General features: G+C 43.6%; 1 protein-coding gene across 1 annotated transcript; it reads left to right on the top strand.

Annotated features, from left to right (window-relative positions):
- The first annotated feature begins 32,578 nt into the window (after positions 1-32,578).
- PAPSS1 (3'-phosphoadenosine 5'-phosphosulfate synthase 1) lies at positions 32,579-95,522 on the top strand. Its single transcript, XM_048509104.1, has 12 exons — positions 32,579-32,942; positions 38,313-38,427; positions 39,049-39,284; positions 42,895-43,033; positions 44,561-44,679; positions 61,641-61,754; positions 64,037-64,148; positions 65,317-65,522; positions 66,552-66,687; positions 68,977-69,245; positions 75,587-75,816; positions 89,564-95,522. The coding sequence occupies exons 1-12, from the start codon at positions 32,883-32,885 to the stop codon at positions 89,700-89,702; spliced, it is 1,875 nt and encodes a 624-aa protein (XP_048365061.1). The 5' UTR covers positions 32,579-32,882; the 3' UTR covers positions 89,703-95,522.
- Positions 95,523-144,179: the final 48,657 nt, after the last annotated feature.

Below are 144,179 nucleotides of genomic sequence, written 5' to 3'. Positions count from 1 at the left end.
GCTCCTTTACAACAAGGATCTTTACCTGGCTAAATGCATAGTTATTAAGATTCAATTAATTAAACCAGTCATGACCTGGGGCCACATAATTGAAGAGCTGTCTCTTCCTGCATGCTCACTTGTGGCAACTTTGCTATTCCCAGAAGGGTCTTAGGGTTGCCAGCTTTGAGAAATACTTGAAGGGGGGGGGAGCCTGCGGGGCAGAGTTTGGGGAGAGGAGGGACCATGGTGGGGTATAGTGCCATATTGACCCTCGAAAGGAGCCATTTTCTCCAGAGGAACTAATGTCTGTCATTTGGAGATCAATTGTAATAGTGGGAGATCTCCAGGAGACACTTGAGAGTTGGCAACCCGCCAAGGCCTACTGTGAGTAATACTCTTGTCTTGTCCAAGGTTCCTTCAGCAACAGTCCAGGTTCAGTCCTTTTCAGTGGCTACCCAACGCTTCTGAAAATTTGAATCATCTCCTGAAAGAGGTGAGATGTATTAGGCCTTCCACTGGGACTGCAGAACGTAGCTGCTCCAGAGCCTTTGCAGAGCAATCTGCGCCTGGGCAGAGTGGGAGAATCCATGTGGGGGGTGGGGGTGGGTAGAGGTGGCGAGGGAGGATATACTTTACTTTTATTCGATTTCTACCCTACCCAGGGACGGAGCGAGGGGGAAGTGCGCCCGGTGCGTCCAAGCCCCCAGAACGCCCCATTCCACCCCCGCCACATCCCTCGCCATGCCCCCGGAACATCTCCACAGGGGTGGGTGCATGCCTGGTGTGTTGCGCATTCCCCCCAACCCCTTGGTGCTACGCCTCTGACCCTACCCTACTCCAACCAAAGGCAGGGCTCAGGGTGGCTTACAACCCATCAATACACATTCATAGAACGGACACAACCCTAACTAATGTAATACAATTAAAATGCCTTGAGTAAATAAATAATTATATATATATAATTATAAATTTAACCCTTCATCAAATTTATATATATATAAATTTAACCCTTCATCATTTCCCATTCTGTTTTCTAATGGGGATATAATCAGATAATTCTAGCTACTTTTAAAGTAGCTCATTCTTCCCCTTCCAAGCAGGTTTAAATGTTTTGCTGTCTGTTTATTTTTTAATGTTTATTCTATAGAATTGTCTTTTTACATTGCTATTACCTTCCTTGGATCACGAGAAGCTTGGGAGAAAGGCAGGCGTGTATATATACTAAATAAATAAGATTTTATGCTGTAAAATAAATCACCTTTAAATTCTAAAATCTGTAGAGTGGGGCGTGACATCAGACTTTGCTGATGTCACCAGCCAGTACTTTGAAGTATAGTTCAGGAACATTAGATTATGAAGGATCCCTGTACTTCTTTGTTCTGTTTAATGTCAGCCTGTATATAATTGAAATGAACAGTAGTAGCAGCAGTAGTAAATACACAGTTTTAATAAAAAATGAATTGCAAGTCATATTAGAAAGAGCAGTTTGGAGCAAACGGCTTCCCATGTCATCAGTTCTAATCCAAATGATGATATAAATAATGTTGGGAGGGCGTGGTAGTTCCCTAACTTCTGAAACTATTGCATGTGTTGAGCAAAGATCAGACATGGCTGGCGGTTTGCTGGGCTTGTTGCAAACAAGAAGGTGGCAAGATCAAACATTTTCCCCCTCCATAATTGAAAGGACTTTCAGAATTCTTCTGTTCTTTTTTTAACTGAGTAAATTGTAGCTGCAAAATTAAAGAGCTGTCTGTGGGCAGCATATTTGCAGGTGGCGTACATGTGCAGTTGTTGCATTCAGAGTTTATGTTACGAGCTTGTCTTTAAACCATAAATATTAGGTGTGCGATACACCTAAGGTATTTTTCACGGGTATTTATGGATACTGGTGGTTTGTCTGCCGTCAGTACCATATTTTGCTATTAAACAATTATATGCTATTTACTTAATTTATTTGGACTAAGTCTTTCCTTTCATACTGGAGCTCCCTAGCCTCCTACCCCAGTGAAAATTTAGATTTCTTTTCTGATTTTCAATTTAGCCATAGATTTACTGAAGGATAGGCCGTCTTTTTATGAATTTCTCTTCGGAATTCTGCCAAAGCCACTATAGACCACCAGGCATAAATCTTACTAAAGTAAAAGCACTTTCACATGCCGCTGATTTCAGTGGGAGATTTATACTGCCATCCTAACCAGAGATTCAGGTACTGTCACATAGTTCCATCTCTGCATTTTCAGTTGACACTATCAAAGGATTCTAATTTCTAGATCTGAATTTGGATGATTTGGCAACGAATATATTTTTTAAAAAAAAATTAGGTGGAATGTTAACTGAGATGTCAGCATTTCTTATCCTTTTCATGAGTGAATAAGTAAGCGAGACCATGTAGATCCATGGCATCTTGCAGTGTCTCAGTGGAACACAGAGACTGTGTACTGGTTTCAGCCAGCTTTTTTGCTCAGTCTTATCCAATTCTTCCCCATTTCACACAACCTTTGTCCTTGCAGGACCCATGATCCCCAGCAAGGTGTTTACTGTCGGTCAAAGGGGACCCTCTCCTTCCTTGTTCACATCACATGGGCTGTGTTGGTCATCAACACTGTGAATGGAACACCAAGCAGCTGTTCTTATGGCCAACACATTTGTCACATGCAAACTTGTATAGCAGAAGCCCAGCAGCCTTTTTTTAAAAGGAAAAGCTACTCTGTGGCCGATAACCCAAGGCCGCTCTGGCACAAAAGTTGTGCTCTCTCTTTCTGCAGGGAAAACAAGAAGCAGAGACGGGGCAAGAGGAAGTGCATTGGGGGAAAAATCTTGCCCCGACACTCTTCCTCTTATTCCTCTCTTGGGTGCCACAGGGAGGAAGCGCATTGGAACAAGATTTTTCCCCCCAATGTGCTTCCGCTCCCAGAGCGTGTCAGGGAGGATGCGCATTGGGGCAAGATTTCTTGCCCTGATGCGCTCCAGCTGCCGGTGTGTGGCAGTTGCCCTGTGGGTAATCAGTTTCTCTGTGTTAAGTTGCTTCCAACTTGTGGCAGATCTATTAATCAATGTCCTCCAAACCACCCTATTGTTAACAGCTTTGCTCAGGTTGTGTTTTCCATTATAAAGTCAATCCATCTTATGCTGGGTCTTCCTCTTTTCCTGCTGCTTTCAATTTTTCCTAGCATTATTGTCTTTTCCAGTGACTTATCTTCTCGTTATGTGACCAAAGTACGACAGCCTAAGTTTAGTCATATTAGTTCCTAGGGTCAGTTCAGGCTTGATTTGATCTAGAACCCATTTATTTGTTATTTTGGTGATTCACAGTATCTGTAACCCTCTCTTCTAATGCTGCATTTCAACGGAATCTACTTTCTTCATTGTCCAGCTTTCACACCCAATCATAGTAATAGAGAATCCTATGGCATAAATTAATGTAATCTGGGTTGCCACTGATACATCCTTATACTTAAGAATCTTTTCTAGCTCCTCCATGGCTGCCCTTCCTAGTCTCAACCTCCTTCTGATCTTTTGGTCGCAGTCTCCCTTTTAGTTAATGATGCAGCCAAGATAAAAGCTACATTGGGAGGGGTTCATTGAGACCAGGGAAAGGGGAGCAGGGAGAGAAGAATGATACTTAACTCTTTCCATGCTGGCTATTTTCTTGTTTTTAATTGTTCTTCAGGCAGCTTTGTCTCCTACGAGGTTTTAATTGTGTTAATTGGTTTGGCCGAAAGAAGAATGATGAAGGCTGCATATACGAAAGGAGAAAAAGGACACCTCTGTCCTAGCAACTTCCTGTGGTTTAAACTATTCAAAGCTGGGCATCGACATGCCTCTGGGCAGATGTTTCTTTGCCTAGGATGCACATTTATTTCTCAGTTGCCCCACTGGCTATCACGGCTGTGAGTTGACGTCACAACAGAGAGTCCAGATGTCAGTGGAGTTTGATTGCTGTTGTTAGAAGCTCTGTGTGCCGCATGATATCCTAGGAGACATGATCTTGATTGGTCTCATGTTCCCTCTTCTTTCTCTTCCTGTTCTGTTGAAACACTAGCAGCTGGAGATGCATTTATCCTTTAAAGAACATAATCTGTATTAAAAGCACACTGATGCCCACTGATTACGTGTGTACAGGCTAGTGTTACATTCTGTGGCGATGCTTTCGTACTTATAAAATCTCTATTGATTTTGACTGGTGTCTGGCCTAGGAAGAAGGTCAGCCCTGAGCGATCAAGATAAATAAGAGTATAGAAAAGGCACTTGTTGAACTTGTGAGTGCCAAAATTGCATCATCCTGGGTGATAGCTGGAACTACTCAGTGATTCAGATCACCCTTTTGACCCCATGTAATTAATGATGACAATATAAAACATATATTAAGCCTACTAAGCCAGCAATAAGGAGCACCTAAACTAACCCAGTCTCATTAGATTTTGGAAACTAAGCAGGGTCAGCCCCGGTTAGTACTTGGATGGGAGACCACTCAAAAATCCCAGGGTTGCTATGCAGAGGAAGGCAGCGGCAAGCCCCCTCTGTTAGTGTCTTGCCTTGAAGAAAGCTGGGCGTCAGCATGCCTCAAGTCACAGCCAACTTATGGAAACCCTGTAGAGGCAAAGGCACTAACAAGGTTTCCTCACAATGTTGAGTAATTTTTTGAGGATTTTTTCTGTATATCTATATTGAACTATACACAGTCATCCTAGTAGCTAAACATGGATTTTTACTATCTTTCTCTGCTTTTGATGACTATTTAATATGGCGTTTGTATCTCAGGTATCAGTCTTGAAAGAAGGATACATTTGTGGATATTCTGAGCCTGATTACTGAGCCTGACTTTGTCAGGAAAGGCAAGGTAAAAAAAAAATATTTTTAAAAAATGTGTATTTTTTTGCAAAATGGAATAAAAATTTGGACTGAATCGATGGTTTGCTTTGGGTGTAGAAGTAAGTCATGCCCTGTGCTACCCAACATTTGAGGCTTAATGCTTAATTTAAAGGGGTTTTCTCCCCCCCCCCCCGCTCCCCCAATTAGCTGCCATGCATATTTACTCAAGAAGAATAGTACAAAGGTAAAGGGTAAGGAACAGAAATTTTAACTCTTTCCTCCCCTGCTCCCCCCCCTTTTTTTGAAGGAAATACCCTTCCCTTAGCCATTTTCATCTCTCCTGGGGAAAGCTGCCTTGATAAAGCAATCCTGACAACAAACAAACAGACAGACAGACATCAGTGGCCCAGGGATCATTGACAGGGACCATGAGAATAGCTGGGTGGATGGGTAGATGGGAATGTGTCTTTGCGGCTGTGAAGACTCTGCATTTATGCACTCCACCCCATATAGAAGTTCACTCCCCACAGAAAATGGCTATTTTGATATAACTAACACTTATAATCAAGCTTTGTTGCCTTTGTAAATATAGCATTTCTATTTCTTGCCACCTATGGTATTTGTGCACCTTTGGTCATGGAAAAGACTCTCCTGTGAACCACAGTCCTTGCTTAACATGCCCGGCAACTGCTGCAGTCCTTTGCCATGGAAACATTCTTGAAATAAGTTAATAACACCCATGGTACACCGATAATTCCGTACCTACTGGCCAAATGTTTTACTTTAGTAGCCTTTGGGAATAACCAAAGTTTATCTTATTTTAGTAAATGTAGATTCAAACCCATAACTCATGTTCACAGTCTTTAATTTGATTAAGCATGTATGAGCACTTTCCATTTTTACATGGTATTTGAAACCATCTTCTATTCAGAATCGCTGCCTCCCTGGGTAAGCCCCCTTCTTTGTAAATCTCAATTTTGTAATAACTCCATTTTGTTTTAAATTAGGTACTGTATTCAAATAAGATTCTAGACCATAACCATGATCTATACATCACAGAATGGGTGACATAAAGACCTCTCACTTTGTTCTGGGTGCTGATATTGTTGGGTTGTTGGTTTATTTCACTTTGCAGGATTGGATGAATTCTACTATTATTTTTCAGCATGCAGCCGTGCATATGTGAATCGCAGTTCTGTTTCTCTCTATGAGACAAATGGTGCAATCCTAAACTCTAGGGATGGGAGTCTAGATGGGCCCTGGGGATTCCCCCAGAATTATACCTCATATACAGACAGCAGGGTTCCCCAGATGGAAATGGATGTTTTGGAAGATGGACTCTGGTATTGTGCCCCACTGAGATCCCTGTCCACCCTAGGCTCCATCCCCAAATTTCCAGGAGTTTTCCAAACTAGATCTGATGACTTTACCCTCCTCCCAGTCCCCTGGCTACGAGGATCTGATATCCCTACTTACAGATCCTACATCTTCTCCATACAGAAAACAAAAGGAAGAGTCCCTGCCTCAGAATGGGACTGTTGTGACTGTCTCCCTCTCCCTCCTGCTTCCTGCCTCCCTAGACTGTCTTTTGTGAAGGTGAAGTTGTGTGTGTTTTCTTTTTGGTGCGCCCGTGTCTACACTCCCCTTGCTTGGCAAAATGCTGGAGCTCCCATGCTGTGTCTACTAGCCCAAGATATTAATCTTCATACAAGAGATTTGTTGGGTGTCTTATCAGGGTTGCCACTGCAGAACGAGCTACAGAAGGATGTGAATGTTTTGTTCCCTCTGTGGTCTGGTCAGGGCTGGTTCCAAATTTTTGTTACAAGTTTTTGCCTCCCCTCCTCTGCCACCATCCCAGAGGTGAAGTGAGGGGAAACTGTACCCGGTGCGCGTGCGTGCCCTGCATTTCTGCTGCATCTTTGCCTGCCCCCACCCCACCCTAGAATGCCCCCAGATTGCCCTGGAACGCCCCTGCCACACCCTCTCCATGGCCTGGCCATGTCTCCGCCAATGTCTTCACCTGGGGCATCGCCCCCCCCCCATCCCGTGGGCGCTCCGCCACTGCACCATGCCCCCCACTTGCACTTGACCACCTTCCCCTAGTTACTCATTCTGCAGCCTTCCCAGTGATCACCCATCCATCCCTGACTGTAGGGGGAAGGTGGTGCAACTGGGAATGTCACTGCCCTTCACTTCCTGCATGCCCTTCCTCAGCAATACTGGACAGTTTGTGTAGGTGGGAGTGTGTGTTGTGGAAGGGCTCACAAACAAGCAGGTGGGTCAAGGGGAGGTGAGTAGGTAAGGTACAGCATTGCAGCAGCCCCCACTGGGAGACATGAACCTAAGGAGCCACTCTGCCTCAGGGTATGCTGATGCCAGTCCTGCTCCTGGCAAAAAGAGAACTCAGTTCAGACTGGGACTTCAAGTCCCATCGGCAAAACGTGCAAGAGTCTCTTCACTGCAAAGTTACTCTCAGTCATGCTGCGGTCCCTCTTCAAGGGCGCTGTGATTTCGTTGTTTCCTTCCTTATTCACTCCACATATTGGTGGTCGTACCCTGATGGCATTAAAACCTTGGCATCTGCTAGTTGGCTCTCTCTTTCTCTGCCTGCCATGGGAGCACTAATGGCATGCTGCTCTGTGATTGGGGACTCACAATGGAGTCTGTAGAATTGAATGTTCTCTGTATCTGGTTGTGACATCTTTCTGTTACAGATTTCCCCTGTGCAGATAGGGCATAGGAAACCAACTATGGGCACTTGTGCCATGCCAACATCAGCGATGCACCAGAACAGGCTGTACTTTCCCTTGAAATGTAGTCACCTTGTACTGAATCCATATATTTATCTGCTTACTCACACATCTAACCTGGCAGGCTAGTAGAGACCAATAAAATTTGCTCTTTTTGTTTTAATATCTTTGAAAATAATTTACTGTGCCTCAGTCTGAGAAATAATCACTTAATGGTCCATTTCTTCAAATGAGTTTCTTTTTAATAGGATCCCAATGGTCTATTCTAAGATGCAATTATTACTAAACGTTAACCCTATGCTGATGACCAGATACACACAATAAATGTATGGAGAGGGGGCCTATTTGGAAGGCACTAGCTAACACCCCCCCCCCCACACACACACACACACCGCTCCCTTGCATGTATTCATTATATATGCCATTCTGTCTGAATGGGACTATTAGTGTTTTGTAAAACTTTGACAAAATGTACTGTCTCTTCTAGGGTCACCATATCTTCTGGGATGAGGAGACCTATAGTTGTTCATTGGCACCAATTTTTTAAACAGGATATTTTTCTTGCAGAAATGAAGTAAAGCACTTACCTACAGTTCTAAAGGATGAAATACTAGTCTTTCCTTGTCATAATACTGCTGAAAAATGAAAGGGGGAAGGGATGTTTTTGGCCCTGGCTTCCAGAATCTGTCCCTACAGGTTTAAGGGAGGTTTAGGCACTCCCATGATTCAGGATATTTATTCATTTATTTAAATCTACTTATCTGGAGAAAAAGGAATACCCTACTTTTCTCTTGCACTGCAGAGAAAAGCAGCTTACATTTAAAAAACAATCAGACTCACAGGTTTAAATTCAGCTCCTTTGTTACATGATAGCAATGCTGTCACTAAATTAGGGGTTGCCAAAAGTACATTTGAACAGTTTGGATTCCTGAACCCTTCTAAGGGTCCCTTCTATGAACTGAAAACACCCGAGTCCAAGCCAAAACAACCCTCAAAGTCCTACTGGACGCAACTCGAAGCAAAGCACAGGATGGAAAAGAGAGTTGCCATACAAGCAGATACAGGTAGAGATGATCCCTTGGGCATGAGGATCCTAGATTGTGAAAGGCTTCACAGATAAATATCAGAACCTTGAGTTGAAGGCAGCCAGTGTAAAGATTTCGAATTTGCAATAATATGTATCTTGTTAACTGACGTCCTACTGCATTCTGCATCAAATGAAGCTTCTGCATCTTCTTCAAGGGCAGCCCCACATAGAGTGAGTTACAACAGTCCAGTTTTGAAGTTACTGTAATGTGGATTAACGTAGCTAGGTCAGCTGTGTCTACAAGAGGGGACAATTTCCAAGCAAATATGTTACTGAAAAACATTTGCCGGCTTTTCGAGCAGGAGGGATGGATCCAATAAGAATCCTAAACTCAACGGAGTCTACTAAAATTAAATCCATGTCATCTAAGGTGGACAGAACAACTTCCTCCAGAACCTCAGTTTTTTCCAACTAGCACCACCATAGTCTTGTCAGGATGAAGCTTTAACATATTCTTCATGCTCTTGACCATAAGTTTTAAACACTGGCCTAACTCAGAGAGACTTATGGTCTAGAAGGAGATTAGAACGTGGCTTATCTCCTTGCTCTGGGCCTCACTTGGCAGCAGACTACTGGCCAAGACTTGCAGGACCAGTGTCAGCGCAGCTTAATAGCCTCAGTTAAGTATAACAGCACACTGTTGTTGCCATCCACAGTTCCAGGGAAGAAGGAAACTATTGGAACTGCCAGAAACCATGTAACTTTACCCAAAAGTGACGTCACACCATGGTCACTGGCAATTTTTCTCTCTCCTCAGCTGTTGGAATGCCAGTAGGCAAAACCAGGAGATTTCCTGCCCCCGGAGGGCATTGGTCAAGGCTGTATTTTTCTCTGTTGTATGACTGCGAGCTGCCTTCTGAATCTATCAGGGTTAAGGGTGAAGGATTGAAATTTCTTAATAAGCAAACATCTAAATAAATAAACTCCTGTGAGTTTGCCTGCCTGGTGGGAAAGTAGAACATTGTTGTAAGGTTTTATCTAGGGGATAAAAGAAAGGCTTGGTTTATAATTCAGCCGCAGTGCAAAACAATGTCATCAGGGAACTTTTTTATTGCAGAGTAAACTCCGAAGTGTTCTTATAAATCCGAAGAGAGCAATCCCAATGCTATTTCAGTCCAAGAAACTGGATTTTAAAATCAGAGGTCTACACTCAAACTGAAAGATTTCCTTCATCAGCAAGTAACTTTACAGCAAGGAAAATTAAATATGGTGCCTGAAAGCAATGAATGTTTGAGGGATTGGTTGGTTTGGGGTTTTTGGTTTGTTTTTTTTTTGCAGATCCAGAGCACAGCTATATGGATAATTAAATGTAATAATTTTGCTATTTATTTTGTAAGAAAAACAACCTTCCAGGACTAAAATTAAAGGCACATAGCTTGGGCTTTCTTTGAAATATAATATGTTCTTCCCTTGAAAAAAACAGAGTAAGGTTGAAATGTTCAAGACTAGAGCATGAAAACCTCACAACAGTGCAGTTGTTCCACATTATTATTTGTCCTTGGGTTAAATAAATTCTTGAGGGACTGTAGGAACACGTTACTATGTTTAAAAATCTGATTTGGTCAGAACAGAAAAGAGAGCCATGCTATATAATATATTTGCAATGAAAGTGAGCCTCAAGTTGTGGTGAGTGACTGTTGTTATAGGAGGGGAAAAATACGGAAAAGCTAATGGTGGCCACCCGCTGTCTTCAAAGTGTTCACAAGCTTGGGTGCTGTGTGGTTTCCGGGCTGTATGGCCGTGTTCTGGCAGCATTCTCTCCTGACGTTTCGCCTGCATCTGTGGCTGGCATCTTCAGAAGACGTCAGGAGAGAATGCTGCTAGAACACGGCCATACAGCCCGGAAACCACACAGCACCCCAGTGATTCCGGCCGTGAAAGCCTTCGACAATACATTGTTCACAAGCTTCTTTCTGCATATGGTGACCCTATTCTGAGATCAGTACACTGCTTCAAATGCCAGGCTGTCGTTACTGAGAGCTGGTTTACACATCCTCACCCTTATATTCAGTCTTCCATCTTCTATTCTGTTTCCAATGAGTTATTCTCACACATTCTTAGTCTTATCACTCGATAGAACATATTTTACTTATTTATTTATATGCATTTTCTGCCACCCTGTACCCAAAGGTCTCAGGACGGGTTATAACATAGCATACCGATAATAACCTAACACCATTGCTATCTATAACAATAAAACCTATTTAAAACCCATAAAACATATCAAAACCTGTTCAAAATTCACAAAACCTATTTGAAATTCATATTATCAGAAGGGGGAAACTATCTCTTCAGCCAAAGGCCAGGGAAAATAGGTACATCTTACCTGTTTTCTAAATGCATATAAAGGAAGATGCTTGACACACTTCAGAGGGGAGATTGTTCCATAATCTTGGGGCCACCACTAAAAAAAATTCTATTTTGGGTCTCTACCTTCTTTACCACAGAAGGCAGTGGGACTACCAGAAGACATTCATCTGCTGATTTTAGGGCATAGGCAAGTCAATATGAGAGAAGGCATTCCTTTAGATACCTGGGCCTCAAGCTGTTTAGGGCTTTATATGTGAAATATAACATCTTGAATTAGAATTGGTAGTGAATTGGCAGCCAGTGCAGTTCTTCTAAAACCAATGGGATGTAAATCCAGCCAACAGTACCCATTAGTCTTGCTTCCATTAGCATGTTCTGCATCAGCTGCAACTTTCAAACAAGGGCAGGCCCACATAGAGTGCATTACAATAGTCCAGTGTGGAGGTTGTCGGAGCATGGATTACTGTAGCCAGATTGTCTCTGTCCAGAAGGGGCTGTACCAAGAGGCAAAGCAGCTAGAACTGGGAATAGGTATTCCTGGCTACAGCCTTCGCTTGAACGTCATTTGTTATAGCAGAGTGCAGGAGCACCCCCTCCCCCCGATTTTAAACCTGTCTCTTCCAGGGCAATATAGCCCAAAAATTACAGGATGTCTCCCCACTTCATGGACCTGAGACCGACTGACAAACAACCCCTCTGTCTTGGTTGGATTCAGCCTCAATTTATTGGCCTTCATTCAGCCCATTACTGCCTCCAAGCACATGTCAAGAAGGTCAACCATCTCACCTGATTCAGATGCCACGGAGAGAGCTGAGTATTATTAGCATACTGATGGCACTTTACTCCAAATCTCCTGATAACCTCCCCCAGTGGTTTCATGTAGATATAAAAAAGCATGGGAGACAAAATCAACCCATGAGGGACCCCACAAGAGAATACCCACAATGTCAAGCAAGAGCCTCCCATGATTCTCTGGTTTCTTGGAGTTAGGAGTCAAGTCAAGTCGTATTTATTGTTTGAGCCATTGGCTATAACAGGGCTAGGGAACCTGCAGCTCTCCAGATGTTCAGGAACTACAATTCCCATCAGCCTCTGTCAGCATGGCCAATTGGCCATGCTGACAGAGGCTGATGGGAATTGTAGTTCCTGAACATCTGGAGAGCCGCAGGTTCCCTACCCCTGGGCTATAACATCCAAAAATACATACAGTAGGAGTTAGGAGCAGACCCATCGCAAAGTGATGGGTCTGCTCCTAACTACCCACCCCAACTCCCATGCTCTGTAGCCTTTCCACCCACCACCCCTCCCACCCCAACTCCCATGCTCTGTAGCCTTTCCAGGAGGATACCATGGTCAATAGTATCAAAAGCCACCGAGAGATCCAGGAGGACAAAGAGAATTGCATTACCCCTAACTCTGTCCCAGGAAAGTTCATCATTCTCTCAGCCTAACCTGAATGTTGCGAAGATAAAATGAAGGAGAGGAAAACAACGTAAACTGCTTTGTGGAGAACGGCAGGGTATAAATAAATAAATCAATAACTTGATAAAGGATATCTTCCATTTTAGGTTCTATTTTTGAAACCACACTTAGAAAATCCTTTCTTTTTAACAACTATGTGCCTAATTTTACTTAATCTTCCATCTCCCGTAGCAAATGCTTCTAAAATCAAGAGACAATGAACGTTATTATTAATTTATACTAATGCATATGATGTCCAACGTGCTAAAATCTAGCTATACATTGCTCAGATTTGAGTGTGGAGTATCCCTCAGCTTATGGAAGCTACAGAGAAGGGTACCCAGAGTGTAGGGTAAGATAACATCTGTGTGAATCATGTCTTCGTTCCTGCACATAATGTTGATATCTCAGAACATGGTTGCTACTGATCACATGAGAATTCTTGTTCATATGAGCATGTTGGCACCAAAATGTTATTTCTGTCTTATGGTATTAGAGAAGCAACAGTCAAATGGCCTGCCTCGTTAGGTGCGCTTCACTTCTTTAAATGTTGAGATGTTCCATAGGCTAGCACCTACTTGGATTGGTTTCCATTGGAGCAGAGAGCACTGGAGAGTGATGAGATTTTTCTACTATTTGATTTATTTCTAAATAAACACAGTAAAAGTGAAGGCTCCTGAATAATGTGCCATTGGATCGCAATTGACTCATGGTAGCTCTATTCATGAGGTGTTCAAGGCATGAGATGAGCAACACTTTCCCCCCTCCCTCCCTATGCCAAACAATCTTGTTTTTTGTGGTAGTCTCCCACCCAAGAACTCACTGTGGACGATCCTGTTTAGATTATAAGATCTGAGAAGCTTGGGCTAAACTGTGCTATTTAGGTTTCAATTGAATAGAAGTCTACTATTCCTCATAAATGTTGGTAATCTCTCTGGTAAGAGATTCCTTTGCTTTGCAAGCAGAGTGCATGGAGGCTAAGCACAGCAGAGCATTTCTAGGCATGCGTGTGTCCATTGGCAACAAAGAAAACTCAGAGTAATTTTGTAGTTTCTAACTAATAAGAGGAGTCTTTATTAGTGAACTCCATTGTGGAACTCCATTGTGGATTGAAAAGTGGAGAGATAGATTCTCTATTCTAAACTATATGGCTAGATGGTGGTGGATGCAGTCTGCCTCCCTCTGTACACATGGTGCAAGATGGAAGGTGCTGGAAGGTGTGGGTAAGAGTGAGAAAGGAGTAGGAGGAGGAAGGAAGGAAATCCCAAGAGTAGCATTCTACACACCAAGGGGATAGTGTCAGCGTGAAAGAAAAGTTGTCAGTGTCTTGACCCTCTAGCTAACTGACTCACTGGTAAGTCCCGCTCTGCCTCTGAGGCAGGAAACAGCATACAGTCCTTCACTTCCAACAATAAGACTCCAGGGAAAGGGAGAATCCACACTTCCAGAATGCAAGTTGGGCCAACTCAGAGGCAAGTGTGTCTGCCACTCTCTCTTTGTATCTTCCAGAATCTAAAGTCTGCAATTCCTTTTCACATAAGCACACCTCTGCTCCTTCCTTTCAATCAGGAGGGAAGCTCATTTCTCCGAAACCAAAATAGCCTCTTAAACAAAACTGCTTCCCAACAATCAAGGCCTATTAAAGGAATATCAATAGTCATTAATATACATTGTCACATAGAATAGAATGAACCACGGTAATTAGAGGCCAAGCCTGCCACAGTCTTTTTTTGTGCTGGAAAAGAAGAACATGGCATTTATTTTATTTATATATGTTATTTATAGTCCCATCTTTTTCTCTGGGACTCAAGACAAATTACATAGAGATAATTTTTAATAATAATTTTTATCCTGTTCATGAATTCACTATCGTGAGTCCATTGGCACTTTTCTTGTTCCAAATGATGTCTTAAACTTGTAACCTAAGAAATAAATTTGTCTGAGAGGTACTGACTTGCCCAAGGCCATCCAATGTGTTTCAGAGTTGAACAGATATTTGAATCTGAATTTCCTGCAACCAAAGTCAATTATAATGCTGTCTGTCACAGAACTTGAGTCTATAATGTGCATTGGATTGACACTACTCTTGGATATTACAAGACTGTAATAATCCGCCTCCTAGATTTTTTGACAGTAATAGTGCAGTCAATGTCATATGAATTGTTACTCTTGGGTAGAAAAACTGAGAAATCTAGACAGCTTTAAAAGGGGGTTAGACAGATTCATGGACAGGACTATTAGTCATTAGTAGTAGTTACTAGCCATGGTGACTAAAGGGAACCTCCACATTCACATTCTGAATACTAGTGCCAGGAGACAACATCAGAGAAGGCCATGGCCACTGTGCCCTGTTATTGGTCCTCCACAGTGACTTGTTGGTCTCCTTGTGGGATGGGATGCTAGACTAGATCAGTGGTTCTCAACCTTCCTAATGCCGTGACCCTTTAATACAGTTCCTCATGTTGTGGTGACCCCAACCTTAACATTTTATCCATTTTACAGATGGAGAACACTGATGCAGAGAGTTTTAGGCGACCCCTGTGAAAAGGTCGTTTGACCCCCAAAGGGGTCGCAACCCACAGGTTGAGAACCACTGGACTAGATGGACCACTAGTCTGAACCAACAGAGCTGTTCTTATGCTCTTAATTTCCATTAAATCCTACAAAAATGAATGGCAGTTGTGCAAGACTGCTGTTCACTTGTTGTTTTAACAGTCATTAAATGGTTACTTGAGAAGCATATATTTTCCGTAGATAAGGGAATTAGATTGGGGAGATCAGAGTTCAGCTATCTACACAACCAACAGAGCTACACAACCAAGACACAACTATGAAACTCAGAGGGCTGTGAGTCATCTTTCATTCCAACCTCCCTCACAGTTAAAAGGTTAAACGAGTTGAAGGTTAAATAGGATCATCCCATGGGCCCTGACGGTGGATAGGATACAAATATCGTATAGGTGTCCAGGCACTGGAACAGGCACCCTGTTAGCAGATGACATGCACTGTTGATGGTAAAAATCAACATTTGACTCAAACCTCAGAATTTGTTTCATTGTGGGCTGTACAAATATTTAAGCAAAGTTCTAATTTTAACAAGGGTTGTTTAATCCAATATGAAGAGCTGTTTCATAAGGTCACCTTGTGTCAAAAGTCCTTCTATCTCTTGCCTACTGTAAAACTGCTAAAAGCAGTGAAAACTAGCAATCAAATCTTGGCTGCACGTATATATTATACGCAACCCATCTGCACTTTTACAGAGTGTGATTCAGAGGATGCTAGCCCAGGAAAGAGAACTCCGTATGAATCATACGCAGTGAACAACTGAAACTGGTTGGAATTTTTCACTTGCTGTGAAGGGAATATAAATATTTTCCAGTATTCCGTGCAGTGAAAATTGCTATGGGATTCATCAATGATTATACTATTAATTTTAGACTTTTTTTTACTCCACCTTTCTACTGAAATAATCTCCAAGGTAATTTACAACTTCAGCAATAATTATTAGCAGAAATCAAATGGAAATGGAGCCTGCCTAGAAAACCAATGATGAAATATTTTACAGCACATAAAAAGAGCCTTCCTGGATCAGGCCAATGGCTCATGCAGTCCAGTATTTTCTTTCATACAGTGGCCACTGGCCAACCAGTTACCTTGGAGGGTCAACAGACACAGCATAGAGGCCAAGACGTTTCCCTGATGTTGGCTTTTATACTGCATTCCACAGAAAGATAACACTTCGGTCAGCTGAGGTGCAGCAGTTGAGAAAGTTGTATGTTTCCGCATTAGAATATAGTCCTGAGTGAATATGAGAATTATCATTCATTTTTGCCCACTGCCTTTGTCAAAACCATTATTTTGTGCATTGTTGAACAAGATACTTTGATACAAGAGCATAAATGACAAAATGTATTTTTACTTTCAAACTTTGAAATGAATGGGGGGGGGCGGGGGGAGCACGGCTAGGTAGGCAATAGGATCCAAGCAGAGCATTCTACAACATTCTACACAGAGCATTCTGTGGTGGAGGAATATACAATCTACTATTACCTTTCTGTGAGCTGAATATAGGTCTACTGCCTCCGAATGTGAAAATCCTTCCTGTTTGTGGCTAGTAGCCATTGATGGACCTATCCTCCAGGAATCAATCTAAGGCTCATTCCGCACATGCAGAATACTGCCCTTTCAAACTGCTTTCGGTGCTCTTTGAAGCTGTGCAGAATAGCAAAATCCACTTGCAAACAATTGTGAAAGTGGTTTGAAAACGCATTATTGTGGTGTGCGGAAGGGGCCTAAGTCTCCTCTAAAACCATCTACAGTAATGGTTATTGGCAGTGAATTCTACAATTTCATTATTTGTTGAATAAAGGACAACTTCCTGTTGTTCATCCCGGATCTATTGTCCATCAACTTCATTGACTGCCTTAAAGTTCCAATACTAAGGGGAAAGGAATATAAATACTACATATTAAGGACAGGAAGGAAAATAAAATTGCATAAAGCATGATTAAAAAGTGCACTCATTAAAATCTTATCAATGGAACCAGATGATGAAAACAAAAATGATGACTGAGTCATAGGCCCCTTCCGCACACGCAAAATAATGCGTTTTCAAACCACTTTCACAACTGTTTGCAAGTGGATTTTGCCATTCCGCACCGCTTCAAAGAGCACTGAAAGCAGTTTGAAAGGGCATTATTCTGCATGTGCGGAATGAGCCATAGAGTTGATGTTATAGCACTGCAGTGGATGAGGGGAAATTTACCCCACTTCATTATAACACACCTATTTATGGGGAACTTGTTACCATATGTTTTAGTACACACCGACATGTACAGTCTTTCGCATCTTTGAGAAAGCATGGGGCTTTTATTGACCTATGGAATTTCTACAGCTGGCACTGGGGAATCATCATGTGCCCTTGTAGGGTTGCATAGTTGGATTGCAGCCCAAATTATGTTACAGTTTGGGTCATATAAGTTAATGTTGCAAATAGTTCAAATCAATACAGCACCAAGGTAAATGACCAATGTTTAAAATGAAAAGTTCTCTTTACGGAGTGGGGAGTTTTTCAACAGCAGCCACCAGATGAGCTGTCCTTGTGTGCACAGATCAACAGCAGGTTGAGGCAGAAGGGGAATTGAGGGCAAATATTTGGGTACATGCATGCCAAAGATTCTGCGAGAATAACATTTGGCTTTCAGATTCAAAGCTTGCTTTGTTCTTTCTTTTCTTTTTTTTACCACCTTCTTTAATACCTCTTTGCCCTTTCTTCTTACAAACTAATGGGAGAATTATTTTTCATGCTGTGTAGCATTTTGAAATGTAATAACACATTATAACTTTCTGGAGAACAAAAGCTCTCTATTAAAATGTTCCTTTGCGAAACTTCCCTTATAGCGCAGGACTGCAATCGAGGCATATAGTAAAGTCAGCCAAATCTGAGAATACTGGAGCAGTGAGCGGGCAAGACAGATCTTTCTACAAACTTGAACAACATCCAGCTTTTCAGAAAAATCCTAATTATAAATAAATAAATACATCGGGTTGTTCTTGAAAACCTGAACATGATAAATATAGTTCCTGTAGCTTTAAGCAACAGATTCCTTCAGTGGCTGTTGCTAAACAACCACAGCTTCCAGGCTTAATTCAGTAAAAGGCATTATGACTCATGAAAAGGTTATGACTCATGACAATAAAAGGTTATGACTCATGAAATTGTATGCATGTGATTATTTTAAAAATCCACAAAACACTCCATAAACAATCAATAATGTCAGAATAGGTCAAGGTCCAGTCTCAACAAAATGGAATGGCCACATCAACCAACTGGCAGATGCAAAATATTTACATTTCTAGTGAAAACCCAAGAGGTTAGAATTTTCACACCCCTTGTGCAAGATGATTTCATAGCACTGGTACATAAAAATAGTGTTTTGTGTACATGAACTGGATTGCAAATTTGTACTGGTCCCAGATAAAAGATATTTGGACCTTGAGTACAATGACTGTTTGCTGTGAATAGCCTTGGGCCCACAGTATATTATAGGAATATATGGGCATGACAAATCTCTCCTGAGTGACATTCAGACCTTTTCCAGTGTCATATTCCTTGAATTCAAGGTGTGTCTGCATTTATTATCCTGCCCGTTGCTATTATCTCTGTTCTTAGAGATAAGGGTGTGTGCAATCTTTTTTTTTAAAGGATATGAAATAAACTCTTCATCCTTTTGAGATAATTGAGTGTTCCAGAAGCATTCTGTGTTATGTAAACACAAGATGTTCCAAAGAGTGAAGAGCAGATGGGAAGGGGAAAACAACCCAAAGAGCAGAGAAAGAGAATGGAGAAGGTATGTATTGGGTTGATCCAGTTTGGAAGAAGAAAATATTCTTGTCCTTCAAATCTTCAGAAAGAAGAATGGAAAAAAATGTTGGAAAAGTATGTAGAAGAACATGTTCTGCATTATAAATAACAGATTCATAAATGTGTTGTGGGTAAGTTGTATTTTTGAAGGTACAGTGAATTTAGCCACCATCTCCTGCTACTTAATTCTGTGGGGACTAGTTATAGGCCAATACCTGCCAACGGCTGTTGTCTGTAGGGCTTCTTTGAAAATAAACAGACTCTCTCTCTCCAGGGCCTTGTCCACCAGGCAGTCTCTGCTGTGTAGCCAAGCATTTACCCCTGAGAGTTGGTTCTTAAAGTCCAAACTCAAACATGTTATGGTCTCTGTAGTTTAGGAAGGATTGTCAGCAGTTTCTTCTCTGATTCAAATTATAAAGGAGTGTGTGTAAGTGGTGGGTGACAAATGGAAGGCTTCACAGACCCCAAAAGTAAAAAACAGATGAACCAGAACAGCACATATTGTAAGGGTCGCACACTTGAGGACTAATGAAGCATTGTTCCAGGTAATGACAAAGTATGGCAGACAACTTTTATTTAAATATCCTGCACAATCCCAGAATGCCAGGCTCTGGAAACATCTGAATACAAAGATCCATTCTCAGCCCTGCATTCATCCTGATATCTGAGTGTATTTTCTGTCAATGAACAAATAAATTCTGACAGGACTTCAAAAGTATTTTCATTCCTGCACATCAGTCTTTTGTTCCACCCCACATAGAAATACTAACATGTTCTCCATAATCCTACACAGGGAGTAGCAATTTACATGAAGCTGCAACATTAGCAAACTCACACAAAGTAAATATGCCCATGTAGGAACCTCTTTTTGAATCTATGATATCACATGCAAATAGCTTTCTTTGCTTAATTTTAGATCTCACATTCATCTTTTTTTGAGCTATGGCAAGTTTCCTTAGCTGTAGGGTAGCTTTTTATCATTCAAATGGCTCAAACACACTCCCACTATTCACAACTGCTTATTTGTTTATTATATAGTCAATGACCAGGCTTAAAACACATCTGTTTATGAGAGCAGTAATCTGAGAATGGCAATATGTAAGATGAGTGACACTTAACATGTTTGAGTTTTTGCCCAGTCTTGCTAGATATGGCTCATCTGTGCTCTTTCTTGACATTGCAGATGGTGTTCCACGATTAGTTCCAATCCATGGGACAACTCAAGTGTGTTGGGTAGCTGAACTACATGCATGTTGCTCACCCCGGCTAACTAGGCCACCAAAACTGTCAACATAGTTTTAGTTTCAGCATTGAGCAAGTCCTTGAACCAACATCCTTTTAAGGTACTGTCATGGAAGCTATAAAATCATTTATCAGAGACTGACTGCTCACAAATATTTCAGGATAATAAGATGATGCTTCATTAATGGGTGATAAAGACAATAGAGGTTATCCTGATAATTGGAGATATCTTTCCACAGCTCTGGACTCATCTGTGTTTGGGAAGTGACATTCTCCAGTTAGTGTGAGGGGCAGAGAAGTAGCTTCCAAGACCTATATATCTAAAGGACCACGTCTTCCAATATGTCCATTGTAACAGCTGCAAAAAGTCTCTTGATGGAACCATTGAAGTCCCTCTTCTCCCCAATCCAGCCTTTCTCAGGCTCTAGTTCTACCACCAAAATCTCTAGGGCTCATTCCGCACATGCAGAATAATGCACTTTCAAACTGCTTTGAGTGCTCTTTGAAGCTGTGCAGAATGGCAAAATCCACTTGCAAACAGTTGTGAAAGTGGTTTGAAAACGCATTATTTTGCGTGTGCGGAAGGGGCATTTCTCAACCAGGAACCGGCATTCCTTCTGACAAGTGAGCCTGTGTTTTATCATGAAATGGATATTGGAAGCTGAAAACCCAGCAAAAACATTTGAAAGAGGATATCAGCAGTTTGCACAAGAACACCCTCTGCCCATGACCCCTCCTCTGCATCCAGTCAATGTGAAGAATAGGTGTGAACATGCTGGTCCGACCTGACAGCCCTTTGCATGATTGGCTATGAGTATGATGCCTATGTGCAGAGGAAGTGTATGCTACCACCCTGTGACTGGGGATGCTATTTTCTGAAATCACTATGCAAAATCTAAGTATTACCTTTATCAAAAGGAGACTGAACAAACTGAATGAACAGACTTCCTTTCCTTTCCTTTCCTTCCCTCCTTCCTTCCTTCCTTCCTTCCAGGCCCCAGACTCTCTAGGCTTTCTCTTTGTTTCCCATTCCATCCCTTCTGTTCCTCCTTGCTCCTCTAATGCCTCTTTCCTCCCAGCCCTCTCCACGCTACTTCTCAACTGTTCTCCAACCCTTCTCCTCCTTTCAACCCTGACTTAAATAAGAGTGATACCTATTCATCTACGACAACATGCTAAATGTTTACAACAGCCATATTTAGTGTAATTTTACTCTGAACCTCCTAAAAAATAATAGTTGGGAAATAACAAAATCAGTTCAATGAATATCCTTCAAAAAGACTTTAAATTATAACATGTAAATCATGTTTGGAGAACAATAATTTGATATATGAGAGAATCAGAACTGGATAATACAATTTTACCATGTTTCATTCACTGTAATTTAAGTTCTGTGACAGTGATTGTTTTGAATGTTGCATGTTTGTATAATCCCTCAGGAATTGTTATTAACGTTTGGAAAATAGCATTATGTTCTGCCAAGTCATTTTTGTCTGCTATTTGGAGACAGTCCCTAAAGATCATTTTGTAAGCAATCCATCACCTTTCCTTTAATGCTTTCCAATGCCATTTGGAAACACAATGAATTCTATTCATAATGAACCAAGGGCTTGCTATAGCCATTATTTGTTTCAGCATGACCCTGAACAGTTCTTGCTATACTCATCTCTGGAACCAAAGATCCCACAAAGGTATGGGGGACATAAAGAAAGAGTCAAAAACACTATGTAGCTCACTCCTATATACTGGCCAGTTGTCACTGCAAGCTTTTATGTCCAGGTCTGGGGGTTTGCCTCTCAGAAGGGTGACTGAATGAGACTATAGTTGAACTTCATCACTCTAGAAAGCATTGGACTGGGGGTAAGAAGCTGGGCAGAAGAAGAAGAAAGTCATCTTTTTACCATTCCTTTTATCTTCCCCTCCATTACATTTTGTTGTGGGACCCCAAATTATTATCTTACATGGATTCCAAAGGTTTATGATGAATCTGAGACTTTATAGCTGTAGGTCTCAATCCACTTGGCATTCATCCCCTTCAGGGTTATATTCTGTTCCACATAAAGATGATAGTACAGTCAATTGAGGTGCAGTGGTCCAGAAAATTGTATGCTTTTGCATTAGAATATAGTCCCGAATGAAGATGAGAATTATCATTCATTGAATTGTCATTCATTGCCTTTGTCGAAACCATTATTTTGTGCATTATTGAACATGGTACTTTGATACAAGAGCATTTACAGTTCATTGAAGGACTATCACCAATACTTGCCTTTTGCAAACTGCATCATACTTTTTCTTGGCAAAGTGGCTGATGGAGCAGCAGCAGGCATGTCTGTTTCTGGAGAGAACTCTTCTCACACTTAATTTAAATTCAATCCCAAAGGACTATCCTCTGGCCTATTCTGCAATTACCAACAAAGTAGTAAGGGCGGGCGGGCGGGCGGACAGCCCCCCTTCTCCAGTCCTGCTAGGTCGTGAGTCTGTCTGGCAGCTGCTCACAGCCAGCAAACAGGAGTAAAAGAGCCTGCAATCCACTTGCAGCTCACTGCTTTTGGCCAGCTGGCACTGGCAGGGAGACTGGGCCAGAATTGTAGCACAGAGGGAAAGCGCCCGGTGCACTGGTACGTCCTCCACCCCGCCCTGCCATGCCCCGGAACTCCCCCAGGGGTGAGTCGTGCACCCCCCACCCCCTTGGAGCTATGCCTCTGGACCGGGCTTACTATGGGCAGGCACCATCAGCATGGCACAGCTGGGAGTAAAGGTGTGTAACTGAGTTGGGTGCCGATGTTGTACAATTAAACTGAATACCAAAATGGATTTTTAACTTTTAAACAACCCTACTATCGTAGGACAGAGGATAGAAGAGGCTTCTGTGGTGCAACTCCTGCCTATTTTTATGGGGCTTATGCTGAAGAACTACTCATCTTGTTATGAAATTAAATACAACCCACCTAATTCCAGGAGGGGTAGCCGTGAGAGCTGCAGCAGAAACAACGGGAGCTTTGTGGCACCTTGACAATGAATAGATTCACAATGAATAAATTGTAACAGCTGATGAACCCTGACTGTGGTCAAGTTGCATGATGTTGAGATGTTAGGCTGTAGTCAACCTATAGGTGTCAAACTCGCGGCCCTCCAGATGTTATGGACTACAGCTCCCACCACCCCCTGCCAGCATCATGCTGGCAGGGGATAATGGGAACTGTAGTCCACAACATCTGGAGGGCCGCGAGTTTGACACCTGTGACTTAAAGGTAGCAAAAAGCAGTTGGTCCTGGAAGAATCCAGCAAGCAAAAGAGAAAGGAATGTTGCCAACATCCTGTTCTTGAATGGCTTTATGTGTGGAAACCTGCAGTTATTACTTTTGTGGTATGATATATATAATTGCTTGGTAATTACAGGACATTTTTCTCCATAACAATTGGCAGCCTTAGCAGCTAGCTACTTTGGTGGCAGGCATTACTGTTTCCTAGGCCCAGTCTTAGCATGGAAGGCTTCAACATTGTTTCGAGGCAGGGGAAACTGGTGGGCTATCTGGGTGAATAGTATCGCTTTGAATCTTGGAGGGACATTACAGCCAAAGGAACTTTTTGGCTTTTAGGCCTAAGTGGTTAAGCATACCTGAAGATACCACTTGGATGCTGTATTGATTCAATCCACAATAGCCTATAATGTTCCATCTAAAAACCAAGGTGGTGTTTATTCTTCATATTAAAGATATTCTAGAAAAACATGACTGTCCTACATCTGTTATTAACAGTTCAAAATTGTCAGCTATACATCACATCGCACCTTGACGCTCATACATTTCCATACTTGAGTGTTACAGACGAGATGTATTTATGGTTCTCAGAGATTTAACTTGCAAATGCTGCACGCTTCACTGCAGTATAACAATCATTAGCAACTGAATTGTCTTGTACACATCGGAAAATCAGGTTGCAAATGGTTGCCATAGCACAACAGTAGGACAATATCCAACAATATCCAGACACAGTCTGACAGACATTTTAAAGAGTGACTGGTGAATGAGTCCTGAAAGGCAAAAACTGATACAAAACAAATAGTCTCTGGCTTTAAGAGCCTCAGAACAAGGACCTGAGACCCAAATAAAGCTCTTTAAATAACTAGCATGTGAAGGGGAATGTTAGGGAAATATTTTATGCAACAAAAGGTCTGCTTATAGACATTTTACAAAATTGGAAATGGTAGAGGTGAACCATAAACAAATTTATGCCCATGCACTAAAACAATATCGCAGTTCGCTCCTGTGTATATTTATAATTTATTGTAAGAATGTGCATGTACCTAGTCTAATGAAAGACTCAAAACAAACCAAGTTTGGACTGCAGGAGGTTTGTGGATTATTAAGATGTCAATTACCAATAATTTTATTTTTACATTGTGGGAACTTTTCAGAACATACCAATAAGGTTTCTGATCTGCTTCTGCCTAAGGATCCGGACTATGGGAGGTTTGTTTGATGGAGCCTGGGGAGGGAACTCTGCAGGGTATAAGGCCATAGAGTCCACCCTCCAAAGCAGCCATTTTATCCATGGGAAATCAGTTGTAATTCCAGGAGATCTCCATGACCCACCTTGAGAAGCAGCAGCCCTACTTCTGCCTTTGAAAGGAAACACAAGGGCAGCCTAGAACACACACAGATTGCTGGACAAATTTCCTTCTTTTTTCCTTCTATTACTTGACCTTTCAAATATGTAGGTCACAATTCAACACAGAGTCAAGTATCCTTAAGCCCATTGATTTCAACCGGTTTATGCTTCTTCCTGTGCTGGATTTTGGTTATATTTCCTGATGTTATCGCCGTTTCGGATATGGCTGAAGAAACAACTATTGCAAGTGCCTCGAGCAACAGAATTGAATGGAGTGATTTATTGCAATTCATGCGGTTACTACAGTTTATCCTTCATGCAGCAGTAATTCCTGCACTGCAATCTATTGCACCAAAAACACTCCTTTTCATAAGAACTGACCCTGGCTTTCCCCCTTTCTATTCTTAGATTTTGTTTTCAAACAGCAGGACCCATGCACTGACAAACCCCGAAGTTCAGCCCCTTAAGGAATTTAAAAATATTTTTTCCACATCTCATCTAGCAGCACTGTTAGGATTTGCAAGTGTCTGTCACAATCCTGACAACAAAGGGTTAACTGTGTGCATGTTAATTAGCTAGTGAGGTCAGTGTCTTGCTATCAATTCATTGATGAGTCATTGGGCAGTTAATCACATTGCTTAGGTGAGGCAGAGCAGAGGTTATAAAGTTAGGTCAGAGGTTATAAAGTTAACTATATTTCTTTGTCTCACACTCCATTCTCTTTTTCTTGTACCTGTAAGATGGATTCACCTTAAGAGGTGAATGCCTAGGCCACATGTGGGCTCACATGTGCCTAAGTTCTGTAACTAAGTTTGTACTAGAATAGTAAGGATTTGTTATGTTTATTCCATGTATACCCTACCCTGATTTAGTTAAGTAAAGTTTCTTTTTATAATCACAGCAAAAGTCTCCTGGTCTTTCATCTCACTCTGATTATTACCCAAATAGGGAAACAATTCCCCAACAAGCACATGTTGTACTTACTCAGTGAAATAACCCAATCCGGGAAATCTGTGCACTTTTATTTATGTTTGCCTAAAATGGAAAATAGCTCTTGACATGGGAATGAAAATTAGAGACAACATCATTCCTTTTGGCTTTCCTTGTACCAGCACTCTCGTTTTACAATTCTTTGTAAGAGTAAACATATTTGAAAATGATTATGTATAATCTATACCTTTGCACAATAAAATTGACTAAAGAATTTTTAAAAATGACCTTTCTACAAAGCTGATAGGGAAGCAGGAATAGATTGTGAATGCATTCCATACATACTGGAGTGATAGATTGATGTGTTAACAAGTGCGTGTGAACAATTTGTGGGAGTGAGGGAAATGAGATAAGGGGAGCGTTCTCTCTCCTGAAGTAGTTAGGCAGCCCAATCCAAAGCCCAAGGCAGCTGGGTACAGAGCTGCTGCCATGCCAACACCTTCAGAGGGCTTCCAGGCAGTACAGGGAGGCAGGAAAAACACATACACCCCTGCCTGAAAGCCCTCCATAGGGCTAAATGGACTTAAGCCACCCTTAGAGTGGCATAAATCCAGGGCTTGGGCTGCTGAGTTCCTGGCCCTAAACCCTGGGTGGAAGTTGACCAAAGTTGGCTCCACCCCTGGGAATGCCCTGGCCTGCATCCAATTAGATGCCAGCATTCCTCTGTGCGCTGCCTCCATTGACCCATTCACACACACCCCTCCCCCACCATAGGATTGGGCCGTTAGAGACCCACCTTTGAGAGTATTATCTTCAAACAGCCAGTGGAAACTAAAAGTATCTTTAGCTGTATTAAAGCAACACTAACCACTAAGCTACAATACTGTGTCATGAGCAAATATCCCCTTTAACATTCACCCCTTACAAAACTAAGCTTTCTAATTTCAAGGGAAGGTTAGCACTTTGTTTCAGGTTCAGTGTGAAAACCTTGCATTCTCCAATCAATAATCAGTTGGAATTTTAATTGAAGACTTTATTTAAAAGTAACCTAATAATTTGTGAGATGGTTAGATAAAACATTATTTGAGCTTCACAAATTCCACTGGCATAGATAAAAACAATGAAGTGTATGTACCATTCCTCCTATACCCAAACTGAATTTAATAATAAAATTTAAAAATGAAGTTTCTTGTCTGAAATGTGTAGCATACAGTCTGAAATGTGTAGCATACAGTCTGAGGTAGTGTTGCTTAACTACAGAGCCATACCTATCTGATGAGTTTTACTTACTGCAATTTGAACTCAAGTCTTTTCAGTCCTGGTCCACCATTCTGTCCTCTACATCATTATTGTTTAACAGCTAATGGAAACTCCAGGGCAATTTGATGTAGAGAGTCATTACCTTGAAACACTTTATAGGTAGCACTTTCCTAATTCAGTTAGAAGCTGGCTAAAGAGACAAATAGCCCTATTAGTTGATACTGTAGAGACCTCTGGTGGCCAAAGTTCAAACTGCAATACATTACCCATAGACTTCCCATAATGCCAAAGATAAAGCGAACCTTATACCAATTTACACAATTCATTTTTAAAACAGTAGTGACTTCTCCTGCAGAATATGTGCTGAGACTAAACCTTCATCTTTATAGTATTATTAAAGATTTATTTCCTATTTTTTAACATTTAAAAAGAAAGTGACAACATAGCTTACAGGAGAAACTCCCCTCCATTTATATCTGTGAACAGTGAGAGGTACCACCAGGTGTACCCAGTACCTCTCACTAGGACCAGGAGTAATTGGTTCAAGGTGAAGGAAAAGAGATTCCACCTAAGCATCAGGAAAAACTTCCCAACAGTAAGGGCTGTTTGACAGTGGAATGCACTACCTTGGAGTGTGGTGGAGTCTCCATCTTTGGAGGTTTTTAAAGAGCGGCTGGATGGTTATCTGACAGAAGTGCTTTGATTGTGTGTCCTTGCATTGCAGGAGGGTGGACCTGATTGCCCTTGGGGTCTCTTCCAACTATGATTCTATTACTCTAGGTAGTCATGTTTGGTCATAGGACCCAGTATTTTTGCCCCAACTGGGTAAGTCCCTGTCTGTGCTCTGGGAACCATCACTGTCTGACAGGTCCAGTTGTATAACTTGTCTGGAGTCCAAGATGCTCAAAATATCACAAACACCTGAGTAAGATTTGGGAGCTTTTCATAGTTCGTGGTGTGAGCCCTTAAGAACAAGTTTCTATTTCCTGCCCAAGGCTTCTGTGGGAGGAACCTTATTTAGATCTTATTCTGTGTGTGTTGGTTGTAGTCTCTTGTTGCGTGCCTTACTTTTCTCCCTCTGTAAATGTGCTCTCACCGTTAGAAGCAGTAAAAAGATCTGTTGTTGAAGCTACCAGAGTCTCCTGTGTGCTGGGTAGAGAGCAACAGTGAAGGTTAATAGGAAATAAAATAAGTAAACTCACCTGAACTCATCACGGTTGCTACAGATGGATTTGATCATCACTTAATAGCAGTGACTTATATTAGCACAAACATTTAGGATCAAAAGGTTAGTACGGCATATGAAAACCTGCACACAGAAGCATCGAAGTCAGGGGTGGGCAATTATTTTTTCCATGGGGCCGCATAAGAAACAGAAAATATTGTGGAGGGCCGGGCCAAAAGGCAGGGGGGCGAGGCGCTTTTGAAAGCCCCGCAGAAGCCGGCAGCCAAGGCAACCGGCTTCTGCGGTGCTTTCAAAGACGCCTCGCTCCCCAGCACGGCAGGGGGGCCAGTCAGGGTCATCCAGCAGGCCGGATGTGGCCCGCGGGCCGTATAACGCCCAGGTCTGATCTAAGTTATAGGGATGCACTAAAATGAACGACAAGAATTCTCTAATTGAGAATAATGGGAGATGCCTGAAGGTCCATTTGATATAATGGGAGCCACAATTAAGCCGCACAAGTTCCATTGAACTAAACTGAACTATAAAAATGTTGCAATGTAAATGTGGAATAGATTTAGAGAAACCTAATCTTTGCTCTAGAACTGGAATGGCAGCCGACAGACTGGACTGACCATCCCTGGGAGTGGCATAAATGGTCTAGACCTGTAATGGCAGGCCCCAGCATGGAATGATAGTACCTGGGATGGGAATAATTGCTCTTGTACTGGAATGACAACCCCTGGAATTAGGGCTGCCTGGCAACTGATGGGAGCTTGGGGGCTGGGGAAGTGTGTGTGTGTGGTTGTGTGTGTGTTGGCATAGCAGCGTATGTACCAGGACATAATTTTTAGGAAAGATCAGATGTGATGTCACTTGAGGAACTGGCAGAAACTCTATGGTAAAACAATTTTTTTAGCAATTCCTAAAGCTACATGACACCAGTTCTTAGTTTTCCTGGCAATATTGCCATGCTGTGTGTGATGCCACTTCTTTTTGTTTTTAAATCAAATTGTGATGGGCAATGAATTGCTGGTGAAAGGCTTGAAAGCCCTACCCAGAGTGGAATTATAATCCCTGGAAATAGCAAAAGTGATAGCCCCTATAGTGGAATGACGGCCCCTGGATGCAGAAAACAGATCACAACAACATGGCAATATCTTGTTGTTGACTGCTGCAGCATGTTATCAAAGTAACCGATATTCTCTTTGGGACTGCAAAGTGAAAGATAATGTTATTTGCGGAGACAGTTTAATAGAACAATTCTTGTGACTTTGGAGTGTATGCAACATTGAATGCCTATTGAGTGATTTCAGGATAAAAGTATGGTATGACATGCCGTGAGCACGCTTGAAACTGGATAAGAACAAATGTTGCTTTGCACAGGATTAGCAAATGCAGGAGGGAAACTGAATAAAAAAGTATCTGATTCCTTCCATAAACTCTACCAGCAACTTCTCCTCATGGCTACCGATATACAGATACAGAAACAACCTTTGCTACAGTACCTTTTGTCATTAGCCAATAAAGATACAGGCAGATGGGCAACACGCCCATAAGATGCATGCCAGAGCAATGTCACATCAGATGACTGTATGGCATTCTGCTGCAGCTGCAGACAGAGCCTACCATCAGCCACCATAAAGTTTCCAGTGTATTTTATTTGCAAATGCCACGCATATTAGAAGTAATATTGAATCACCCTGCACCTTCCAGGGAAGATGGAAAACAAATCTCATAATAAATTACCTTTGTTCAATGTTTAGTCCTGTGTGGCTAAATTTTCAGTGGAGGGGTAAGAGTGTACGCAGAGGAGGTAGTCAGGGCTGTCAGTGGGAAGCAAGCAGAGAACTGTTGACCAGTACCTGAAATATAAGCCTCATACATAAAATCTGGGGAAAGATTATCTTGTCAGTAGCTTTAGATGACAACAAGGGTTAATCTGAAGGAAGAGCCTTTGCTCTCATACAGAAGGTCCCAGGTTCAATCCTCGCGTCTCCAGTTAAAAAGACAAGGCAGTAAGTGATGAGAAAGACCTAAGACCTTGGACAGCTGCTGCCAGTTTGAGTAAACATTGAGTAAAAATGGACTGATAGCCTGCTTCAGTATAAGGGAGCTTCATATGTGCTCACTACATTGTTAGTTCCTAAAATTCCACTGATGGCATTTATATTCTTTATCAGTTTCAACCAGTAGGTTAAAAGTGTTTTGGAGTTTTCCCCTGTTTTCTCAGAATGACTGTTTCAGGCTAGCTAGTTTATTAATCTTATGTCTTAATTTAGTCAACTACTGATGTTAAGGGGATCCCTTCAGCATTGTCTGTGTAACAGCCCAACTGTGCTTCCAACTTTACAAGTTCTTTGCCTTGCATTCTCTTTTAAGCATGTCCCATCATAAAGTTCAGCTGGTGTTGCTGTTAACACCGATGTTCAGGAATTCCTTGACATTCTTAATCCAAAGAATGAACAAGGTCTTTCCTTGCAGAAAAGTTATGTTTACTCTGCTGGAATTTGGCAACTATGATGACAAGGACAGTTAGACATACCACGGCATGGAATCACAAAGCTAGAAAAGATCCCAAGAATCATCTAGAGCAGCCCCCTGCACAGTGCAGGAAATTCACAACTACTTCACCCTTATTCCCTCAGTGACCTCAGCTCTATCCCCAGAGGAAGACAAACAAACTCCAGGATCCTTGGCCATCTGGTCTGGAGACAAATTCCTGCCTGATTCCAAAGTGGTCATGATCATTGGTTTAGCTGAATAGATATGCAAGTAATTAACAAAATTACTGGGGTACTGATCAGGAACGAATCCAGGGGAAAGAAGTTGTGAGGCATCTGTAACTGAGGCATCTTTCCACTGGATCCAAATTTAAAAGTGATACTACTCTAGATTTGGTATTCATAAACTGGAGTACTCCAGTTAAGTAGAACATCCTTAATACCACTGAAATGACCGCAAGATATGATCTGGAGAGCACTGGGAAGATTCATATTAGGCCTATTCATACTAATGAAGATATTCAAGGAACCTGATATCACCACAGCTGGTGTATACACTTATCTTTCTCTGTAAGCCACGTGCAGCCCGAATGCCAATGATACCAGTATTAACCACCCAGACTTGTGCTATGGGATTCCTTCAGCATTCCTAGCATCCACCCAAATGGTTTCTTTTGTTCAGCCAAAGTGATTGATCAACAACCCATTCTGTTAGTGGTAGAAGATTTTGGATTAATACCCCACCCTTTCTCTCCTGTAAAAAGACTCAGAGGGGCTTACCAACTCCTTTCCCTCTTCCTACAACCAAAGGCATAGCTAGGAAAAATGGAGCCTGGGGCAAAATCTGAGTTTTGTCTCCCCCCCATAGGCAACCGCCCTTCCCCACCATGAACATGCCCCAAATCACAAAACTAAACACAGCAATGGTCCTATGATCCATGGGCAGGGAGGCGTTCTGGGAATGGTGGGGGGAGGGGGAGGCTGGAAGAGTTTGCTCTGCCCATGGATCACAGGATCCATAGAACAAGCTTGCTGGGGATAAAGGGGGGAGGCTGGGAGCACTTGCTCTGCCCATGGATCCTGTGAGACTGGAGCGCCACTCTCCTTCTGAGAGGGGTGGAGGGAGGAGACTGGAGCGCCACTCTCCTTCTGAGAGGGGTGCTGCAGCCTCCAGCCTGGGCGTGTGGAGTTTTTTTAAGCAGAGAAAAGGACCCTTTCTCAACTTAAAAAAAAAGGCGCTGAGCACTGAGGCTGGAGACTTCAGCGCCCCTTTCCCTCTAAGGGACCCTCTGAGAGGGAGGGGCGCTGCAGCCTCCAGCCTCCACGCTCAGCTGGAGGCGGCCGGCTTGGTCTCAGGCGTGCGCACGGTCCCGCCAAGGGCCAGCAACCACTCCTCCTTCCTGGAAATGTGGGGGCGATTTTTCTACTCCCCCCACGTGACTCCATGGGGGCTGCCCAGGACATTTGTTCCCAGATGTCCTTGTAGCAGCTCCGCCGCTGCCCACAACAGAAAGCTTGTGAAATAGGTGGAGTTGAGAGAGTTCTGACCTGTGACTAGCCCAAGATCACCCAGCAGTATGCATACTGTGGACAAATTATAGTAGTCAAAAGGTCACAATAGTGCTAACCACTGTTTTGTAGTTTAACAATGTGAACCTTTGAAGGCAATTACTGTGCCTAATGAAAGTGGTAGCAGGGTACTTGAAATTACAGTCCAGGTTCCTCTCCCATTCCCTCCTACCATATCAACATTCGCCTACTGCATCTTTAACTTGTGTAAACCAGACCCAGCTTAGTTACTACAAGACAAAGAAGCTAAAGAAATGACATTTAAAAGTAAAAAAATATAAATCCCCGCCCCTTGGAAATCAGCAATTAACCAGAGCCTCCAAATTCAGAGACAATAACCCTTTCCACTTCATTGGCCAAGCGCGAGGATACAATAAAGGAAAGGCTAGAGCGGCAAATCCGGAAATGCCGCTCACTCTTTATTTCTCCTTCGCTTCCGCCTGTAGCGCAGGACAACGTCATTTTTTGCGGCGAATCCGTAGGGGTGTGCGCTCGCTGCGGGTAGTGTAAGGGGCGCGCATGCGCGTTCTGTGAAGGGACCAAGGAGGGGGTAATCTGCGCGCTTGGCGCCGCCTCGCTCTTGCTCCTCCCTTTCTGTTCCTCTCTCTGTCGACGTGTGTGCCCCGCCCACTTTCGTGTTATCTGCCTCCTCCTGGCGAGCCCGGCTCGCGCACGATCTTGCCACCCAGCATCTTCTTTTGCAAGAGCATCTTTCCCCCTCCCCGGGCCATCGCAGCCTCTCCTCCGCGCGCGCCCTCGCCTGCATTCCTCCCTCCTTGCTTCCTCCTTCCTGCCTGCAGCTTCGGGGTCCCCCCCCCCCTTCCACTCCCTGCAAATGGAGTTGCCTGCCAACCAGTGCAAAAAAGTCAAGCTGAGCAACAAAGTGCAGAACTGGGTAAGTCCGAATTTGGGGCAGGAGCCGGGTGTGGAAGGAGAGGAAAACTGCAGAGCCTGCCCGACGTTTCTCGCGGTGATACGCTTTTGCTTGAAAGACTTTGCCAAAATATTTGGTCTCTGAGGGGGAGGAAGCTCAACTGGGACAGCATGCCGAATGCCCCGTTTGCAAAAAATATATGCCTGGTTTGGAAGAAGGGGCGGTGCCTGATGAATAGTGCGGTGCTACTTGAGATGCCCAAGGCTTTGCCTACTCTGTAGGCGGATCACATTTAGGTGCCCCTAAACTTAGCTTTGAAGGGCAGATACAGAAAAGGTTTGTGATCCCTCTTCATGTTTCTTGTCATCTCCCTTTAAATCTGAATGCAAAAGAGAAGCAGCTTGCTGCTTTTTTTGAATGAGCTTCTGTGCTGCCTAATGCTACGTCTCTGATTAGTGTCGGCTTTAAAAGTTGTGGGTGGGAAGAAGACGATGCGGAGGATCGTTTTTCTCGGTGTCTGTTGGCAGAGGAAAGGGCTGGAATCTCGAGTGTACAATGTCACCATTCATAATTCTTGGGTGATGAGAGACTGAGGTCCTTTGTGGACGGCTTCGTGAATGGGAGCACTGTCGAAGTGGAAATGAACAAAGTTGGAGTTTTTTTTCCATGCCCAGGTGCCAACAGGTCGATTTACAGTCCTGGCTAAAGGCTAGGAAATGGCCAGGTGTGGCAGCAGGGCGGAAAAAGAGGGCCTTTACAAGAAATGAAGCTTGGCCTCTATTGGTAAATGGGATGCTGGCCTAGCTGGATGGATCCAGCAGAGCTGGTTTAATGGTGTAGTCATTTGAATAAAATAAGGAACAGTTCTTAATTAGTGCAGAACAAGTACAGGTGGATGCACAAATCATTTTGTCCTGACGCAGTCCAGGTATAAAAATCACCTGAGTGTTAGAAACTCTAAAGCCAGTGAAATGCATTATTAATTATGTTACTCAGTACAGTAAGTACAGTACAATAAGCCTTAATTGGCATAATAATTATGTTACTGAGGTAAATAAGGCTGAAAAGTTTCTGCTTTTCTGATTGTTTTAAAAGGGCAGATTTTACCGGTAGTCTTGTCCCGTAGTGCTGCATTCAGTGTAAAGTATGGCAAGTCTAGCCATGTTGTTCAGGGTGGGTTGCGAAGGGCTGATGAGGTAAAATAATTTCGTCTATGTCTCTGGCAAACCATGTTAGTGATCCGTCTGGTGGTTTTTTACAACTTCACTTTTCTGAAAATGAAAGCTGCGCCTGGTTAATACTTCTACTAAATATGTTCAGCTCAAAATAAAACATATAAAATCCCTCCTCTGATAGCTAGAATCTCTATTCACCCATGCTTGTGTACTGAGAGGATTCTCACATTCTCATCTGGTTTAATTTGTTCCCCCTACTCTATTTCAGGATTTCAGTTTGGGTTACAATAAATTCTCATTTGCTTATTCATCGCAAGACTCTTGGAGGTTTCTGAGCTAATATGACCGGGTCATATAAAACAATATTGAATTGTGACTAGACATGATGGCTGAAAACACAAGTTGCACAGATTAAGCAGAAGAAAACTGAATTCTCTGAATACAGTAAGGGTCGGTGCTGGAAGGTTAGAATTCTGTAAATAAATGATGGAAGGTATAAAGCATTTAAGCTGTTCTGTGGTACAGCACTTTAAAGCTGAAAATGTGAACTGATACAACATTGTGAGCTGATACAATACTGATCAGAAGATAATTTATGTTTAGGGAAGGGGAAAAGAACTGGTTTCTTCAAGCTGGAAGCTTGTCTCTACTCCCTCCAACATTGTGAAGAAGAAAGTGGAGAGAGGCTGACCAACTGAACTTACACAACTGCATAACCCACAATAACCTTGTAGAAGACTACGCAAATACTTCCTAAAACTAGAAGCCACAGGAATAGTTTAGAAATGCAGGTTCATACTATGCCCTAGAAGCTAGCTTAGAGGCCTTGGGCCGGTTACACACTGTCACCATAATCTATCTCATAGGTTTGTTGTGGGGATAAAATGTAGAAGAGGAAGCTGATTTAAACTGCCTTGGGGTCCTATTGGGTAGAAAAGCAGGGTATAAGTGATGGAAGTCAATAATCTTATGGTTGAGTTAGAGCCTGATTGTATTTGCTGTGAGCCTTGGGAGAAAGGAAGACTTCATGGGCAGTTTTCTTTTGGAGATGATTGAGATCACATATGCATCATGAAGTGCAAGAAGGCCGAAATGCAGCCATCCTTGCTGCTTGGAGATCAGCATATTTTATGCCCTGTGTTTGAAGCTTTTTACACAGTTTTTCACACAAGCATAGCCCCAGCAGAAGAATAACTGATTTGGGTCAATCCAGTTTAAACCATGATTGCTGTTTGCTCATAGAGGTGTCTTATTTGGCAAATGATTGATGGATTTGCATTATTATTTTTTGATCTCTGATGGAGCTCTGTGAGGAAACGTGCAAACTTTGAAGGCCACTGCTTCTGTTTCCTTTGGAATGGAGCCACTGTAATAGTGAAAGTGCTTGAGTGTTAGTTACAACTTCTCCATGCCTTCCTTCCTCAATGACTTTCAGACTTGAGAAAGTGTAGCATTGCCCCAAGCAAATTCCTGACCTTGCTTTTGGATTGGTTGGCCAGTTCGATTGCTCTTAAACAATCAAAGGCCAAGTTTGTTATTTGAAGCTCAGGTGACAACCTTGTGATTTTGATCAAACACTCAAAATCTTGGCATGAGACTTCAATGTGATGTGCGTAAAGTACCATCAAGTCGCAGCCAACTGAAGGCAGCCCTGTAGGGTTTTCAAGGCAAGAGGCATTCAGAGGGGGTTTGCCATTGTCTTCCTCAGAGTGGCGTAGTGGTTAAGAGCAGGTGGACTCTAATCTGGAGAAGTGGGTTTGATTCCCCACTCCTCCACATGAGCAGAGAAGTCTTATCTGGTGAACCAGATTTGTTTACCCACTCTTACACATGCAGCCTGCTGAGTGACCTTGGCCCAGTCATAATTTCTCTCTGAACTCTCAGCCTCACCTACTTCACAAGGTGTCTGTTGTGAGGACAGGAAGGGAAGGAGCTTGTAAACCACCTTCAGACTCCTTACAGGAGAAAAAGGTGGGGGTGTAAACCCAAACTCTTCTCCTGTTCACAACAGCCCTGGCATTCCTTGGTGTTCTCCCATCTAGTTACTAACCAAAGCTTACCCTGCTTAGTTTTTGAAATCTGATGAGGTCAGGCTAGCATGGGCCATCAGGATCAGGGGTATAAACATGATTACTATGTTTGTATTAGTTTAAATAAAGTAAAGAAGGGTGTAACTATTACCCAAAGTTGACAGTATTCCATTTCAAACAGTGTCTTGTGATTTTTCAGAAGGTTTCCTATGCTTGTCTGGTAGCCTGTTCCATATTTTGCAGAAGTCCTGTCTAAGGGATGGAGGTGGAGCAGAAGAGTGGGATGTTAAGCTTTTTTAGATTGCCTCCCCAATCCAAGCCTCAGGTATCAGTTCTGAGAAAACTGTAAATCAGGACATAGAAAAGAAAACCTTCCACCCATACAAACAGTAGTGGAGATAAAAGCCTTCATAATTTACCTTTTACCTTTGTCTGCATCTTCAAATGAAATGTAGGACTCAGATGCTAGCATTTGAGGAAGTATTAAAGGTTGGCATTGTAAAACTCCAACTGTTCAAAGTCTTGGGAAAGCCTGCAAAATAACTGAAGTCCCCCCCTTCCCCCACATTTTGCCCTAGTTTATAAGCCAATTAGATGTTGCCATACTTTGACATGCTTTTAAAAAAATGATCCGAGATTGAATTTCTCAAGTCTAAAAATGGTATCTGAAAACAATATAATGTGCAAATATTTCACAGCATCTACCGTGTTAACGTTTTTTAAGTCTGAATTTTGGTAAGTGCCTGACCTTATTTGGGATTGTCTGGCTAAAAGCTTGGTATTTCTGGAATTCCTTTAGCACCTATGTGGCCTCTTTGCTGCTGTGCATTTAATCAGGAGCTGTGATTATGTCCTTTATGGAGGGGGCGCTGTCTAAAACTAGTTATGTCCAATTCACCTAATCTGGTAACATCTACCACATGTCTGTATTTATTTCTACAGACCTCAGACCAGTCTGAAAGATTTCACTTGATTTTGTGGTATTTTAACCAGTCCTAATAAAAGATGTCACACAATGATTTTTTTTCCAGTGAAGGAACATTGCTACCTGCAATCTCTGTTTCTGAATGTGAAGGTGTTCAAGAGTCTCAGATATATACTAGTTAGGGTATTAGACTTCAGATGAGACAAATTGCTGCTTACTCCTGAGTGTCAATTAATAAACTTCAGACTGGTTGTTTTCTCTTAGCCTAACCTACCTCACAGGGTTGGAAGTGGAAATAACTGTGTTTGCTGCCATGGGTGCGGTACATTGCCACCGGTGCCCTTCTTGATCTAAACAAATGATTGTGGTTTTACGCATGCATCAATTGCTACTATTAGGAAGTCACCCTTTTAAAACTCTTGGAATGCTTGTACCTTTGTAATGGTTTGAGAGTAATCTAGTTCCTTCCTGGTTGAACCCTGGGTGACCAGTTAAATATCAAAGCAATTAAGCCCATTGCCTGGTGACAGTAAGTGTCCTAATTTGGTGTGTGTCAGATCAGAAATAAGAATATAAGACAGTGATGGCGAGCCTTTTTAAGACCGAGTGCCCAGATTGCAACCCAAACCCCAGTTATTTATTGCAAAGTGCCAACCCTGCAATTTAACCTGAATGCTGAGGTTTTAGTTTAGAAAAAACTGGTTGGCTCCCTCTTCCTCCGCCCCACCCTCTCGAGCAGAGGCCAGCCTGCTCTAGCAAGTCTGCTCTAGCAAGTCCTGGGTGCACCACTCTGTGCCTCTCTAGCATCTCTGTCTCCTCTGCGCCACTCCCCCCTCGGGCAGAAGCCACCCGGAGGACGGGCACCAGGCCCACCAGCCAAGTCCTCCCTGTTCACCACAGTGTCTGCATGTCGTGCTCAGTGGCCCAGGCCAGCCTAGATGTGTGTGTGGGGGGGTGGTAGTGGTGATTTTCCGCCCCCCACATGACGAACTCTGTGTGTGCGTGCCCACAGAGAGGGCTCCGAGTGCCACCTCTGGCACCTGTGCCATAGGTTCGCCATCACTGATATAAGATATAACTTGAAACCGTAGCTTGCAGACTGCTGTTCTGTTTTACATTCATGAGGCAAATGATGACTTATCAGCGACTTCTGTTTCTGTAAACCTTCATAAGCACAGTGTTCCTGTGAACAGTGTTCTGGTTTACTGGCTTGCTTTCCTGTATTCTTATTAAGAATACTTTACTGATTCTCTTTTTTCAGGGAATGCAGAGAGCTACCAATGTCACCTATCAAGCTCACCATGTCAGTCGGAATAAGAGAGGCCAGGTGGTAGGGACCAGAAGTGGCTTCCGGGGCTGCACAGTCTGGTTAACAGGTACAATTTTGCCACCTTACCTGTACACTAAACAATAGGATGTTTATCACTTTGCCATTTGCTAGGCAAATCGTAGGAATATCCTGGAAAGAGAGACTGGTAGGAACAGGGCCACTTTAAACATTATGGGTTTCCTATACAAGAAAATTGGAAAACATTTAAATTACATATTTCTAAGTTTTTCAAAATGTGTATGTCCTAGGAAACTGCAGGCTTCTGGGGTTCTGCAGTTGGTCATTGTGTTACTTAACACATACAGGGAAATTTTCTCTGCTCACTGAAAGGTTCTAGTCTAGCAGGCACTCCTAGAGCTGGAAAACAGCAGAGCACCCTCCCTGGAATGCACTACAAGCAGAAGCAAGATTAGAATCCAGTCCTGTGTTGTCCAGGCTGCAATCCATACACTGACATAAGTCCCACTGAAATCGGTGGTTTTTTTCAGGGTATGCCTGGTGAGCATTGTGTTTTCACTCTCATAAATATGGTAAACCAGCCAAGCATTCTTGATTTCTTTAAAAGACCCTCATTCTTTCATAATTACAACTATAGACTTGCAAAACAAGATGTTAATGGCATATGCTGAATGAATGTCTTTTTTGTTTAAAAACTGTAATAATGTAGGACTGTCTGGAGCTGGGAAGACCACAGTTAGCATGGCATTGGAAGAGTATCTAGTGTGCCATGGCATTCCATGCTATACCTTGGATGGTGACAACATCAGGCAAGGCCTCAATAAGAACCTGGGCTTCTCACCAGAAGACAGGGAAGAAAACGTCCGCCGGATTGCTGAGGTTGCCAAGCTGTTTGCAGATGCTGGACTTGTGTGCATCACTAGCTTTATTTCTCCTTATGCCCAGGTGAGCGCTCCAAGGCCTCATTCTGCAGTACTGGAATTGAGGTGTAGTGGTTAAGAGCAGGTGGATTCTAATCTGGAGAACTGGGTTTGATTTCCCACCTGAGTGGCAGAGACATATCTGGTGTACCAGATGTGCTTCTGTACTCCTACAATCCTCCTGGGTGGCCTTGGTCTAGTCACAGTTCTCTCAGAACTTTCTCAGCCTCACCTACCTCACGGTGTCTGTTGTGGAAAGAGGAAGGGAAAGGAGTTTGTAAGCCAACCTGAGTGAAGAGAGAAAGGTGGGATATAAGTCCAAACTCCTCTTCTCTTCTTCTGCTGAAATGTGGCTGTTTCAGAAAGTGCTGTCATAAATTAATCCCTTTGGATAATACAGGCAGTAGAATATATGTTAAATGTTAAGCTATAGATAAAAATTTACAGCAGTTAGGATTCAAAGATCCTCTTGCGTGTGTCAGACAGTTGATTTTCACTTTCCCCCTGTATGAGATACTGCTTTTCATGGTCCTGTTTGTTCAGAAGTGGCTTTTGGGGCATATATGAAGCACTGCAGTGGAAAGAAGTGAACCCTGTAAAACTCAGTTCAGACCTTTGGGTGTGTGTTTAGACTGAAAACAAGCAGATTTAACCATTAGGCTAAATAAGAAAACAGGACTGGTGCAAATTTGGGGTTAATAAAGGGACACCTCTGCGCTACCGTGTTTCCTTGAAAATAAGACTAGGTCTTATATTAATTTTTGCACCAAAAGATGCTTTAGGGCTTATTTTCGGGGTAGGGCTTATTTTAGGGGAAATACGGTACCTTCACAATTAATTAAGGTGCGCTCTCTGCAGCCCTGTTGCTTCCCCATCATGTGTGATGCAAGCTGCATCCTCATTGGCAGGGAGCACCCTGCTGGATCACACCATCCTGATCTGTAACTACCGGTAGGGCTTATTTTTGGAATAGGGCTTACATTTTAAGCCTCCTCCGAAAATCCTGAAAATTCATGATAGGGCTTATTTTTGGGGTAGGGCTTTTTTCGGGGAAACATGGTAAATACATTTTAGGGTGGTGTTGTAATCTGCTTGCTTTAGCACATGTATGGATGCAGGTGAAAGGAGACAGCACCCAATTCCAAGCAATATCACTTCAGCTCCTACCGTGTTTCTCCGAAAATAAGACAGTGTCTTATATTAATTTTTGCTCCCAAAGATGCGCTGTGTCTTATTTTCAGGGGATGTCTTATTTTTCCGCTCCACAACTGCATGCTCTGGTGTTCTGTTCGATGGGCATGCTTCCAAACAAAAACTTTACTACGTCTTACTTTCGGGGGATGTTTTATATTTAGCACTTCAGCAAAACCTCTACTACGTCTTATTCTCAGGGGATGTCTTATTTTCGGAGAAACAGGGTATTTAACACAACAAAGCAGCAACTTCTCTCTCTTTTATCTTTTTCTCCTTGAGTAAAAATGGTTTCTACTCCTATTTTACCAGATAGGTACATTTGATGGTATCTTAACATAAATAACGGCTTTAAATAATAATTTATTTAATTATTTATTGCACTTACCAGTATATCCCTCCAATCTCCTGTAGAAATCAGGACGGCTCACATAAAAGCGTATAAAACTATGCAATACAATAAATAATATAAAATATAAACATTTATACGTAAGCATTAAAAAACAGATTACAAAAGATGGCAAGCAAAAAACTACCTGGGACATAAAAATGAATGTATTCAGACGCGGACCAGAAATTATTTTAGAAAAAGGGGTGCCTGGCTGGCCCGGCAGAAAAGCTCTGTTTTACAGGTCCTGCAGAACTGAATTAAACTCTGCAGGACCCAGATGTCAGCACTGGTTTAATTGCTCACTAAACCAGTGAACCTGTTCTTAACTTTAGAGTATTGGGCTGTGTCAGGGCTGGTGGAAAAACGTCTGTCATTTAGCAGAAAGTATGATTTGCATCCGAGGTTCTAATACTGGAAATGCATGAGAGTGAGGCTAGAAGTTTTATACAGATGTCAAAGTTCACTAGTTCATTTTTAAACCAGAAATAGTAAAGAGAGAGAGATTTATGTCTTTGTGTGAGAGTGAGAATTCCTTGCTTTGTGCAACTACCTGAAATGGCTTGCAGCCAAGTGATCAATAACATGCTGTTTGGCATTTTTCTGTTTATACTGGGTGTGGATAGGTTTAAAGTCACAGAAGGCTAATCAGGTATATAACTGTAGATAGGAATGATAATCAGCAAGATCTTGCATAAGCTGAGGAGCGGATACATCTTGAGAAAGATAAAGGGTTTAAAACTTCATGAACGCGGAAATGAGGGACAGTTATAAAAATTGCTAAAGTTCATAAACAAGGTAAAGAGGAATGACCTGTGCAGATGATAGAACAGTAACCCGCAATTGTAGCTGGGTAAAAGCAAAATTGTATTTTTAATGACTTGTTTTATACTGTCTTTTTTTTTTTTTGGTAAGCTACCTCAACCAGGACTCTGAAGAAGTGGCATAGAAATATTCTAAATAAAATATATTACAAAATCAAACATTTAACACCAAAATTTGCAAGTATTTCAGGTTCACAAAACAAAAAAGCAGCGTTTTCTGAAAAATCCGAAAGATTCGATGAACAGATATTCTATTTTTTAAGAGGTTCAAAATCTCTCCGAACATAACTTTCAGCTACTCTGAGGACACGTGTCTTAGTACCAAGAGAAGGCTAGTTTGTGCTGGATTTCAAATGTATCCTCTCCAAGGAGAAGAATATTATAAGTAACGTGGTGTCCAGACATCATGGGGATATCTGTGATATTTCTGTGTCTGTAATAAACAGAAGTAGTTCACTGTCTCCTTTTCAGTCAAGTATTGCTGCAGTATACATCTACGTTAGCGTGAGATTATTCAGAATGCATGTCCTTTTTCTTGAACAGGAGAAATACTCTGTAGGCCGGTGTTCCCACCTTTGGAATTCTGACACAGTGTGTTTGGCACAGCCACAAAATGGCTTCTGTTGAAGGTGGAGCCAACCACAAAATGGCTGCTAAACCATTTGCAGTCATGCAGTCAAGATCCTTGTGCGGTGGTAGCTACTGCTAGCAAAGCAACGTTTTTGAAAATCTGCACAGCCAATTAGAAGACTTGCCAGGCAAAAGCCCCACATGGGCCTGCCTACTTATTTTTGGGGTAGGGCTTATTTCTAAAATTACTTCCAGGTGCCAGAAAAAGTGCTATTGGGCACCTTGTTGGGAACTGCTTCTGTTGGTGAAGACAATCTTTTGTCTTTGAGTGACAAGGTATATTATAAAATTATCAACAAATAGAATAGATGGGGAATATCTCCACTTTTGTTCAACCAACTTCAATCCCAGTCTCTCCCTCAGAGCTCCTCTTCCCTTTCTTTCCCTGTGTGATATTAACCCAATGGTTTCGCATGATGCAGGCACTAACATAAAGCAAGGTAAATTCAAACCTAGTTCCTTTGTAACTGTACCTTACAAACCCACTTCAAACCATGGTTACAGTTTCTGAATTATAAAGACCCCTGGTTTGTATTAGCAGTGGTCCGCATAGCTATCTGAATGTGTCGCGTAACAGAGCTGTTATATTCATGGCTTCTCAGGATCGTAATAATGCCCGGCAAATTCACGAAGCATCAAGCCTGCCTTTCTTTGAAGTGTTTGTGGATGCTCCACTGCATGTTTGTGAGCAGAGAGATGCGAAAGGTCTTTACAAAAAAGCTCGTGCTGGAGAAATTAAAGGTGAGTCTGGTGCAGTCAAAATTCCTTTGTTGTAATGACTGAAACAAATAATTGATTTAGTGTTTCAGGGGTGTAGTTGTCTTTTGCTGGAATAGTGGAAAACTTAAGTATTCTTTCCTTCACTTCATGCTACTTTTGTGCAAATGTGGCATAGAACACAAACATGTTTAGGTTGCATTTGTTGATATCAGAATAGAATATTCTGTAATATGTATGTTTTTACATTGGTGTGATCTGTGGGGCAACTGGACATCACCTCCAGTGCTAATTTGTTTATTTAAACATTTATTAGCCACCTTTCTGCCTTGTGGAACTCAAGGCTGCTTACGGTATAAAAAAAGCAGTGATAAAAACATCAAAAGACCATAATTGAAAATCTTCAACTTGGACTGCCAATGAATAGAAACTAAATTAGTCAAATGCAGTCCAAAATAAAATGTCTTCATCTTTCTCCTGAAGATTGAAAATGAGGGGTCAGGTGCACCTTCGGGAGGGGGGTGGTGGTTACATAATCACGAGGCTGCCACCGAAAAGGCTCTTATGTGCCCCCCGGATAAATTTCTTTGTTGGGATGGTCAGGAGGGCTCTCCCTGTGGCCATTGTTCTTAAACAGGAACACATGGATGAAGATGGTCCTTCAGATGTCCCCGGTCCCAGGCCATGGAGAGATTTAAAAGAGAAAACCAACACCTTGAATAAATATTAAATAGCATTAATATATGAAATAGCATATATTTAATTTAATATATAATGCTATTTAATGTATTAAATAGCATTGAACTGCAAATATTGTTGCAAAGAACAACTTGTCATGTAATTCAATGGCAAAATGAACAAAGTACTTGTAGCTTCACTCTTGCATTTCACTGCTAAGTAACCTGCAGCAGCAAAGACCCTTTCCCTTGGCAGCAGGCATAGAGGGGAGACATTACATTCTCAGCTTTCTGGAAGCATTTGTCCATAATGTGTGTGTAAAGTGCTATGAAGCTGAAACAGACTTATGTTGATCTCAGCAAAGGGTTTTCAATGCAGGTGAGAAGCAGAGGTGGTTTGCCATTGCCTTCCTCTGCAGTCTTCCTTAGTGGTCTCTATTTCCAATTACTGACCCTGTTGAGCTTCTGAGATCAGGGTATACCATGCTGTGTTCCCACCCATTTGTCCATAATGTAGCAGCTGATAATATAGGTCTGGGACCTAAAAGGAAGTAGGATAGGTGCTGGATGATCCTCTGAGGGGAGAATGTTCCATAGAGAATATGCCACCATTGAAAATTATGGCTATTGTTTCCATTTGCCTTTGCAAGGCAGGGTTCCAGAGAGCAGAGCTTATGGGATGATTTTAATTGCCAGGTTGAATGTTATTGGTTGAATGTTGTTCTGGATGGACCAATAAGGACCAGCAATATTAAATGCATCTGCCGAAGGATCCTTTCATTTTAAGTAGTCAGAGAGCTTAACATTTTGTACGTCTCAGTAGAAGAATAAGGTCTGAAAAGCAGTCATATTTTAAGTTCTCCTTTTCATGCAGGTTTCACTGGCATTGACTCAGAGTATGAAAAACCTGAAGCCCCTGAGCTGGTACTGAAAACGGATTCCTGTGATGTCAACGACTGCGTTCAACAAGTTGTGGAACTTCTGCAAGAGAGGGTACGAAGTCATGTGGTGGTGACTTCTATACAGTTTGCTGTACAGTTGCTGTTGGTGGGGTGTGACTGCATGAATAGTGGCTTGTTTAAAGTTGGTCTGCCCCATTGAAAAACTCAGTTAATCCAATCAGTGAATTGATTAATCAGTTTATAAGTTCTCCCCGCACCTGATTAACTGGGCTGATGTTTGTGTGTCTTTAATGCAAGAATTTTCCAAAACTGCAACTAGCAAGCACTTTTTATAACTGAAAAGGTCTTCATCATTACATACCTGGAAAGGGCAAGTCTTTTTCTTCACGTGAAGTATTGCCCTGGAAAAGGCAAGTCTTTTTCTTCACATGGAGTGTTGGCCAGGTTTTGCCGTTTCCGCCCTCCCTGAACCCTAAGAGAATGGCTGTTTCAAGAAGGTGATTGCTGCAGTGTAGGTATGCTTCCTCTAAAAGTACAGACTTAGGGAAAAAAGTATCATGTGGCTGATTAAAACTTTCATCATTGTTTGACTAAGCTTTTTTATAAACTAGGGGACAAATCCTTTTTTTTAAAAATGCAACTATTTTAAAAGCTGCAATTGCTGAATGTTCCCCTGTGGCGCTTCACTGCTTCAGTATTCAAAATCTGGCAGGAGAATGCACCATAAATAAGATAAATTGAGTTCTCTTTTAATTTATTGACGTACGCAAAAGCCATTGTTAGGCTGCCATGATGTGACGTTATGATCTTGCGTATTTGGACCATGTAAGGATTACTGCAGTGGGTTCGTGAATCAAATAAGAAATATATGAGCTGTACGCGTATTGCTAATGTTGTTTATAATTCTGGCTGCCATCCTTGAAATAATTTGAATAACTTATGGTTAGGGAAGAAGAACATGTATTGAAGTCATTGTAATTCTAGCATAGTTAAGAGCTTTACAATAGGAAAATTTAATTGTGTTTCATACCTGCATCTCCCAAAGGGAAGGTTGTAAGAGTCCTAATGTGAATTCCTGTGCTGGGGGAAGTGTGTGCGTGTAGAAAAGGTGTGTGTGTGTCTGGAAGAACTGAAAGATAAAGTAAAAAAGAAATTCTGCGGTGATCTTCTATAGTATTTGAAAAGCTTTTACAGTAGATGGCTTGTTTGTTAACACTGAGAATGACTGAAGTTGAGAGGCATGCTCCTTGTATTTATTGTGTCTTCAACACTGGTCCATGCCACCTTGAGCCTTGAGTGACTAAGAATTTGTTGTGCTGTCCTAGTAGAAGACCCAGAAACTAATTAGTTTAGAACACAGTAGCCAGGTTACTGTCAGGATTGAGGCTCACTGTCTGTGTTATACCAACACTCTGATCTTTGCACTGGCTGCCTCTTTCTTCCTGAGCTCAACTCATGGTGCTTGGTGTGTATGTGTGTGCAAAATGCTGTGAAGCCACAGCCAACTCACAGTGACCCCTAGTGGGAGTTTAAAGGCAAGTGAGATTCTTCCTTGGAGGTCTCCTTTCCAAATACGGAACCACCTGACAAGATCAAACTATACCGGGGTGGCCAGACCGTGGCTCATGAGCCACATGTGTCTCTTTTGCAAAACAGTTTCCAACAATGATCTTTCTCAAAGCCTTGATAAACCATTCATGTTACTATTTTTTAAAAAGCTAGTTAGTCCATGTGTCTTTCCTCCTATTAATTGTTTGTATCCCTTTGGTGATTAGCAGGCAAAGGCAAAGTAGCTTAGCATGGTACATAGAGATGACAAGCAGTACAGTCCTATTCTAGTCATAGCCCATTTGTTTCAGTGGGCGTAGTCTGGAGTAACTGTATAGGATTGCGCTGAAAATCTAGGTTGCCTTGTGAAGGTTTTGATGATTAGTTCCACAAATCCCTGCTCATGTGACTTAGTGCATCCAGCTGTCATTATTCACTCATAATATTTACGTTTTCCAAGTGCACATTTTTGCAAGGAGTAAAGAATAGTGATTGAAAGGGAGCATGAAACAAATGGCGATGAGAGAGGCTATCCACAGCTCATCCTGGACTTCTACAACTGCACCCTATAGGCCAAGTGCTACCGCAGTGCAGCATTGTGGAGGACATGACAACACCAGATATCCTGCAAGAGCCAAACGGCATATCAATCCCTGATCGACTGGTCTTACTCAAAGAGAGTCTGGCTAAATGTAAAAGTTACATCTCAAGGGGAAGGGACCCAATGGAAAAGCAGATCGAGACGCTACCAGTAAAGGGAAATAGGATTCCTGCAAGTGCATGCGATGGAGACTATACACCAAGCAGATCTGGAGAAGCATGGGAAGCTGACAATGCAACGGAGACCAAAGGGCAAGTAGTTCCAGGAGAGGACCTGCAGATAAGATCGGAGCAGCCCCTGATGCTAAGCCCTCAAAGACAATTCCTTAGCCAGTTAGAACCACGCAATCTAATTGATCTGGACCTCGAGGAGCTTCAATGCAAGAAGCATAGTAGCAAAGGGTCCCTGGAAAAAACACGCATTAACAATTATACAGTATCCAAGTGTAAAATGGCACCAAATGCAACCATTCAAATAGAAGATTATGAGGATCAACAAACACTCCACAAGTTAGTAATTGGCCAAATAATGACTAGGACTCCTTCTGGAAGGCATATCCTGGGCACAAGAACTCATGGGAGTGCGCAGGCATTGGAAGACCGTGAGTATTAGGAAACCAGATTTTGTGCTGGTACCCAATCGATCCGACCCCTCAGACGGGCAGCAAAAGAACAACCGCATCTGAGGGGGGAGGGATTCTCGCGATAATGGGTGTGTATTTCTTGATAGTAATGGGGTGTTGGGACCAACTAAACGAGGCAGATTGGACTGGAGATTGCAAACATCTGACTCCAATACATCTTTTAGCCTCCCTTTCTTGGAATATATGGCTGGGTTGGAAGAACAAGGCCAATAATCCCGATTTCTTAGCAAATAACATTTCTTAAAGTTTTTAATATACCACTTCTGCTTCAAGAAAACTTGGACCCCTCTCCCTATTGCAGTCCAAGGATATCAAGCTGCATCTGTCTTCCCGCTCATAAACCTAACAAGATGGGGAAGACATCAGGAAGTGGTTTGGCCAATCTTGGTAAGCGCCAAGAACTGAACCTCCGGATCACGGAGTTACCAGTATGCAACCATTTAGCACAGGCTGTTCCTATGTGAGGGTTTGATCCCCCTCTAGTGGTAGAAATAATATCTACCTTCCCCTAGGGTGGACAGCGAAACAGTCCATTCACATTGGGTTGTGCATCATAGACTACTTAGTTAGCTCTGAAACAACTACATATCCCTATATGGTCAAATAGGTGGTGGCGTGGTGACCCTCAATGCTTGTGAATTGGAGGTAATCGAGTCTGCCTCTGAAAAAAAAAGTTTACATCAGTGGGGTTTGAACTTGAAAACCCTTCCCTGGTTTTTTTTTTTCACTTCCCAGTGGTCTCCAAAGATAATAACTCAAATATAGCTGGGAAAGAATTAATCTTCTTAGCTATACAGACAAATTTGTGCATATTAAAATGGACTCTTCCCAATTTGTAGTAGCTGGAGAGACAACCCTTTGTTAGTAGGAAGGGGAGCAGATGTGGATTGATTATAATTTTAATATCTCCCAACCTTTTTGAATATGTAGGTGACTTCCAGGTTATTGTTCCACCATTTAAGCGATCATCTGCCTCTTCTTTCAGTTATACTACTCAATTTAAAACTCTTCTTCATCCCTCAGCCAAGTAGTCAGTTGAAGGGGTGGTGTTAAGCTAAATCACTTACTTCCCAGAGCTAGATGGTCTGAGGCATTGGAGAGAGTATAAAATTACACAGCTTCTCAGCTCCCATGAGCTGAAGCAATTGGAGGCTGGATATGTTAAGTGTTTCCCCACTCCCAGAAGAGACGGTCTCTAAAGCTTGCTAAGATAATATCACAAAAAAAAAAAATCAAGGAATTAATCCAACAGTCTCCAACACACAAGATTATATCCTCGTCCAATAAATCTCCATGCAGGTTGGAATTCTGCTGTAGGAGTATGGCTATAAAACACTCACTGCGTGGAAATTTATAAAACTACAAAAATCCAAAATGGGATGATAGCTTTGCCCCGCAATTTGCACCTTTTACATTAAAATCCCAATTAGCATCGCACTAATGCATGGACTAACCAAACAAGAGGCAATTGATCAAAGTTGGAAAGCCCTGATTCAATCAATACAGGGACAATGACTCCAGAAGATTTTGGAAAATAGTCACTGGTGGGCTTAGAGAGAATAGTAGTTCTCTTCCTTCCAGTATCTCAAGAACGCCTTAATGGTATGAGTATTTTTTAGAAACAATGGGGAGGGCCAGAATCCTCATTCCTCCTCTGGCCCAAGTGTTACCTTCTCTGATAACCCTGGCCCCAGTAGCTATCCCCCCCTTGAGATTGGGAAACTTATAAGTCCAAGCTTTAAATGTGGTAGTAAGCTGCCGGCCCTGATACTCTTTTACCAGAGCTGTTTATAGTTATTCAGGGGAATGGTGAGGTCACCTTATATTGGCACAATTGTTTAACACAGTTAACCAAACAGGGTATAATCCCCACTGTGTGGAACTATTCAATTATCATCCCTATCTATAAGAAGTGGGGACCCTGCCAGTCCCTCCTCAATTATAGACCCGATTCTCAGTCTACTCTCAGTTCTGGGCAAACTCTCTATGCCAAAATACCTCCTTGGGAAATTAACTGATTGGATTGTTGATAGAAATGTCATAGGAAGGAACAGATTGGATTCCAAAGGGGCAAGTCAACCCTTGACCACTGCCTGGTGTTAAGCTGCTTGATAAATCCAAATACAAGAGGAAAAAGAGCCCCTTGTATGCGAGGCCTTTATCCGATCTCCGGAGTGCATTTGATTCTCATTAATAGAGAGATTCTCTGGAGGAAACTCAGTAGCCAAGGGTATAGAGTCAAGGTTTTCGCTTTCGAATTAATCAAGATTCTGCACACAATGAAATACCTACTGGCCATGTGAGATGCAAACATAAAGGGATTGTTAACCCCACAAATTCCAGCGTTACTAAAGGAGTGAAACAAGGCCATGCATGTGGCACCCTTACACACTCCTTTAAGCTCTTTATTAATCGATCTAGCTTCCCTCACTAGGAGTGAGGCCCAAGTACATAGTCCAACTCTGGGTTCCAACTTCTATACCCTCTGCTTGCTGTTTACCCGATGATTCAGTTGTACTTTTCGCGATGCATTGCACAAGAGTTGGACTAAGGAGAGCCTCTAGAGTCGTTGCATAGAATACTTGCACACACACACTCGATTTGCAACTCAACCTAGATAAATCCAAAATTGTGAGTATTTTACCCATAAATGGAAAGCCACTGCATCTGGCATGAGGTAGGCCACAGTAGGTTTGAGCATAGGTGCAGTCGTGTATAAATACCTAGGGCTCCACCTGTACTCATCATTAGGGACCTCCTGGACATCTCATAGGAATCGGGCCCACATTTCCATGCAGCTAGATTAAGTACTTTCCAGCCATCATACGCTTCCTTTATGGGGAAAGGCAGAGGGATACATCCTAACGTGCATTGAGAGTATTTAATGCCAAAGTGAGCCAACAAATCCTTTTATGGGATTCCTCATCTGGATAGGGGCCATGGAGCAGAGAGGTTGAAAGAATTCAGTCGCACGTGACCCTTCTGTACCAAAATCCCTATGGCTTGCCCCATCTCTGTCCCATACTGGCCGGGTCCCAGGCTTAGGAAACAGGTCAGCATCGCTCCTGGAAACTCTGGCCTGGTGTCGAACATTTCAAGTTTTGGGCCAGGATCTGTTTCAATCGAGATGAACGGGACTACACATCCCAGGGACGTACTTTTTCATCCTCCAATACACACAACCCAATGGTGGGCTAAAATCGAAGCCAAACTCCAATGAGCTGGTATTTCCTTAGAGGGACCTGCTGATGCTAACAGAGCAGGGAGGGTCCTATGGGGCTATCAAGAAGAGACTTTTGATAGAGAGTTCCAACAGATGCTAGAGGAAGCCAATAAAACCTGTCTCCTCGATCTCTCTTGGGAATACCGGTGGATAGGAGTTAATTGCAGCCCGGCACCTCTACCTCCCTGGTTGGAGGCCCGGTGGCGCAGGAGCAATCACCTTAGCTAGGTGTAATGCTTTGCCCTCTTCCTTAGCTAGGGACGCCATCTTGGTATCTCCACACAAAGAAGAAAGGAAATGCCCTGGTGGCATGGGTTCTGTGGAAACAGTATCCTCATATGCTGTTGGAATTGTTCCCCTTTATGAGAGAAAAGATAGGAAGAAGTATATAATCCCCTCCCTGTACGGAAGTGAAGGCATAACAGATGATCAGAAGGTTATATATCTTTTAAATAGCCACAACCTTGATCTGTTGGAAGCGGTGGCTAAATTTTTAAACGGTGTTATTTCAATGCGCTTGAAATTGTAAAACTTGTTTTAAATTTGTGATGTATATGCGGTTCATATGCCATTAAAGGTATTCGAAATCGAAATCGAAACTGCACCCTATATTTCTCTTCAGAGCTACTCTTTCCTCTCCCTCCACTCCCTGTAAAATCTCTGGATATCAAAAAACATAAATACTAAATCTTAGCTGAAAAAATGGCGACAGTTATGTTCAATCTCACTCTGAGGAGAATCTTTTTGGATTAATTTTTTCTGTGTTTGTGTTGTGTTTTACAGCTAGTACGTTAGATTTAACTCAGATGAATGTATCTCTTTTTTGAATTATCTTAAATTTGCTAAATATATAATAGTAGATGCACTATTAACTATAATATTTATTATTTAACTACAGAATATGTATATCTGCAAAAATGCAGTTCTACTCGTTAGGGGCTCAATAATGAACTCAGTAATGTGTTATATAATAAGCTGTATACTAAATGTGTAACATCTCATACACTGAGTAGATTTCAGAAACCTTTAATAGGCATTAGGACTGAGTAAAGAGCCACCGTGGTGTAGTGGTTAAGAGCAGGTGGATTCTAATCTGGAGAACCGGGTTTGATTCTCCACAGAAACTAGACATAAGAACAGTTTTTTCCCGAATGCCATCACTCTGTTAAACAAATAATTCCCTCGATAATGTTAAACTATTTATTATATACTTATTATATAATTACTGCACTACTTTTTTCATCATTCCTATTACCCATCTCCTCCCACTTATGACTGTATGACTATAGCCTGTGGTGACATTTTATTTTATTTTATTTTATGATTTTACATTTTATGTTTTTATTACTATTGATTGTTTCCTGATTGCTTACTAGACCTATATGACAATCATTAAGTGCTGTACCTTATGATTCTTGACAAATGTATTTTTCTTTTATGTACACTGAGAGCATATGCACCGGAGACAAATTCCTTGTGTGTCCAATCACACTTGGCCAATAAAGATTCTATTCTATTCTATTCTGTTCCTCCACTTAATGGTGGAGGCTTTTCTGGTGAACTATATGTGTTTCCGCACTTCTACATTTTTTCTGGGTGACCTTGGGCTAGTCACAGTTCTCTCAGAATTCTCTCAGCCCCACCTACCTCACAAGGTGTCTGTTGTGGGAAAAATGGAAAGGATTTTGTAAGCCACCTTGAGTCTCCTTACAGGAGAGAAAAGTGGGGTATAAATCCAAACTCTTATTCTTCTTCTAAAGACATGTTGGAAATACTGTGTTGAATCCAAAGATTCTCTGCTGCCAGCGTAAAGATGTTTATGCTATTGTAACAGCAATTCTGTTGAGGGTGGATAGGGTGACATTTGCTGGTGTCTCCTTCCACCTTGCATCCTCACATTACTTCCCATGCAATTGAATAAGATTCTGGGATGTCCCGAATTAGAATTTGGTGGCTGGGGATGAAATACAGAGGGAGAGGCAAAAAAGTTCCGATCTGTGAGATATGCTTATGGTACTTTGGATCCAATTGATATTATGCAAAATGTATACACACTATTTGCATAAGTAATAGATTGGAAAATGAAATAAAGGCAATATAAATGACTTGTTGCTGATGACTTCCTTTTCCGCCTTCATGATGCAAGCCATCATAAGGAATAAGTACCATTTTGTACACCGGTTTAAGACCAAATGTGAGTCGAGCATTGATGTACAAAATTGCATATTTTTCTTCTAGTATCTAGCACTTGTGTGCATGGCCAGTGCTTTTTTTGACTTTCAGCTATTATTTTTAATGGGTGGGAAAATTCACAGTATCAGTTGCCCTCAGTTTTGATAAGCAGCTTGATTTCTTTATGTCAGTTTATTTGTACTTCAAAAAAGCTTCTGTAAACTTGTAGATTTGTGTTTAATTTCTTGCACATGGCATGAATTCTAGTATGAAAGCTGTTCATCTTATCTGACAGGCATAAATTATGCAGAAAATATGCATCAAGTGTGGGTTTTACTCCATAACTATTTACCTATACAGTTACGTACCTAAAGCATTTGTAAATTGAACAAATATTGGGGAAGTGCTGAAAACACTCCCTGCCTAGGGCACCATTTTATTTCGGGCTAGCCTGTCTCCATGGGAGTGGGGCCCCACAGGCAGTAAAGAAGCACATGCCTACGTCAGCCAGTCATGCAGTGGAAGTCCTGTTGACAGAAGTTTCTTCCCTTATCAGTGATTTACTCTGCCTTCTGACCCATGTGGCTATTAGACCCCTGAGATTCTGCATCCCTGGATATAATCTTTCCAGGGGCTGGAAACAGTTGCTGGTTAGAGGGGAGCACAGGAAAAATCTGCTAAACTTCTATCTGTTGATTGCAGGATTCAAATCATTACCTTTTATTGTAACTTCGAAGGAAGCTGGTGATGGTAGTGAAAGGTGCTGTCAAGTCACAGCTGATTTATGGCAAACCTCATAGGATTTTCTTTTATGGCAAACCCCTCGCATCCTGGACATAAACTGTTTCAATTTATGGCAAACCCCTCGCATCCTGGACATAAACTGTTTCAACTCTTACCCTCTAAATGTCGCTACAGAGCACTGCACACCAAGACAACTAGACATAAGAACAGTTTTTTCCCGAATGCCATCACTCTGTTAAACAAATAATTCCCTCGATAATGTTAAACTATTTATTATATACTTATTATATAATTACTGCACTACTTTTTTCATCATTCCTATTACCCATCTCCTCCCACTTATGACTGTGTATTGACTATAGCCTGTGGTGACATTTTATTTTACATTTTATTTTTATTTTTATTTTATTTTAAGGATTTTTACATTTTATGTTTCTCATTACTACTGATTGTTTCCTTGATTGCTTACTAGGATCCTATATATGACAATCATTAAGTGCTGTACCTTATGATTCTTGACAAATGTATTTTTCTTTTATGTACACTGAGAGCATATGCACCGGAGACAAATTCCTTGTGTGTCCAATCACACTTGGCCAATAAAGATTCTATTCTATTCTATTCTATTCTATTCTATTCTATTCTATTCTATTCTATTCTATTCTATTCTATTCTATTTTCAAGCAAGAGACTTCAGAGGTGGTTCACCGTTCCCTGCAGAAAAAAGCTAAGCCACAGGGGTTTTTTTACAAATGAAAACTCAGTTTCTTTATTTCAATGCAACTGTAGTGCATGTTCAGACGAAAGGCTAAGGGGAAACATTGCTGGACTTCGGCTATGCATGAATGGGTTTGTGCATGCTCAGTATCACTGACGTGTTTATTGATCAAGGCACCAATGATCAGGGCTCATTCTACTAGTATTTCGATTGGAGATTTATTTAGAGCAGGTTTTTTATGCAGTGACATAATACATTAGAGGAATCACAGAGGATCAACAAAGTGATAGAATGTTAGAGGTGGTGTTTGAAGACCTCCGCTGAAGGACACTTTATCATTTCGAAAGACAGTCTGTCCCACTCCTGTATGTCTCTTACTTTTGGGAGTTCCTCCTAAAATTTAACTGAAATTTACTTCCTTGTAATTTCCACCTCTTAGTTCTACTCCTGACTTCTGCAGCAAGAACATACAAATCTTCATCTTCTATCGACAGCCCCTTCAGGTACCTCAAGATGGTGATACTGGCTTTCTTTAGTCTTCTCTTTTCCAGGGTAAACTCACCCAGTTTTTTCAGCCTTTTCTTTGGCAACACTGCTACCACCTTCTGTCTGGGATTAAGGGCTCAGGAATCTCTGTTCTTGCTTGCACCTGCCAAAGGGAGCTTTGACTCTTGAAAGTTTATACCTCGAAAATCTTGTGGGTCTCTAAGGTGCTACCGTACTCAACTCAAGCTCTTTTAGTTAATTAAAGTTGTTTATTTGCATTATAACAAAGAACAAGATTATTGTAGCTACAATCAAGCAAGTCCTAAATTCTCTTGCAGCTTCTGACTGCATAGTTTGTTGACTTGCATTGCTTTTCATAAGCAATGAGATCCTATTTTTTGGGTTTGGAAATGCATCATCATGTTAGCTTAATTATGATTGCAGCTCTGCTATTGAAATTGGTAAGCTGTGCCATTTGTAGGGTGTTCTCCACATCCTGGTTGTAAGATAATAGCATGACACCTTGTCAGCTAGAGTTCTGTGCATTTGTTTAGTTGTGTCCTTTCTACTTAACTCACATAATATGCCCCACAAATTACATGAGTCATTAAAATGCAGTTGCAACTGTTCCCATGTTAAATTCTAGTATATACGGTAAATATGTTCTGTACTTAAACCATAGCTATGAGAGCTCAATTTAAACCATAGCTATGAGTGCTCAATCAATTAATATTCATCTTTACATCTCAGTAAAGTAACATTGTGCAAGGCGTTGAAACTATATAATTTTTAAAATTACAATTTTAATTAATATTTAAATAACGTGACCATACAACAGAAAAGAAAATAACAAAAAGTACATTTACAGTAAATATTTCCAATTTCATCTTTACATACTGCTAAAAATAGTACCACTTGCTCTTTAACTACTTAAATAAAATTGGATCGTTATTACTGATAAACATCACATCTTATTTTGACAATCCACTAACCTTCAAAACCACTAATTGCCAAATTTTGTTCTGTTTTATCTAAATTTGTCAGTGTTTCTAATTATACAAAAATGTAGCTAAATTCTTTAAATAACAAAGCAAGCTTAGCCATCTCCTCACATTACAACTATATAAATTAATAGAATTTGGTTCCTCCTCCCCTTAATATTTTGTACTTTTGGGATGTGAATGTATTAATAATTCGGTATTTGATACATTTGCATCTTAGGTAACTTCACAAAAACGCAGAGTAAGGAAATATTAAGACCACTGAATGAATCTTCAAGTGAAGCAGGAACTTCAGGTGGTCACTAGATGGCCTGCTAACACAGCCTTTTTGCTCAGCTGCCTGCATCTCAAAGAACTGAGATTTTTCTTGGCTCTGTTTTTAATCTAAAGCTATGCTTTAAAAGTTTGTCTTTTATATGTATCAGGAATGCTAGATTTACTAGCTCTATAAATTTATTCAAATGTTTCTTCTTTTCATTAAGTCATAGTTTAATGTTCTAAAATAAATTGTATACTGTGCATGAGTTGGTCATCTTGGCCCAATAGTCTTGCCAAGTACTCTGTTTACATTCGAGGAACCACTTTCTGCCTGCCCCATGTCTGCTTGCAGAAGTCTCAATTGGGCCTCTGCTTTTTTTAGTTCTCTTAACTCTCCCCATCACCTCCCCCTTAAGGGCACAGATCTCATCACACTTGGTAATTCCAAGATAAAGGACTTTGTTAAAGCCCTTTAAATTGCAGTTATGTTGATATACCTGTGGTAGCAGGTATATCAATATTGTAAACCCTCCCTTCAACACAAAAAAAAGAAAGAGGCAAAGCAATTCCCTGGACCATAGGCTGCTAAAGAAGCAAGTGTCCTAGAGCTGGTATTCTCTTCCTCTCCCCTCCTCTTCCCTCTACACACACTTCCTGCTACCGCCGCCGGAGAACAGAGAAGCTTGTTATTTCTAAGCACTCACTTTATTATTACATCAATATCTCGGTATATCAATATGAGAATCCTGAGGTTGATGTGTTTTGACTGTGACTGGACTTCTTTTCTTTGACCTGAAGGAACCGGCAGCATGGAAGGAAGGACCGAGGGGGAAGGCATGGATGGCAGTGCGAGGAAGTGGAAAAGCTGGCTGTGGGTGGAGGGAAGGTATCTGGGGCAAAGCTGTGCTCCCTGGTGGCAAAGCAAGTTAAAATTAGGTCAGAAGTTGTCTCACATGCCAGGGAGAGAATGGTAATTGAAAGCAGGGCTTGAGGAAATATGTCCATATAAGAAATCTTGCCGCGATGGACATTCTCCCCCATCACACACCAGACACTTGGTGTGTAATTAAATCTTGCGATATCATCGTGTTTGCGTTTTTAGGACTGTGGTTGAATGTATGTATGTACGTGGATTGTGTGCTAAGTGGATTGTGCAGTTGAGGGAGCACACATGGAATGCTTATGCTTGGAGTGAACTTTGCCTGAAGACGAAACAAGACTGAAAAAGATTCATAATTTGTGGAAGTAGAACGCTTTAGTAAAACATTAGAAACAAAAGGATTTTTGCATCTACACTTGCTTTTACTTTCAAAGCAGAATGCAGATAGAGCAGGGGTAGGGAACCTGCGGCTCTCCAGATGTTCAGGAACTACAATTCCCATCAGCCTCTGTCAGCATGGCATGCTGGTAGTTCCTGAACATCTGGAGAGCCGCAGGTTCCCTACCCCTGAGATAGAGTATAATATCTTCCCTGTCCCCCTTTATTGTTTGAAAAGAAATTTATTCCTAGAAGTTTGAGTAGAAAAACTCGTTAGCAGGAGCTATTTTCTTTCATTTTTGGAAGAAGGATCACAGTGTTAGATGCTGCTTCTGTATAGTCTTGCCAAGGATTCTTCTGCCTGAATTTTAAAATATAAACTTCAGATAGAATTGTTAAGAAGAATAAGCCACATACATTGGATTGTAATTCTTAACCAGATCTGTTTCCCACTGAAAATTCTTCCAACGAAACCTTTTCATATAAAAGACGTTAATATGCTGTTTTTTAAGAAGCTGCTTCTCCAACAAACGCTTCTGTTTTTGAAGGAAATAATCTTTCCTTGAAAGCATTGTATGAGGGAGAACTTTCTTGTCCGTTTTTGCAGTTGGAAACTAAAGAGTAAAGAAAGTTGTAGTAAATTCTGAAATAGACTATAAACTTCACTGTAGAACAAGAGCTTTTGGCCGTTATTGGAACCTATCACTAGTCTATAAAATGTAACTAGTGAATTAGATCTGTTTCTCTTCTTCCAAGCTTAACGTGTGGGTGTGGTAGAAGGAAGATTCACATAGTTGTATGCAGTCACTGTGTAATGTTTGAAATTCTAATACATGATCTTCACTGTTATGGATGTAGAACTGGTACTCGCTGTGACAGTGTGACCCTCATGTTAGAGGTGTTCATGTTTCATTTTTGCTGGTATGAAGGGATTACAGCCTAATCCAAATGGGGGGAAGGGCCACAGAGAGGAGTGGAGGACTACACCAATGTGTTTGCCCCTCTGCTGGCCCAAGAGACATCCCTGTAGGCAGATGGAGTGTGGGCACCAGCGGCTGGCTGCCCTTCAGTTCTGCAGCAGTTAAATTCGGAAGTTGGGGCCGCCACAGAGCCATGTTGCACATGAGGGTAGGGCTGGTTGGAGTATTTCTGGGGATGGAGCCAACATTAGTGCGTTTCCACCGGCATTCAAACCCAGGATTGCTATCCTCTGGACCTTTAGACTTATTTAATTATTTACTTTCTAGTCTGCAGATTTCATGAAACTCAAGGCAGATAAGACAGTGTAAGATAATGCAATCGAATAGCATGACACATCTAACAAACAATGTAGTAGAGCTAAAATCACAATGAGAAACAACAAAAAGTATCAAACTGGATATGTTATAAACAGTGCAAAATGGATTTTGGAAGTAAAAAAAACACTGTAAGAGCAAGAGAATAAGGACATAAACAGCAACATGGATTACGATCCTGTTTTCTTTGTAAAAAGCACCATCCATTCCATTAATCTGCAGTCTTAGTCCTTTGTAGCAATACTTTCCTGGACGATTCCACTTTGCAGAATTACAGAAGAAGAGGAGTTTGGATTTATACCCCCGTTTCTCTCCTGTAGGAGTCCCAAAGGGGCTTACAATCTCCTTTTCCTTCCCCCCCTCACAACAAACACCCTGTGAGGTGGGTGGGGCTGAGAGAGCTCAGAAGAACTGTGACTAGACCGAGGTCACCCAGCTGGCGTGGGTGGGAGTGCACAGGCTAATCTGAATTTCCCAGATAAGCCTCCACAGCTCAAGTGGCAGAGCGGGGAATCAAACCCGGTTCCTCCAGATTAGAGTACACCTGCTCTTAACCACAACGCCGCTGCTGGGGCCATCCTTCATGCAGTGGTGGGGCAAGCTCTTAGAATCCACAGTTATTTGAGTGGAGCGCCTTTTAAAATTGGTGGGGGCTTCTTCCAGTAAGTATGCTTAGTTGTCTATTAAGACTACATTTGACCAAATAATATTGAAGTTGAGATCTTAATCCCTGCTTATTTCCCAGGTTACCCCAGCCAGTAATGCTCATCATACTTAAGAATTCTTTTTGCAACAAGTTGGAAAGGAAAATTGAAATCACCTGCCTTTATACCTGCTTTTTCACCAGCAAGTCATGAACGTGTGTGCTTTTTGTTTTTTAACATCAGATCTTAGATGACAGCGAAATCTTTGTTTTGACTGGTGCGTGTTCAGTCGCTAAGCAGCCTTGTCATTTTCATGCAACAGCGGTTGTTGTTTCCTTTGTTAATCCTTTTTCATACTAATCTTGGTGTGATGTGCCCATTGTATCCTATCCCACTGTTTACCCTAATTACCCTAATTACGATTGGTGCGAGGGTTCCCAGCACACGTGGTTTCTGTACCCTTTAACTGCTTTCTATCACATTGCAGAAGGTGTTCCAATCTGCATATTAGTTGCAAGGAATGGAAGAACTTAGGTTTATGTTATGATTTAATGACTGCCTTATTTCAAGAATGGTTTCACTATATTTTTCCAGTTTCAAAGTCAAAAGTGTGATTAACGCTCTCCCCCAAAAGGGAAAAAAAAAAGCTTATTAAGGCACCAAACATGCTAACTGTTTTTAGTTAGTAATAACGTTTGGGTGCACCATTGGCTAGACATTAACTTTGTGGTAACTCCATCATGTTCTTTTCCCACTTGAATGTGGATCTGGTTGTCTGCGTACAACTTGTGCTGTTTGGCAAGCGCTACATTAGACCATTATCCAAAACTAGCACTAAAGCCCATTTTAAATTTAGATAAAATGGGCTGAAGAACGGAAGGAGGGAGGATGGGGGAACCCCGTCTTATTTCCTCCAGGAGAGCAGCCCATATTGCAAGGAAGGCTCCTGGGTTGGGGGAAGGTGGGCAGGACAGGTCAGAATGTCATGAGTCCGGCACACCCATTGGCTGGGGATTCGTCGTTGGACATCCCATTCCCTAAGCTAATTACCATGTTTCTCCGAAAATAAGACAGTGTCTTATATTAATTTTTGCTCCCAAAGATGCGCTATGTCTTATTTTCAGGGATGTCTTATTTTTCCGCTCCACAGCTGCATGCTCTGGTGTTCTGTTTGACGGGCATGCTTCCAAACAAAAACTTTGCTATGTCTTACTTTTGGGGGATGTTTTATATTTAGCACTTCAGCAAAACCTCTACTACGTCTTATTCTCAGGGGATGTCTTATTTTTGGAGAAACTGGGTATGTATAAAGATGTTCTTCCAAAGGAGGTAGTGTAGTTGTACTGCTTAATGCCACATTCTTAGTCACCATACTGTTACTGAGATGAAAGCAAAATGGTGGTGGCAAAGTAAGAGTAGGTGGGAGGAAGCATGACTGATGAGAGCCAGTACAGTATGGTGGTTAAGAGAGGCAGACTCTAATCTGGATAATTGTGTTTGACGCACCCACACACCCCCGGCATTGGGGTGGACTCTAATCTCATGAACCGAGTTTGTTTCCTTCTATTCCACATGAAGCCTACTAGGTGACCTTGGGCCAGTCACAATTTTCTCAGTCCCACCTACCTCATAAGGTGTCTGTAATGGGGAGAGGAAGGGAAGGTGATTGTGAGCTGCTCTGAGGGTCCTTAAAGCAAGGTATAAAAACCAACTCTTATTCCCTTCTTGGTTGCTCCGGAGCCACTGCAGAGTCTGTGATGGAGATGGAGGCATGGAGATAACCTACAACTCCCATAGCTAAGATGTATGTTCTGTCTGTACATCAGGCGAATGTACATATAATTCATATCTTACACACTCATATCCCTGCATGTGAGACTCAGAGGCAGGGACAGAGAATGCATGAGCTGTTCGTTGTGGAGTGTGGTGTTACTTGAGGAACAATCCTGCCAGCTGGCAGTGGTGGGAAAGACTGAAGGCTAAGGCAGAAAAATGTTTTAGATTTTATGTCATGGAGATCGTTTGTTTGCTTTTGGTCACTGTACAGTGTTCATATGAATGGAAATGTTTGTATTAGTGGTTGTAGTAGATTCTTTAGTTGGACTTTTATTTAAAGCAGTTGTTCCAACTTTCTTGGACCTTGTATTAATTTCTTAATAAATATTTTCTCTATGTATATTTTTAAAAGCCTCTTGTTGGGGTTACCGCAAATTGGCTGCAATTTGACGGCACGTTATACACACATACCTCACTTACCATTGGATTTTGCAGCAATAGTGGCTTTGAGCAGATAGGATTGTTTCTACTGAGAATTCTACTACAGACTGATTCCTAGTTGGGGGAAAAGTAAGTTGACTTCTTAAAAAACGGAGAAGCATCCTTCCACCCCACCACAGTACAGCAGTTTCGAAATGTTAAAAATATTAGTTGTGACTATTAACGATGTTTGCCTTTTTCATAGGACATTGTACCAGTGGATGCCTCCTATGAAGTTAAAGAGCTGTATGTCCCTGAAAACAAGCTTAAACTGGCCAAAACAGATGCTGAAACTTTACCAGCTCTGGAAATAAATAAGGTAATTCCAAGTTGAAAATTAATTCACAAAAGTTACTAATCTACACTTGCCTGTAAGTGCTGGGGGTTGGGCCGTTGGTAGACAGAGGAAAAAGATGCCAGGCCGTCATGTTTTCAAAAGCTTTTCACCCAGGTTCTTCTTACTTGGCTGCCATGACTGAGCGAGCAGCAATTTACTGGCCTTTGGTATCAGAGCAGCAGACTAATACTTAACATGATTCTGGTTTTAAAGACAATTAATGGTGTACAGTTCTTCTACTTTCCCATGGCATGATTTTATTTCTTGTGCCAGTGATTTCAGGGAACTTGCCTTGCTGACGTTCACACAAATATATCACTGACATCATTGTTGTTGAATTAACTTTTTTCTGTGAAGACTTTCACACTTCCCCTCAGTCACTTTTCTAGGATGTCTTTACTGTACTTGAGCAATTTGTATTTTGATTTTATCCCTTTTGGATTTGACGAAGTGCTCCGTGTCTTTCTTCCATCTCCTTTTTCATATTAGTTAACATCAGTTCCTGCTCTTTTACTAGTCCGTGCCTTTTGGGGGTCTTGGCCTCTACCTTACTTGAATAAATTTTTCTTCTTTCTATTCCTGTTCTTGATTGTAAGAAGGTGGCATATGAGTAACTTTGGCAATTTCTTACATCTGCGTGTGTGAGTGTCTTTTCTTTTCTGAATGTTGGGCCTACCTCCAGTAAAAACTTCTGAAGAATATAGGTAACCTTCTCATATGAATTAAAAAATGAACACAGATTTTAAATTAGGTGGATGTCTTAACTAGTGCCATCCTTGATTGTTTTGATGTTGTCCATCTTATTCCTAGTAATGAATAACTTTTCAAGGGCCCTTTAGTTCTCTGATTGTCTTGGTTTTTCCATTTTATGTGGCTACCTTTCTATAATCTGACCATTGCTTTGCTGAGTTAAAGGTACTGGGTGTAAATTGCCAGGTTGCTTTCATAAACCTGTCTGAAGCTTTGCTCATCGATTGCTAAATGACATGCAGGTTGTGGGAAGAAAAAATATCTGCAGAGTTTAATATTCTGTCAGTGAACAGAATATTAAGCTTGATCCAGTGATGAAGTTTACTGTCCTTAGAAAATAAGCCTCAAATTCTTCATGCTCGTGTCCTTGATGGGATTTTTAATCCAGTCACAGAATAGATGGTGTGTGCTATTCATTAGTTATAGTGGATCTAGTTACTTTGAATCTAGTTACTCAGTGGCATCAACTCTGGGAAGATTGGCTAAGATAGATAATACTTCTGCCAATGTGTTCTGATTTTGTAAATCTCTCTGGCCTGTTTTTTTTAATATATACGTATATGATGTGAACATGTGAGCAAGCTAGCAAATTTTAGAGTAGAAAAACAGCTATATTGGGAATCAAGTTCCACTTAGGCTAGAGATTTTGTTGCTTTCTCAGTGACCCCAGAAGATAACCAATATATTGTTCTGAACTTGATTATGGCAGTCACATTTTTACTAGACATTGTAAATAGGAAGATTCTCTGAAGATACAGCTTATCCTTCAATGGGGCTTTGTCATCCCAGCTGGTTATATACCTAAGGTAAACACTCCAGGGAGGGAAAGGAAACACAAGAAGTGTCACTTAATATAAGAGGCAGAGTCACATCTGGAATCCTGGGTCAACATCTGTCGCAGGACTCTCCTCCATGGGGTAAAGTCATCCAAAATTCCCAAGCTAATTAATGAGACAGCTTGGGATGTGGAGAATATAGTGGAGCAGTGCTTTTGTATGCCTGGTTAGAGAAGACCTTTACAATCCAGAAGAACTGCAAAAGGTTTGCATTGCCCTGCTTGACCAATTGGAGTAATGACCTAACCAGCTTGGATGACTTTCTCACACTGAAGAGAAGGCACCTTCATGATAAGTCCGTTAGTTTTATAATGTTTGTCTTCATTAGGCTTACTGCCTCACAGAAGAAGTTAGCTGTTGATCAAGTGGGTGTGTTATGGTATCCAACTGTATAGCAGCGGAGGATGGATGTGAAGTGTCTTTCTTTTGAACTGGCTTTCTGACCTTGATGTATGAGCTGGTTGCATTAGGTGATTATGACCATTATATTGGTTGAAAGGGCCGCATAAATTGCAATTCTTCTGAGATAATTGGAACAAAATGTACAGTTCATATAGTAGGATCTGGATTCGTTTTCCTGGCATGCCAGGTTTGATTTGGAAGATTTGCTTCCTTTTATGATGAGAACATGCAAAAACTTTGGAGCTGATTAAACATTACTCACCTTTCTGTTTTCAGCTGGACATGCAGTGGGTGCAGGTTCTGGCGGAGGGTTGGGCAACACCGCTTAATGGCTTTATGAGAGAGAGAGAATACTTGCAATGCCTTCACTTTGACTGTCTGCTGGATGGTAAGACGCTTTAAATACAATGAATATCTAATTCTACTGGCCATGCAAAGAAGATGACCCTATGGGACTGTGTGTCCTGCTGTTTCTCCCGAAGATCACTGTGCAGAGTGGGACACAGAGTCCCGTAAGGCCATCTTCCTTGCATGGCCAACTGGAGTCCCCTGGTCCTCAAGAAGGCTATTAGTCCAGGGGTAGGTAATTCCAGTGGAGCTCTCCAGATGATTGGGAACTACACCTTCCCATCAGTTTCACTCAGTTACGGGCCACTGGCCATGCTGACAGAGGCTGATGGGAATTGTAGTTCCTGAACATCTGGAGAGCCGCAGGTTCCCTACCCCTGGGCTAGCCTCAACCAGGGCCAGGGCATCTTCTCTGGCCCCACCCTGGTGGAATACCCTGCCTAACGAAACCTAGACCTTGCGAGACTTAACACAGTTCTGCAGGGCCTTTAAGGACGGAGCTGCTCCACCAGGCATCTGGTTGAGGCTGTAGTTCTTTCATCCTGACCTCCCTCTTTTCCACCTCCATCTGTTATTGGACAACTTCTCACATCTTCCCCTTGGTGATTGGTAAATTATGTAGTCGGCGCAGTAGGTATTAGCAGAACCATGTTTTTGGTTTTATTGTTTTTAACTGATTGTATACTTTCAAAAGTTTGCCGCCCATGAGGGGAAGGGCAGAGCATAAAACCAATAAATAAGTAAATGGAAGCACATGATTGTTCCAATGGAATTTTAAGGAACAATTGTTCCTTTGGGGCACAGGAAGCAATCAAGGGCCAGCTGTACAACATGCCGCCACGGGTCTGGGGCAATTAAATATTCTTGTACTCTGTGAGCCGACATTTCTGCTCTTTCCATCCGTCTAGACTGCCATTGTCTCTGCTTGTCATGAACTGTGACTTCAGCTGTGGAAAAGTGTTTTATTTTAAATTGCTTTGTTGAATTGCCTGGTTGGTAATGGGGAGAAGTGAAAAGCTGAAAGGGCTGCCAAAGTATATTTGTGCCCCAAGATAATGAAAAACAAGGAACCTTTTGGAAAGACCGGACTCTTAACGTAGAGTTTTAGAACAGATTTTTTTTTTCTGAAGGCATCTGGAAGACTTAGACTTAGATTGGTTACTTCGGGACAACTGGTACCAATTTCGTCCTTCCCTTTTGCCCTTCAGGGGGAGTTATTAATCTCTCAGTGCCTATAGTGTTGACAGCTACAAAGGAAGACAAGGAGAGACTAGATGGCTGCACAGCTTTTGCTCTCGTGTATGAAGGCCGGCGCGTGGCTATTCTTCGAAATCCAGAATTTTACGAGCACCGCCAAGAAGAGCGCTGTGCCAGACAGTGGGGGACAACCTGCAAGGAACATCCTTACATCAAGGTAGTCTTTGCAAGCTGATTTGATCTTTTCAAATGTAAAACCCTTTAAAAAAAACCAAAAACTTTAATGAGGTTCCATGTTGCTGAAGAACCTGTGAAAACCTTGATCCAGGTTTCCTTAAGAATTCGCTTTTGCAGATTTGTTTGATCCATCTCTTGTTTTATCGCTTGCGCACACGGTCAGTTGTCAGGCTGTGCATTTGTTTATTTCTATGATGGTGTGCGCATGGATCTGAATGAGGGGTTCTGGTCAAGTCCTGTAGCCTGCCGGAGGAGATCAGAGAGACGCTTGGCCCCTCCTGCGGTTTATAAAAACAGCATTTTGTGCAACAGACATAGAAGAAAACACAGCAAAATGAATTATTCAGCACTGATGACAGGAAAACATCTGGCCATTCTGCCTTAGGGCTTGGCTTGGTCTGATCAAAGTATTTGTGTCCAGTCTTCAACTCATCCTCCTTTCATTCTGACAAACAATTTTTAATGCTGTGTTGATACAACTTCTTAATTGCCACTAAGAGCCTATTTATTAGACTTCCATGTTCTAAAAATGTGGTTGAATTCTGGTTTGTGGTCTTGGCATGTTCTGTCTGCTGAAATGTGAAAGGTCAGAGGGACAAAAGGGACTTTTAAAAGAGGTAAGTAAAAGGAGTACCCAGCTTGCTGGGGATAATGACTGGGGATGGCAGTGGCCGACGACCTCGTATACAAAGTCTGCCTAGTAACCGCTGAGGTGTGATGTCACCCCATGGGTCAGTAATGACCCAGTGCTTGCCCCTTTTCACAACCCGTTTGTGGCTTTTATTTCCTACGCAGGGTAGAGACCTAGATCCAACCTGTGTAATGTGTGATGCATCAAAAGGCTCTTAATAATTCCATTTTCATTGTAACTGGCAAGGCAAGAGCTCTTCAACATGATAATTTTGAAGTGTCCAAAGGACCTGGTGTTTTTTCTCTGTGTGTCTGAGCTGAACGTCTTCATTCCTGTCTGCATGCTAATGAATCAGCCCTGTCCTTTAACATTTCCTAGATGGTCATGGAACAAGGGGACTGGCTTGTGGGTGGTGACCTGCAAGTGCTTGATCGAATTTACTGGAACGACGGCCTCGATCAGTACCGTCTCACACCTGCTGAGCTCAAGCAGAAATTCAAAGACATGAATGCCGGTGAGTTTGTGCTCGGGAAGCAGCTGCTGGTAAGCAAGAAAAGAATCCAGCTCTCTGCTGCCCGGAATTTCATCGCCACTACCTCAGTAAAGGAAAACACACTAGCAGCGGAAATAGATTATCTTTTTTTATCCGAATGAAATTGTAATTCCTGCAGTCCTAAACAGTGGTAATGTTACTTAGGGAAGGAGTATGAGCAAGCATCCAGAGTGGTATTCCACCCAGCCAGAAAAGACATTTATGATTTTTAAATGCATGGTCAACTACAGTGAAAACTTCTCTCCTGTCTGCTGTGACTGTACAAGATTCTGACCTGTGCTTCTTTAAGCCAGCTTGGTCCATAGTTGTTGATATGTTCTCTGTACCCCTGTCCAACAAGTCTTCAATATGTGTAGATGCTTTTGCGTCGTGATTTTTTTGGAAATACTTTATAGGGGTTTTTTAGTGTTGGTACACTGGAACAAAACACATGAGCCTTCTAAAGAATGAATACTGTGCTTAAAAATGCGTCTGTCACATCTGAAAAATAGTTGTTTTGCTAGCTTCACAGCAGAGAAGGGAAAGCTCTTGATGTGTTCATTTATTTGTTTTCTGTTTTAATGTTTTTGTGTCAGAGCAATAAGTAACAGACTAAGCAGACAACAGTCTGGCAGCCAACGTGTGTTTGTTCTACGCAAAATGGACTGCTTGCTTTAGTCCTTTTGCTTTAACTTGTTGGAGCAGTAAGTACAAATGTTGATTGATAGGACTGAGACCGTGGGACACACTTGTTTCTAAGTCAATTTTGGCTCTGCAGTGTGGATGAGGAAATGGGTTTGGTTCCTACCACAAAAGATATTTCTGTCAGTGGAACAAGAATCTCTTGCCTTCCTGCTGCAAGCTCAAACTGCTGTTCACAGGAAACAAGATTTTTTGGGAGTGTATAAGTGAATCTGAAGTCTACACCAGAAGTGGGGATTGGTTAAATTTGTTTCCCCTCTTTATATTAGCAAAAATGTACTATGTGATCCATGAACTTCCCTGTTACCAGTGAACTATAGTTTATTTGGTTTTAAAAGTTCTTGCCAACAAACACCCTCAAGAATATTCTAACACTGAAATTTGGGTAATAGTCAATTCATGTTGATTGCGTAATTTAAATATGATAGAAGGTAGATACTGATAATGTAGTTTTAGGAAGGGCTACTCTACTCTAAGCCCATGGAAATCAGTAAACTTAGGGTCATTCCGCACATGCAGAATAATGCACTTTCAAACTGCTTTCCGTGTTCTTTGAAGCTGTGTGGAATAGCAAAATCCACTTGCAAACAGTTGTGAAAGTGGTTTGAAAATGCATTATTTTGCGTGTGCGGAAGGGGCCCCAGATTGCCTAGGAGTTCTAGGCAGTAACTGCTTGGGATTGCGGTGTTAATCGGCTGCAGTTTTTTCATCATTGGGTAGTCTTCAGAAGAATCTTGGCTCTTGCATGCCTTGATGGAGAAATCTAATCATGGAATGGAGACGTGTGACTTTTTGGGAATCATTATCAGAATTACTCCAAATGTACGTTACGGTTCTTGTTGCCCCCGATAGGGAGCCAGCTGGTTGAACTGAAGCGAGATATTGGTTTCAGAATCAATATGTCTTGTTTCTTGTACCTGTATGGATGTTCACCTTTTGTGATGCTGTCCTTGTAAAGTGTTGTTCTCTTTATACCCATTTGCTAATTCATAGCTCTCTTTATTTTTTGCAGTCAAGTCACATTGACTTATGGTGACCCAGTAGGAATTTAAAGGCAAGAGCCGTTCAAAAGCAATTTACCACTGCCTTCCTCTTTGTTGCACCTTTGGTATTCCTCGGAAGTATTCCATCCAAATTCTTGCCAGCGTTGAGACTGAGCGTGTGACTGGCCCAAAGTCACCCATTGTGAGAATGGGAATTCGAACCTGGATTTCCAAGGGCTGCATTAGTGGATGGGCTGCACTTAACAGTCCCTTGACTCATGCCTGTGCATAGGCAAATGATGTTAAGCAATCAGTATTGACACGTACGTTGAATATTTCCAGTGCAGCTTGGTGTAATAGTGCTGCCTGCATCACATTGATTTCAGAATTGAGCAGACGATTTATTAACATCTGAAAATTTGTGCAACCCTCTGAAATCCTCTCCCCATTTCTCTTGCGGAACTCTATCGTAGGCAGAGCCTTTCTGCGAATTATGACGCCGTGGGCTATGGAGTGGTCAGGCTGTTGTTCATGGACTGCTTCTGCCTACATTAACACTTGTAAAAAATCTCCCGTTATTCCTTAGATGCTGTCTTCGCCTTCCAGTTGCGCAATCCTGTGCACAATGGGCATGCCCTGTTAATGCAGGATACTCATAAGCAGCTGCTGGGACGGGGCTACAGGAGGCCAGTTCTGCTCTTGCATCCATTGGGTGGTTGGACGAAGGATGATGATGTTCCTCTGATGTGGCGGATGAAGCAACATGCGGCCGTGCTGGAGGAAGGAATATTAAATCCAGAAACGACTGTGGTGGCTATATTTCCCTCTCCCATGATGTATGCTGGACCAACTGAGGTAGGATATTCATTACGATTGCTGCAGTTGTCTCTAATTTTGCTTTGTCTTGTTGAACTTCCGTAGTTACCAATACAGTCATCTTGGGAGACAACAGTTTCTCTGCCAGACTCACGGGCATCTAAGGCTCCTACTCAGAACCATTTACACTTAGTTTACTTCAGATGCTTCTTGTTTACAGTTCCAGAGACTTGTTACACCATCTCTTCGTCTCTCTGTCCTTTGATTTACAGGGTGTTTTATAGCTCTGGTGTTTTTCAAGATGTGAAAGATTTGAGATCTTTTTTATTTTTCTTATTTTATTGTGTCTTTTGGTGTTCTCGGATTCGAGACAAGTGTGAGCAAACAGCTGAAAAGAAAACATGCTTTTGGCAGTCCCTGTGTCTGGGCAAGTTGTTTCAAAGCATGACACAATGCAATAAAATCTTTCCGCCCTCCTTCCCCAATTTTCACTTGCAACATTGGTGGGAATAGGAAAATAATTAAGTGGTCAGTTCTGGATGGGCTACATAGTTCAGACTGTAGCTGCTAGTCTACATGAATATTTGGGTGTGTGTTTCCTTCAGAATTTTGTATTCATTTCTTTTCTGCTCCTTCTAGAGATGTGTGATTTTCTTCAGTCCATCTAATTTTGTGGGAAGGATAAAAGAAGAAGAGTTTGGATTTATACCCCACCTTTCTCTCCTGTAAGGAGACTCAAGGTGGCTTACAAACTCCTTTCCCTTACTCTCCCCACAACAGACATTTTCTGAGGTAGGTGGGGCTGAGAGAGTCATGGGACCTCATGCACAAAAGCCATGTGGGATGGAGACTACAGCAAAGAAGAGAATTGGGTTAAGCTCAGAGCTGGCTGGATCCAACCCAGTGAGCCGTGGTGCAAGAAAAGAATTGTGGAAATCGTGGCCTTCTTTTAGGAGAAGCTGAATGCCCATATAATCTTTGGAAGTATGTGGTAGGATACAGGCCAATGTTTTGCTGATGGAATTATCAGGCTCTGTTGACACTGAGAGTTTTATCTGAAATAATTTCATTTCTTTTAGTGTCTTTAAATATTCTTGGTTTTATGCTTTTGGAACAAAGCCTGATGTTTAAAGCAGCACACAGATCACGTCTCGCACTTGCTCTTACAGGCACAGTCAATTTAGTGGCCCATACTAACAATTCAAAACAAACTCAAGGTCTTGTAGAGATAGACCATTTAGAAAGGCAATACCTTTGTCTCTCATTTTGATTGCTCATTCCTTTATGGGGGTCAGTTTATTATGAGTGGTTAATTTTCCATCTGTGAAAGGTCTAATGCTTGAAGTGTAAACAGAGGTGAAGTCTTCATTCTTCTCCAGTGCAAGTACTGTGTGTATGTAGGAAGAGGTTTCTCCATCTGGTATAATAGTGCTGTCAGAGAACTTGGAAATTCGAGATTTGATCAGAAACTCCATCTGCAGTCTTTAGCTTTGAATGAAAAAAAGACTTAAGAAATCTTCCTTAATTTATGCTGTGTTTTCCAATGACCTCAGAAAAATACTTGCCAATCGTGTGTTTCAGCTGACTAATAAAAGGCAACTCTTTCCTTTAATCATTTTCTGTAGATCATTTAGAAGATATTGGTACCAGATTTGACTGGTTTTCCAGTCAGTAAATATTTAATGGACATGTTTTGAAGGCCTCAGTATTTTTTAAAAAATAAATAAGTACAATTTTTATGGGATAGGAAATTATGTTTTGAACCAGGTTGTTTTATCTATGATGGCAAAGGATGTCCCCAAAATGAGTTGATACATGTTTGTTTTTTTTGTGGGGGGGGGAGGTAAACAACCTGATTACTGAAATCCCTGGGAAAGTTGAGTAATATAATTGTGTTTGACAAATTTAACTGTTCTCAATCTTCTTGGAACTATTGATTCTCTGAAAAAAAAAACCCTTAATTAATTATAGTTATAGGATCATTTGCTTTGTGGAAACCTAGAACATATAATTATTCACACATGCATTCCTCCTCGCTAAGTAAAATACCCGAAGCTGGAGTGGCAGAGCTGTTGATCCTTTTAAAAATGGGTTTACATGGCTGTGGTGCAGACATCTGTAAACTTGCAATACTAAGTGGGAAACCACATGTGTCCACAATACACCTCTCTGTATGCGTGTCATTTCTCTCTGTGGTCAAGGTGAAAATGTTTACCACTTGTTCACTCTGGCAACTGTTCAGTTAGCTCCTGGCAGCAGAACTGGTGTATAGAGCATTTTTAAAAAGTGTTTTTAACTGTATAGAGCATTTATTTAAGCTTTCTTTTGTCATTCTTAGGAATTTAGGAAGGAAGTAATATTTAGAGTTAAAATATTTTGAGGGTTTTATAGGTAGAATATCATGCTCTGTATCTGATTTGTAATTGAAGATTAAAAAGGGATCTAGCTACGTCAACAGCAACCCTGGCGTTCCCTTATAGATATGGAGTCTTAGCAAATTGCTGACTATTTTGTGAATAGCAATTGCCTTTGGAAATGTTTTTAATGGATGATGCTGTAGCATCTGAAAATCTGTAGTAGGCAAGAATGAAGGCAGCTTTTCATACTTTTATAAACCTGGAAAAATATCTTCTTCCATGTACAACACCAAGTTAATGCTATCAGTCAAACTGGGGGCAAGCGTAATTAAATTGCCACTTCCCCTGTAGGTGAGTCGTGTCCATTTCCTGACTCCTCTTTCTGTGTTGTGCTGCTGCTGAGGCTCTGCCCAGTTTGCCTAAGCCCAAAGTGGGTAGCAGTCTTGGGCTTGTGCTTCTCTTGTACAAGCAGATAGTCTCTTCCCATTTATTTTAGAACCGTGTTAGCATTAGGTTTGTACAAGTCTTAATGCCAACTGAAGATAGCTCAAACCACATTGTTCAAATGTACTTATTACTATGGGTGCAAACTATAGTTGGGTGCTTTGGAAGGAATAGAAGAGGCAGCATTTCCCCCACCCCTATTCCCAGCCATTTTTTCTTCGCTCTCTCTTTTTTCCCTATGACTTTAGAGACCTCAATATTGCTGCTGTTAATTGTATAGGCTCTATTATTACATGACAGATCTGTGAGGCGTTGTTACTATGGTACGTATTTTAGAGACTTGTATCCACTGCATACACAACTTACGCCTCAGCGGTCAGAGATGGAATCAACAATCATAATATCCTGTAGTTTTTGATTTAAAAACAACCATGGAAGCTTCCTGTTTTGTTTTGGTGATGGTCACATGTTGGGAGTAGGTTAACCCTATTCGCTGGAACTTTTCTTGGCAAGAAGTTGCTTCTCCACCAATGGACATTAGTTCTGATACTGTACAAAAAACTAATTACTGTAAATTCCTTATGGGGGGTGCTGGGAAGGGAATGATTTCTATCTGAGAAGCTGCTCAGAGGAAAAACAAGTGACAAAAGGATGAAAAGATTGCTGAAATATCCCCCCTCCAAACGAAAACCTGTTTATAATAATTTTGAAATATATGTAGTTGTTATTACTGTTTAGTTTGTGCATAGCGGATCAATAATGGGGTAGCAGAGGGGTTTCAAATTGTTATAATGTGTTTTCCATTGGTGAACCAAGGGACGATTGCTAAAGAGAAGTTAAACCGTCACTAAAGAAGATCTTTCAAGTTCAGAATAGGTTTTCAGTTAGGAGGGATGCTTTGAGGAAACTCCTGAAGTCCACATTCTAGGGACAATAAGAACAAGTCTGACCAACTGTCAACAGCTGATTAAATGGAACCTTCAGTGAAGGTAGAGAAGTGACAGTTGAGTGAAAGGCAGCAAAGAAGGGGTTGGAAGGGCAAAGATCATCAGATGAATTAGTAGCTGAGACCTTGTAATGATGAGTGAGTCAAAGGCTGAGGGCTGGGGAAAATGATTGCAGATAGCCCAGGAAGAGGCTAGAAGATCTGCGGTTGAGTCTGTCTAGTGAAATGGGAGGAGTTCCTCTGGAGAAAAGACTGCAAAGTAGCCTGAGGCAGACCTGTTCCAAAGTCAAGAGCAAGCTACCAGTTCCATCAAGACATTCTCTAGCACTAAGCCTCTAGAGAATTCTGACTAGGGCGGAAGAATAAGGAGATTCGGACTTTTTATTTTAATTGGAGTTACTGTTAGAGCCTCATCTTGGCAGCAGTCCTTTAGTGAAAGGATGAATGGCATGGGTATGTGATTTGCACTTGTTTAAAGAAATAAATATTTTGTTCCCCACTTTCCCACCCCCGTTTTCTGTTTATTTCCTGACCAACCATCTGGTGAGACTTGCACACTTTTGGAGTGTTATCAGGTCGTTGCAGCTGCCACCTACAGAGTCCTGAATGGCCTTGATCCTGCATTCCTGCAAGACAACCTGTGTTCAATCATGACCACTTTGCTCATCTAAGGAAACTATTCTGAAGATGCCACTATGCAAATGAGTGAAGAGCGACAGTTTCCTCGGCTGATGCATTCTCTGCTCTGGAGTCTGGGATATCTGGGGGTCCCAGCAAGGCTCAGTGAAAATGTTAACTGAGTATGTAGCAGTTCTGGAAAAAAATATTCTGTACTAGGGCTCACAAAAGAAAAGCTTGAAAGTAAAATAGCCATTGTTATTGTGTTCTTGTATAGATCTGGGTGCCACTGTATTTTGACTACTGCTTGCATTCTTTGCACCCCATCTCAAAAAGGGTAAGATTTGCGCATGATCCCGACCTTGATAGCATGGACTGTGATGCCTTTTATTCTAGCCCAAGTATCAGAGTGGGGAACTGGAATGGGGCCAATGTGGGATGCACGGTTCAAAAGAAGTGTCGCACAGGGCTCCGTGCACCCCTTTACTGCTCAAGAAGAGTGCTTTCAGCTTTCATGTTTTAAACTAAATTGAGCAGTGCAGAATGTTTGCAATTTGGATATACTGTTGTATGCCAGATGAAGTCACATCCGTTCTGGGCAGGAAAAATATGATATAGCCCTAGTTGTGGGTATTCAGCATTTTAATGGAAATAACCCGTCTCTTCAAGGTTTATTGACTAGTACTTTTATTTTTGCTTTGTGCTGTCACTTAGAGGAATTTCTGTGGTCTATAAATGCTGCTTGCAAGCCAGTGGGCAGAGTGGAGCTGTATAAACGGTGGGAGTGGTGAATCTGCCTGTTGCTTTTGCAAAGATCTAATAGATATTTCCATTGCCATTTATTTTTGAAATGCCAAGTCTATATTTTTAAATTTTGTTTATTTTATTTTTTAACATAACATTAAAATCAGATGTGGCAATTATTGTGAAGATTGCATACATCTTTAATTCCAGTCATAGTTTCAAGACTTAAAAATTACTACACAGCCTCTATTGTTTATCCTTATTTATCTATAGACTTTATACATTCTAATTTACAAGTCATTAATTTATATAACTGTCCATCTTCTTTCATACTCTGTGGAGTGTCTACTGTGCACCTGAGAGGTTGAATAGGCTGCTAGCTTGGTCATCCAATTTTTTAAAAAATTGTTGAAGGGACATGGGATTGAACAAAATCAAAATCACTTGTTTCTAAGACTTTCCTGCCACCACTGAAATAATGTTTTCCAGAGTACCTGCCCAAGAAAAGCTGCTTCCTCTTATCCTAGCCAAGATATTTCAGACTCCTGAGCTTTAGACCAGTTCACACATTTCTTATCTTCTGCTCCTTTGCTCTGTTTTATCCATTTTACTTTGAGTTTTGTTTCCACCTTATTACATTCTGTGACATTTTAGCTGTAGAGTGAAAGCACTACCATATTTGAGTTATGTTGTGTGCTGCTAGTATCTTATGGTCCCCATCTTGTCCAGGGCAGTGTCTTCATGTTTAATGGGTGAGCTTGCTCCTCAAATTGCCATACAATCTTTGTGCAACTGCATGCTCAAGTCACATAGGTCTGGGTCATAGATATACTGAGTTCCTATACCTATACTGATAAACAAGTTGATGACCACAGTAGCTCTGCTGGAGAGCCAGCTTGGTGTAGAGGTTAATCTAGAGAAGCAAGTTTGATTCCCCACGCCTCCATGTGAGTAGGTGAACCTGGTTTGTTTCCCTGCTTCTCCACATGAGTGACCTTGGGCTAGTCGCAGTTCTCTCAGAAGTCTCTCAGCCCCATTTTCCTCACAAGGTGTCTGTTGTGGAGAGAGGATGGGAAGGAGTTTGTAAACTGCTTTAAGAGTCCTTACAGAAGAGAGAAATGGGGTATAAATCCAGACTCCTCCTCCTCATACTATTGCTACCATCACATTGGGGTGTAAAGAATTTGCGGTTTGTCTACAATGGGATCTTGCTCTATTCTTGGCTGCTCCTTTGCTCTTCTAGCAACATGACTTCTCAAATCTTCTTCTAGGTTCAGTGGCATTGCAGATCACGAATGGTAGCTGGAGCAAACTTCTACATTGTGGGCCGAGATCCTGCCGGCATGCCTCATCCCGAGACTGGAAAAGATCTCTATGATCCAACGCATGGTGCCAAAGTGTTGACTATGGCGCCAGGGTTGATAACATTGGAAATTGTACCCTTCAGAGTGGCAGCTTATAACAGGAAAAAGAAATGCATGGATTACTATGACTCGGAACAGTAAGTTATTTTTCAGTTTTCAAAATGAATGACATAATATATTGGGTATGGGGTTTGGATTTGTACACCAGTATCCCTCTGCCTTTATTGCTTCACTTTCAAGTACATTTTCATTTCTCAGGGTCCATATTAAACTCTAATCTGAGAACCTGCAAGGGCTTGGCTCCCCATTCAATAGGGTATTTAATCTTTTTAAAAAAAATCTTAAATAGAAATCCCAAACTCGGCTTGGATCCCTATTTCTCTGAGTTGCTTTTGTCAACTTGGGTGGCTTTGGAATGGCACCAAAAAGTATTCCTGCATCTCTACTACAAAATTATTACTACACTGCTTGCCATGTAACCGTAGATCATTTTGTAATATTTGTTTTCAACCTCCTTATTTGAAGATTTAGTTTGACAGGCTACATTTGATACCATCAGGCAGTTTGAAAACTTTCTGAATGCTTGTTTAACTCTAGTATGCTTTGATTACAGAGATTTTTCCATCTGTAGCAAATACATACCTTTCTATAGACTTTCCATGAAAATAATCTTGCCTTCCATCTAGGTATGAATGATCCCCTCATGCAGAGCACTGAATGGGAATGAGACCTGGCACCCAGATTGTCTGAAGGCCATGGAGCACGTGTGGGGAGAGATCTGGAAAGGAGAGCTGTTCCTCTGTCTGAAAGTCCCTTGTTGAGTGTGTTGTGGTTGTTTGGGACCACGCTTTGATGAGCGTTTGCTGTGAAGGTTGACAAGGAGGAATGATGCTAGAGAAGATTGTAGGTGGACCTGGGATAGGGGCATCCTGCACAAGTCCTTATCACATTTGCCTTGACTCCATGGTGTGCTACAGTGATATACCTTGTGCAGTTGGTCTTGGCCAACCCATCGGGGGAGGGGGGCTGGTTTTTGTCCAAGGTGATAGTGGCAACAGTGAAAGAGGGCAAGGCAATAGCCAGTCTTGCCTCACAACATGATGGAGGTCAAAATAGACTAATTTAGAGTAATCATTTTATAGCCTTTCTTTACTGCATCCTTTTTGATACTGTGAGAAGATTAGCCTTTAAAGGGATGCCAAACTGTTTTTCCTTCCCGGTTGGTCACCTTGGAAACATGAGTGAGAAGTGGAGGAGGGGAAAGAATGGATGGGGAATTCAGATTAGCCTGTAGACTCCCACACACGCCAGTTGGGTGACCTTGGGCTAGTCACAGCTTCTCGGAGCTCTCACAGCTTCTCGGAGCTCTCTCGGAGCTCTCTCAGCCCCACCTACCTCACAGGGTGTTTGTTGTGAGGGGGGAAGGTCAAGGAGATTGTAAGCCCCTTTGAGTCTCCTGCAGGAAATAAAGGGGGGATATAAATCCAAACTCCTCTTTTTTTTCTTTTAAAGATCCCTGGCCTGAACTAATGCTGACTGTTGGTTGTTTAAGCTTCCAGATTGCCTTGGGGCATGTTGGTGGAGTCAGAGTTAACCCTCTTATGACTGTCAAGCAGAATGGAACGAAATTGCAAAGGGGAGGCTTGACGGTTCGATTCGTCATAGCACGGGGGAGTTAGTTTGCATTGACTGAACGATTCTGCAGGCAAGGAAGGGGGAGGAAGTGTCATGGATCCCCATGTTGTCATTAAATCTAAAGAAAAAGCCTTGTCAGTTGTTACCATGGTTCATGAGCCTGAGGGAAAACAGGAGAAGATGGACTCTTTGTATGGGGGGATCATCATGGTATGAGAAGACAAGAACCCTAACCCTTCTCCCCCCCCCCAAAAAAAACTGTTACAAAGAAACTTGAACAAGTCCTAATTGTCAGTTTCTACATCTGAATGCAGATCAGTTGCACTCCTGTCAGCCAAAGTAGCACCAAATTACTGTGATGTTAATTTATACAGCACCCTGAGTCTAAACAAGCCAGTGTGCTGAGCTGCTTAGAATATCGGAATAGGACTGGGCCAGTCCACGTTCCAGTTCCTTCTGTTCCTTAAATTTCATGTGGCGACCTTATAGGGTCACCCTAACCTCACTTCACAGGATTGATGCAAGGCTGACACTGAGGGGAAGAACTGTTTGAAATGTAGTAGAATGGATAAATGGTGCTTGCAGAGTTATGAAAGGAACACAAGATGTTCCTTGAAGATGTTGTTACAGATCCTGACAGCAAAGAAATAAAAGGGAATGACGGGCGGCAGTAGCCAGGAGGTAAACTCCTGATAGGTTTTGCTTAAAATGGAAAAAAGGATCTTTGAGGACCAGGAGAATAAGAAAATCAATATAATATAGAAAAGAGTAAATCTTGTTTAATTAACAATAGTAATAAACAATAAATTGAATTTCCATATTTAACTTCAAGTGGCTCTCTACATGCTTTCCAGGATCATATCTGGCCACTTCATTATACGTCTAATTCTGAATGTGGCTTTGAAGTAATTTTTTTTAAATCCACACAGTGGGGCCAGATGTAGGAAGAGGAGGTGTTTCTATAAGCCTTGGCAAAAAGACTTGATGTATGCACCTGCATACACAAGTTTGCAGACTCACAGTCAGCAGCCCCACACAGCCAAGCAGGATTTCTTCTATATTCTCAGCAATGGCTATGGAGAAACAGCAAAGAGTAGCTGCCAGGCAATGGTAGAAGAAGAATGCTGTAGTGCCGTGGGAAGGAGGAAGGCATTGGGATGAGAGAGTTGGGATGAAGGAGTCGACTGGGAGAGAAGAGCAAGACGGAAACAAAAGTGGCATCCAGATAAGGTTGGGTGAGCAAGAGGGTAGGAAAGTGTGAAATGATGAAAGGGTGGGATTTCTGCTGTCCAGCAAATCCTCACTGGGCCCACCTGTTGTATTTTTATGAATAGCAGGAGATAAAATACATCTTCTGTCTTGGGATGTGATCCAAAGTGTTGGCCGACCCCTTCTTAGATTTTTAAGAACATAAGAACAAGCCAGCTGGATCAGACCAAAGTCCATCTAGTCCAGCTCTCTGCTACTCGCAGTGGCCCACCAGGTGCCTTTGGGAGCTCACATGTAGGATGTGAACGCAATGGCCTTCTGCGGCTGTAGCTCCCGATCACCTGGTCTGTTAAGGCATTTGCAATCTCAGATGAAGGAGGATCAAGATTGGTAGCCATAAATTGACTTCTCCTCCATAAATCTGTCCAAGCCCCTTTTAAAGCTATCCAGGTTAGTGGCCATCACCACCTCCTGTGGCAGCATATTCCAAACACCAATCACACGTTGCGTGAAGAAGTGTTTCCTTTTATTAAGTCTTAAATTCTTCCCCCCAGCATTTTCAATGAATGCCCCCTGGTTCTAGTATTCTGAGAAAGAGAGAAAAATTTCTCTCTGTCAACATTTTAAACATTTTTATGTGAATTGTTTTCTTTTTTCTTTTTTGTGAAAAGTACAGTAGCCTAATATTCTAGAAAATTGAACTTTTTAAAAAATTAAGTGGAATGTCGGTAGAAGTCTTGAAATGTTAATTTTAATGAAAATCTGTCAGTAAATGCATGAAGTTTGGCTGCTCATCCATAATGGTTACGATGAAAGATCAACTGTTTCATTTGGCCTTTAAAAAAGAAGGAATAAATACATCTATTTAGGTATGTGCAGTGTATAGTGCTACAAGACAGGACTTGGCATGTCATATTGCCGTATTGTTCTGGAATTGTAGACATCCATATCAGAGATTATGCAACACTGACAGGACTTTCATATCACCTCAAATACAATATAGTTTGATGGAGACTGTGAGATATCAAGTGATGAATGCTTGTGAGTCATCTGCAAGAAATTGCATTTTTGTTGGCCGTGGTCCAGTTGGAATTCAGAATTCTTGAGTTAGAACTCATCATCAAGTACGATGAAAAACTACTTTCTCAGTAGAACAAGGCCAAGCTAGTTGCAAATACAGATATTTTAGTGACAGTGATCTAATCACAAAAACACACAGCACACAGTACTATTGACCAACACAAGGCTATAGCTTGTTGAAATCAACTCAAAAATCAAGTCTTCGGTCAGTCAAGTTTAATTGATATGTAATTAAAAAAGCTAAGGTTCCACGTTTATTTTTTAAACTCTGCCTTTCAAGTACATTGCCAAGGTATTTTAAAGACTTCGTCTTAAGCTTATAATTTATAACAAAGTTTTAGCCCACCCTCCCTTTTCCAAAAAAACCCCACAGCAGGCAAAACTTCAGAACACAAATAATGACTGAAGGTAAAAGCAACACCCCCAGTTTCAGGTCACTGATGAAGAGGTTGAAAACCACTAGTTCCTACTGCTCATATCCCTCCATTATGAGACCTGACTGTTCGTTCCTGTGCTCTGCTTCCTTTTAAAAAAAGTTAGCTCCCAATCCATAAGAGGACTTGACCTCTTGTCCCATGAATGTGAAGCTTGCTTAGCTGTCTTAGTGGAGGACTTTCTCAGGTTTTTGGAAATCCAAATGGTCCACCACCTTGCTGATCTCAGGGTATGGGGGACAGCCTTACACTGGATGAACTGGTTTCTCTGGGACTGGGGACAGCAGGTGACTTTGGGGGAGGAACGTTTCAGGTGGTATCCCATTTAGCAGCTTCCCATGGAGATAAATAGGGGTTTGTAAGTCGCCATCTTGGGTTATTGTTTTAATTGTAGTATGTATTATGATTCTGTTTGCCGCCCTGAGCCCTTTGGGGTTGAGCGGGGTAAAAATCCAAATAAGCAACACTGACACCTTCTATCATCACAATTTTTCATTGTATAGAACAATGTCTGACACAACAGTCCTGCCCAAGTGCTTACAGTCTAAATAATGCTACATTAAGGCACTGTGGAAAAGACTGGATGTGAAATCGAATATTTGCTAACTGAGACAAATGCATTTTAAGATGCTTGATAATGACCGGAAATAACTGATTGGATGGACTGGATGTCCAGAGACAGCAGGAGCAAAGTGGCTCTTTAATTTTCTAGGAAAGTTCCCAAAACACCCTCTTTCCTTGAGGATCACTGAAGGTCAGCAACAAGCTGAGCCAAGGGACCCATGGCCCATTGGTGGTCCCTGAAGAGTTCTCAGCCCCACAAGAGTCACTTTGGTTAGCTGGTTTCTGGCCTTCAGAAGCCTTCTAGGGAAGAGGGCATTTTGGGAACAAGCAGAGAAATGAAAGGCTAAGACATGATTAAGACAAGCCAACATGCAAAAAAAGGAAAAAAGAATGAGAATTGTATGTGAAGTCACTGTAACAGGCAGGGCAACGATGTCTCCAACTAAATGGGATCAAGGATGCTATACTGCTAATCCATTGCATATATTGTTGAAAGAGCGTAGTTCTGGATTTGGTACGAGTAGTTTAACAGTAATGCAAAACACACCAAAAATGATGCCTTTCCTACATTTGGCTTCCATTTTTTCCCATCCTCCCCTTCAACTGAAGTCAGCATTTGGCTTATGTTTTTTTTAAAAAAAGACAACACAGCAAGTAACAAATCAACATTACAGATTGATGAAACTAAATGAAAATTCTGTATTTAATAAAACAGTCAACCACTTGTTGCTTCAGAGTTTTTAGTAATGCTTGTCTCTTTGTGTTGCTACACCTTTTTGAAAAAGTGCCATATTTTATTTTTTAATAAAATTCAAGCTAGGTACATTGTTCTGTCTCGCAGAAGTTTTCCTTGTTGGAGGGAAAAACTGCCCTTAAAGTGTGTAAGGCTAAGAACTGGAGTAAACATGACGGCACCCACGTGTCTGTCCCATGGCCTCTGACATCATTTTAGAAGCAGTTGTCGTTCTTTCAACATTGTCATGAGGCCCTGATCTGGATTGATTCTATGACAACCCCAAAAGTTCTTCTTCCCCCTCCTTGTTCCTTCAGTACTTGAAAACCCATGTGTGTCAGGGGGGCACACAAGAGCTCATAGGACCATCTCACCACTCACCTGATCTGGATCAGGACATCAGAGCAATTTTGAAAGAACTGCTTCTGAAGTGACATTGGTGGCTACAGGATAGATTCATGGCCACTGTCACATTTAGTTTGGCTCTAAATCAGTGGTGGCGAACCAATGGCATACGTGTGGGCACGCTCACTGTCGCCCCAGCACAGAGTTCACCAGAGGGATGTGGGGCCGGGCTGCTCCCTTCCCCCTTTCCATGCATACCTGAGAACATTTCTCACATCACCCACCCCTCTGCCCAGCAGCCCAATAGTAGCGCTTCTCTCCCCTGTCTGGGGTAAGGCGGGTGGCTCACGTCCAGCATGAGGATGCGGCGCAGACAGCATCCTGTTGAGTCTATGGCGAAGTTGATTGCTGAGTTGAGGTTGGAGGGGAGCTTGGCTCACAGCAAGGCATAGCTGGAGGGGAGCGGAGCTGGAGGGGAGAAGAACACACTGGCCATAGTACAGGGCTGGTGCTACAAAGCCCACATGTGCTGCTGGTCCTTCCTTGTTTCCCACTGAGGTTGATCTGTAAGAATGTCACACAACACATGTACAGCAGAGGTGGACCAAAGGTAGGAAATGCTCTGATGCCTTTTTCAGAGCAGGACAAAAGCTGGTGGTCAGTGAAACATTGCCCCCTTGCGCTGGTGGTCAGCAAATTCAAAAGGAACCCCAGCTCAGAATTACTTCCATAGTTGATTCAGGGAATATCCATTTCTTTAGTGTTAACTATTTTTGGAATAGGAGTATATTTGTATTGGGTGCTTCAAAAGCATGCCAAATGCAAACTTTTACCTTTCAATAAAAAGTTGTTTGTATCATTGAAAGCTCTGTTATTGTGTTTTTCTTCTAAGACAAAATATGTTAATATATGAGTTGTTTTTTCTAAACTAAAACCTCAGTATTCAGGTTAAATTGCCGTGTTGGCACTTTGCGATAAATAAGTGGGTTTTGGGTTGCAGTCTGGGCACTCAATCTCTGAAAGGTTCACCATCACTGCTCTAAGCATTTCTTTAAAACCACCAAAGACCAAAAGTCTGTCTAATCTAGTACCGTTGCTTGAAGTCGACCCACGTGGTCAGCGCAAGAACGAGACGAGACGCGGAGATAACATCTGGTGGAGATCGCCAGCAGCGGGAGGCCTTGGTCCGTGTTCCTAGCGAGAGTCTCCCGGCGTGCTGGTTCTGGCACCTTTATTGTGATTCGCCGGTGTAGAGAGTTCAGCGATCTTGATCAGACCATTGTCCCTGCGCCCGGTGACTGGAAGCCAGACAGTTCATGACTTCGTGACTCATAGGGGATGAGGAAATTGAAGTGCTTGATACTGCGACCAGAAGGCCGTAGGGCGTTAGGTGTTCTGGCCCGGCACCGACCGGTGCTGCGGGTCAGCGGTGCATTACTACATCCTCCTTTTTACATTTTAGAAGGGAGGCGAAATGCTGAGGCGATTTAGGGGGCGCTTGTCTCCCTCGCTGTTTGGTCGAGTTGACCCGAGCTGCTTGTGCAACATTAGAACTTAGTTCGCGGGGCAGGGAAAGTCGAGGGGCTTCTTACACCGTTACAGGCAATATTAGATACATTGAGCAGAAACAAGACCCGGCGATGAGGCAATCAAACCAATGCAGAGCTGTCACGATAGCACTTAACCATCCTCGGCAGCCAGCTCCAGAGGGCTGACCACCAATGGGGAGCAGTACATCATACTTTTGGAGCTGGATACAACCTTTTGCAATTCCACGCACTTTCATATGAATCAATTGGGAGTTATCAGAGGAATTAAAACAACACATATTATGTACATTCTCACAACCTTGGTGATGTAATAACAACAAGTAATCAATGACGGCCGATTATCTAAGGTAAACCCGAAGTCCCTTGCTGCTCGGAGAGCCAGAGGCGTTCAGAGCTGGAGGTGGGAGGGTTGACTGACAGCGGCGTGAGCTTCAGGATGGCGCTTGCAGGCAGGAAGATAGGCGGCAGCAGAGAGTTTTCGGCAGGCGGGCGTAATAACAATTAACCAACATCACTTCTAGAGTTAGAGCATGCAGGTTTGGTGGCTCACCAGCGGTCAAAACTTCTGCGAGAAAGTATGTTCCGACGATCAGGTGGCTGGAAGGCAGCGGAGTTCCAAGGTTAACCTATCAGGGATGTTCGGCTGTAAATTCAAATTCCAGCGAGTGAGAGGAAGAGAAGGAATGGCTGTTGTAAAGTAGAAGATCCTGCAGGGGTGACCGATTGTCACGGTGAGGGTAGTTGTGAGTAGCTGCTGATGGCTGTGAAATCTGCAGCGATATCCGCCGAGGTTGCAACTTTGGGGATTCTTGGAGTTGTCCTGGCGGGCGGCTGCTGCGGGAACGCCGGGTTAGGCTGATAAGTAGCTCTGGCGCTACTTGGATCCTCTGGATCTTCAGGTGCATTCGATGTTGATTGTAGGTCTGCTGAAGCTATGGGGCCGGGGTACTCGGGGGGGACCTGCTCCATCGCCGTGGTGTGGCACCGGCGATTGGCATCGTTCCCTCGAGCACAATTAGGACATATGCGGGCTGGGATCCATAGAGGCCTGTAGGAAGAAGGACGGCATACCCCTTCCCAGGTTATGAGGGGCGGGGTCCCGCCAGGTTCGGTCTGGGAGCTGGCGGTAGTAGACCTTGGCGTGGGGAGGGGTCTGACTGCCTGAAGTGTCTTTCTGAGGGTGATCTGTTGCCTGATGGTGAAGACAAATTTAAATGGTTGATGGTGAAAGGTACTTTTGATACTGTCTGTTGTATGTGGCCTAAATGGGGGGCTACCATATGCTGGTTTGTTTGGCTAGAATTTCTTTGAAGTTGCGATTTGCTCTCTTGATTGCTTGCCGGTGCTGTTGTAGGGAATTTACCGTGTGTTATACGATTCCCAGTTAGTGCAAAACTGGAGCATGGCTGCGGAGAATATCGTGCGCATTGTCCGTTTTAAGCGAGGAGAGCTGACTATAGCGGTTATGCATGCAAGAAGGTGCTGGATAGCGTGGTTGGTGGTTTAAATACCGGGTGGGGGTAGCTGACGTACCCAGTAGGTATCTATAGTTATGCAGTGATGCTTCAGGGAATAGGAGCAGGGACCAGGTTACGTCCATTTGCCATAGAGTCATTTGCAGGGCCTCACAAGGTTGCAGGAGTCTGTGAGGCCAAAGCGTGAGCGCGTGAGCACAAGATTGCGATAGATTGTGCCTGGATTGAGGGGATGCTACAGGATGCGGTACTTTTGCCCCTGGTGGAAAGAATCGATGTGATTGAAAAGTGGAAGAGGGTGGAGATGTGGGTAGCTGTCTGCTGGTTCCCGCTGAGGGACCTGGAAGCGGCGTGTGGCTGCGCATATGCCACAGTGAAGGTTCTGGATGCTAGTAGGTTCTGTAATGTCAGGAAAGAAGCTCATGAGGTTTAAGTCGGTCGAGTGACGTAGGCTCGGGTAGGTGAAGCGTCCGCGCTACGTATTGGGAGATAAACCAAAAAAGGTTGAAGTTGAAGGTTTGAAAGGCCAGAATGAAAACGCAGCGGGGATTAAGCTCCGTTGGCGGAGAGCTTGAAGTGACGTGTAAAGCGGTCTGCCATTAGCCATTTTGTTGAAATGCGAGTAGTGCCAGCCGCTTGCCCGTCGGCGAAGATGGTGGGGCATGGAGTGGGACAGAAGGCTGCTAAAGGCCGGAAACGGGGGCAGAAGTGTATATGGAGAGTGGCGGATCCGGGGAGGTGGAAGAGGATCTCCCCACGGGGAATCCTCCAGGGCCAGCTGGAGGGTGAAGAAGCGTTCAAGAGATGCTGGAATTCTGCTTGCTCTGTTTAGAGGCATGATAATTTTGAAGGGTCCCACCCACCATTACCATGGTGCGCTGGCCCTTGGTTGATGAGATCTCGTAAAACTGGCCGGTGGAGAAGATTTTAGCGAACGCGTGGTAGATAAGGCCATTCGACCAAGAAGGTTTGCGGCCGGTCGGGTGTACCCTAGGACTCGGTTGGGAGAGGGGAGGTGTTCAAAGAGGGAGAGAGTTGATCTTTGAGGGACCCGATCCACCCATCGGGCTGAGACCTCCCTTACTGCCCAGCGTCTTTGTGCTTGCTTCTGGGTGAGTTGGATCCTGTCCCTGGGTTTTGGCGGCGGGAGTAGCGAGAATAGGGAGCTGAGCAAGGGGGTAGTGAGGGCAAAGGGCGGACCCAGTTGAGTTCGAGCAGCTGCTGCAGCTGGAGGTGGGTGTGTCTGGGATCTACCATCTGGTATGACAGAGGCGGAGTAGGAGTGGAGGAGTTTATGCCCCAGATACAAGAATGGCTCGTTCTTTTTTGCACCTTTTGGGAGAAAAGCGATGTATAGGCCTGACTGTTTTAATGTGCGCGACCAGCAGCGTTATCCACTGGGATAGTGGTAGCGGCTACTAGGATATCATCCATGTAATGGATGATTATAGCTCGAGCTTTAGTAGCTTGGGGCGCTAGAGGCGTGATGGACAAAACTGACACAAAAGGTGGGACTGTTAGGCATTCCCTGGGGCAATACTTTCCATTGGTATCTGGCGTGGGCTGCTGATGATTAACACGGCACCGTGGCGAAGTATGCACCGGTCGCCGGGGAGAGAGGGAATGCAAAACAATCTTTCAGGTCAACAACCAGGACCTGGTAGTCGAGGATAAGATTGGGGTTGGGTGGAGCCGCGTGAAAGAGGGCCCATGGGTTGGATGCAGGCATTTACTGCTCTGAGATCCTGTAGCAATGCATGCATCGGCCCACTCTTCTTTATCACAAAGACAGGCGTGTTCCATGGTGATGTTGAGAGTCTCAATGTGGCCTGCAGCCAGCTGTTCCTCAAGTTTGGTGCATGGCAGTCAATTTTTCTCTGGGCAGTGGCCACTGTTCTACCATACTGGGGTCTTGGTGAGTCCATGTGAGGGAGGGCAGTAGAGGCGGGCTTGCCTTACCTCGAGAGCTCTCCCATGGCTGATGGGGAGGCTGATGAGTTGCCGTCCGAGTTCTGGGGAACTTCCGGTGGCCTGTTCCCCTTCCTCTCTTCCCAGGTGCGCCAAATGTGCCCCAGCCGACCACTGATCAGGCAGCCGGTCACTCCGCCCGAAGGCGTGCGGAGCTCTCTGCACCCTAGAGGTTTACCTGGGCCAGCTTGAACTGTGTGAAGTGGGCGGGATGCTCTTAGGCTGGAGGCCAGCGTCGCGGCTGCCCTCGTGAGGAGCTGTTCCTGCAGGACTACCCAGCCCACATTGGGGTGTCTCTTGGCGGGGCTCGGGCAGCAGTCAGTGGCCTACAATAAGGGATAGTTCCTGTTTAAAGGTGGAAGGCCGGGGGCGGACCTCCTGGGAGTCTTCCCCTGGGGAGATCCCCGGTCGCGGGTTGCAAGCCCCTACTGGGTAGCCTGCAATCTCTGCCGGAAGTGTCGGACTGGTGGCAATTGAAACACCGGCGGGGCTGTTTCCTAGCAATGGAGGGCTGCGGCTGGGAGGTCAGCGTAGTGGAGTGAAAGACCCGATATCCTGGCAGAGCTTTAAGCATGTCGGCCAGTTCAGGGTTCCTACCTAGACCTTTGATTGCTTTTAGAAGGCACTCCCGGCCCGGGCGTTCTCGGCAAGAGCGGCAAGGAGTTAGCCCTGGGCCTCGTTGTCAACCTGCCTTTTGAAGCTTCCTGGAGCCTGGTCACAGAAGCCTTAGGGTTCTTGGGGTTTTGCCGGATGGTGGGCTCTGGGTGGGCTGGCCCGGCATTAGGAACCTTGACAAAGCGCCTTAAAGAAGCGCGCCCTTTCGGGCGATCGTGGATGGCCTCAGGTAGGATAATCTGATTGTTAGGGTTACTGAAGGCATTGAAGCGGTAAGCTGGCGGTAGCGCCGGGCGGCTGCCGCTACTGAAGCACTGCTGATCGCTCCCAGATCACAAATTGTGCAGGGAGCTCAGGAGCATCACGGAAGGTGGTCTTCAGTCGTCGGAACCATTAAGTGATTCCTGCGACTGCCTCTAGCATGCCTCTCCGTGGGCTGAAGTGATTCCCTACGTCCGCGTAAAGCTCGCGGAGCTCAGTGAGGATGTTATAAGCTTAAAGTGATGCTTCGACAACCAGCGAACAATACCATCCTCCCTCATTATCTATTATGAATGGGCGGGGGCACAATCGCGAGAATATCGGCATCGTCTTCGTCAGGGTTTCTTCTTTTGCAGATCGTGTCTATCGCTCTGCAGTTTGAAACCAGCGCCATTCACGATGGCGTAGCCAGTCTTGATGGCTTGAGGAAAATGAAAGACAGGGGCTGAGCGGGAGAATTGAAATGGGCGGAAGCAAAGGGGCAGAAGGAGGTTAGGCGTCAATTTGGCGGATAGAAAATTCCCGAGGTTGAAATTGAAGGTGAAAGATGAAAGGAGGCCTACAGCAAAGGGGAGCCATAGGTCTGGAAGCTGATGGCGACATAACATTATCTCCGTCAGTAGCAGTGACATCGGTAGCGCAGAAGGCAATGCGAAGAGTCGCCCGATGTTTTCCCGAATCATAGATTCAATGTCCCCTTCTGGGTTACCATGGACGTCAGGCTTCAATCCTCAACCAATTTAGCAGCTCCCCTCTCTTCTGGAGACCATTTAAGCTAACGCTTTCAGTTCGTTAGCGTGCTTGTCATAATCCCTTCTTTTGCAAGCTCCCATACTCACCGGTGTTCCGTCCGGATGAGAAGAGTGTCCTAGGGCGTGAGTCTCTGGATCGCCGATCCAGAAGGACGAAGCGATCTGAAAGCGGTGGTCCCTGGATCGCGCCGATCCAGCCGGACCGGTACCGGCCCTTTCCCGAAGCTGACGGTGAGCAGGGGTGGAGGTTCGAGGATTCGGGTTCGGCACCAGCTGGAAGTCGATATTACGTGGTCATGAGCGAGGCGAAGACGGAGATAACATCTGGTGGAGATGCGCCAGCAGCGGGGTAGCGGAGGTCCGTGTTCTAAGCGAGTCTCAGCGTGCTGGTTCCTGGCACTTTTATTGTGATTCTATCGAGTGTAGAAGGGAGGAGCGGAGGAGTTCGGAGGCGGAGAGTCGGGGAGATCATCATGTGATGCATGATCTCACCTGGCTACGTGCGGAGAGGAGCGTAAGCGCCTGAGCCTAATCCTCACCTGGGGGCAAGACCATTGTCCCTGCGCCCGGTGACTGAGCCAGACAGTTCATGACTCGTGACTCATAGGGGGATGAGGAGTGGGGGTGCGGTGCGACCAGAAGGCCGTAGGAGCGTAGGTGTTCCAGCGCTCGACCACGGTGCTGCTGGGTCAGCGGTGCATTACTACAGTTGCTAAACGTGGTTTTCAAGACATTTGGGGTGGTTTGCCATAGCCTGCCCTCCACATGATGACCCTGGTACTCCTTGGAGATCTCCCCTCCAAATACTTTCCAGGGTCGAGGTTGAGTGTGTTTGACTGGCCCAAGATCACCCAGCAAGTTTCCTTGACAGAGTCGGAATTTTAACCTGGGTTTCCCAAATCTTAATTCAACACCTTAACCACTACCCCACGCTGGTTCTCTTCATGAATCTAACCCCTTTTTTGAAGCTGTCTGTTCCTGTAGCCATCACTATGTCCTCTGGCAGTGAATTCCACATTTTAATCACTCTCGGAGTCAACAAGTATTTCCTTTTGTCCGTCCTGAATTTGGGGAGATGTCGAAAAAAGAAGGTGAAGAAGGGCCTCTCCTTGCAACCTGGGAAGAGGGGATGATTCTCTTCCACATTCCTGCGTTCTGACTAGTGACTCACTCCAAGGTCACTTCTGCGACAAAAGCATACATAAAGTTGCAACTTACTGTTAAATCCTTTTCCTAATATAGTCTTTTCTCCCCCCTTTTCAGCCATGAAGATTTTGAATTCATTTCGGGAACCCGCATGCGTAAACTGGCTCGCGAAGGGCAGAATCCTCCAGAAGGCTTCATGGCTCCTAAAGCATGGACTGTTCTGACGGAATACTACAAATCCTTGGAAAAGGCTTAGGGTGCTTATTAAGTGCAGATCAAACTTTGACTGTTGATTTGTTAGCAAGAAGGGGGACCACACAGTCGCCGTTTGCACTGCTTTAGAGTGTCTTTCAGGAAGCTCTTCCCTAAAAAAACAAATCTTTTCTCCTTAATATCATTTTACTTGTCTTATGGATTCTATTACAAATTGGCACCTAACAAGTCGCTGGTTTTAATATCTTCTCTTTTTATTACAGTTACTATTTTTGCTGTAAGTTTTTTAAATCTTGTCTTTTTATATTTTTAGGCTCCTCCCTGTCCAGCATTTCTAATTGCAGCCACACCTTTCTTTTACTCTATTCATATTATTTAATGTAGTTCTGTTCTCTGCTTTTTATAGTTTGCGGGATGAATATAGCGTTTGGATTGTTTTTTAAAAATAGAAGTGCTTAATTCAATGAAAATATTTTTTTTAAAATAACAAAATCAAGCTTTTCTGTCATTGGTCTTTTGCAAAGATTGCATAGAATCTCAGAATGGATTTCACTGTATTGCAAGTTAAATTTTCTGTATTGAATCTGTCTTGTGCTTGCAGATTCTTTTTTCAAACCAGTGTGACAAGAGCCGTAGAAAACAGTATTTATCTTAACATGATACATTATCTTGTTCTTCCATGTTTCCACAAAATTAATGGAAAGAGTTTGAGAAGACCAAGCAATAACAGTTTGATACCGTTTCTTGCTTATCTCCTTCTACCCCTCCAAAATACAACCTTGTAAACTGCAGGACAAATGGCAGAAAGGGATGGTATAGAACACTGCAGTGACATCCAGGTCATTTTTTTGTTTATTTATAGCCTGCCTTTTTTACTAAGACTCAAGATTGGTTACAGAGGTCAGAAGGAGGAAAAAGGTAATCATACACTATAAGTCATCCAATGAACAGTGCAGTAAAAACAATGAAATAAAAATTTAAGTGACAATGTAAACAGCAAACTACCCAGACTGGCATAGTGCAAGCGATGCAGAACTTGCGACTGGAAAGGTACAAGGCACTGCCCACTTCCTTCCTTCCTTCCTTCCTTCCTTCCTTCCTTCCTTCCTTCCTTCCTGTATATGTATTTCCTGCCCGTCACCAAAGTCCCAACGGGGTGTGTGTGTGTTCAATCATAAAAGCAACATAAAACTATGAATTTTTAAAAAACAATCCCCAAATCAGCTTCATGAACCATCCTTACCCACCATTCTAGGTTCCCCCTCCTAAAAATACATAAGCACCCCACTCTCATAGACTCCACCCCAACAAATATCAGCCTTGCGACTGGGGCTAATACTAGGAGAGAGGTGACACAGGTACCAAAAATGAATGGGATTGTGTCATAATTGTTTCCATTTTTTGCACTAGGACAATTCAGTTTGGAAACATTCCCTTCCCTGTTCTCAGTGTTGGTTTATTGAGATCTGGTGATTACTAGATGCTCAAGAACTAATTTCTTTTCACTGATTCCTTTTTTCTCATGCTTGTAGAAGAGGGGAATAACAGTACTATTTTTCAGTAACCCAGGTTTGGTGCTTTTTTTGCCATACATGGTTAGTAATTTTACATGAGAAAAGAGTCAGTGGTCATTAACTAACAGCTACTTGTCATTTGGATAGAACTCTAGAGGGATGATCCTGCTGTAATAGATGCAGGTGGCCTTTGTTAAAGGTACCTGCTGAACCTAGCTCAAATTGTCATGGTGAAATTCAAGTTATAAGGATGAAGACAGCAGAAATCCACTGTTCTTTTCAGCCATTGATGCGTGGTCAGAAATGATTCCCTCCACCAGTGACAAGCCTGCCCCTCAGAAGGTTACGGATAAATAAAATATACCCCAAGAGACCCTCAGATTTCTTTCTGTCAACATGACTACCATCTGGAATTATTTGCTTCCATGTTCTATGCTACTTGATGCAAAGTAAGTTCATAGCTTCTTAAAAGTACTAATGTTGAGTAAGTAATGCTTCAACCTTCTGCAGAGTGACCCCAGCCTATGCGCAATGGAAGTGATGGGATGTATCCAAACAATTTTTTTTCTGCTGGAAAAAGGGACGAGTTCTGGATGTCCACCAACAGATATGCGACCCTCCTGAACAAAAGACCAGGGTTGTCTGGGACAGACTGAGAAAATAACTGTCTAGATCAGCGGTTCTCAACCTGTGGGTCGTGACCCCTTTGGGGGTTGAACGACCCTTTCATAGAGATCGCCTAAGACTCTGCATCAGTGTTCCCCATCTGTAAAATGGATAAATGTTAGGGTTGGGGGTCACCACAACATGAGAAACAAAGGGTTGGGGCATTAGGAAGGTTGAGAACCACTGGTCTAGATGGGTTTAGAGCAATCTGCATAGGGTTGGACTGTAGAAATCACCAAGATCTGATCACTCAGTTGCACAGTAAAACTGATGACATTTCTAGGGAAGTGAAGAACTATAGTTCACTCAATTAAAAAAAGTCAGTGAATGGGAAAATAGGCCATAGGAAATTCTTCTTCCATGGGTTCACCTGTTTTATAATATGAGGCATAGTAGTTGGAAACATTCTTATCAGAGGATACCTGTGCCTTCTGAGGGCAGAATTACGACTGCAGAATTTGTGTCCAACCCAACAAAAGTATCTATTCTGTGAAGGTTTGTCATAGAATAGAATTTTAATAATATTCAGAAGAAACAAAAGTAAAACTTCAATCCTGACAATAAACATCAATATTCATAACACCAGGAAGATCAATCACTTTCTTCGTCTTCCCCCTCGCCACTTTCTCATGATTCAGTGGGAGCCGCAGATTTCTCAGCAGAGTGCTTTTCATCATCACCCTCTCCTTCTGTTCAGTGGGGGAGAAACAGGTGCTCTGATGTTCCCACTATGTCCCATGGTACAAGGTAATATTTGGTGAGACCTCATTTAAAGAAAGTTCTGAGTCGATTTCTGAGTTTTTAGATTTGCCATCTTCTGCAGGAGGGCTGTTCTTTTGTGGCAGCTGGTTATGCTGCTCTTCAGTCAAGATCTGTGCTCCAAATCCATTCTTCAACACTGCCCTGGGGTTTTTGTCATCATTATTCAATCCGATAGAGCCTGTTGGCTTGAGAGCATTGGTCAGAGAGTCTAAAATGGAGCATTTCCAAGAGGACTGATGGACAACTTGGTGAGACCGAAGAAAGGGAAGGACGCACTGAGGATCTAGGCCTTCTACTAGTTTCCTCTGGTTTCCAGCCTTACTATACAACTGAAAGACACTGGGCTCTTTTGCAGATTCTCTGGCGATCTCTGCAACCCCTTGTCCATCTCCACCAAGTGTATCTTTCTGGTTTTGGTTTGTTCCAAGCCAATTTTCTCATTACGTTTCCCACATGCCTCTCCTTCCTGAGAAAAACATTTGTCGACTGTTTTGCAGCTTCATCTATGGACTTTGTTGAAGCTTAGGCAGACAATTCATTTAGGACAGCCGCCTCCAGATTGTTTTTCTCAAGTCCCCCTATTCTTTCTTCGAGTGCTGTATCCAGCAGACTGGCCAGCAGGGAAAGCTCTCTTTGGCAAGATGTCTAGCAGGCTGCTGCTATTCATTTTCCTGATTTGTAAAACTTCCAAGACTTCCTCTTGCATCCTGATCAGAGACTCTTCTTTGTTGCACAGAGTTGCACTGATAGCACATGATTCTCTGCACTCAACTTGATGGTCTCACATAAAACTTCGATGTCTTCCTTAATTGCACAGCAGGACATTTTTTGAGAGTTTTTAACTGCAGAATTGTCTGTAGAAGGTCTTCCATTATCCTTGGTGTTATATCAGTGGCACCAAGATCCACCAGGTATGCCAGTGAGGGCATAAAAATAGGAATAGGAAAAAAGGAATCTTGAATGGTTACCAATGGATTGTTGCTGAGATCCACCTTGAGCAAAAACTGCATGCCGTGCCAGGCCCGGAATGTCCCATAAGTGATTTGTTGAATGATGTTGCTACTGAGATTTATAACCTGCAGAAACGGGACAGCCTCAAACATGTTCTTCTCAATAATTTGGATTTTAAGGACAAGTCCAGGTAGGTGAGGGAATACAAGCCTTCCAGAGATGTGCTATGAAGTCTGCTCAAGCTGTTTTCCTTGAGGACCAAGTGTTTGGCCCAAGGATAGGCCTTCCACACTTCTTTTCCAATTGATGAAATCACATTCTTGGTAAAGTCCAAGTATATGAGAGGATGAGGATGAGCAGCCAGGTTGGGAAGGGGCACTTGGTGGAATCCAAGCAGGTTGGTGATCCCGCTGCAGTTTAAGATTGTCAAGGTGCAACAGCACGTGGTTGGGCAAGGCCCTTGAGCTCCATCCAGCCCCATAAAGGGCACCAGTGGGATCCCAAAGTAGAAATACATATAAGTCATGGTAGAAATGTCCATACTGTACAGCCGACCTTTTCAGGCTGCACAGGAGTCACAGCAAGTATTTTATGTGTCTGATTGATTGTGACATCATTTAGCAGGACATCCAGCATTATGGCATATCTGTCATTGTGGCAACAATGGAGGCCCTGATTCAGAGGCAAGGACATTCAGAGGAAGTTTGCCATTGCCTGCCTCTGCATCATGTCATTGGTACTCTGTAACTAGTAAGGGTCTCCCCACCCCCTTTTTTTTGCTGTCAAGTCACAGATGATTCATGGAGACCCTGTAAAGTTTTCAAGGCAAGATATGTTTGGAGGTGGTTCCCCATTGCCTACCTTCATGTCACACCACTGGAGGAGACTCCTGAGTCACTCATTTGAATCAGTGAGACTAGGCACTAGGGTAACTGCATAGAATTGTACTTTCAAATATTCATATATTACGATAAAAACAATAAAAGATAAAGAAATTAAATGGGAAATAAAACAAGAACAATTAAAAATGCAAAGATGAAAAATTGATTGGTGGTTTTATTATCAAGAAACTGTTTCTTAAAAGAGAAACATCTGTTCCAGAAGAGATCAAATGAATATTATAGAAAAAAAATCTTCTAGATACTGATAATAACTTAATAAAAAACATGCACGATCTTTGCCTAAGATTGGAATTAGAGACAGATAAAGTTAAAGGTTATATGGTAAGATGGATTCAATACTTAGGACATAATATTATGTTTGTTCAATGGGAAAAGTTGTGGAGAAATAGTCTGAAATTTACTAAAAGGAATCATATGAAAGAAACATTTTAAGATCTGGTTTAGGTGGTTTAGGACCCCAAGTTAAATTGCAGATATAAATAACAGCTCTAGTAAGTGCTGGAAGTGTAATGAAGTAAAAGGCACTTTGTTCTATCAATGGTGGACATGCAGCAAAGCACAAAAATTTTGGAAAATAATAAACATTTAGATTATTAAGGTATTAAAAGTTCACATAAAACTTAAGCCAGAATTTACATATTAGGCATGAAAAATAAAGCTTTAAATGAATTGCACGATATGTCAATATTTAGTAACAGCTGCAAAACTGGTCTGGGCAAAAAATTGGAAAACAAGTTTCATGCCATTAGTTCAGGATTGGCAAAATGAAGCCATGGAGTTAATGTCCTCAGCTAAAATTTCTGATTTGTTTTATACAAAGGTGGAAAAGTTAGTCTAATTATATAGGTAAAATTTATGATATAACATTAGTTTAACTTTCTAAATGAGTAGACAAGAATTGTATATAGATTTTATAACAATTTATGTTTAATTTGTCTTTTTTCCTTTCTTGTTTATCTTTATTAGATGTATTTGTGGATCTGTTTGGGAATTATTATAAATGTATGATGTAGTTAAATGTGTGTTATCTATAAAAAAAACTTAATTAAAAAAAGAATTGTACTTTCAGTTCACTTCTTCTTTAAGCCTCCCCCCTCCCAGCCAATCTGGCTACACCAGATAGTCTCTTCCCCCTTTCCAAAACTAGAGTTAATGAGGTGGGTGGAGTTTAGTAGATCTTGGGGTGTGTAATTGAATAAGTGCTATAAAACCATGACAGCTCTTCAATGTGAGATCCATTCCAGATGATGCTTTCTTCTCAAACCTACTCTAGGTGACATGAATCGTTCCTCTGGGATCAAAAACAGGAGCATAGGCTAGGTCAGTGATGGCGGACCTTTTTGAGACCGAGTGCCCAAATTGCAACTCAAAACCCACTTATTTATCGCAAAGTGCCAACACGGAGGGTTTACTCAGGAGGGTTTACTCAGAAGCAAGCCCCATTGCCACCAACCGAGCTTACTCCCAGGTAAAGGATTGCGCCTTAGACTCTTCGCATGAAAATCAGTGGGGTTTAACAGCGCTTAACAGGGTTACCTACACTGCTTCCCCAAAATTAGTTCTTAGGTTTAATGCTAATATTCGAGCCCAGCAGCCCAGGCCAGCCTAGATGGGGGGGGGGGCACTCTGTGCGTGCCCAAAGAGAGGGCTCTGAGTGCCACCTCTGGCACCCGTGCCATAGGTTCGCCACCACTGGGCTAGGTGTATGCTTTTTTCCAGACTCCAAACAGTTTATTTTGAAAGTGCTGTAAATTCATGTTCAAATCTTAGGCACTGAACTTGGATAGAGAAGCTGTTCTTCCAGTGAAGATTGAGGATGCTGGCTGGGATCTGGGATACTCACTAACCCCCAGCACACTCAATAAATACTAGCAGACGTGAAGCTGTTGCATGAAGCTATTACAGCATGTGCCTGGAGTCATCCCAAAGTACCACCAATAAATATCAATACCGGGAAACCACAATAGATGTCTTTTTGTGGGTTCTAGTTTTATGTTCCTTGATTGTCTTAGGAGATTGCTCACAAAGCATTAAGCTCAGTCCTACTCACTGGTTTAAAAATAATAATTGCACTTACAGGCAACAGACAATTAAGTGGCCCATGATAACAATTCAAAAGAAACTCAAGGTCCTGTAGAGATAGACCATTTAGAAAGGCAGTACCTTTCTCATTTTGATTGCTCATTCCTTTATGGGGGTCAGTTTATTAGGAGTGGTTAATTTTCAGTGTGTGAAAAGTCTAATGCTTGAAGTGTAAACAGACGTGAAGTCTTTATTCTTTTCCAGCGCAAGTATTGTGTGAATGTGGGGAGAGCTTTCTCCATCTGGGTATTATGGGCAAAGTGAGAGTGGAGCTGAAAGAGTGAGCACCGGAAAACATGGACATTTAAAACACGCCTCATGCCACCGGACTCCACAAGGTATGACGATGGCAAGAACAACAAACAAAAAATGCACATTTAAGTGGTCCTGTTAAGAGACACTTGGGTACAATCCAGAGCTTAGCCTGCTTCCTTTCTCTTCTCTTTGTATTAAGCAGCTGTACTATGTGCTGAATTGCATCCAACAGCTACTTGATGTCATGAATGCAGTATCTGGATATTATACATGAATAAATGAATGTGTATGTGTACACAAACACACCCTTTACTCAGATATCCTTGGGATCTGAATTCAGAGAACATGGAAATTGAGATTTGATCAGAAACTCTGTCTGTAACAGGATCACCGGCAGTGATTCACCACCCTAAGCCACCACTGTAATATCATCACCACACTATGGCACCACTGGCAAAGACAGCCTAGGTGCAGAGCGAGCAGGCACACACCTAAGGCCCTTCTGGAGATCCTGTCAGACTTATTCTAGCTACCACCTCTGAGGGAATATTGCTAGATTTGTGAGATTTTACTTTTCCCTCCAAAACCTGATTGCTTTTGACAGGCTGGACTGGGCACTCTTAAAAGATTCTGTGGGCTTAGTAACAATTTAATAAAGATGGTATGTATCTAGGTGCTTTCTCCGCAGAGAGTTATAACCAAGGCCTTCATGTGTTATAAGTATTGTCCCTGTGATGAAACTGGCTACACAGCAAAGCTCTTTCTCTCAGCTCTCTGGCCTGTCTCTCTCCTCATGAACACACACCCTTAGGCCTTTTATAGATAGCTGCAGTAGCAGCCAGCCAATCAGGTGGAGCTCTGGGTTAGCTCATTAGATTCTTTTTCTCTGCTAGAACTGCGCTTTTAAATTAACCCTTTCTTAAGCTGTACATCACAGCAGTCTTTAGCTGTGAATGAAAAAAAGGAGTAAGAAATCTCCCTTAATTTATGCTGTTTTTCAATTACCTCAGAAAAATATTTGCCAATTGTGTCTTTCAGCTGATTAATAAAAGGCAACTCTTCCCTTTAATCATTTTCTGTGGATCACTAGTATATTGGTACCAGATTTGACTGGTTTCCTGGTCAGTAAATATTTAATGGACATGTTTTGTAGGTCTCAGTATCTTTTCTTTATAAAACTTTTTTTAATAAATACAATTTTTATGGGGTATTGCCTAACAAGATAGGAAACTATGTTTTGAGCCAGGTTGTTTTATCTATATGATGGCAAAGATTGTCCCAAAAATGAATTGATACATGTTGGTGTGTGTGTGTGTGTGTGTGTAAACAGCCTGATTGCTGAAATCCTTGGAAAAGTTGAGTAATATAATTGTGTTTGACAAATTTAACTGTTCTCAAGCTCCTTGGAACTATTAGTTCTCTGAAAAAAACCCCTTAATAATAGTTATAGGATCATTTGCTTTGTGGAAACCTAGAACATATAATTATTCATACATGCATTCCCTCTCTCTATACAGTCCTTATTCACCCATGCATCCCCCCTCTATATATAGACCTTATACACTTTAATCACACAAGTCATTAATTTACATAACTGTCCAAATCCTCAATTAGTATAATCTCAAAAGCTTTCCATCTTCTGTCATACTCTGTGGAAGATGTATTGTGCACCAAGCAGGTTGAATATTCTGTTAGTTTGTGCATCCAACTTTTAGAAAATTGTTAAAGGGCCATGGGATTGAACAAAATCAAGATCACTTGTTTCTAATTGTTAAGACTTCCCTGCCACCACAGAAATAATGTTTTCCAGCACTCCTGCCCAAGAAAAGCTGCTTCCTCTTATCCTAGCCAAGATATTTCAGACTCGTGAGCTTTAGACCAGTTCACACATTTCTTATCTTCTGCTCCTTTGCTCTGTTTTATCCATTTTACTTTGAGTTTTGTTTCCACCTTATTATGTTCCTTGACATTTTAGTTATAGAGTGAAAGCACCACCATATTTGAGTTATGTTGTGTGCTCCTAGTATCTTATGGTCCCCATCTTGTCCAGGGCAGTGTCTTCATGTTTAATGGGTGAGCTTGCTCCTCAAATTGCCATACAATCTTTGTGCAACTGCATGCTCAAGTCACATAGGTCTGGGTCATAGATTTACTGAGTTCCTATACTTATAATGATAAACAAGTCAATGGCCACAGTAGCTCTGCTTGAGAGCCAGCGTGGTGTAGAGGTTAATCTGGAGAAGCAAGTTTGATTCCTCATGCCTCCGTGTGAGTGGGAGAGTTATATCGGGTGAAGATGGTAGCTGGAGCAAACTTCTACATTGCGGGCCGAGATCCTGCCGGCATGCCTCATCCCGAGACTGGAAAAGATCTCTATGATCCAACGCATGGTGCCAAAGTGTTGACTATGGCGCCAGGGCTGATAACATTGGAAATTGTACCCTTCAGAGTGGCAGTTTATAACAGGAAAAAGAAATGCATGGATTACTATGACTCGTAACAGTAAGTTATTTTTCAGTTCTCAAAATGAATGACGTAATATATTGGGTATGGGGTTTGGATTTGTACACCAGTTTCCCTCTGCCTTTATTGCTTCACTTTCAAGTACATTTTCATTTCTCAGGGTCCATATTAAACTCTAATCTGAGAACCTGCAAGGGCTTGGCTCCCCATTCAATAGGGTATTTAATCTTTTTTAAAAAAATCTTAAATAGAAATCCCAAACTTGGCTTGGATTGGATCTCTACTTCTCTGAGTTGCTTTTGTCAACTTGGGTGGCTTTGGAATGGCACCAAAAAGTATTCCTGCATCTCTACTACAAAATTATTACTGCACTGCTTGCCATGTAACTGTAGATAATTTTGTAATATTTGTTTTCAACCTCTTTATTTGAAGATTTAGTTTGACAGGCTACATTTGATACCATCAGGCAGTTTGAAAACTTTCTGAATGCTTGTTCAACTGCAGCATATTTTGATTACAGAGATTTTTTTTCTTCTGTAGCAAATACATACCTTTCTATAGACTTTCCATGAAAATAATCTTGCCTTCCATCTAGGTATAAATGATCTCCTCATGCAGAGCACTGAGTGGGAATGAGACCCGGCACCCAGATTGTCTGAAGGCCATGGAGCACGTGTGGGGAGAGATCTGGAAAGGAGAGCTGTTCCTCTGTCTGAAAGTCCCTTGTTGAGTGTGTTGTGGTTGTTTGGGACCACGCTTTGATGAGCGTTTGCTGTGAAGGTTGACAGGGAGGTTGTAGGTGGATCTAGAATAGGGGCATCCTGCAACTAACAAAGATCAGAAATACCATGGATTATAAATACCTAGTTTGTAACTTTCCCTTTGTTTTTACTACTTAGTGCACCTGAATCTGTTCCTTGCCATCCCCTGGGTTTGCACCTTGTAGAAATAGTTGTTTAATTTGAGAGAGTCTGCACAAGTCCTTATCACATTTGCATTGACTCCCTGGCGTGCTGCAGTGATATATCTTGTGCAGTTGGTCTTGGCCAACCCATCTGGGGAGGAGGGCTGGTTTTTGTCCAAGGTGATAGTGGCAACAGTGAAAGAGGGCAAGGCAATAGCCAGTCTTGCCTCACAACATGATGGAGGTCAAAATAGACTAATTTAGAGTAATTATTTTTATAGCCTTTCTTTACTGCATCCTTTTTAATACTGTGAGAAGATTAGCCTTTAAAGGGATGCCAAAGGTCACCTTGGAAACACGAGGGAGAAGTGGAGGAGGGGAAAGAATGGATGGTCCTGCTTACAGTTCTGTTCCTAGGTATGCCCCCTGGGACTGAAGGGGAGATGAACCTTGCCTGCTTCTCGTTGCCACCATGTCAGAAACACAACAGAAAGGCTTGTACAGCTGGGTTATTCTTGCTCAACAATTAGCTGAATTTAAAAAGCAGTATTGTTTGAAACAGGGATTAGTGCCTGAATGTATGGGATGTGGCTGATCATGTGCTCCTTACAGGCACTGGCCACCTGTAAAGATCCACATATCAAACAGGCTTTAAGTCATGCTCTGGAGCGTTTGTACTCCAGCAAGCCTTCATTTTTGATTCGCTGAAGATTCAGGTTCAAAAGCTGCTTGCTGAGTAACACAGAGTTCATCTGTAAAGCCAAGAGCCTAAATTCCTGCTGTGGGCAGTGGAATGTTTCTCTGGTTCCTAGCTTACAAGTCTGTCTTGCCTGATTTGTCTATTCAGCAGAGGAGTACTATTATTTTGCTTGCACTTCAGGATCCTGTTGCTGAGACCGTGGTTGGAAAGCAGGCAATTCTTAATTATGCCGTATCAACGTGTTTACTGTTGTTGGAGTCGAAGGAAGATAGCTGGCAGCCTGGGAAAGCAGAATTCCCATTCGGTGTGATGTCTGCAGCATGCAGCACAGATGTTGGGTGAAATGTTCTCAGGGAAAAAAAGATGCCTAAGGAACTGCGCTTTAAATCCCCCTCCCTTCAAAGCGACTGCAGCCCAACCATGTGAGCTTCACTCAACTTGGCATTTCGTGAGGATATGAGACTCTAATTGGTCTGTCCTTTTCCCCCATTTAATGAAATGACAAAACAGCACAAACATTGTAAAGAGTTTATTATTCCACTTCTGTCTCCAGAAAGCAGATTATGTCCATGTTTCTGTAAAAAGTTGGAAGTTTGTCATGCAAGGGATTTTTGAGTACAGTTTGAATAGTTTATTGCATATAGTGACATTATTATTGAGAGAGGACTGGTGTCTGACTAGGGTCTGGGAGGAACAGGCTCAAATACCTACTGAACCATGGAGCTTGCTGGGTGATTGGGAGCCAATCACATACTTTGAGCATAAGCTAATTTACAAGGAAGTTCTGAGAAGAAAATAAAGAACAGCAAACCAAGTGTGCTATCCAGAGATCTTTGAAGGAAAGGCGGGATAAAAATGTGCCAGAATAAATTATGTGAATTGTCTCTTCCTTGCTGCCCCCCCCCCCCCCGTGATGTGATTACCCTATGTATAGCTAACATCCATGGATGCCCAGTCTTACAGATAAAAAAATCTGCACAACGGGACCACCCACTGATATGGGATAGGTTTCTAGAGGAATTGCAGGCAGAGAGTCAGCATGGTGCAGCGGGTAAGAATAGTGGTCTCTAATCTGGAGTATTGGGTTCAATTCTCCATTCCTCCACTGGAAACCTCACAGTTCTCTCAGAACTCTCTCAGCCCACGCAGAGGTAGGCAATGGCAAGCCACCTCTTAATGTCTCTTTCCTTGAAAACCCTACTTGGTTTTCCCTACACCCTACTTGTTGCTACGGCATAACTCAGCGGTGACTTGGCAACTGCAGGTAAGGAAGGGAGAGTCGACGGGGAGAAGAGCAAGGCGGAAACAAAAGAAGAGAAAGTGTTGGATTTATATCCCCCCCTTTCTCTTCTGTAAGGAGACTCAAAGGAACTAACAAACTCCTTTTCCTTCCCCCCTCACAACATACACACTGTGAGGTAGGAAGGGCTGAGAGAGCTCAGAAGAACTGTGACTAGCCCAAGGTCACCCAGCTGGCGTGGGTGGGAGTGTTCAGGCTAATCTGAATTCCCCAGGTAAGCATCCACAGCTCAAGCGGCAGAGCGGGGAATCAAACCTGGTTCCTCCAGATTACAGTACACCTGCTCTTAACCACTGCGCCACTGCTGCTCCTAAGTGGCATCGGGATAAGGTTTGGTGAGCAAGAGGGTGGGAAAGTGTGAAATGATGAAAGGGTGGGATTTCTGCTGGCCTGCAAATCCTCACTGGGCCCACCTGTTGTATTTTTATGAATAGCAGAACAGGGAGATAAATACATCTTCTGTCTCAGTACTGGGATGTGATCTAAAATGTTGGCTGGTCCCTTATTAGATTTTTTAATGTGAATTGTTTTCTTTTTTGTGAAAAGTACACTAGAATAGAATAGAATCTTTATTGGCCAAGTGTGATTGGACACACAAGGAATTTGTCTCCGGTGCATATGCTCTCAGTGTACATAAAAGAAAAATAGCCGAATATTCTGGACGATTGAACTTTTAAAAAAAATTAAGTAGGATGTCTGTTGAAGTCTTGAAATGTTAATTTTAATGAAAATCTGCCAGTAAATGCATGAAGTTTGGCTGCTCATCCATAATGGTTACGATGAAAGATCAACTGTTTCATTTGGCCTTTAAAAAAGAAGGAATAAATATATCTATTTAGCCATGTGCTGTGTATAGTGCTACAAGACAGGACTTGGCATGTCATATTGCCATATTGTTCGGGAATTGTACACAGTCATAGAACTTTATTGGAAGGCTACTGTAACATTTAGCCGCAGGGTGCTTTCTGAGAATGAACAGTGTTAAGAAAGCAAATATGTCTTCCAAAAGACCCGAAAAGTCTTCACAAAAGCTAATAATTCTGCATCTTGACAGAATCTGATGTATTTTCATACCACACAATGTCTGTTTGGCACTGGCAACTACTTCTCTGCCTTATGTTCATCTGGAGTATGGTCAATTGTTGCCTTGTTGGTACCAGAGAATAAAACTGGTTAGCGTATGCATGCTCCCTACATGTTGGCTACAATGAGAAGTAATGACTTGCATGTGTGAATCAGCTATCAGAGATTATGCAACACAGACGAAACTTTCATATCACCTCGGATACAGTATAGTTTGACGGACACTGTGAGATATCAAGTGATGAATGTTTGTGAGTCATCTGCAAGAAATTGCATTTTTGTTGGCTCTGATCCAGTTGGAATTCAGGATTCTTGAGTTCCACAGAACTCATCATCGAATACGATGAAAAACTACTTTCTCAGTAGAACAAGGCCAAGCAAGTTCCAAATGCAGATATTTTTAGTGACAGTGATCTAATCACAAAAACATTCAGCACATAACACCATTGACTAACACAAGGCTATAGGTTATTGAAATCAACTCAAAATCAAGTCTTTGGTCAGTCAAGTTTAATTGATATGTAATTAAAAAAGCTAAGGTTCCACGTTTATTTTTTTAAACTCTGCCTTTCAAGTACATTGTCAAAGTATTTTAAAGACTTCGTTGTAAGAGTTTATAACAAAGTTTTAAAAAACGCACAACAGGCAAAACTTCAGAACACAAAAAACGACTGAAGGTAAAAGCAACACCCCCAGTTTCAGGTCATTGATGGTTGAAAACCACCAGTTCCTACTGCTCATATCCGTCCATTATGAGACCTGACCATTCATGCCTATGCTCTGCTTCCTTTTAAAAACAGTTAGCTCCCAATCCATAAGAGGACTTACCCTCTTATCAGTGGTGGGATCCAAAATTTTTAGTAACAGGTACCCATGGTGGTGGGATTCAAACTGTGGCGTAGCGCCAATGGGGCTGGGCGAGGCACGATGTGGGCGTGGTCGGGTATTCCGGGGGCAGGGCATTCCTGGGCGGGGCTGTGGCAAGTATGCAGCTGCTGCACCGGTCCTTGGGCGGGAAACAAATGCACGCAGGCGCAGGCTGCCATGCACGCCGGTGCACCTCCTGCTAGACTGCTTCAAGTTCTGCGCGCTACTACTGAGAGGAGGGGCGTAACTAAGGCAAAAATCACGTGGCAAAATCACCAATTAGTAACCCCCTCTCAGCACACACAAATAATTAGTAACCTATTCTCGGGAACCTGTGAGAACCTGCTGGATCCCACCTCTGCCTCTTATCCCATAACTATGAAGCTTGCTTAGCTGTCTTAGTGAAGGACTTTCTCAGAAGGTTTTTGGAAAGCCAAATGCAGTGTTCACAGGATCATTCCTGGTCAAATTCTGAAAGATGCTCTTGTGATTCAGAATTAGTGCTAATGGAAATTGCTGAAGAATAATCAATTGCCCTTCCATGTTGTTAAGAAACTTTTTAGAAAAGCAGTAGTTTGGCAGTAATTCATGCAGCTGGATTAATTTCTGGTGTTTGTTTTTTAAAAAGTGATGCTTCCTCCTAGTTGAGACTGAATGGGCAATGTTCTTTTGTCGTTCATTTAATGTAGTATATCCTAATAATTAAAGTACATCATAAATCACTGGTTAAATGGAAAGCAAACCCTCTCATTTATACAAACTATTAGATTGTTTTGGCTGTTTCTGAATGGAAATAGTAATTTTAGTTATTCTCGGGCCATTTTGCAGAATACTGTCTTTTAATCATCTAAAACTGGCTATGTGTGATTTTGTCATGCGGCAGATTAATAATTCATATGTGAGCCTTTTTTCTTTTATTCAAGTTGATATGTCTGTATTAAAAATAAGAAAGTTAGTAATGTTTCCATAAGTTGTAATTGTCATGATGTCAAAAAGAAATGCATTCTTTGCCCTTTTACCAGGCAGGATTTAATACTGACATAGTAATAAGACAATAATCTAGCCTGATCTTGTCAGATCTCGGTTGCTAAGCAAGGTCAGTCCTTGCTAGTACTTGGATAAGAGATCAACAGGGACATCCAGGGCCATTAAACAAGATAGGTATGTTATTCTATCTTGTGATTTCCTTTTACTAAGTTGTTAGATTTCTAGTTGTTTCCCTTTTCTCTCTTACCACTTGGGTGCTTTCTTGAGTGCATGCAGAAGTTTTCCTTGTTGGGGGGAAAAACTGCCCTTAAAGTGTGTAAGGCTAAGAACCGGAGTAAACATGACGGCACCCACTTGTCTGTCCCATGGCCTCTGACATCATTTTAGAAGCAGTTGTCGTTCTTTCAACATTGTCATGAGGCCCTGATCTGGACTGATTCTGTGACAACCCCAAAAGTTGTTCTCCCCCCTGCCTTTTCAGGTACAGAACAGCTCCCCCCCTCCCCCAATGCTGCTTCAGCACTCGAAGAACCATGTGTGTCCGTGGAGGGGGGCAGGACACAAGAGCTCATGGGACCATCATGCCACACACCTGATCTGGATCAGGGCCTCACAGCAATTTTGAAAGAACTGCAACTGCTTCTGAAGTGACATAGGTGGCTGCAGGATGGATTCGTGACCACTGTCACATTTAGTTTGGCTCTAAGCATTTCTTTAAGACCAAAAGTCTGTCTAGTCTAGTACCGTTGATAAACGTGGTTTTCAAGACATTTGGGGTGGTTTGCCATAGCCTGCCCTCCACATGATGACCCTGGTATTCCTTGGAGATCTCCCCTCCAAATACTTGCCAGGGTCGAGGCTGAGAGTGTGACTGGCCCAAGATCACCCATCAAGTTTCCTTGACAGAGTCGGAATTTTAACCTGGGTTTCCCAAATCTTAATCCAACACCTTAACCACTACACCACGCTGGCTCTCTCCATGAATCTAACCCCCTTTTGAAGCTGTCTGTTCCTGTAGCCATCACTCCATCCTCTGGCAGTGAATTCCACATTTTAATCACTCTCGGAGTCAACAAGTATTTCCTTTTGTCTGTCCTGAATTTGGGGAGATGTTGAAAAAAGGTGAAGAAGGGCCTCTCCTTGCAACCTGGGAAGAGGGGATGATTCCCTTCCACATTCCTTCGTTCTGACTAGTGACTCACTCCAAGGTCACTTTTGCGACACTTCTTACTGTTAAATCCTTTTCCTAATATAGTCTTTTCTCCCCCCTTTTCAGCCATGAAGGTTTTGAATTCATTTCGGGAACCCGCATGCGCAAACTGGCTCGCGAAGGGCAGAATCCTCCAGAAGGCTTCATGGCTCCTAAAGCATGGACTGTGCTGACGGAATACTACAAATCCTTGGAGAAATCTTAGGGTGCTTATTAAGTGCAGATCAAATTTTGACTGTTGATTTATTAGCAAGAAGGGGGACCACACAGTCGCCGTTTGCACTGCTTTAGAGTGTCTTTCCGGAAGCTCTTCCCTAAAAAAAACAAATCTTTTCTCCTTCATATCATTTTTACTTGTCTTATGGATTCTATTACAAATTGGCACCTAACAAGTCGCTGGTTTTAATATCTTCTCTTTTTATTACAGTTAATATTCTTGCTGTAAGATTTTTAAATCTTGTTTTTTTATATAGACTCCACCCTAACAAATGTCAATCTTGGGGCTGGGGCTAATACCAGGGAGAGGTGACGCAGGTAGCAAAAATAAATGGGATTGTTTCCATTTTGTTAACTAGGGCCGTTTCCGCACGGGCAGAAAATGACAGCCTGGAGACGGTAAAAACGCCGTCTCCAGGCCGCCATTCGCACGGGGGGCGCAGCTGCAGCGCAGCCGCGCCACCCTCGCACCGCCCGGCTGGCCCGCAGCCGGCGTATTCCCAGAAGGCTGGGAAGCGTTCTTTTTGGGAATATGCCGCTGTGAAGCCGCTCCCGAGCGAACGGCAGCGGCTTCACGCCGCCTCCCCCACCTGGCACTTACCTTGTCCCTGGGCCTCCGGCGCATCGCTGTGGCCTGGGGACACGCCCCCCTGGCCTGCGCCGCTCAAGCAGGCGCGCAGGGCCAGGGGGCGTGTCCCCAGGCCTCGGCGACGTGCCGGAGGCCCAGGGAGACGCCGGGGCGGCGGGGCTCTGCGGCGCCGGCATCCCTCCTCCTCCCAGGACCATCCATGTGGATGGTCCCAGCGTCTTCGGGTCGGCGCGGAATGCGCCGACCCAGCAGTTTCCGCCACTGTGCGGAAATGGCCTAGGATAATTCAGTTTTGAAACATTCCCTTCCCTGTTCTCAGTGTTGGTATATTGAGATCTGGTGATTACTAGATGCTCAAAAACTAATTTCTTTTCACGGATTCATTTTTTCACATGCTTGTAGAAGAGGGGAACAACACTACTATTTTTCAGTAACCCAGGTTTGGTGCTTTTTTTTGCCATACATGGTTAGTAATTTTACATGGGAGAAGAGTCAGTGGCCATTCACTAACAGCTACTTGTCATTTGGATAGAGCTCTGGAGGGATGATCCTGCTGTAATAGATGCAGGTGGCCTTTGTTAAAGGTACCTGCTCAGCCTAGCTCAAATCATCATGATGAAATACAAGTTATAAGGATGAAGACAGCAGAAATCCACTGTTCTTTTCAGCCATTGATGCATGGTCAGAAATCATGATTCCCTCCACCAGTGACAAACCTGCCCTGCAGAAGGTTATGATGAAATAAAATATCGCCCGCCTGCCTGCCTGCCTGTCTTTCTATCATTTATTTACTGGTTCGATTTAATATATACATATTAAAACTTCACGGAATAAAACCAACGACAACGGCCTAATAACTATAAATAATAAAAAATACAAGTACAAAATTATCAGAATATAAAATTATCAGATGGCGAAAATTGCATTCCATATCATGTCGCAAAGGTGGTCTGAAACATAGAATAGAAAATAAATGCACTGTCAACAGGTATTTCTCACCAAAGGCCTGGCCGGAAAATTGTTTTACAGGCCCTGCGGAATTGCCCAAGATCCTGCAGGACCTAATAGATGGTAATAGAGAATTCCCCCAGGCAGGGGCCAAGGCACTGAAGGCCCTGGCCCGGGTGAAGGCTAGCTATATCATGAAGGGGCCAGGGACCATCAGTAAATTGGCCTTCGCAGAGCGCAGAAGCCAAGTGGGGACGTAGGGGAAAAACAGTCCCCAAGGTATGAGGGCCCCAGGGTGCGGAGTGCCTTGAAGGTTAACACCAGTACCTTGAAGGTGATCCAGTATTCCATTGGGAGCCAGTGCAGCTGGCAAACCACAGGTGAGATATGGTCCTGTATAGAGCTACCTGTGAGTAGCCACACTATGCCGCAGCATGCTGGACCAACTTCAACCTTCGGATCAACTGTAAGGAATCAGCCATAAGGAATACATGGATCACAGTGGCCTGATCGGTCTGGGAGAGGTAAGGGGCCAGCTGATGAAATCTGCGTCTGGCGCAGATGAAAAAAGGCGACCAAGTCGTACAGGCCACCTGGGTCTCCATAGACAGAGATGAATCCAGGTGAACCCAGGCTACAAGCAAAGGAGGCCAGCAGTAGAGACATCCCCTCGAGTAGTGGTGGCTGAAATTCCTTGCTCCACCTTTCGCGACCCACCCACAGGATCTCCATCTTAGATAGGTTCAGTTTTAACCTGCTTTGCTTCAACCATCCATCCAGCGACCACCTCCAAACAGTGCTGCAGGGGCAGCTGCCGGCCTTCCCTCCATCCATCCACAGAATGAGCTGAGTGTCATCAGCATATTGATGGCAGATCAGCCCAAAACTTCACACCAACTGAGCAAGGGGTCGTATATAGATGTTAAATAACAGCGGAAATAATAGGGCTCCTTGTGGCACACCACAACGAAGCAGTCACCATTGTGAGACCCTATCCCAAACCCTCACTCGCTGACTCCAGTCTCACAGGAACGAGGTGACCCACTGCAAGGCCACGCCCCGGACCCCGGAAATGGCCAGGTGGTGGGTCAAAAGATCGTAATTGACCATTTCAAATGCTGCAGTAAGATCTAATAATACCAGCAGTGCCGATCTGTCCTGGTCAAGATGCATGTGGAGTGTGTCTATGACGGCAGTCAGGACGGTCTCTGTCCCATGCACAGCACAGAAGCCAGACTGGATGGGATCAAAAGTCATTGCATCCTCCAGAAAACCCTGAAGCTGCTCCAACGCCACTCTCTCAATTACCTTCCCCAGAAACGAAAGATTCATGATGGAACAGTAATTGGCCAGATCACTATGATCCAACAATGGTCTTTTCAGGAGTGGACAAACCACCACCTCCTTCAACCCGTCTGGAAACACTCCTTGCTCAAGGGAGCGATTGATGATATTCAACGCAGCTCATCCTGGGAAGCTTGATTTAACCAGGAAGGGCTTCAACCTTCTGCAGAGAGACCCCAGCCTATGCCTAATGGAAGTGATGGGATGTACCCAACCAATTATTTTCTGCTGAAAAAAGAGGGATGAGTGCTCTGGCTGTCCTCCAACAGATATGCGACCCTCCTGAACAAAAGACCAGGGCATCTGGTATGGACAGGGAAAATAACTGTCTAGATGGGTTTAGAGCAGTCTGCATAGGGTTGGACTGTATAAAAACCTAGATCTGATCACTCAGTTGCACAGTAAAGCTGATTATATTTCTAGGGAAGTCAAAAGCTAAACCTCACTCAATTAAAAAAAGTCAGTGAATGGGAGAATAAGCCATAGGAAGTTCTTCTTCCGTGGGTTCACCTGTTTTATAATATGAGGCATAGTAGTTGGAAACATTCTTTTCAGAGGATACCTGTGCCTTCTGAGGGCAGAATTACGACTGCAGAATTTGTGTCCAACCCAACAAAAGTATCTATTCTGTGAAGGTTTGTCATAGAATAGAATTTTAATAATATTCAGAAACAACAACAGTAAAACTTCTACCCTGACAATAAACATCAACATTCATAATACCATTAGGATCAATCACTTTCTTCGTCTTCCCCCTCGCTACTTTCTTGTAATTCAGTCGTGGCCTCTGTTGTGGCAGCCTCAGATTTCTCAGCAGAGTCCTCTTCCTCTTTGAGTCCTTCTGTTGCTGCTGAGGATTTTGCTTTTGAGCTGGTGGTCTCAGGAGTTCCCCTTTTTGAATCCTTTTTTGCGATGGACTTTTGGGAAGCAGCAGAAGGTGCTGCTAGAGATGATGCAGCAGCAGGGGTGGGCGGCAGCACTTTCTCTGTTGGTGCGGGTAGGGCCTTTGAACTGCTTTTCTTCAAAGAGGCTTCAGGTAAGGATGGTCTTGCATCACCCCAGCTGACAACATCCATTTCGTCTGAAGACTCTTCGTCATGCAATGTGCGTACTTTGCTGCCTTTCTGTATTTCATCCTCAACATGATGCATGTCTTTGAGCCAAAGGGGTTTTCCCTTTAACTCAGAATCTGTTATGGATGCCTCTAGATCTGGTAAGGATTCCTTCCTTTGGCCTGTAAAGGTCCCATCTTCATCTGCATAATGGTGCAAGCAGATCTCAATCAGGCAGATAACAGCAATGATGATCATGATGATGGCAGTGGCTGAAACAGCTAAAAGCAGCTTATTTCCGTAGCTGTATGCTGATATTACCTCTCTTGATGCCTTGTCCAAAGGCTTCTGCAGTTTCCTTGAGTTTGCTGTGGTCGCATTGGCTACATTCCTGAAAGGCAAGAAATATGACTTCCGTAGGGAGGTCTCCTTGGCCTTTTCCCTCTCACTAAACAGTTTCATGAGAAGGCCTGTTTTGGAGATCAGTTTGGCGCAAGCCTTCTGGTTCTGGGGCACCGTGCAATCCATTTTCAGGATGCGGATCAGGTGAGACATGAGTTTCCTCATTGTTGTATTCGGGATGAGTGAAGTCAACAGCTTGTCCAGTTCATCTTCAAAGAGGTCACCCTGAAGCAAGTAGTCATCCTGAAGGGCCAACTTCAGTGGGGGAGAAACAGAGGTCCCCCGATGTTCCCAATACGACCCGTGATACAAGGTAATATCTGGCGAAACCTCATTTAAGGAGCGTTTTGAGTCAATGGCTGAGTTTTTAGATTTGCCATCTTCTGCAGGAGGGCTGTTCTTTTGTGGCAGCTGGTTATGCTGCTCTTCTTCAGTCAAGGTCTGTGCTCCGGATCCATTCTGCAACACTGCCCTGGGGTTTCCGCTGTTGTCATTGTTGTTCACTACAGTGGAGCCTGTTGGCTTGAGAACATTGGTCAGAGAGTCTAAAATGGAGCATTTCCAAGAGGATTGATGTGCTGCTTGGTGAGACCTAAGAAACTGAAGGAAATGTTGATGATCTAGGCCTTCCACTAGTTTCCTCTGGCTTCCAGCCTTACTATGCAAGTGAAAGACACTGGGCTCTTTTGCAGACTCCCCGGTGATCTCTGCAGCCCCTTGTCCATCCCCACCAAGTGTTTCTTTCTGTCTTTGGTTTCTTTGAAGCCAATTTTCTCTCATCACGTTTTCCACATGCCTCTCCTTCCCGTGGAAAGCGTTTGTCGACTGTTTTGCAGCTTCATCTGTGGCCTTTGTTGAAGCTTGGGCAGACAATTCATTTAGGACAGCCGCCTCCAGATTGTTCTTCTCAAGTTCCACTATTTTTTCATCCTTCCTAAGTTCCTCTATTCTTTCTTTGAGCGCTGTATCCAGCAGATTGGCCAGCATGGAAACCTTTTTCAGCTCACCCTTGTCAATCCAGTTTGCATTCAAAGGCTCACCTGCCTTTGCCGGCATCAAGCGCTGGACCAACTCCAAGAAATTATCTTTGGCAGTTAAGCTGGGGACGTTTTCAGCCACTGCCAGCATGTCATTTTTGGGTTTGGTTGTCTGAGGCAAGCCATGGTTGGGTTGGGCTCTCTTTGGCAAGATGCTTAGCAGGCTGCTGCTATTCATTTTCCTGATTTGTAACACTTTCAGCACTTCCTGCTGCATCCTGATCAGAGGCTCTTCTTTGTCGCACAGAGTTGCACTGACACCGCATGGCACTGTGCATTCAAGTTTGATACTCCTACCTGAAGCTTCAATGTCCTCCTTAATAAGGCAAAGACAGCAGGACATCTTTTGGGGCAAGACGAGAGTTTTTAACCGCAGAGCGGTCCGTAGAAGGTTCTCCAGTATCCTTGGTGTTATGTCAGTGGCACCAAGATCCAGGTATGCCAGTGAGGGCAGACCATAAAAATAGGAATCCTGAATGGTTACCAATGGATTGTTGCTGAGATCCACCTTGAGCAAAAACTGCATGCCGTGCCAGGCCTGGAATGTCCCATAAGTGATTTGCTGAATGATGTTGCCACTGAGGTTTATAACCTGCAGAAATGGGACAGCCTCAAACACGTTCTTCTCAATAATTTGGATTTTATTGTAGGACAAGTCCAGGTAGGTGAGGGAGAACAACCCTTCCAGAGATGTGCTCTGAAGTCTGCTCAAGCTGTTTTCCTTGAGGACCAAATGTTCGGCCCACGGATATGCCTTCCACACTTCTTTTCCAATCGATGAAATCACATTCCCGGTAAAGTCCAAGTGCATGAAAGGATGAGGATGAGCAGCCAGGTTGGGAAGAGGCACTTGGTGGAATCCAGGCAGGTTGGTGATCCTACTGCAATTGAGGATTTCCAAGGTGCAGCGGCAGGCAGTTGGACAAGATCCTTGAGCTCCACCCAGCCCCATAAAGGGCACCAGGAAAATCCCAAAATAGAAATACATGTAAGTCACAGTAGAAAGGTCCATACTGTACAGCCAACCTTTTCAGGCTGCAGAGGAGTCTCAGTTGGCATACATTTTATGTGTCTGATTGATTGTGACATCGTTTAGCAGGACATCCAGCATTATGGCATATCTGTCATTGTGGCAACAATGGAGGCCCTGATTCAGAGGCAAGGACATTCAGAGGTAGTTTGTCATTGACTGCCTCTGCATCATGTCACTGGTACTCTGTAACTAGTAAGGGTCTCCCCACCCCCACTTTTTTTTGCTGTCAAGTCACAGATGACTCATGGTGATCCTGTGAAGTTTTCAAGGCAAGATACATTTGGAGGTGGTTTCCCATTGCCTACCTTCATGTCATACCACTGGTATTCCTTGGTGGTCTCCTGACCAAATATCAGCCAGTGGCAAGGCTGTAAGTGTGTGACTGGCCCAGAGTCACCCAGCAAATTTCCATGGCAGAGAGGGGATTGCAGGTGCTAGTCCAGCATCGTAACAGCTACACCATTCTGGCTCTTGGTGGAGAGTACTAATAAAAGGGTTTTTAACAAAAGCTTGATTTCAGCTTTAAATATCAGGTCCTAGCATTTAACTGTCCCCCGCCCCCCACCCCCCCATCCACCCCCCCGCCCACCCAGCCAGTACTGGCTCAGCCCTGCATCTTTGGATGTAGTTGTAAAAAGAATTCTGCTGTTCCTTGCTGAAAGGATAGACCAGAAATGTCCTAGGGCTATGGACAGGCCAATTGGTGAAGTTCAGAGTACTCAGTGCTTGGCCACCTCTTTATTCCTCCCATACAATATCTCCCTGCAGCGTGGGACGAGGTCAAGAGTGGGAGGGACTTTTCTTCCCAGCTCCCTGCAGGTATCCAAGCCAGCATCCCCAGTGAGGTCTTCTCTCTAGAACTTCCTAGCCAGCCTGGGTAAACAAAGAAGAGGCTTAAAGTACAGCTTCTGACTGAGTTACTAATTTGAAATCTGTGAGACTAGGGGAACTGCATAGAATTGTACTTTCAGCGCACTTCTCCCTTAAGCCTCCCCCCTCCTGCCCAACCTGGCTACACCTTTTACCAGTACAGGGGAAATGCCCCTTAATTGTGCACAGAAGAATCTCACGTTTGAACTTACTTGGGATGTTTGTTTGTGCCTGACAGTTCATTCTGACACATGGACAGTTACTTTTGTCTTAGAGAAACAGGAGTAATAAAAGAATCTCCTGCTGATTTTAAAGAGGAAGCAGCAGCAAAAGGGAGAGAATGTCTCTTCCCCCCTTTCCAAAACTAGAGTTAACAAGGCGGGTGGAGTTTAGTAGATCTTGGGGTGTGAAATTGAATAAGTGCTATAAAACCATTACAGCTCATCAACGTGAGATCCATTCCAGATGATGCTTTCTTTTCTAACCTTCTCTAGGTGACATGAATCGTTCCTCTGGGATAAAAAAAGAAAAAAAAAGAAAAAAGGGAGCATAGGCTAGGTGTATGCTTTTTTGCAGGCTCCAAGCAATTTATTTTGAAGGTGCTATAAATTCATGTTCAATTCTTAGGTACTGAACTTGGATAGAGAAGCTGCTCTTCCAGTGAAGATTGAGGATGCTGGCTTGGATCTGGGATGCTCACTAACTGAACTCAAAATCCCAGCGCACTCAATAAATACTAGCAGACGTGAAGCTGTTGCATAAAGCTATTACAGCATGTGCCTGGAGTCATCCCAAAGTACCACCAATAAATATCAATACCAAGAAACCACAATATATGACTTTTTGTAGATTCCAGTGTTATGTTCCTTGATTGTCTTAGGACTGTGATATTGAACTCTGGCGCATCAGATGTTCATGGACTACAATTCCCATCAGCCCCTGTAGTCCATGAACATCTGAAGTGCCAGAGTTGGACACCCCTGTCTTAGGAGTTTGCTCACAAAGCATTATGCTCAGTCCTACTGACTGGTTCGAAAATAATGCCATAAAATGAGTGTTATGAATACCACAGTAGGAAAATATCTGACATGGTTGCTTTGTCCCTAAGATAAACACTGGAGCGAATATGTTGCTGGCAAAATGGGAGTGGTCCTTTTGAATGCAAAGCTGAAAGGCGGGATCCGGCTGGGTGAATGAAGGGCAGTTTTAGAATGTAGAGTGTATAGACTGTGATGCGTGGCCTGATTTCATTCTGCAGCCATATTATGGGAAGTGAACATTGGAATGTTTGTTTAATGCTGTAGGCAAGGGGGAGGGGGAGCCTCTCCAGGTTGATGCAAATATTCCCTCAATTCCTCTCATTTTTACAGTTTCTCAGAATGTTACTTTACCTAATTATTCCGCACCCTTCTTGCAACTTGGCTGTTTTTGTGTTTTAACAGAATAGGTCAGTAAGGGTTAGAGGAACAAATAAAGGGAGAAAAGGGAAAGAAATGAGGAGCAAGACAAGTTATACCTGTGTATTGTCAAGTTCAAGAGAACCAGTGTGATGTCGGGGTTAAAGGATCTGGGAAACTCAGGTTCAAATTTCCACTTTTCATCAGAGCTTGTAGGGGCAAGGGTGTACCGCCGAGGGGGACATGTGGGATCAAAAGTCCCCAGGCTGTGGCTATTTAGTCACATAGAGGGTGCGCCCACACCCCTCACTGCCAGAAAAAGAAACATTGTTTGGTCGTGGTGGGGGAGGTCCCACAGCTAAATTAAAGGAGCAATTTGCCAACATTCCATTTTCTGACTCTGACTTTCTGCCTGTAGCATGATTGAAACCACTGATCATGTTTTGTTCTCTTGCAATCAGTGGTGTCTGCTCCTATAACTGAATAAATACTATCTGTGGAACTCCAGGCAGTTTCTTTTTTGTTGGCTGAATTTAGTCCTGCAGTAATGTGAGCTGCAGCCAAGTTTTTGTATACCGTGATGTCTGTAAAACACTCTACCGCCACGCATTAATCCAACCAGTTGGGGTCTCATTTTTCTGACGGTGCTATGCTATTGACATAATCATTATTTTGGTGTGATTTGGTGTGATTTGTGTCTGACATTATTGCACTTTTGACTCAGGATCTTTGGTCAAAGGAGCTATCCTTAATAAAGGAAAGGACATAAATGGCATACTTTTTATTATCATGGAACAAAATTGACTATACAAGGATACTGTACAGCGTATGATTACCACACTTACAATAATAGTTGTATTGTATTACTATTCTAATAAATTTTACAAACTTACAAAGATGCTCCCTAACCAAAACCCAGCCACTTCCAGTATCTTAAGTCCCTCAGTCCTTGCCTCTGAAAAAGGGTCCCCATTGTTGACACAGTGACAGATATGCTATAATGCTGGATGTCCTGCTAAATGATGTCACAATCAATCAGACACATAAAATGCATGCATACCGTGACTCCTCTGCAGCCTGCAAGGCTTTGGTGTATGGTGCGCACTTTGTTACCATGACTTATATATATTTCTGCCTTGGAATCTTCCTGGTGCCCTTTATGGGGCTGGGTGGAGCTCAAGGACCTTGTCCCACTGTCTGCCACTGCACCTTGGAAATCCTCAATTGCAGTAGGATCACCAACCTGCCTGGATTCCACCAAGTGCCCCTTCCCAACCCGGCTGTTCCTCTTCATCCTTTTACGCACTTGGACTTTACCGGGAATGTGATTTCATCGATTGGAAAAGAAGTGTGGAAGGCGTATCCGTGGGCTGAACATTTGGTCCTCAAGGAAAACAGCTTGAGCAGACTTCAGAGCACATCTCTGGAAGGGCTGTTCTCCCTCACCTACCTGGACTTGTCCTGCAATAAAATCCAAATTATTGAGAAGAACGTGTTTGAGGCTGTCCCGTTTCTGCGGGTTATAAACCTCAGCGGCAACAACATTCAGCAAGTCACTTATGGGACATTCCGGGCCTGGCACGGCATGCAGTTTTTGCTCAAGGTGGATCTCAGCAACAATCCATTGGTAACCATTCAGGATTCCTATTTTTATGGTCTGCCCTCACTGGCATACCTGGATCTTGGTGCCACTGACGTAACACCAAGGATACTGGAGAACCTTCTACGGACCGCTCTGCGGTTAAAAACTCTCGTCTTGCCCCAAAAGATGTCCTGCTGTCTTTGCCTTATTAAGGAGGACATTGAAGTTTTGTGTGACACTGTCAAGTTGGAGTGCACAGAGTCGTGCGGTGTCAGTGCAACTCTGTGCGACAAAGAAGAGCCTCTGATCAGGATGCAGCAGGAAGTGCTGAAAGTGTTACAAATCAGGAAAATGAATAGCAGCAGCCTGCTAAGCATCCTGCCAAAGAGAGCCCAACCCAACCATGGCTTGCCTCAGACAACCAAACCCAACAATGACCTGCCGGCAGTGGCTGAAAACGACTCCAGCTTAACTGCCAACTTTAACCTGTTAGAATCCGTCAAGCGATTAATGCAGGCAAAGGCAGGTGAGCCCTTGGATATGTACTGGGTTGACAAAGGTGAGCTGAAAAAGCTTTACCTACTGGTCAGTTTGCTTCGGGAGGCACTCAAAGAAAGAATTGTACAACTTGACCAGGATAGTCTGGCTGCTCCTCTCCACAATGAGTTGTCAGCCCAAGTTTCAAAGAAGTCTACAGATGATTTCCTCAGGAAGGAAAGGCATGTAAGGAAAGTAAGGAGGAAAAAATGGCTTGGAACAAACCAAAGACAGAAAGATACACTGGTTGGGCTTCAGACAGATAGACAAGGGGTTGCAGAGATCGCCAGAGGGTCTGCAAAAGAGCCCACTGTCTTTGAGATGCATAGTAAGGCTGGAAGCCAGAGGAAACTAGCAGAAGGCCTAGATCCTCAGCGTGTCCTTCCCTTTCGTAGGTCTCGCCAAGCAGTGCATCAGTCTTCCCGGAAACGCTCCATTTCAGACTCTTTGACCAATGCTCTCAAGCCAACAGGCTCTATTGTAGTGAACAATAATGACAACAGTGAAAACCCCAGGGCAATGTTGGGGAATGGATTTGGAGCACAGACCTTCTCTGAAGAAGAGCTGCTTAACCAGCTGCTACAACGAAATAGCCTTCCTGCAGAAGATGGCAAATCTAAAAACTCAGCCATTGACTCAAAACGCTCCTTAAATGAGGTTTCACCAGATATTACCTTGTCCCATGGGACATACTGGGAACATCAGAAGGCCTCTGTTTCTCCCCCCTTGAACTTCTTGTCTCTGGAGGATGACTACTTCTCCCAGAGAGTCTTTTTTGAAGCTGAACTGGACAAGAAGCTGACTACCCTCATCCCTAATGCACCAGTGAGAAAGCTTATCTCACACGTGATCCGTGTTCTGCAAATGGATTGCATGACACCCACTGTCCAGGTGGCTTGTGCAAAACTCATCTCCAACACAGGCCTCCTCATGAAATTGTTTAGTGAGAGGGAAAAGGCCAAGGAGACCTCTTCTCTGTGGAAATCCTATTTCTGGCCTTCCAAGAATGTTTCCAATAAAACCATAGGAAGGTCTGGAAACTTGGAGAAGCCTTTGGATATGACAAGAATTCAGGGAATGCCAGAATATGAGCCCAGAAAAAAGCTGGTCTTGGCTGTTTCGGTGACTGCCATTCTCATGATTATTGTTTTTATTATCAGCCTGTATGAGATCTGCATTCACCGTTATGCAGCCAAAGATTGGACCTTTCTTGGTAGAAGGAAGAAACCCTCAAGCGATGAAGAGCTTTGCAGAACAGGCTCTTCATTGGAGGATAAGTCTCCCCCTCCACTGAGTGACACTCAGTCTTTTCAAGAAATGCAGAACCAACTGGCAGACACAGGTCACTATGGAGATCCCTCAGAAGAAGAGGAAATACTCGAGTGGGGTGCTGTGAGGCAACCCTTACCAAAAGCCCCTGTGGAAAATATCAAGTCAGCCCCATCAGTTGTGTCAGAGCTGGAACTAACAACTGCCCCTCCTGCTGCACCACCACCTCCTAACTTACCATCTTTTACTGGCTCCCAAAAGTCCTCTCTGAAAAAAAGTTCAGTGATAGGAGGGGGGACGTCAAAGGTCACCATAAATGCAACACCCTCAGCAACAACCGAAGGAGAGGAAGATGATGAAGAGGACTCTGCTGAGAAATCTGAGGCCTCCCCCACAGAGGCGACAACCGAATCACCAGAAAGTGGAGAGGAGGAAGACGAAGATGAAAGTGAATGATTTCTCTCATCTTGTTAATATTTATTCATGCTATCTAGAATTAAGGGATAATCTTGCTTATACTGAATATTATTAAAACAGTTCTGAAATATAAAAACGCCTAACTGAAAAGACGCTTGGGTTTGATGAAAAATCTGCAGTCATGCTTCTCGAAGGAGCAATAATCATTTGAATAAGAGTGCTGCTCACTATTGCATCTTTCATTGTGAAACAAATGAATTTATGGAACGAGGGCTTTTAGTTCACTTGCAGATAGCTATTATGGTAAACTAAGTAATAGTAATAGCTCTTGTTTCCCCCCTTTCTCCCCTTTCCTTTTGTTTTTACTCCCCCCCCCCATCTATTCTTACTAATATTTTTTCTCTCCTTTTCCCCCTTTGCTCTTTTTCTTGGTTGGCTTTTTCTTGTTGTGTTTGCAAATATTTTCCTTTCTTTTCCTTTTTTCTTTCAAGCTGTCCATAGCCCTAGGACATTTTGATCCAAAGGTGGGAGAATGCCAAAGAATTGGGTGGAGCATACCCCTTGAGCTTGTGTAATTGAACTAAAATAATCTGGTTCCCTTATACATTTCTTAATAGTTAATAAAGACTCACTTCTTCCAAGCTTTAGTACATTGTCCTTTGTTAGGACAAGGTTGAGCAATTTCTTATCTGTTTCTTGCATCCTGCGGGAATAGAATTGATCTTTATTAAGTTTATAAAGCAGGCTGTCCTTTGTTGAAAAAAATGACTTTTAGTCTATGGCAGATTCCGCATGGACCAAAAACAGCGGTGTGGAAACGGTGTAAAAATGGTGTAAAAGGGTTTAAAACGGCGTAAAAGGGTTTACACCATTTTCACACCATTTTCACTCTGCTGTTTTTGACCCATGCAGAATCAGCCTACGTTTGAATGCCCATGGCCATGCTTTAGCTCTAATAGGTCTTTGGCCCAGTTCTAACCTTAAAGATACCCTAGCAGCATATCTGGGGGTCCCTGTAATTCACCACAAAAGTTGACAAAGAGACCAATCTAAATTCTCACTAATGCAAAAGATTCATATTGATGCTCCAACGAATATTTTATAAATGATGAGTATAATTATGACGTTAACAGTTATAGACAAACTTGGGATGGTTCAAGATTGGCACAAGATTATTAGTTAAGAGTAGTAGTCCTTTTATTGTACTGGAACAAAATTAAATGGGATTTTTTTGATATGTTGTATGTTGTATGATGACCACACGTATATTTCTATTATATATAATATGTAATGAATAAGTTCTAAACAAGCTTTGAAAAAAAATGCAGCCCCGGCTAAGACCCAACTGCTCCCATTGTCTCAAACCTAACAGTCCTTGGCTCTGAACCAGGGCCTCCATCGTTTCCATAGTGATGGCCATGCTATAATACTGGAAGTCCCATTTAATGACGTCATAACCAATCAGAAGGGTCACAATGTATACACAAGGTGTTTGCTATCCAAGGTGCAAAGGTCAGCTCTGTAGTAGGACACTGCTGCCATATTTTATATCTATATTGTGATCCTACTGGAACTACTTATGAGACTGGATGGAGCTTGAGGGCCTTGCCCACCTCCCTGGATGGAAATCTTCAGCTGCAGCAACCCTCCCAGATTCCAAAGAGTGCCCCTTCCCAAGCTGGCAGTTCATTCTTTCATGAACTTGTATTTCATTGGGAGTGTGATTTCTTGTATTGGAAAGGAAGTGTGAACAGCCTGTCCCTATGCTGAATACTTTGTCCTGAAGAGTAACAGCTTGAGTAGACAAAAGTGCTCACCATGACACGCCCCTGAAGATGCCAGACATAGATGTGAGTGAAATGCAAAAAGTACCAGACTACAGCCACACAACCTGGAAAACCCACAACATGAGTATATTTCATAACTAGTCTCTGGAAGGCTTGCCTACCTCTGGACTTGTGCAATAAAATCAGAGAGAGAAATAGGTTAGGAGCTGTCCAACTGGGAACGAGCCCCGAGCAGTAGGCTTCTGTGACAACAGATCCAATAGGAGGTAACTGGCAATGACATACCTGTCAGGGGATGTGAACTCATCTACCTATGACTGGTGGCATCCTCAATCTGGAGTGTGCAGTCACCTTGGCAAGGAAGGCTTATAAAACCCTGTTCCCTGTTTCCAGTTGTGACAGTCTAAAGCACCCTACAAGAAAGTTTAGAAGATGCAGATGCTCCCTCCAGGTTATTTTGAAGGGAGGCTAGCAGATGCAGGAGGAGGTGGGAGCTATAAACCCCCTCCTTTTCTGAGCTAAGGTCACGAGGTTGGTCTGGGATGTGCTGAGGGTCTCTATCTTCTCTGGAGAGGGAGAAAAGCACCCCGCTCCCACCAGCAGCTTCTCCAGAATTTTTTTATCTTACAGCTGAAGGAAATTGTCTCTATATTGGAAATACTTCCATAATTAACTTTGTTCTTATTTGTAGGCTGATATGCATTCTAAAAGGAGATTAAATTTTTTCTGCTAATGGTATTTATGTTATTATAGAGATTACAGCAGTGGTGAGCAGTTCAAGGCGATTCCACCTGAACGTTTCTATAGTCAAGTCAACTTTATTGTAGAGCCATAGGCCATTACAATATGTCTACATTAAAACATCTAATCCAGTTTAATATACAAGCAGATTAAAAAATTATGTTTCTATAGTGATTCGCAGAAAAATACAGTTCCCTTCTCCCCACTTGTTCTGGGAGAGGTGGTAGAAATGAAAGTAGGGAGAAGTTAGCCGTGCTCTTTCCTATAATGTCACCATTAATTGTTCTACTCACTGTACATTTATATTGCTTGAAATCTGATGTGAGGAAGGGAGCAAAGGCCGTTACTTTGCAAATGATAATCTAGATGTAAACTCACATCTGCAACTACTAGAAGACAATAAATGGCTCCAAGTTTAAATCTTTCAGTTTATCCCGTCCCATAAAATTCAGCGAGGCTTGAATGCAATCACAGCAATCCCTGCTCCAAACTCCAGCTTCCTTATACACAGGCTGTGGGTGTGAACATGCAGTATGGGCGACCCAACACAAGTAAATAAATCCCAATGGGAGTAAAACAAGTATTTGAGCCTTGAGGCGAAGTTTCTTCATTCAGGATAATTTTGACCTCAATACCCATTTTATACAGCATTTAAAGAACATCCATGATATTTGAAATCCCACCTTTCTCCTCCCCCCCCCCCCCCCCATTTCCCCTGCTACTCTGGGGTAGTGGTGGCTTCCTTGACCATACCTGGAAGATGAGGAAGATGCTGGAACATTGTGAATCCTGGCAGTATAACCAGCTGTTGCACTGCAGCCAGGACTAGCGCATTCACGCTGCCTCTAAAGAGGTTTGCGTCTACCTCATCCTCCAGGTAATGGCCAGAAAACCAACAGAGATGCTCCCCCACCCTTGGGAACTGCCATGGGCTGTGCCTGTGCCTATTGGTTTTTGCAGGCTAATGGAGGCGTTCCCAGTCTGAGAGGGCCCAGGAAGCCAATTAAAGCTGACCTTGCCCCCAGGAACGCCTGCTTCAGTGCTGGCACAAACTCCTGTGCCGGAGAGCTGCTGGCAACACAGCAATGCTGGCATCTGCACGTTGTGCTGCCATGCTGCTCCCAGAGACTATCCTAAGTACCTCTCTGCCAGCATAAATGCCCCTTTATGTCATTTACGGCAGCGCCAGGGTCATACCGCTTCTTGAGGGTTTGCCCCTCACCTCAGGATTGCACTGTTTGGCATTCCCAATATTGAATTAATCCACAATTCTTTTTGCTTAGCATGGTTTACAAAATGGATGGATGGTAGTCAAGGGCTGTTTCCCCACTTTTAAAAATGACGTCGGTTTCATCCGGCGTGGACCTTTTCAGCATGGGGACTGTGTTCCCCGGCTTCCCCACTGCCGTGGGGTCATCAAAAGGCGCCGCTTTCAGCAGTGCCAGAAATGACGTGTGCTTAGGGGGCGCGAGAGCGGCAGAGTCGGGGAGGCTGCGTTGTCGCCGCACCTGTAGTGGGGAGTGCCGTTGGACCCCGCGCTACTTGGCAAGAGTAGCGCACAGCCCACAGTGAGTGGGGAAAGGCCCAAGATCTTCCTGAAACAGCAATAGAACAATATGTATGTTGAGATTCCTTTGAAGATCTTTCTATGGTTGAATAACCATTTTAAGAAATAGAGTGTGTAAGGGAAACTGGATAATAAAAAGTCTCCTGCAAATATGAGGTAGCTGGAAGAAAAAATATCACCGCAAAGCAATCTGGAAACCAATTGGATCCATAAGTCTCCTCGGGTGAGCATAAATCTGTTTATTGCCTAACAGTGCAATCCTGGGGCGGGGCGTGGAGCACCCCTCAAGAAGCAGCGTGCCCTGGCGCCAGCATAAATGTCATTTGTGCCAGTGTAGGGGGCATTTATACTTGCACTGAGGCTGGTATTATGCCTCTCACACTGAGGTGCAAAGCTCAGGTGCCAGCATCGTTGTGGTGCTAGTAGTAGGGGCCTGCGCCAGCTGTTTGGGAGGGCCAGTTTCTATTACTCTCTGCTTATGCTGCCTCTGGGGGAGGGAAAGGCAGGGGGAATTGAGAAAAATGGTCCCAAATATTCAGACCCCCCCATCTCAAAGTGGTAATGAGACTCTGGAAATTTTAACAAAAAGCATGTTTTCTTTGGAATCCAGAATCTACTGTAATGTAACAAACACTTCCATAATGCATACCCTTACATGTCTCAATCCAGCAAGGCTGCAAGGTATCCTGGATGCACGGATCTCACAAACAGAATCAAAACCTGATTTTGAACTTGTAGATCCTAACCTAGATGGTAATCTGGTCTTGAAAAACCTATTTCCGTTTGGTCAAAGGCGTATCTAGGATCAGGCAAGCCAGGGCTTGTCCCCCAAGCGCTGCTTAAGGGGGCGGGCACTAGGCAGCCCACAGCTGCTTACCCCAGAGGCAATATCCACCCCACCATCAAACTATCTCAAAGCCTGCAGTTTAAAGCTGGAGTTGGCTAGCCAGAGGCCAGCTTTGAACTGCGGGATAGGCCTAGCTGAGTCCTGCTTTATACTCCTGGCTCTGCCTCTGAAGTCTATGCGACTTTGGAGGCGGAGATTCAGAAGCACAGCCAGCAGTATAAAGCTGGACATGGCCAGGGCAGAGCCTTCAGTTCAAGGTTGGGCTTGGTCTGGCTGGGCCCAGCTTTAAACTGTAGGCTTTGGAGGTGGAGCCCATATTTTAAGGCTGGAGCTGGCCAAACCCAACCTTGAACTGTACCCTCCCCCCCTCCTTATAGAGCTGGGGGTGCACAGTTCAATGCTGGGCCGTACTTGCTCTAGGTGCCATCTTAAATAGATATGCCTCAGTAGCTGGTAGATAGTTCTTGCAAGATAAGGAATTCCAGGAAGGAATTGCCTTGCCTTAAAAATGTTATGGGGTCACTGTAGATCAGCCAGAAGGTAAATACACTTTCCACCACCAAGTATGTAAGAGAATTTCATCTTATTTCTTAACTACTGCTCTAGCAATCTGCTGACAACAAAGCAAGCAAGAATACTGTAAGCCCACTAAAAATCAACATCCTTAACAGATTTTGTAAAATAACTTCTTACATTTCCAGGTTAATGTACAAGTATTTGAAAAAAAAAGAATATCTGGACATTCCCCTGACTTCCCACTTAATAATTAGAGTGCTCACTGTATGCTTTGAGTGTTGTAAAATATCAGGCATCCAGAGAGTACCCTATAGAACAAGCTTCCTTGGCCGGAGGGACAAAGAGCAGAGTTTAAGCCCCCCCGCATTATGACCAAATAATGATTCTTTTTACCAGGTCATTTCTAATCACTGCATCACATTATTATAGAACATTAACACTCAATGCAGCAATAGTCCATACCACTCAGCAGAAATCAAACCTTTGGCAATTTTTCAAAATGCTTTTCAAAATGTTTTATCACTTTCTGTGAAACGTTACTGATGTTCTATCCAGCACTAGTGTGACCCCAGCATTTGGAAACACAGCACAGTGCTGGGAGGGAGGAAGAGGAAGGGATTGAGACAAGAACCCCTCAAGTCATGTTTTCCACAGTAGTTGCACACATTGAATTTTTAATACTGACAAAGAGCACTAACTGACATGAACTCAGTCTTCTGAAAATAGCTTAACTTTAGAAACATAGTCTTAGAATAACCCTCTGAATAACTGCTTTTTTTTCATCCTGAAATATGTTTAAAAGCCTATAAGGTAAAGAAACTCATCTATGACATAAGAAAGGGCACTTAAGATTATCTAAGAAGCCCAGTTCAAGAACTATTCCATTGTAGAGATAGGAGTCCAGCTACAGCTTTGCTGAAGAAGTTTGGATGTCTGGGCACTCATTCATGTGGGCAGCAGCTTCACCTTCAACTTCTGGAGTTGCCCCATAGCATTTGCCCCTCAAAGCAAACTTCTAGCAAAGTTGACTGGTTCCTGTCAGGACACTCCTTGGCAACCCTGAGGGTAAATTTGGTGCCCCTACCCAGAGCAAGACCCCAGGCAGAGCACCGCCATTGAAATCTCTACCAAAGGGACAGCTTGGCATAACAGAAAGCCTTACCAAATCCACACACCTCTCACTGCTTCAAATAGAGAATAGCAGCATTTTTTTCCTCCAGAAGAACAGAGGCACACACACCCTTCCCTACTGCCTTCCACACACCTCCCCTTTTAAAATGAAGCCACTCCTACAACACACCTATTGAACTATGGACATCAAGGGGCACATTTGCAAAAGCCCTGAATCTCCCTACCAAAAGGTCCACACAGCACTACACGACAGCAGAAACACAAGTTCCCAAAAAAAAAAAAACTGAAGTGGGGAGACCCACAGGTTTGCCAGGAGCACAGCAAGAACTACAGGGAAAACAAGCCACTTCTAAAGAAAGGTTGTTTCTTTTTTTAAAAGCTAAGACAACAAAGCTTAAAAAAAGTAGAACCAAAAGCAAGTTAGCAAGTAACAGCCTAGCCACAAGCGAGTTGGGGTGGGGGGACAAACTGGGAGAAATTTCAAACCCAAACTAACTTGGTAGAAGAATAAAGGTAAAAATCATGAAATCCACAATACTGGGCGCGGTGTGTAACGCACTTCATCTCTCTCTGAAGATGCCAGCCACAGATGCTGGTGAAACGATTAGGAACAAGATCTACCAGACCACAGCCAAACAGCCTGGAAACCCCACAGCAACCAATTGAATCAATGAGGAAGCCTTTGACAATGCAAAAGAAATTTTGTTTGTAAAATAAGATGTCAATGAGTAAAATTTTCCTTGCAATAAGAAAAAAGTTCTGAAGTTAATGTGAACACATCAGTTAAGAAATTAGTTTTAAGAATCTACTTATACCTTAGCTAAGATTTTACATCCTCTTTATTACGGAATTTAGTTTTAAAGAATAATTGAATAATAAAGAGATCCCACCCACCCCGTTGGCCTTAAGCTGCAAAGGCAGGAATGCCTGTTTTCAGCTCTCATATGCTTAAAAGGAACAAACCTCTCTGGAAGATGCAATTTACCAGATCTCCCTGAATAGAGATGACTTTTTTTCCCTTTTCACATTGCAGGAGACTTGAAGCACTTGAGATAAATCCAACCTGAATCTTTTCTCCAAGAACTACATTATGTTTAGTTACCATTATGTTTAGTTACACTAGCTAGTGTTATCCTAAACAGCAGTCCCTCATGAGCATACATCTTATTTCAACAGCAAAGGGATTAAATCCAGCAAGGTCTTGAGCACTTATCTAGACTTTTGTCTGACAGCCTTTAGTCTCAAATACAAAAGGATCTCAGGCAAGTTTATGCTGGACTTCAGCATCTATTCAAGGAACATGAACTATTTGGCAGATCCCTGACACACATACCCAAAATCAAATCCTGTACTCTGCCATCCTATAACTTGAATTCATACACCTGTTTCCAGTGGTGGTAGTGGGAAAGTGCCACTAAGTCATAGCCAATTTATGAGGTGACACTGTTGGGTTTTCAAACAAAGAGATGTTCAAAGGTGGTTTGCCATTACCCTCTGCCCAATGACCCTGGATTTCTTTAACAGGGGTTCATCCAAAGAGTACCAATGAGGAGCTAACCCTGCTTGGCTTCTGAGATCTAACTAGAGGACCAGTCCTGAGCAATCTTGTTTCGAACACAGTCATTCATTAGAATCCCACTGACATGCCCAGAAATTGGGCTTTCCCCTTTCCTTAACCATGGCATTGGCTACATCAGGGTGTGAATGGGGCAACTAATACAGGAACAATCTTGAGTATCACAGGTGTACAGACAAAATGATGATTGTCTGCAAGAACAGAGTAGGGTTCAGGAGAATGAGCAAGGGGAATGAGAAGCTATGTGGTGTTGAAAAGCAATGCTATATCTACCACAAGCCCTGGCATGAAAAGGAGGGGGGGATATTTAGTCATTATTGAAACACAGGACTGGGAGGTGGAAAAAAAAAAGTAGCTCTGAGGAATAATAATGTGCACTCGAGGAGGAGTTGAGGGATTGTGCCAGACTATTCAGGCGATGATGAGAGAGAGGGAGGCCAGAGTTTCTACCTCATTGGGTTATAGGGGGGGGGGTGTCAGGACTGCTTGAGACGGGGGCAGGGCTGCAGGGGGGGGGAGTAGAAGGGAGGATGCTTTTACCTCTCCAGTTGGCTGCGTGTTAATTTTGAATTGAGGCGGTGGGAAGTCAGCAAGAGGCCCCGAGGGGCCTGGGAGTTCCTCATCTTCGGGTGATGGGTGCTACTCAGGAGGAGAGGCAGCAAGCTGACACATAAAGAAACCCTTCCGAGGAAACCTGAAGCAACGTTTCAAGATTGGGAGGAGGGACAGTTTAGCTTCCCTGGCTCACAAAACGAGGGGATTTTCCTCCCTCTTTGCAAGAGCTGCAAACGAAGCCTGGGGTTGGAGGAGCAAGCATTGAGGAGGAACGATGAGCTTGAACGGCTTGCTCCTCAACCCCAGGCTTCTGTTGCTTCCGCCATCCGTTCAAAGCTGCCAGGCTCGTCTCTCCCAATCTTAGCAGATGCCTCAGGCTCTCGCCCTGTGCACACTCAGCTAAACTGCGTTTCTTGCCACCTCCGGACCTGGGAGGTGCTGGAAATCCCCTCGTGGTTGCCTCCGTTGCCCACATAGCCACCTCCAGGTCGAGTAAGCAAAGCGCCGATTTAGCTGAGTGCACAGAGCAAAACAACGTTCAAGATTGGGAAGGCGGTGGCTCTAAAGCGAGAGTTCCTCCCTCTGCAAGGCGAGGCTGCAAACTCTGCTCTTTTGTTTGGCACGTAGTTGAGGGGCAGAGCCTCCGGTAGCCAGTGGGCCGCCTTGTTTCCTGCACACCTGGTGAGGCTGCCTGCCTCTCCTGCGCCTCTTGCTGCCTGCCTCCATGGAGTGCGCCCATGGCGAGCCAGCAGCGGAGGCACGACCATAGAAAGACGAGGTGAAACCACTTGTTGGGGAGGGAGCGATGGGCTGGGGGAGGAAAAACAAAACTTCCTGTCCCGATGCGTGTGGGGTGGGGGGGGGTAGTGGACTGGCAACAAGCCTCTCTGTCCTCTGGCGAGGCGCCATAGCTGCTCACGAGGGACCACGAGCTGTTAGTGAAGTCCGACAGCTGACAGGCAGAACTCTCAAGGCAAAAAAGACAGGGCCGCCCTCTTTCCCCTGTGCCCGTGCTACTGCTGCTTGCTTCCTCCCGAGGGCTGCGTTCCTTCCCTTCTGAGCAGGGGAGGAGGTTTGTTTGCATGACCACATACCCTGAGAGCAAAGGCATGGTTCCAGGAGAGCGGAGCTCACCTAATGCTAAATAGACTGAGGTGGAACTTTGGCCCAGTGGACCACCGTCCAGAAGTGTGAGCTAAGGCAGCCTGAGCTGCCTGATAGTAATGGCTGCTGTGTAAAGCAGGCTGCCGGTGCAATGATGATGGTGAAGTCTGTGTGGGGAGAGGGTACACTTTCGCCCCATTGACAAAAAAAATTATTATTTAGCTAGCCGGGGACAAAGGGGACCCCTTGTCCCCTAGGTCGGTACGCCAGTGTCAGGCATGCATCTGTTTGTTTGTTTTTTAACTTCACAAAATGTAAAACAATTATTGGTGTTAAAAGTTACAGGCAAAACATGCATTTTATTTATAGTCTTGTTTTGGCACGTATTTTATGAGCAGAAATGAAAGGGATATTTTAAAGTTATATAACTTTTAAAAAGAAAAAAAAACTTAAGACATTTTCCAGTTTCATATGCTTTCTCCAGCACTGCTCCCACCCTTATCATAATTGGAAAATGATGTTGACTGGGGGGACCCTAAATTCTTTGAGAGTCCAACTTAAAGCCTTAGTAAAACAAAGTTGTGACATTTGTGGCAGGAAAAAGGAAACGAGTGCCAGCCAATGGTTCATACACATACAAAGCTCTCCTTGAACGCCATCATTTTTATCAAGAATCAGAATTGACCTTCATTCAGCATTTTTCATTTTATTTTCAAGTAGCTTATTTTCAAGTAGCCTTTAAGAAGTTGCCAAAACGTACCATTTATATAGCCCCATCAATGTGCTATGCAGAATAACAAAGAAAAAGGCTCTGCCTTGTCAGAGCCTCGAGCGTTTCGCATGGGCCGCTGGCTGACCTGAGGCGGTAAAATACCGCCCCCAGGCCGCCCGTCCACTGGCGGCTGCTGAAAATGAAGCAGCGCCGACCTGGCTGCCCTTCCCCTCCCTCAGAGCGTCAGGCGCCCTAAAAACTAACGTTTAAAGGGGTTGTTTTGAGAAATAGCGTCTTCCTGGCGGCGGTGTGAACAGCAACACCGCCCGGGAACCGCTATTTCCCTTCCACTCACCTTGTCCCCGTGTCGTCCAGCCTGCTGGCCTCGAAGCCCCTCCCTTGCTGTCCTCCGACCCTGGAGCCCAGCGAGCGGCGGTAAAGGGACAGGTGAGTGGGAAGAAAAAAGGCAATAACCAGTAGTACTGCGACCAGCAGTGCGTAGTAGAAACGTTAAGACCAAGCGGACCTGCGACATACCCGGTCGCATCGCACCCCCGCTCTTCATCCCCATGAGTCGCGGGTGCGTGAAGACTGTCTGGCTCAATCACGGTAGCAGGGACAATGGTCTTGCCCCAGGTGAGGATTGACTCCAGGCAGCGTGCGCTCTTCTCCGCCGCGTAGCCAGATGAGATCATACTCACCTTGATGATCTCCGACCTCCTTTCTCCGGAACTTCCCCAGTCCTCCCTCACCATGCCCCGATAGAGTAACAATAAAAGGTGCCAGGAACCGGCAGGCGGGAACTTCGCTAGAACCACCGGACCTCGGTCTCCGCTGCTGGCGATCTCCGCGATGTTATCTCGGCGTCGTCTACCGTTCTTGCGGCTGACGGCGTGGAGTGCGACTACAAGCTGGTGCGAAACCGGGAATCCTCGAGAACCTCCACCCTGCTCACCGTCGCCTGGGGAAGAGCGCTGATACGAAGTCAGCTGGATCCGGCGCATCCAGGGGACTCACCCGTTCGGTATCGCCTGTCCCTCTGGATCGGCGCATCCAGAAGACGCTTCTGGCGTCCTAGGACACTCTCTCGTCCGGCGGAACACCGGTGAGTATGGGAGCTTGCAAAAGCAGGGCTTATGACAAAGCAGCGTTGGCCGAACTGAAAGCGTTAACGAAATGCGGCGGGGTCCCCGTAAAGAGAAGGGAAGCTGCGCCAAATTGGTTGAGGAGATTGAAGCTCAGTGTCCATGCTAATTTGCCAGAGGGGGGGGGGACATTGAATCTTAAGGACTGGGAAAGCATCGGTACTCTTACGCGCTGGGAGCCTCATGCGCGCCGATGTCGCTGCTACTGGCCGATGGAGACAATGTTTTGTAAGCCATCAACCTGCAGACCCTACGGCTCCCTTGCGCGTAGGCCGCCCTCCTTTCGATCTTTCACCTTCACTTTCAACCGCGGAATTTTCTCTATCCACTAAATTGGACGCCTGTCCGCCTTCTGCCCCCCTAGATCCTGCACCCATTTCAAACTCTCCTGCAGCGGCTCAGCAGCCCCCTCCCCCTGCTTCGCCTTCATTTTTCGAAGCCACTGCACACTCCGTCAGCGCCCGCGTAATGTAGCCCGGGTTTCAAAACTTTCATAGAACGCATTAGCCACGATCTGCAGAAGAAAGAAACCCTGGCGGAGAGCCGATGCCCGATATTCTTGCATTGTGTACCATCCACTTCACAGATACCGAGGAGGATGGCATGGTTAGGCCGGGTTGTCGAGTACAGCCCCCTGAGCTATAATATCCTTACCGAGCTCAACAAAGCAATGCGGGGCCCATTAAAGAGTCACTAGCCCCTACGTGGGGGGCATGCCTGGAAGCGCTCGCATGGAACCACCTAATGGTTCCAGATGACTGGAAAACCACCTTTCGCGTGCTCCTGAGCCCTGCACAATTTGTGGTCTGGGAAAGTGAGTTCAGCCAGCAGTGCTTCAACAGAGCAGCCACCTCTGGTATACACCGCCCAGCTCAGCTTTCACGACCCGATGCTTTTGCCAATCCCAGCGATCAAGATTGTCCTGCCCGAGGCCACCCATACGATGCCGCCTCTGGAGTGTACATATAAGGCATTTATCAAAGTCCCCAATGCCCGGTAGCCAGCCCAGAGTTTCTCTCCTCCCATCCGGCAAAAGCTTTAAGAGCCCTATGCTGGGTTTGTGAACAGGCTCGAGGAAGCGCTCAAGGAGGCGGAGTAGATGGCGAGGAGGCCCAAAGCCGAGCTCCTCGTAAGCCTCGCCAAAGAGAACGCTTCCATGGAGTGCATGGGGGGCAATCGCGGGCCTAAACAAAAAAATCCTGAACTGGCCGACATGCTTGAAGGCTTGCCAGGACATTGGTCCCTCAGCCCACCAAGCTAGCCTCCTCGCCGCAGCACTCTCCACCGGCGGGAGACAGTCTCAGGATGACGCTGCTTTTAACTTCACGGCCAGACCCGGACACTTCCGAAGGGAGTGTAGGCAGCAGCCAGTGGGGGGGCCTACAACCCCGATGGAGGAGGGTCCTCCCCCAGGAGGAGAAGGCCACCTAGAACCCGTTTACGTTGCCAGAAAGGCTTCCATTGGAGAAAGCGACTGCCCGTCGGGAAACTCCAGCCCGAGCGTCTCCCAAGCCCAGGACCAAGGAGGAGAGTACTAGAGTAGACCCAAAGCGCCGAGGCCCCTGCCAAAACCACCCCCCTCACCGTGGCATCTCGCTCGCATGCACCCAGCCCATCTCCTTTAAGTTCCCCCACGAGGTTCTTGTCGCTAACCCAGTATGACGAGCCCATCCCTACCGGGACAATTTGGGGCTGATGCTGCCAAAGAGCCTCTGCAGCTGAACAGGGACTGTTCATCATCAGGTGTCATCGGCTCGCACGCACCAAGGACCCATCCACCTCCAGGTCTGGACAAACGTCCCACAGGAGCTGCCGGCCGGAACCAATGCGCTCAGCTGATTCTCTTGCCCCATGCGCTGCCAGCTGCCCGACCCAATAAGAACTCTGAGCCCCAGCAGCCAACATGGCTGCAGCCCCACCACCGTCGCCAGCGTTAAGACGCGTATCGGGAACTCCCGTCCATATCTGGAGCTGCGCCATAGAAGGATGTAAGTTCAAAGGGCCTGGTGGACACCGGAGCTGATGTTACCGTCATCAGAGCAGCCCGAGTAAAGCCCGACCAGTGGCCGACCGAGGCTTGCGCCGCACATCACAGGGGTGGGGGGGAGACAAACTGGCGAGCCGAAGCGTCAAGCCGGCTCCACCGGTCAACCAGCCCAGGACTTCGAGCGGCAGCTCACAGTCCGCCCCATCGTTCTAGACATCCATGTCAACTTCTCTGGGGAAGAGACCTCATGAGTCAGGTTAAGCTTGACTCTGGTCTGGGATGGGTAAAAACTTGCGTCGCGGATCATTGATTCTGTCGTGCCCTCCGAAATTGCCTCCTAATTTCCACAGGAAATCTGTTTCCCTCTCCCCTCCCCTTTTCCTTCTGTTTTTTCGACCAGTAAAGGCGGGGGGGCCAATTGGCTGACTGGCCCTCCCTGGATTCAAATCTGGGCCCGTCCTGATACCGCAGCACTGTCAGGAGAGGCCCCAGTTTAAAAAGGGGCTGCCGCCATTATGCGCCTAATGCCCAAACCCGTTTGGGTTATGGCTGCCAAGCGCCCTGGCAGCTTTTGTCAATACCATGTTAAAGGCCAGAGGCTCCAGCCGAGGCCGCCCCATATAGAGGCGGTCTCGGCGGTTGGCAATTCCCCAAGATGATTCGATCACAAAATTTAGCACCATCCAGCTTCCTGCATTGGCCACCAAGGTCGCGGTAAGTACAACTCCCTTGCAAAGAAACCCCCCCTTCCCTTTCTCAACTTTGTGTGTTACGAATTTGCCTCTAATTGCCCACGGTGCTTCCATTTCCCGGATGCACCCATCCCCCCAAAAGGTGCTTCCAAAGCCCCCTTTGTGTTGCTGATTAAGTATGCATACCCACAATCCCCCCAGGACTGCGCCTGTTCCCTCCCCCCTCTCGGCTGGGACCCTAAGCCTTGGCGCACCCTGATGGCGCCCTGAAGCCAATTCCCACCAGGGTCATGCCTACCTCCTGCCCTCCCTGTCAAACAACTAAAGAAAGAGGTGTGAAGGCGGCCCCCAGGAGGCTTGCATTAAAAGCAACCTTCACAGGCTGCAAAACAAGCCTTCTTCCTTCCCATATTAAATCTAAACACTAACTCGATCCCAATCTCCCGCCATCCGCTCTAGAACTGAGCTTGGCGGGACCCGATAACCTGGGAGAGGGGTGTGACAAGTCCCTCTTCCTACAGGTTCCCGCGTGGACTCCGATTAAGCCATGACAGGCCAACCCATGGAATGGCGCCAGGAGGAAGCTCCAACCCCATCCCGGAGATGGAGCGGCATCTCTCTAGAGGATCCCGCCCATGCGATCCCAGCAGGAGCGCGCCCGTGTCGCCAGCGCCCAAAGATTAAGATGACCTGGGAAGACGTCAAAGCTGACCACCAGCCGAACCCTAAGCGGCTGCTGCGCCAGCAAGATACCCAAAGACACGGAGAACCTCTGTGCAGCTCTCTTTGCGATCATCACCACCAACTCAGCGACCACCATCCTTTGCCTGCTCTGCTGCCTCCTGCCGATGGCGATCGGCCACCCCCTAGCAAGCTTTCCACCAGACCAACATCTGGGAGCAGTTTGCTGCCGCTGCCAGCGTCTCATCTTTCTGCCTGGGCCGGTACACCTGGGAGTGGGGAGCCTGCTGAGCTCCTGCCTGCTCCCCGTCCTGCAAAGCGCCCGGAGGCACCCCTGGCCGGAGTCTGGGCTGAGCCCCTTCATGAATGCCTCATCCATCAGATATTCTATGAGCGCCGACTGGAACCCGTCATCCCAAACCCTCCCGACTGGCGCTCTTTCCCTTGTCACCAAGGCGATTGGCTAACCCGCGAGTCCAACACCTGTAGCCCGCATCACCGAGCAGCCGAGCGAAGGAACCGACCCGGGCCCCATTAAATTAATGCAGCTCGGCCAGTTGGGACTGCACCTACACTTGGAGGGACATTCCCCCCGTGTTCGAGAGCTTATCCTGCTCCCCAGGGGCTGGTTCTGGACCTGCGGGAAGAGGACGTTTAACTACATCCCCGCCCGACTCCCCTGCCGGAACTCTCTGCTGCCTCAATTAAGCCTCACCATTGTCCTACCCCAGGCTCCACCCGGGGAGCCCGGACGCCCGCCCGCCGTAGCTCAGCTCTGCCTTTCGACCCCTCACCAGCCGGAGCGACGGCCGATGCGCCCTCTCCGAAGCGGAGTTCGTCTCCCTCGCAACTTCCCTAGTGGGAGTCCCCGGACTCGCTTCCTACAATGCTAAGACTATTGGCCGGCTGGCCTGTGCCCTTCTGAGAGATCCATCAACTCTACCTCCACCGCTCTGGATGCCCTGGCCTCCGAGGCAGCAGGAACTTTTTTAAATCAAGCGACCCTAGACAATCGTGCCGCTATTGATTATTTGTTGTTGTTACATCTGGAAGGTTGTGAGAATGTACATAATATGTGTTGTTTTAATCTTTCTGATAATTTAGTTGATCCACATGAAAGGAGTCGTGAGCTGCAAAGAGTTGTATCTAATCTGAAGTATGATGTTTTGCCCCATTGGTGGTCAGCCCTCTGGAGCTGGCTGCGGGAAGAGATGGTTGAGTGCTATTGTACAGCTCTGCATTGGTTTAATTATTGTGCCTTGTTATGGGATCTTGTTTAAGTTCAATGCGTGTCTAATATTGCCTGTAGCGTGTGTAAGAAACCCCTCGCATTTCCATTACCCTTGGCAAGTTCTAATGTTGCACAAGCGAAAGCAGCCAACTTGACCAAACGGCGGAGGCGACAAGCGTCCCTTTAAATCGCAACCCCTTAAGCGTTTTACGGCCCCCCGTTTTCTAAAATGTAAAAAAGGAGGAGATGTAGTAGTGCACTGCCGACCCAGCAGTGCCGTAGTAGAAGCGTTAGGGCGCCAAGCGGACCTAGCGGCCTTGCCGGTCGCATCGCACCCCCACTCCTCATCCCCCCATGAGTCGCGGGTGCATTGAACTGTCACAGCTCAATCGCCGGGCCCAGGGACAATGGTCTTGCCCCCAGGTGAGGATTGAGCTCAAGGCGAAGCGTCGCAGCTCTTCTCCCTTACGTAGCCAAGATGAGATCATGCATCACATGATGATCTCCCGACCTCCAGCTCTCCCGGGAACTCCCCCCAGTCCTCCATCCTACACGCCCACGATAGAGTAACAATAAAAGGTGCCAGGAACCCGACGGGCGGGAGACTCGCATTAGGAACACGGACCTCCGGTCTCCAGCTGCTGGCGATCTCCACCAGATGTTATCTCGGCGTCTGCGTCTCATTCTTCACGCTGACCGCGTGGGTCGACTACAGGCAGAGGCGGCTCCTGTCGTCCGCTGGCCTCTCCTGAGGCCGCCCGCACGCTTGCGTGCGAATGGCCTCCGCCCCCACGCCTTGACAGGAGTGCTTGCCGGCGATGGGGAAGCCTGAACCGTGCAGAAACGGCCTCAGAGATGAAGAGAGAAAATCTCACAAGGAGGGAGATGTGACTTGGTGATGGAGAAGCAAAGGAAAAGGAGGAAGCTTACAAAGCCCAGGCTTTGGGCCTGGGCTCTTGGAGAGGGCAGATCTACTCACTGGAAATAATGGGACCATTATCATTTCAAAATTATGAACAGTGGTTGAATTATAATAAATTAAATCTCTTAATTTTCATTTGCAAGTGAATCCTGTCACAAAAGTCTCAGATGATGAGATGTTTTTGTGATTTTAAAGCTTAACAAGTCCACTCAAAATATTTATCTATCATAGCACTTAAAAGTGAATGTGCCTGAGGTAGATTCTGGGTCACATATAGAATATTACTAAAACAATACTGCAGCAAATAAAAATAGCCACAGCACAAAACATACAAAACAGTATAGCATGGTAAAAAACCTATAAAGAAGAAGAAGAAGAAGAAGAAGAAGAAGAAGAAGAAGAAGAAGAAGAAGAAGAAGAAGAAGAAGAGGAGGAGGAGGAGGAGGAGGAGGAGGAGGAGTTTGGATTTATATCCCCCCTTTCTCTCCTGCAGGAGACTCAAAGGGGCTTACAATCTCCTTGCCCTTCCCCCCCTCACAACAAACACCCTGTGAGGTAGGTGGGGCTGAGAGTGCTCCGAGAAGCTGTGACTAGCCCAAGGTCACCCAGCTGGCGTGTGTGGGAGTGCACAGGCTAATCTGAATTCCCCAGGTAAGCCTCCACAGCTCAGGCGGCAGAGCTGGGAATCAAACCCGGTTCCTCCAGATTAGATTTGAAATAGCACAAAAGCAAAAAGATATATCGCAGAGTATAAATTGGTGTAACACCTGTTGAATGGTTTGATGCTAGATGAAGGATAAAGGAAAGATGGCTTATCCATTTATTTGTTCTGTGCCCCCCCACCCCTCCACATGGTGATGCAAACAGATAGTTGGATTTTGTTCTGTACCAAAACTGTGAGGCAAGTATTGCATTTGCTTTTTTTAAGGGTGAGAAATCCATGTACATTTATATTCATGTTCACCTGTTCATGTCTAATGTGGTGGGTGAGAGCTGTTTATTGCCTTCTTCACTTAGTAGCACTTCTGTGTGCTTTCCCCGATCTTGTCCCTTTCTGATATATGGAGTTAGGATGGGGGAAAAAATCCTTAAAATGGAAAAACATCACTAGTATTTTGCCTCCTCCACCGCTCACATATTCCATTTTTGTCTTTTAGAAAGATATCCGCCTACATAGAAGATAATCACTGGACATTGAGAAATGCACACAAATGTCCTCCTGTTTGCCTATTTCAGCCTTAACTCTTTTTTGATTAGGTGACTGGAATACTGCCCAAATGTCTTAAGAACATATCTTTTAGTTTGGCTTTTATTCCCTGGTACTGCTTTTGATTTGTGTGCGTTGGAAGCCATAAAATTCCCAATAAATGCTATAACATGAAAAACTGATCTCCCCCTCTATTTCCATACAGATTTTTTTTGCTGAACAAGCAGGTTTGTAATAGTTTTTTCCCCCATAATCAAACTCCAACAAGACCTGCTATTCATATGTGACACACTTCATTCCTTTCGCTCTGATCTCTTGCCCAAGTCGGAAAGCAGGGGCTGAAGAGCGTTTAATTATGGGGGCGATTAGAGCGTTCTTTTAAGAAGGCAGTTCAAGATTTCGTTCTTACTGCTATATGGCATTTGCAATGAGTAGTCTTTCTTTTTTTTTCTTTACGGTCCTCTTGTTTGTTTCATCAAAGATAACCAGCTGCTATTGCTAATTGTTCTGTGGGAACCAAAAGGCTGCATAAAACTATTAGAGTGCTCCTATTTGTAACTATTAAAATAACAATGCAGTTCCTAAGATTGGGTAAATAAATAACAGGCTCTCAAAAGGCAAATAATAACCGTTTCATTACATTGTACAGCCCTGGAGGTCCTTCATATTTGACCACTAGTGCTGAGTTGAAAAGAGGTTTGCCCATGCTTGAAATATATACTTCTGCTTGCATTTTTTGCAATACAAAAACTCTTCTTTGAGGGAGCATGTACAGGGGGAAGAAGAGACAGAGTTGATAGTTCTTTCAGTCATGTACACATAGCTGAGAAGAAAGCAGAATCCAGGGGCGTAACAAAGGTGGGATAAGGAGGGCTCTTGCTCTGGGCACCAGTTGCCTGAGGGTGCCCTGGCTGCCACTCCCTGCTGCAACTGGAAGGAGACTGGGGGCAGGGACTGTCAGGATATTGAAAATTGCAAGGTGGTCATATGCTGGTCTAGAATGACTGGAATGTAACAGTCAGCAGAATTGTAAAGGTCGGAGCCTCTCTGTCTGGGTCTGCAGTGATTGGCATGTAACAGTCAGCAGAATTGTAAAGGTCGGAGCCTCTCTGTCTGGGTCTGCAGTGATTGGCATGTAACAGTCAGCAGAAGTGAAAAGGTCACAGGCCAGGATGATTAGATCATCTAGCTAATGATTTGCTGGACAAAACTATATAAGAAGACTGCATACCCAATTCAGTACCTCTCCTTCACCTTCAGGTTCGGGCTCAGATTGTTGTCAGAGTAGAGAGTGGATAGTTATTGTTATTTTTGTTCCTTTGAGAAACAAGAGATAAAGTATTCCTGTTGGAACTAAATCTACTGTCTGAGTGTTTCTTTTTCTTATACTGCAAGCAGTTACCTCCTGTTCTAGCAAGGGTGAGTTGGCACCTAGTCCTTCCGCTGTGCACTAGGCCAACAGGGACAAGTCAGGAAAGGGTCTTCTTCCTTGGCCTTGTCTTAATATCCTTGAGACCGCCACTTACCTACAAGTAAGTTAATCTTAATTTTAAAGCAACCAGATGTTTTTTTTTTTGCTGTGGCAGGGTGGTGGTGATGGGGGATATGGGTGACATTTTCCCTACTCCTCTGCTGACCCCCACCACTGAAGTGTTTTCTCTTCCCCCTTCTTTCTCTTCCTGTGTTCCATTCCCTTCCCCCATTTATCTTTCTCCCCCCATTTATCTCCCCTTCCCCCCATTTTCTCTCTGGATAGAAGGTACACTATTAATAGTGTGAGAACAAGATTTGGGGGTACGATTGACAGTAGTTAAATATGAGCAGTCAGTGTGATTCAGAGACAAAAAACACTAATGCAATCTTGAGTATATAAATGGAAGGATAACATCCAGATTACAAGAGCTTGGGAGGCCACAGTTGGAAAACTTGCCCTGAGTGCCATTTTCTGCCCCTGGCAGAATCTGAATGAAGATGACTATCCTCAGATTGGCCGTTTTATTTTTCAAATGAATATGTGTCATCTCTTTTTTGCAAACAGATGTACATGTACACTAAGGGTGTACATGTGTTCATTGTAACATATGTACAGGGCTGATGTAGCTTGCTATTCAAATTATACTGTGGGACATTATAGTTAATAGCACATTGATGTGGGGAGTGATTTCTTGTATCTCCCAGATCAATTACCTGACAGTAGTGATTTGTTCTCTCTTTCCTCCTCCTATTCAGATGGAGGGCAGGGAAAAGCTTTAGTGACATCATAATGCCGTCTTTTCCAGTTAGCTGTGATGTCATCATATTCAGTGCACAGTCATTGTCTGATGAGTGTTCTGCACTGAAGAAGTTTTTTTCTAGTACAAAGGGCTTCAAATAGGGTTGCCAATCTCCAGGTTGGGCCTGCGCACCTCCCAGAGTTACAGTTGAGCTCCAGATGACATAGACCAGCCCACCTGGAAGAAGTGGCTGATTTGGAGGGTAGATTTGACAGCATTATACCCCATGCCCCCCAGGTCCCACTCTGAAATCTGCAGGAATTTCCCAACCTGCAGTTGGCAACCCTAGCTTCCGAGCAGTAGCATACAGAGAAAACAATTACTGCAAATCACTGCAAAAAATTATGTAAAATCTTTAAAGTTTTTTCCTTCCTCTCTCTCTTGGCAACTTTTTCATTACAAATCAAGCTTCATGAAAATATAATACTATTGCACACCATTTCAGTCTTTTAAGTAGCCCCTGGAGATTTCAGACTTTTTAAAAACATTTTTTTGGTTTTATCTTGTGTCTGGAGTCAAAAAGGAAACTTTGGGTCAGTGTATGAGGAGCCAATCACATCCTTTTCTGTTATGACATCATTCACAGTGCTTCTGCCCACTATTGGGTTCTTCTGGCCTGGTGCAAGGCTTCTATGCCAGGCTTGTTCTTTGACTTAACTGTGTGAGTGTAATGGCTAGTTTTATTTTGCCTGTCTGCCAGCTAACCTGTTCGCCAGATTTTCCCTCAGGCCCAGATTGGGAAATGTATGCTTGCTAGTCTTACCCTCCTTCTCTCTTTAAGACTGCCTAAAACATCTGGATTGGTTATTTGGAGAAAACACATTTTTTTTGTGTTGAAATCTTTGAAGGGGGTTCACATGAAGCAGACAGTTTGTTGTTGTTGTTAGAGATGAGTAGAAATGTTTTAGGGGGAAAAAACCAAAATAATTCAGTTTTACATCTCATAAATATTAAACAGCTCCACAAATATTTCAAGAGGTGAGGTGGCCATAAAATTGGTGTAATTTTGCTTTCATCGAGATATTATTGTTGGAGGCCTGAAAAACACAGGCAGAGCAGATATAACTATATTTATTGCCTCCATCTTAGAACAACCCAGAAATTGGAGCAACTTCCCAACAATGACTAACCTAAGTAATTTGTGGGCAGCACTGAACATACGTTATAATGATAAAAGAGCAATTTGTGTTTACTGATCATTTCCACTGTGGATGGTAGGGGAAAGGTTTTTGAGTACACGAGAAAGACAAACCAAGTGTCATGCTAACACCCTTGGATACCTTCCTTCTTGATCCTGGATTTGTGATGACTTTATTTATTACATTTATTTGACACTTTCAAATCCAAATAGGGTCTCCAAGGCAGCATACATCAAACCATTTAAAATATTAAAATAACACTGAATATGTATATATAGAATATTTAACAATACAATCAAAACATAAAGATATGCAAACACAACACAGGAGGGTCAACAAGATGCAGGATGAATGGATCACAGATGTACCATGTAATATTCAGAAAATCATTTCATGTTTTATATTAGCCCCATGATTAAGGTGACCAGATTTTCACCTTTGTAATGCGGGACGTGCGCGGCTGCATGAGCGCACTGCCTTTTGCGGTGCTCCCCGGTTTCCCGCCCTGTCACAGAAGGCAGTGCGGGGAGTGCCCCAAAAGGCAGTGCGCTCCTGCGGCCGTGTGCGTGGGAGGCTGCCGCACTGCCTTCTGGGGCGCTTCCCTGTTTCCCAACCTGTGAAAGGGCGGAAAAGGGGAGCGCCCCAGAAGGCAGTGTGGCAGCTTTAAAAAAATCGGGAGAATTAAAAAACCCTGCGGGACGCATTGCTCAGAAGCGTGACTGTCCTGCCAAAAGTGGGACGTCTGGTCACCATACCCATGATACTATAATCTGGAGCAGTTCCAGTCTAGGTTTTGCTCATGTCTGGAGATAAGCTGGCTGGAAGAACTACTATGAAGGAATTTGTTAGGTCTTGTGTTCCTTCATTCATTTAACCTCAATAAAGTTACCATATGCTTATTGAAGGGGCCATTAGCATCTTCCTGGATGATTGCAGCATCTTAACATATTAAACTACTACTTAGGGGCCCTTGACTTTTTTTCACCTATTCACAGTTTATCCTCAAGTGCAAGTTAAGCTCAATCATACCTTAATCCACCAATTACTTGGCATTATACAGCTAAAATTAACATTCAAATTTGTCTTCTTTAGTATCAATCTCTCAGGAGAGCGGGGAGGTGACATTCATTTTCCCCCCCTTACCCTAGTTTTTTGTAGATGGAAGTCTCCCAACACTAGCTAAGTCAATAAAGCAAAGGAAGATCAAATCTTAGCAAGAAGTTAAAGAAGGAAAAAATACAATGGATAGCATACTTTCAAATGGGATCAAGGTTAAGAAAAGAGTTAAGGGTGACAGGGGATACTTTGAGATAAATGTCAGAATTTGAGAAAGAAATCACCCAGCAGAAACAACACTTAATGAGTCAAATGTACAAGTTATTACTTAGATAAGATTTAGAGACAGACAGGTTAAAAATTGAATGATAAAGTAGATTGCAAACTTTCACAAGATTATCTTCCAGTAGTGGGAAACATTATGGATCAAAAATATAAAATTTACTACATGTCAACTGTTGAAAGAAAACTGGAATAAGGTGTTTTACAGATGGTACATAACTCTAGAAGATATTAGAAGAATGGATTAAAAAATAAGGGTATATGCTGGAAATGTCAAGATAAACTTGGAATGTTTTTCCGTAAGCGGTGGACCTGCAAATTCATTCAAATGGTCTCCAACATTCAAGGGGATTCTTAAAAGAGGTCAAATGTTCCACTGTTTTGACTATGTTCAGTTGTCAGGAACACAGATATTGAGAGTAGAGGATATTCAAGTATCCTCCTTCTAGTAGTTCTGAGGGCAGGCAATTTAAATGAGCAAGGGTGAAAGCTGCAGTATTGGGGAATTTTAAAGTGTAAAGATCATTCATTCACTGACACAAAATTTTAGCTATGATTTCCTACCACCAGATAGAGATTTGTCTGAGCTGTATTAGCTTGAAGAGTTGTATTTGTCATTCAAATATGTCTTTGACTCCTGAGAAGGCATATTGCTCAGGGGAAGAAGTCAAGAAGCTGAATTTTATTCTCAGCCCTATCAATTCAACCTGAATGGCAGCTATCCTAAAGAATTAAGGGGTTTAATGCAGAAAGGTTAAGGTTAACTTGAGCAAAAACGATATAGCTTGATACCAGCTACAACCTTTAAGTGATATCAGCCCAGATTCTAAGAATTGCATTTGGTGTGCAATGAGGATTGAGCAGGGGCATAGAAAATGGTGTTCAGAGCAAGTACTGAAACTGCTCCCCCCCCCCCAATCCAATAATCTTCCTCATCTTAGTGACCAGCTCACTCTACCTGATATTAAAAAGAACTGGTAGACCTAGCCTCCACAGCAGCCAGATTGACCCTTAGCTTTCAACAATGGATAAACCATCTCCCTGGAAAGCTGGTCTGCCTGCCATTAAAAAGAACTGGTAGTCCTGGCCTCCACAGCAGCCGGGACTACTCATTGCCAGTATGATGTAGGAGTTAAGAATGGTGAACTCTAATCTGGAGAACTAGGTTTGATTCCTTACTTCTCCACATGGGTGGTGGACTCTTATCTGGTGAACTAGATTTGTTTCCCTGATCCTGAGACACAGAGGCAGGCAGTGACAAACCATCTCTGTTAGTTTCTTGTCTTGAATGCACTACTGAGTTGCCATAAGTTGGCTGCAACTTGACAACACTTTATACATGACTAATAAATATAATAAAATACTAGAATAATACGGTATCATATGTATTATTAAAATTAATTATACACATTATTTGGCTTGTAGAATAGTGGCGGAGACATGCAAATTACAAATAGCACAACAAGGGAATGAGAATAAATCCAAGTGTCACAGACCAAAGCTGTGATATATGAGAGTCTCTGCCCACTTTTGAGGTCACCGTGTTGGATACCAACACTTCCTCTTCCTAAAGCCTGGCTATGCTCTCCCCCCTACACTTCCAAGTAAGGTAAAAGGTAAAGTTTCCCCTTCAGTTGTGTCCGACCCTGGGGTACCACTGCAAGCAGTGATTTTATAGGCAAGCCACTTTTGTGGGGTAGTTTGCCATTGCTCTCATTTACCAACCAGGACATGGATGGTAAATTTAATAAATTTAAATTTAATAAATAAATAAAATAAATAAATGGATGGCTGAGTTGACCATGAGCCAGCTGCCAGGGTATCTGACCCACAGGGGGCTCAAACTCCTGACCACGTGAGTGGCAGTGCAAGCACTTAACCACTACACCACACAGCTCCTTACACTTCCAAGTACTCTTTTAGAGATGCAGGGATGCAATTATTGCTTCCTCTGAGAATCAGCTTCTTGTAGCACCCAGAGTGCTGACAGAAGTGTTAAAACGTAGCTCTAGAACCACAGACTATGTGAG

Source organism: Sphaerodactylus townsendi, linkage group LG10 (genome assembly GCF_021028975.2).
Source record: "Sphaerodactylus townsendi isolate TG3544 linkage group LG10, MPM_Stown_v2.3, whole genome shotgun sequence".
Lineage (NCBI taxonomy): Eukaryota > Metazoa > Chordata > Lepidosauria > Squamata > Sphaerodactylidae > Sphaerodactylus > Sphaerodactylus townsendi.
The sequence above is the reverse complement of the archived record's forward strand: the minus strand, read 5'-3'. Positions and strand labels throughout refer to the sequence as shown.

What these genes read in the sequence shown, in the direction of transcription:
- PAPSS1 (XM_048509104.1), top strand. Translation starts at nt 32,883, where the DNA reads ATGGAGTTGCCTGCCAACCAGTGCAAAAAAGTCAAGCTGAGCAACAAA. An exon ending in GCAACAAAGTGCAGAACTGG is followed by an intron (nt 32,943 to 38,312) that starts GTAAGTCCGAAT and finishes CTCTTTTTTCAG; the next exon opens with GGAATGCAGAGAGCTACCAA. An exon ending in AGGAACATCCTTACATCAAG is followed by an intron (nt 65,523 to 66,551) that starts GTAGTCTTTGCA and finishes AACATTTCCTAG; the next exon opens with ATGGTCATGGAACAAGGGGA.